The sequence below is a fragment of the Ovis aries genome, chromosome 14 (genome assembly GCF_016772045.2).
Source record: "Ovis aries strain OAR_USU_Benz2616 breed Rambouillet chromosome 14, ARS-UI_Ramb_v3.0, whole genome shotgun sequence".
Classification (NCBI taxonomy): Eukaryota; Metazoa; Chordata; class Mammalia; order Artiodactyla; family Bovidae; genus Ovis; species Ovis aries.
The window spans coordinates 49730007-49856926 of record NC_056067.1 but is presented as its reverse complement, the minus strand read 5'-3'; the positions used below and the strand labels follow the sequence as shown (position 1 = coordinate 49856926).

The 126920-nt window shown below is 45.5% G+C and overlaps 2 protein-coding genes and 2 pseudogenes across 6 annotated transcripts in view; all 4 read left to right on the top strand.

Moving 5' to 3' along the window:
• Window positions 1-5433: 5433 nt before the first annotated feature.
• Window positions 5434-22476, top strand: LOC105614373 (cytochrome P450 2B11-like). Of its 3 annotated transcripts, XR_009596213.1 has the most exons (10): window positions 5434-5626; window positions 11218-11380; window positions 11528-11677; window positions 13019-13179; window positions 14598-14774; window positions 15245-15386; window positions 16924-17111; window positions 17285-17426; window positions 20437-20562; window positions 21423-21526. XR_009596213.1 is itself a non-coding variant. In XM_027978337.2 (9 exons), exons 1-9 carry the CDS (start codon window positions 5456-5458, stop codon window positions 21611-21613), a joined length of 1485 nt encoding a protein of 494 aa, XP_027834138.2. In that variant the 5' UTR covers window positions 5434-5455; the 3' UTR covers window positions 21614-22476. The 3 variants fall into 3 exon arrangements, 2 of the variants coding, with proteins under 2 accessions (XP_027834138.2, XP_027834140.2); XM_027978337.2 differs by lacking the exon at window positions 20437-20562 and having other exon boundaries at window positions 21423-22476; XM_027978339.3 differs by having other exon boundaries at window positions 20437-22476.
• A 702-nt stretch (window positions 22477-23178) lies between these two features.
• LOC106991558 (cytochrome P450 2B4-like) lies at window positions 23179-47311 on the top strand (annotated as a pseudogene).
• A 25609-nt stretch (window positions 47312-72920) lies between these two features.
• Window positions 72921-73291, top strand: LOC114117896 (small ribosomal subunit protein eS26-like; annotated as a pseudogene).
• Window positions 73292-111899: 38608 nt separating this feature from the next.
• The window catches only part of LOC114117814 (cytochrome P450 2B4-like), a 17125-nt gene continuing 2104 nt past the window's right edge, over window positions 111900-126920 (top strand). For 2 of the 3 annotated variants that reach the window (XR_006056185.1, XM_042232086.1), the window contains exons 1-8: window positions 111900-112092; window positions 117785-117947; window positions 118095-118244; window positions 119548-119708; window positions 121127-121303; window positions 121769-121910; window positions 123446-123633; window positions 123807-123948. Coding sequence is in view for 2 of the 3 variants with exons in the window: in XM_042232086.1 (XP_042088020.1) it covers window positions 111922-112092; window positions 117785-117947; window positions 118095-118244; window positions 119548-119708; window positions 121127-121303; window positions 121769-121910; window positions 123446-123633; window positions 123807-123948 (1294 nt within the window). In the remaining variant the exon portion in view is untranslated. Of the gene's footprint in view, window positions 112093-117784; window positions 117948-118094; window positions 118245-119547; window positions 119709-121126; window positions 121304-121768; window positions 121911-123445; window positions 123634-123806; window positions 123949-124164; window positions 124454-126920 lie in introns of those variants that run through there. The other variant, XM_042232087.2, reaches the window with a different exon arrangement.

Sequence of the window (126920 nt, the reverse complement as noted above, 5' to 3'; positions counted from 1 at the left end):
GACCATCAGGGAAGTCCCCAGAAACCACAGATATTTTCACAGCACATTTCAATTGCAGCTCTGGAAATATCATTTAGATTTATCACCAGTCTAAGATGATGCCACTAGATCTTGTTTTTGAACACATTTCTGAGAAGAATGCACTATATCACACATTTGGTTTATTTTTGACTTTTAATAAAATTGATTTCTGTGGGGATCTTATGAATTAAATTTTTATCTTGGTAAAGCAAACATGAGGTTTACTATTTTTAAAAGTACAATTGAGTGCATTGAGTACACACACGATGTTGTAAAACCATACCACTGTCTAGTTCCAGAACCTTCTCATCACCTCAAAGGAAAACCCTGTATATATTAGGCAGGCACATCCCATTCTCCCCTCCCCTCGTCTCTGCCAACCATTGAACTGCTTTCTGTGTCCCCAGATTTGCCAGTTCTGGGTATTTCATGTAAATGGAATCATGTGCAATGTGTGACTCTGTGTGGCTGACTTCTTCTTTTTCAGGTTTGACATTTATTTATGCTAAAAAAAAACTTTATAAAGGTATACAAAGAATATTAGATATCTTAAAAATTGCCTTTTTCTTTTGAACTTTATTTTGCATTGGGGTATAGCCAACTAACCAGGAGGGCACGGCAACCCATTCCAGTATTCTTCCCTGGAGAATCCCCATGGACAGAGGAGCCTGGCGGGCTACTGTCCACGGGGTCGCAAAGAGTCGGACACGACTGAGCAACTAAGCGGAGCACACTGCCGATGAGCAACGATGCTGAGATAATTTCAGGTGAACAGCAGAGGGACTCAGCCACACCGTGTGCTTGGCTTAAGGGATTTACCTTTATGCAGCTAAAAGCGCTATTCTGAAACCATCGTGCACCTTCACGAGCGAATGGGCAAAAGAGGATTTGGAGCAAACCTCCCAATGTTTCAACTGACTTTACAGGAAAACAGGTGTGTAATGGGTATTACATGCTAAAATCTATCCAAGTTGCTTTTTCTTTTTTTTAAAATTATTTCGAATTTTTATTTGGCTGTTCTGGGTCTTAGTGGTGGCATGCAGAATCTTTAGTTTGCAGCATGGGGGATCATTGCGATATGTGGGATCTCGTTCCCTGACCAGGGACGGAACCTGGGCCCCCAGCATTGGCAGTGCAGAGTCTTAGCCACTGGACCACCAGGGTATAACACGTACAGTTGTTTAACACCCGATTGAACTCTCACAACATCCCTGGGGATGAGGTTGGACATTATCCCCGTTTCACAGGTGAGGGAAGAGAGATACAGAGAGGTTCGAGAACCAGCCAGCATATAGACAGTGCTGGTGGGGCTGAGGTTTGAACTCGGGTCCTCTGGCTCCTGACATGAAGACCCAACTCATTAGAAAAGACCCCGATTCTGGGAAAGACTGAAGCCAGGAGGAGAAGGGCATGACAGAGGATGAGATGGTTGGATGGTACCACAGACTCAATGGACATGAGTTTGAGCAAACTCTGGGAGATGGTGAAGGACAGGGAAGCCTGGCATGCTACAGTCCCGGGGGTCGTAGAGAGCTGGACAGGACTGAGCGACTAAACAACAGCAACCTCTGACTCTAGGGCCTGAGCGCTTAATGACTGGGCTGAGCTGCATCTTGCAGGGGACCTGCTGAGTGTGAAGTGAGCCCTGAGCCGGGCGCCCCCATCTCACCACTGACCCACAGGGTCCTCTGGGCGATGGCTGTGCCCAAAGTGCCCAGTGAAGGCACCCACCTCTCCAGCAGGGCCTCACACTGCCTGGTAGCCACACAGCAATGACCGTGGGCGTTGGGCCCAGGTGCCCCGTGAACATTGGCCCTGCCAGGCCCTCAGCTGTGGCGACGGGTGCGGGGTGCACGCCGCAGAAAGAGAGAGGCAGTGAAACTTCCCTCAGCAAAGCCGAGGGGTCCCCAGGAGAGGTGAGCCTGCTGTCCGCCACCGCAGCCCCTCCGCGAGCGAGAGACAATCTGACGCGACACGCATTCCGTCTAAGCAGTTCCACTTTATTGCCACAAACTCTTGGTTTATGTAGGCAAGCAGGGGGTTTTCTGAGGGACTTTCTATAGTTGCACCAATCACGTTAAAGGTCAAATCGTCATGTGCCATAGTTGCACCAATCACGTTAAAGGTCAAGTCATCATGTGCCTTCATTATAACAGGAGTCTATGGTGATCATGCGCTGTCCACGTGCACGGAAATCAAGCAAGCCAATCAAAAACTGTAACATAGGCCACACCCCTATATCTTTCACCAGGTGCCATCTTAGTTTCCCACCACAAAACTAACCCATCTTTTTTAAGCTTTCCCATTTAGGGCCCCACAGACAGGGGGTGGCCCAAGAGACCAACACCCACCTGTCTGTCCGTCGTGGTCTCTGGACAGGCGGTTGTCACTGCGGCTGCCATGGGTCTCATCGCACGGTGTTGCCCTCTCTTCTGAGTCTCTCCGTGTCTCTGCGTTTCTATGTCTCCGATTCTGAGTGTCACCTTGCTTTACCCTGAGCCTCTCAATCTGCCTCAGGTGGCCCCTGACTTTCCCTTCAGAACCTCACCAGTTCCACCAGCTCCTCACTAGCTCTCCGAGCCCCTCGTGGGTTCCCTCAGCCCAGAGCCCCTCCTTCAGCCCCTCGCGAGTCCCTCAGCTCCTCACCAGTTCTCTCAGGACACACGTCTGTCCTTCGCTGTCTCCTAGTGTGCCTTCATTTAGAGCTTCCCTGGGGGCTGAGTGGTAAAGAACCCGCCTGCCAATGCGGGAGACACGGGCTTGATCCCTTTGCCGGGAAGATCCCCTGGAGAGGGGAATGGAACCCACTCCAGTGTTCTTACCTGGGGAATCCCATGGACAGAGGAGTCTGGAGGGCTAGAGTCTATGGGGTCGCAAAGAGTTGGACATGACTTAGCAACTAAACAGCTACAACCAGTGCCTTCATTTCTCCAATGTTCATGTCTGTCTTTCTGTCCTCCCGTCCCTGGGCTTCTGTGTTTCCCTCGTCATGTCTCATTATCTCTCTGCCTACCTCTTCACCATGCCTGTCCTCACACAATCTCAGGTATCACCATTTCCACCTTTGTGCCTCTTTCCCTGACAATAAAACTTATCACACTCCCGGGGTGATTATCAAACTTACCATGTACCCAGTGTAGGTGGATGTTGATCAAACAAAATGCGCACAGGTGATAAGACAACCAGGAAGGACAGCCAAGGGCTTGATGCCTGTATACTGCCTGTCACTATGTGAATTTACTGAATGTATCGCCATTTTATTGTTATCTGACCCTCCCTCTAGAATGTTAGCTCTGTGAGAGCGAAGATACTCACGTTTTGTTCACTGCTGTGTCCCCAGTGCCTAAAACAGGGCCTGGCACACAGTAGGTACCCAATAATTGCTTGTTGAGTGAATGAGTAATTGTGTGCTGTGTCCTTTGAGGTCTCACCATAGCCTTGTCTTGGGTGCCCCTCAGTCATGTCTCAAGCCTCTCTTTCTGGGTCTGTCTCTCTGCCTTCCTCAGTCTTGGTCTCTGAGTCTCTCTCTGTGGCCACCATGCATCCATAGAACACTTGCTATGGGCCAGGCCCCTTGCACAGTGGGTCTCATTTTCATCCTCATCAATATCCTACAGGGTAGGTACCCACATTTTCCTGATGCGCAAACCTGAAGCTCAAAGAGCAGCAGACACTTGCCTGAGAGATTGTAATGCGTCCTCTAGACAGACTGGGAGCTCATGTCAAGTCCCCTCCCCTCTCGATGAGCTAGGGACAGCTCGTGTTAGCAATCTAAAGGCTCTGAGAAGCCCTGTAGGAAAGAAAGCAGCTTGTTTAACCAAGGTTTTCCCTCGCTTACTTACCCAGAGAAGTCTTTCCCTTAGAACGTTCTGCCCTCTTCTGCCTCTCACCCTTTCTGTTTCTTTTCCCTTCTGCTTCTCTCTGTCTGTTATCTCACTCTGCATCTCTGCCTCTCTCTCAGCAAGGCAGCCCAGTCAAATGGTTGGAAGCACAGACTCTGGAGCTAGACTGTCTGGGTTTGACTCCTGAGGCTGCCACAGGATGGCTGTGTGACCTTGGGCAAGATCTTAACCTCTCTGTGATTCACTCATTAACTGAGTGAAGATCAGGTGATTTCCTCTGTGTAAAGCACTTCATGCCTCCCCATCAGTGATTCCTGGGCCTGGAATAAGGACCCAAGTTCAGTGCCAGTTCACGCAGCACAGTGGAACCCAGGACCTGGGTTGAGGAAAGTTCATGGTGGCCTCTCTCCAAGGTCAGGAAAGTACAGGTCCCACCTCTTCAAGAGATCAAGGGACACTGGATTGGAGGAGTCTGACTCAGCTGCTGGGATCAGAGTTTTGGGTTCTCAAGACGTTTGCCTAACATTGCAAGAAAGAGACTGCCACCCTCCTTCTAAAGAGGAGAGACAGAGGGAGGTGGAAAGCCAGACCCAGGCCACGACAAGTGGACAGAGACACAATCATGAGCATATTTGGTAAATACAAATTGAGCCTGCCAAAGGCTCAGGGGAATGCTGGAGACAAGCAAGCTCAGTGGGCATTGATCAAACTGCACGCAGTCTCTGTGCTCCTGGAGCTCAGAGTTTAAGGAGTGAAACAGAGACACGGAGACAGAGAGAGAGAGCAGGAGAGAGAGAGGGACACGCACACAGCGTGTCCTGCAGCTGTGAAGACAGAGCAGGAGGCAGGGAGGAAACTCAGGGCAATCAGAGATCTGAAGACCCCAGAACTGTCTCTCTCCCTATTGCTTTGTTCCTCCCGCCTCTCCCATCTGTGGCTCTCACAGAAGGGAGGGTGAAGGAAGGCGGGCTGGAGAGAAAGGCTGAATGTCTGCAAGCCCTGTAGTGACAGGGACTGTCTGATGCAGACACACACACACAGACTCACACACACAGACCCACCCCACCACCACCTCCGCAAAAACACAGACACACCTTCAGGTGTGAGACCCCACATAAATACATAGAAGTCCACACACGTGTGGAGATACATGCATAAGCACACTCACACTCATGTACAGAAACACACACGGGCATGTTCACATAAATACAAACCCTCTTTCATGTGTAAGAATCACGCAAGCACACACACGCAAGCAGGTATGCACCGAAGTATGTAAACACAAACCCACTAACATAGGTAAAGCAGAAAGACAGCGGGTGCTCTCCATACCCACAAAAGTACAGACTCATGTGGACCTTGTCATTGCTACCGCGGTGTCTCTGCCAGCATCTAGGGAGGGGCTGTAGAGGTATCAGGGGAGCAGGTCGGCTGACTGTCGGAGCAGGAGGTGTGTGCCCCTTCTCTTTGAGTTCACACTCTTGGAGGATGCCAGGGAATGGATGATGTTACATAAGTGGGTGTGGGGACAAGCTTAGTATAAAAGGCTCAGCCAGAAGCCCAGCAGTTTGGAAGACCGTCAGTCTTCGGCCATGGAGCTCAGCGTGCTCCTTCTCTTTGCTCTGCTCACCGGACTCTTGATCCTCCTGTCCAGAGGCCGCCCAAAGGCCCGTGGCCACCTCCCGCCTGGCCCCCGTCCTCTGCCCTTCCTGGGGAACCTTCTGCAGATGGACAGAAAAGGCCTGCTCAAATCCTTCCTGAGGGTGAGCCTCAGGTGGGCGGGATCTGAGGGTGGCTGCTTGCCTCCGTCCTTGGGGATCATTTTGAGGCATCCTTCCAGGCTCAGGGGTGGGCTGTGGGAAGTTCGGTGAGGAAGGGATGTGGAGCTGAAGTGTGGTGGATGGCGATCAGGCAGTCAGAGGCGTCCCTTGCTCAGTTGGAAGTGTTGGGCACTGTCCCTGGAGAGGGCAGGCGGGCGTGAAGAGGTGTCTGGGTGTGAGCCAGGGGTGTAGAAATCCCTGCTCCTCTGTCCCCTTCTCCCTAGTCCCTGCCTGCCACAGGGAGAGAGGGAGAAAAGGGGTGGTAGTACCTGCCAACAAAAGCTGTCAAAAGATTGGTCCCAGCCATCGCCAGACAAAGAGGAGGAGGGAGGGAGAACAGAATGGGAGGCTGGGTCCAAAGTTCTTACTAATCATAAACGTTAATGTGTAATGAGTAGCTGACACTGGAGTGTTTACCAGGTTCTGCATCACTGCTCTCCAGGCACGATTTCATGACTGATGATCTATTTATGTATTAATGATGTAATCCATGGGCTTCCCAGGTGGTGCAGTGGTAAAGAATCTGCCTGTCAGTGGGTTTGAATCCTCTGTTGGGAATATCCCTTGGAGTAGGAAATGGCAACCCACTCCAGTAGTCTTGCCTGGAAAATTCCATAGACAGAGGAGCCTGGGGGGCTACAGTCCACGGGGCTGCAAGGAGTCAGACATCACCGAGCAACCGAGCACACCCACCATGTAATCTATACCTGTGAGTCCACTCCCCGAGAGGTTAGGCTTAGGGGACACTTGACAGTAACTTCCAGCAGCCCCAGGTGCCTAGGTCCTCTCCGCACAACCCCTGCAGCGACCACACTCCTGAGTCCTGGGCTTGTCACGTGTTTGATTTTTTCTGAGCTCCGCTGGCTCTTTGCTGTGGTGTGCAGACTTCCTCTAGCTGTGGTGTGCCAGCTTCACTTGGAGCGCACGGGCTCTAGAGTGCGCAGGCTCGGAGCTCGAGAGCTCTCTAGCTGCGGCCCTCTGGTTTAGTTCCTCTGTGGTATGTGGGATCCCCGACCAGGGACCGAACCCGTGTCCTCTGCATTGGATAGTGGATTTTTAACCACTGGACCACCCTTTGATTTTAAGGGAGAGTGTTTTATCACAGATGTGGAGGCCCCAAATGGGTATTATTTCGTTTTCATCGCAAGGGTAAACACCATGGACTTTCATGGAAATACCTGGACTTAGTTTCTTCACTCAGAACTGTGTGGCTGGATTTATTTGTATCGTGGAGGGAATTCATTAGGTCTTGGTTACAACACCTTGTGGGCTAGAAGAGGTGTCGCCTTCACCTTAGAGAAATAGATAGTGAGGGCAGCCTGGGGAAAGCACTGGTCCGTAGTTACACCCTGGGACTTCACAGAGGGGACGTGCGAGTCCAGCACAGAGCGCTTTTCTTCTCCTTCATAGATGGAAGCTGCCTAACAATTTGTTATTTTATTTATTGTTATCACATGCAAACTCAGTCGTGTCTGACTTTGTGACCCCCTGGACTGTAGCCTGGCAGGCTGCTCTGTCCATGGGATTCTCCAGGCAAGAATACTGGTGTGGGTTGCCATGTTCTACTCCAGGGGATCTTCCCAACCCAGGGATTGAAACCCCTTCTCCTGTGTCTCCTGACAACTTGGGGATCACTAAATCCTTTGGGCGTTTAAGGCACGGTGGATCCCCTCCCCCACAAATATTCACATACATTTTGCATAATTTTTTGCTTGTTTCAGACCCCCTAAATCTCTTCTATAGTCCTTGCAAGGGTTCTCTGTGTGTCTGTGATCCTCTTTTTTCCTGTCGTGTCATGCAGCATGTGGGATCTTAATTCCCCAACCAGGGATTGAACTCGTGCCCCCTACAGTGGGAACTTGGAATTCCAACCACTGGACCACCAGGGAATTCCCCATGATCCTCCATTCTCATTGTGTCTTTGGAGAGAGAGAGAGAGGTTGAGAGAGAAAGAGGGAGGGAGGGAAGGAAAGAGAGGTCATAGGTTAGTAGGTGTCATGATTTATTTCCAAATCCTTCTGGAGTCAGACAGATGAGGGTTTGTGTTCCAGATTCAACTCTTACTCGTTGAATCTTAGCTTCTCTTCAGCAAGATGAGGTTGTGATGATAAGAATGCCTGCCTCATAAGAGAGTTGTGAGGACTAGACAGTGCGTAGAGCATGGTATACAGTAAGTGCTCATTAATACTCGATCTATTCATTCATTCAATGGTAACTTACTGGGCACCTTCTGTGTGCCTGGAAACATTCTAGGCATTGATGGTATGGCATTAGACAGGGCACACACACAGAGAAGGAAATATTGGGTTGGTAAGAACTATGATTAAAATAAAGCGAGGTGATATTTTCAAGAGTGGCAGGAGCTACAAACCAGGGCTCTGTGACAACCTGGAGCAGTGGGATGGGGCAGGAGGGGAGAGGGAGGTTCAAGAGGGAAGGGACATAGGTGGATCTACGACTGATTTATGTTGACATCCGGCAGAAACCAACGTAATGGTGTAAAATCATTGTCCTCTAATTAAAAATAAATATATATATATTTTTAAAAGTGATAGGAGTTACTTGCAGCTACTTTAGAATAAGTGGTGGAGAAAAGGCTCCATCTTGCCTTGTTGCTGATCAGACACCCTGAAAGATGCCTGTGGAAGACATCAGTGAGTGACAGGTATCAGTGCCAGAACTCAGAAGCAGGAGCAAGCTCAGCATGTTTGGGGAGCCGCAGGGAGCCTGGATCTGTGCGATCAAAGGACCTGTGTGAGTGGGTGGAGGTGTCAGAGGGGGAAACTTCAGGCCTTACTCAGGGGAGTAGGAGTGCTGGGTGTTTTGAAACAGGTTAGGGATATTAATTAATTTACATTTTAATCAGATCGCTCTGGTTTCAAGATAGGGTGGGGTGTGCAGTGAAAGGATTGTGGGTAGCACAGGAAAGGAAGTAAGGAGACCAGCAAGAGAGGTTTGCAGAGATCACTGTGAGAGTTTTCAATAAACTTATCCACTTTATAATTTTAAGTCAACTTTTAAAATCAGTTTTTGAAATTGCAGTGTCGTTGATTTACCAAGTTTTGCTGATTTCTGCTGTACAGCAAAGTGATTCAGTTTACATATACATGCATTCCTCTTTAAAAATCTTTTCCATTATGGTTTATCTTGGGATATTGAGTATAGTTCCCTGTGCTGTACAATAGGCCTTCATTGTCTATCCCTTCCATATGTGAAAGCTTGCATCTGCTCTGCCCAGCCTCCCTCTCCAATCATGTGTCCTCCCCCTTGACAATAGCCAGTCTGTTCTCTGTGTCTGCGATTCTGTTTCTGGTTCTTAGGTATGTTAACTTGTGTCGTATTTTTCTCATTTGTGTCGCTTTTATTCCTTTACACTGTGTTACTTAATTTAATTGTTGTTTCTTTGGCCGCGTTGTGCAGCACGCAGAATCTTAGTTCCCTGACTGCGTCATACTTCAGCTTCCACATATAAGTGGTATCATATGCTGTTGGTCTTTCTTCTTCTGTAGGTCAATTTGTAATTGAAGTTTAACCTTTAGGGTAAAGCACACAAATCCTAAGTGCTCAGTTCAGTGAAGTTTCTCAAATGAACATACTGATGGAGTTGACATACAGATACGTAACAACTTGGCTCATGCCCAGAAACCTCCTTAAGTCCCCCTTCCAGTCACTGCTGCTGCTGCTAAGTCACTTTAGTCGTGTCTGACTCTGTGCAACCCCATAAGATGGCAGCCTACCAGGCTCCCCCATCCCTGGGATTCTCCAGGCAAGAACACTGGAGTGGGTTGCCATTTCCTTCTCCAATGCATGAAAGTGAAAAGTGAAAGTGAAGTCACTCAGTCGTGTCCGACTCTTCGCGACCCCATGGACTGCACCCTTCCAGGCTCCTCCACCCATGGGATTTTCCAGGCAAGAGGACTGGAGTGGGGCGCCGTTGGCTTCTCCACTTCCAGTCACTACCTTCCTATTATTCTGACACTTTAAGTTCCTGTTATCTGTTTCTGAATTTCATAGAAATGCAGTTATGACATATGAACTCTTCTGGGTCTAGTTGCTTTCACTCAGCATTACATCTGTGAGTTTCATTCTTGTTGTTGGTTGTAGAAGTGGTTTGTTCTTTTTCATGGTTGCATAGTAGTCCACAATATGAATTCATCACTAGTTGTTTATTCCCTGTGTTGCGAGCATTTATTATACGGCATCTATGAACCTCCTTGTTTTTTATTTTGCTGAGCACATGTATGCATTTTAGTTGAGTGTGTTTCTGGGAATGAAGTGGCTGAGTTACTCAGTATACCTGCCTCCAGCTTCAATAAATACTGTTGCGCTGTTGCTCCAGTGGCAAGACTTGATGTTATGACTTTTCAAATTTCATGATAACCCCCAGAAGGCCATCACTTTACCTTCATGCCTCCCAAGTGGGTGGGTGGTTCTCTGGGGAAATTGCCAGGAGGCAGATGGGGGTTGAAGATGGGTCACAAGAAGGATGATTTTTTTAAAAATATTTTATTTATTTATTTTGCTTGTGCTAGGTCTTAGCTGCTCTTCACTGCAGCATGCAAATACTTAATGGGATCCAGTTCCCTGAGCAGGGATTGAACATGGGCCCCTGCATTGGGAGCGCAGAGTCTTAGCCAGTGGACCACCAGGGAAGTTCCAAGAAGGATGATTCTTTAGTTGAGATGCCAGGGAGATCTCACCAGACTCAACTAATATCACCTGGGCTTGGGTGAAATTATTAATAGGAATATTTAACCATCTGTGATTCTTGGGGGGCTTTCCAGGTGGTGCTAGTGGTAAAGAACCCACCTGTCAATGCAGGAGATGTAAGAGACGTTGGTTCGATCCCTGGATCAGAAAGATCCCCTGGAGGAGAGCATGGCAACCCACTCCAGTATTCTTGCCTGGAGAATCCTATGGATAGAGGAGTCTGGTGGACTACGGTCCATAGGATCGTAAAGAGTTGGACACGACTGAAGTGACTTAGCACACACACGCTGCTTTAGACACCAACCAAGCCAACCAGTGTGGACTGGGCTGGGTCATGGGTTAATCTTTTAACTGCTGGGTTCTGGGAAGCAAAAAGGCAGACTGGGGTGTAAGGTCTTGGGGCAGTGGCTAGTCATCAATCTATATGCAAGTGTCTAATCACCAATCTATATGCAAATGTCTAATCACCAATCTATATGCAAGTGTCAATCACCATCTATATGCAAGTGTCTTAGGGCTTCCCTGGTGGCTCAGATGGTAAAGAGTTTGTTTGCAATACAGGAGACCCAGGGTCGATCCCTGGTTTGGGAAGATCCCCCAGAGAAGGACATGGCAACCCACTCCAGTATTCTTGCCTGAAGAATTCCATGGATAGAGAAGTCTGACGGGCTACAGTCTATGGGGTCACAAAGAGTCAGAAACAACTGAGTGACTCACACACACACACACACACACACACACACGTGCTTTACTGGTTTAAAAGTGGAGATGGCGACAGGTGCATACCGACTAATAGCAACCCTGGCTGTGGGTGTGCTTGGCAGTTCCAACAGAAATATGGGGATGTCTTCACGGTGTACCTGGGGCCAAGGCCAGTGGTCATAATATGCGGGACAGAGGCCATTCGGGAGGCCCTGGTGGACAAGGCCGAGGTCTTCTCTGGCCGAGCGAAGATCGCTGTTCTTGACCCAGTTTTCCAGGAACACGGTAAGGGCCTCAGGGCCACTGGGAAGGGACAGGGATGGAGGATGGGGATTGGGGAGGGTGAGGCTGGGAAGGGAAGGGAAGGGGTGGAGCGGGACCCAGAGTCTCCTTGAAAATTCCTCTGCAACCCAAGCCTCTCCTAAACCCTAGGTGTTGTCTTTGCCAATGGGGAACGTTGGAAGGCCCTTCGGCGATTCTCTCTGGCCACCATGAGGGACTTCGGGATGGGAAAGCGGAGCGTGGAGGAGCGGATTCAGGAGGAGGCTCAGTGTCTGGTGGAGGAGCTGCAGAAATCCCAGGGTGAGCCCTGGGGAGGGGGTGGGCAGTAGAGAAACAGAGGAAGCTGTGTGAGGACTGTAGCCCAAAGACAGAGGGTATAGGTGGGCAGAGAGAGAGATGTAGAAACAGAGAGGAGACAGAGCTTGGGAGACCGTCAGAGGAGCAGGGACAGAGAGAGGGGCAGAGAGACGGGGCAGAAGTGGGTAGGTGAGAAATGCAGGGGCAGGAGAGATACAGAAGTGTAGTGTCAAGAGGAACTCGAAGACGACCCAGACAGTAAATAGCACGTTAATTGCCTGTGTTCAAGGGAACCAGTTCATGGTTTGATTGTATCTGTCAAGGGCCAAAATGTGACTTCAATAAAAAGAAAGTAAAATAATTCTAAAGGAAAAAAAAAAAAAAGAAAGTAAAGAGAGAAAAAGAGAAAACTACAGACTTTTTTTTTTTAAAGGACAAATTGTGTTTTCCTTTCTTTAGGTGAACAACTGGCAGTGAGCAAGGGGGCGCAGTCAGGGTTTTCTGCTCTTAGGAATTCAAGTGGGCACTTCCAGTGGTTTTAGGATTCCTCAGAAACGTGTGTCTGAGACATAGAGGTGACAAGATGCTTTCTTAAGAGATTTTGAGACATAAATGGAGAGTCTGGGAGGAAGAGGCAGAGCCACAGGGAGCTATAGAGGTATAAGGATGGAGGGACTCAGAAGAAAGACAAGAAGAGACAGAGGGATTCAGATGGAGACACAGAGAGGAAGAAAGAGACAGGGATGGAGGGACAGAGGCAAAAAGAGAAGAGACTCAGAGAGGCAGGAAGGAACAACGGCAGAGAGAAACTGAGGCACGAAGATTAGAGAGAGACAGACAGGCTCAGGAAAGGGTGTGCAAGGGAATAAGAGGCGATGGACAGGCGAGCCCCAGGGAGAGAGACTGCACTGAGCTGACACTCCTGGGCGCACAGCCCGCCCTCCCTCTGACTGGGGCGAGCTTGGCACATCTAGACATCAACAATCAAGTGCAGAACCGTTCCCCAAAGATCAGAGAACTCTAGAGATGGACAAAAAAGATGGGGAGGGGGAGGGCGGACAGTTAAGGGGCCAGGAGAACAGAGCTATGTAAATGGCACATGCAACTGATTGAACACCTGCTCTGCACCTTCTTCACAGGACTGAGATGAGAATTTAATAAAATAATATGTGAAGTGCTTAGAATAGGGCCTGGCACAACTTCCAAGCTAGTGAGTGTTGGCTGTTATGATGCCAGTTGTTTTTTTAATTTATTTATTGTGACTGAATGATAGAGGAGAGTCACACAGAGACAGGTCCCCAGGCATTTGAGTCTGTGCCCTGCGACCCACCCCTTTCCCTCTAGGCGCCCTCCAGGATCCCGTCTTCTACTTCCACTCCATCACCGCCAACATCATCTGCTCCATTGTCTTCGGAAAACGCTTTGACTACAGAGATCCTCAGTTCCTGAGGCTGCTGGAGTTGTTATTCCAATCTTTCGTGCTCATGAGCTCCTTGTCCAGCCAGGTCTGAGAGGGCAGAGCTCAGGTGGACATCCAGGCAGGGGAGAGGGGTGATTTGCTTTTGTGAACCGGAAATGCAGCTTCCAGCCAGAAGAGGGGCAAAGACAACAGACAGAGACAGAGACACAGGGACACAGAGACCTGGGGGAAGGGAGAGATGGTGAGACAGGACTGAGAGAGTAAGAGGAAGAAAGGGGAGTGACGGAGGAGGGAGAAACAGAGAGAGGAATCAAAGACACACACATGAGCATGCTCCTCATTTAAAACAAAATGATAAAGTTTGTCTTTCCCAGTCAACCTAGAAATACCCCCATTGTGAAAAGTGAAAGTGCTAGTCCTCAGTCGTGTCTGACTCTTTGTGACCCCACGGACTGTAGCCTGCCAGGCTCCTCTGTCCATGCAGTTCTCCAGGCAAGACTGCTGGAAGGGGTTGCCATTTTCTCCTCCAGGGGATCTTCCCAACCCAGGGATCTAACCCAGACCCCGGCATTGTAGGCAGATTCTTTACCTTCTGAGGCACCAGGGAAGCCCCACCCCTATTGTATGTTAGGTTAAAAAGTGAAACTTCAGAAAAGTCTGCCTGGCTGTTGTTCTCAGCCGAGAGTGCAGGTCAGAGTCACAGGAACGAATATCGAAAATACAAATTCCCATGACGTCCTAGTGGAGAGTCAGGCCTGGAAAATCTGGAAGGAAGTTCAGATGAGTACGTGCAGAAGTCCAACATGGGGTTTCAATCTTCTCCTCTCACAGAGAACTACAGACAGGGGAAAAGTCTGGAAGGAGATCTGCCAAACAGTTAACCATGTTATCTCTAGAAGGACAGGTGAAGGAGAAATTCCACAGCATAATTTATACTATCCTGCATTTTTTTGCAACTGTTGGCAACAAGTTAGATGTTACATTTCTCATTAGGCAAAGCAATAGACATATGCTCCCAAATAGGCAGCAGCTTCATTCTGTGTAAGCATCATGTTATCAACGCCTGACACACAAGGATGATGCAAGAGGTGGAAAGAGAAAGAGAGAGGTTTGAGCAGAACAGATAAACCGGCTGGGGTAGGCAGGGACAGGGCAGAGGGTGGATGAGCAGGAGACCCACGGAGATGAGGAGAGGTGGAAAGGAGAGAGAGAGGTGGGCCGGAGACTAACAAGACACAAGGAGAGGGGCAAGATGCAGAAAGAGAAAAGTGAGGTCTCTTACACAGCGGGGACACACAAGCGGTGAGTGAGGGGCTCAGACACAGAGTAAGGGCCGGAGGGAGACAGAGGCAGGGACAGGGAGACCAAGACACCCCAGAGAGGCAGAGAGAGGCAGGAAAACAGAGATCCCTTGTGAAGGTACTGGGGGCCAGGAGGGCTGTCCCTCCCCGTGACCGGCCAGCTCAACCCCAGAAGGGCCTCACAGCCCCTTCTCTCCTGCAGCTGTTCGAGCTCTACTCCAGCTTCTTGAAGTACTTTCCTGGCTCACACAGGCAAATCTACAAAAACCTGCAGGAAGTCAACGGCTTCATTGACCGCAGTGTGGAGAAGCACCGTGAGACCCTCGACCCCAGTGCCCCCCGGGATTTCATTGACTGCTACCTGCTCCGCATGGAAAAAGTGGGATTTGGGAGAGGCAATGGGGGTGGAAGGGAGGAGAACAAAAGATGCAGAGTGAGAAGGGATGGGAAAGGAGTGGAGCAGTGGAGGGAGGGAGAGGGGAGGGGAGAATCGTAAGGGAGCAGAGGGAGAGAGAAAAGAGTGGGGAGATGGCAGGGAGGAGACAGAGGTATGGAAATACAGGACAAGGGGGAAAACTGCAGCAGCTGGTGAAAAGAGTCACAGAGGCAGAAAGAGACAGAGAGGAAGGGAGACAAAACGCCAAAGAGATGCGAGATGATTGAAACAGAGCAAGACAGCGAAGAGAGATTGAGACGGAGATAGAGAGACGGTGGACACACAGAGCATAGAGGAAAGGGGGAAGGGCCGGACGGTGTGAGACCCAGAACCAGGTGGAGGGGCCCGGAGAGAAGAGGTGAGGGCAGCAGGCCCCGCCTCCCCTGATGGGCACCCCACCCACCCGGCTGCAGGACAAGTCCGACCCCCGCAGCCAGTTCGATCATCGGAACCTCATCATGTCTGCTCTGTCGCTGTTCTTTGCCGGCACGGAGACGACCAGCACCACGCTTCGCTATGGGTTCCTGCTCATGCTCAAATACCCCCACATTGCAGGTGGGCAAGCTGGGGACAGACGCTGCGGAGGGGTTCTGAGCCCTTTGCAGGTACAGAAATGGGGCTAGAGGTCTTTGGTGAGTGAGAGAGGCAGCATTCCCCTCTCATGCCAGGAGCCCTGAAGGTTGTTTCTGTTTTTCTTCTTCACTTGACCCCTGACCAGGGATGGAATTTGCAGCCCATGCTGTGGCAGAGTGCAGTCTTAACCACTGGACCAGGGAAGTTCCCCGAGCAGTGCAGGTCTTGAATGATCTACCCAACTAAGCCAGCCCTGTTGGTGGATGGATGAACGAAGAATCTGTCAATCTGGGGAGTTCCCTGGAGGTCCAGTGGTTAGGACTCAGTGCTTTCACTACCATGGCCCTGGGTTCAATCCCTGGTCAGGAAACTAAGATTTGGCAAGTAGCGCAGTGTAGCAGAAACAAACAAAAAAAAAATCCACTCATCTGTTTTCCCACTATTTCTCCTATCACTTAAAGATCGACCCATCATTTATCCATCTGTCCTTTCAACTCATCAAGCAACCCGTGCGCTCAGATTCTTTCTTCTATGACTCATCTAGGATGTATATATCCATGCTTTATTTGGACAGACTGGCTCATCTATTGATCATTCGAAACAGCAATTCGTTGAACGAACTGTTTGTCACTGAGTCGTCTGCTCCTTCATTCATGCGTCCATCTGTTTTTCTAAAATTGGTTACAGACCTTAATCCTTCCATCGCTTGTTTTTCACTCCAGCCTCATCCACCTGTCTTTTCATATGTTTGTTTAATAATTCACTCATTTATTCACCTTGATTCATACATCTGTCGTTCAGTCCCTCCTACCACCCACTCATTCCTCTGCTCACCTGTCCCTTTAAATGTACTCGTTCACATGTTCTTCCATGAATTTAGCCACCCAGCCATTCACAAGAGTCATTGGTTCATCAAGTTCATTTATCTGTCTGTGGATCATTTAGTGATAAATTAACCTTTGATGAGTTAATAATGCATCCACTCATTAGCCTTCTCCCATTTACCAGTCTTTCCACTCATGAATTGATCTACCGATCGATCTACGATTGATGTATTCATGTATTTGCCCAGCTGTTTATGGGTTAATCCACTGGTGTAACTTCACAGCTATATTCCTGAGGACCTAGCACAGTGCCTCTCTATAATATACACACAATAAATATTAGCTCACTTTCTACTCATCTTAGAGGAGGAACTTTGATAGGTTCATAGCCTTGAGTTCTTAGTCTGAAATTCTGAGCAAAACTGGGGTGCACATGTGTGTGTGTGTTTGCTTGTGTATGTTGGGAGAGGATCCATAACATTCATTAGATACCAGCGGATGAGAAATCACAGTTTTCCCACTTCGCCTCCTGCCACAAGCTGGTTACTCAGAGGGGTGTCAATGATCTAACCATTTCCTATAGGTTTTCTGGGCTCATTGGCCTGGAAATGAACAGGCCAAGGTTCATAGAACATTGAACTGTGTTCCAGCATAGAAATATAAATGAGGTTCTCTGGTCCCATTCTTCTGTGCAGAGAGAATCCACAAGGAGATTGACCAGGTGATTGGCTCAGATCGCCCTCCAGCCCTGGATGACAGAGCCCAAATGCCATACACGGACGCAGTCATCCATGAGATTCAGAGATTTGCGGACCTTATCCCCATTGGTGTGCCCCACATGGTCATTAAAGACACTCATTTCCGAGGGTACATCCTTCCCAAGGTACAGCACCTCACTGGGCTCCCATCTCTCCCTTGTGTGGGTCTCCTGGGTTCTCTCTCATCTGCCAACCTTGACCTCTTTTTGGTTTTATCACTCACCCTTGGTTCATTATATGTAGGGGTGGGTTGGGGGAGGAAATGGCAATATTTTTCAACCTTGTGACCCTCCCTCAGGGCACAGAAGTCTATCCCATCCTGAGCTCTGCTCTCCACGACTCGTGTTACTTTGAGAAACCAGATGACTTCAACCCTGACCACTTTCTGGATGCCAGTGGGGCAGTGAAGAAAAATGATGCTTTTATGCCCTTCTCCATAGGTAAGCTGGGCCTGCATTCCAGAGTGCAGGTGCCGTGACCTCTTGAAGACAATCAAAGAGAGGTCTTTGTTCATTGAGCAGTTTATTTGTGCCAGTTGCTTTACCTGTATTAACTCATCTCATCTTCACGCCAATGCTAGAGGGGGCTTGAGAACCAAGATCATATCCCAAAGGCACAGCTCTGTAAGGGGCACAATTATACCTCTCTACACACAGGTATCAAATCTGTTGAGCACCACCATGAGCCAAACATTTTATCAGAGGTTGCAGATAACCCATCAGACAAGTCAGGAAGAGACACAGTTCCTACCCCAGGAAGTTTACAGCCCAACAAGGGAGATAGGCATGGGTCATATGGTTACAGAAAAGTCTATAATTAAATGAATAAATGTTTCCGTGGGCTTAGAACTCCTTGACTAAAGTAAGTGCTCAGAGGCCCACTCTTATTCATGTAACGAATCACAATTATGACAACTGCTCTAATGGGGGCTTTGGGAACATCAAATAGGAAATACTGACTACTCCTGGTGGGTCGGTGAGGAAAAGCTGACCCTAAACAGTGTCTTCTAAGCTATAACGTCATGGGGGAGTATCAACCAGCCACTGGAAGGCATGTTCTCTCCGAAGGAGAAGCAAGGGCAGAGCCTGAAGGTGGAGATGGCATGGCTCATCTGAGAAAGAACTCAGGAAGACTGGGATGTGGGTTACAGAAGAGAAGGGCAAAGAAGATAAGTGAAGAGGAACTAAAGAACCACTTGATGAGGGTGAAAGAACATTCAGAACATGAAGATCATGGCATCCAGTTCCATCACTTCATGGCCAAAAGATGGGCAGAAAGTGGAAACTGGTAGATTTCGTTTTCTTGGGCTCCAAAATCACTGCAGATGATGATTGCAGCCATGAAATTAAAAGATGCTTGCTCCTTGGAAGGAAAGCCATGACAAACCTAGACGGTGTATTAAAAAGCAGAGACATCACTCTGCCGACAAAGATTCATATAGTCAAAGCTATGGCTTTTCATTAGTCATGTATGGATTTGAGAGATGGACCATAAAGAAGGCTGAACACTGAAGAATTGATGCTTTTGAATTCTGGTGCTAGAGAAGACTCTTGAGAGTCCCTTGGACTGCAAGGAGATCAAACCAGTCAATCCTAAAGGAAATCAACCCTGAATATTCATTGGAAGGGCTGATGCTGAAGCTGAAGCTCCAATACTTTGGCCAGCTGATGAGAAGAACTGACTCATCTGAAAAGACCCTGATGTTGGGAAAGACTGAGGGCAGGAGAAGAGGGTGACAGAGGATGAGATGGTTGGATAGTATCACTGACTCAATGGACATGAGTTTGAGCAAACTCTCAGTGATGGTAAAGGATAGGGAAGCCTGGCATGCTGCAGTCCATGGGGTCGCAAAGAGCTGGACACAACTTAGCAACTGAACAACAAGGGTGAAGAGCTCAGCTGGGTGGGGCCTTGAAAACTGAGAGAAGTCTGAATTTGTTCTGCTGGAACTAGGGAGCCAGGGAGGGTCTTGACCTGCTTTGATTTCACTCTCTCCCTCTTCTCTGCTCTTTGATCCCAGCCAGAGGAAACCCCAAGGCCCAGGTTCTCCTCCTTGGGGAGGAAGATGCACTCCAGCATCAAGTCCCTAGTTTTGAATTGCGCCGGTGACTCCAGTGACGCGGGTCCTCTAGCTCTGCCCAGTGCCATGGTGTCCTCTCTCGTTTCTTTCTAAGTCTTTGGCTGCACTGGGTGTGGTGTTGCAGGGGCTCTAGAGCCTGTGGGCTCAGTAGTCGCTGCGAAGCCTCAGTTGCAGTATGTGGGAATTATTAATAGTTCCCTGGCCAGGGATCAAACTAGTTACCCTGCATTGGGAGCTTGCAGTCTTATCCACTGGACCAGCAGGGGTGTCCCCTCCCTCCTTAGTTCTTCTTCAGTGAGACCCAGGGCACCTGTGGGGTCTGGGCGGTGGGTGAGGGTTTCTCCATTAAACAGTCTTGTCCTAAGTTTTAAGAGAGGCAGAGATGTGGCAAACAAAAACAGAGACAGACAGACAGATGAGGATAGAGTGAGTGAGAAACAGAGAGAGACGGGGAAAGACAGGAGAGAGAGCGGTAGAGAGAGGCTTAGAGTGAATATGAGGTAAAAGAGGGAGGTGGAGAAAGAAGAGGCTGAGAAAGAGTAAGAGGGAGAGGAAAAGGGAGAGCGACTTAAGCAGCGAGGAAGACAGGCTGGAGGAGAGGAAAGGAGAGACTGTGCAGGGAGAGTGGAAAACGCAAGAGCACAGCAGGGAGGATCAGACTTGAACACACAGAGAAAGGGAGTTACGTAAGATTCAAGAAGGCGGAGCAGGGAAGAGACAGAGAGAAGTACAGTGCCTGGCAGAAGGTATAGACCGAGAAAAAGGCTGAGGCAGATAGCTGTGGGCAGAAAGAAAGAGCCAGAGTGTCCAGCTGAAGAGCCCGGGGGACGGGAAGGACCTGGTTGGAGGGAGCAGGAGTCAGACTGTTCTTGGAAGAGCCCGGTTGCAGAAGCAGTTACAGGAGAAGAATCAGCTGGGCGCGCCACTCTGAGTATGGCTATGCTCCTGTGTCCTAACTTCTAAATGAGCCTAGAAGGTGTAGACCCTTCTCCAGTTACCTCCAGTGGGCGTAAAGTCTAACCACTTGGAAGACTTGAGGGGGAATTCCTTGGCCATCCAGGGGTTGACTCTGGGCTTCCCCAGCAGGAACTAAAGGTTTGAGCATTGGTCAGGGAACTGAGGTTCCCATAGGCCGCTCGGTGCAGCCAAAAAAATTTAAATTAAATTAAATTTTTTTAAAAAAAGAGAGAGGCTGTCAGGTCTCAGCCTTTATTCTGGCTCCTTCCATTCTCACTTCCCTCCAAGTTCATGGTTTAGAACTGTGGTGGGGGGATCCATATGCCTCAGAATCTCATGGAAGCTGTCCACTCACATCCCGTGACCATCAGTCCTGCACACAATGTTACGTACGTTTTTGTTTTGTTTTTCAGAACTCCTGGAGCCCATGGCTCCCAGGCTGAGATAAGAAGAAAACACAGAGACATGTAAATACACACAGGACCAGACACACCCCTGGCACACAAACCCCCACTACACACACCCAGAAACCAACACAGGTAGGCACTACATTTGCCTTTAGTAACAGGCCATCCTAAAGGAGACCAGTCCTGAATATTCATTGGAAGGACGGATGCTGAAGCTGAAGCTCTAATACTTTGGCCACCTGATGAGAAGAACTGACTCATATGAAAAGACCCTGAAGCTGGGAAAGATTGAAGGTGGGAGGAGAAGGGGACGACAGAGGATGAGATGGTTGGATTGCATCACCGACTCAACAGACATGAGTTTGAGTAAACTCTGGGAGTTGGTGATGGACAGGGAGGCCTGGCGTGCTGCAGTCCATGGGGTTGCAAAGAGTTGGACACGACTGAGTGACTGAACTGAACTGAATCGGTCAGGTCAAAAAATTTTAGAAACCACTAACTTCTTTATCTTCAAAAGAGCCCTACTAGATAGGTACCATTCTTCCCATATTAGGTATGACAGACATGAAAATATTAAGTCAGAGATATGCACCAGTCTGTATGTGCAGGCAGATGAACACACACACACACACACACACACACACACACACACACACACACACACACACACACAGTCAAGCATCCTTCCATTCTCTGGGGCCACAGAACTCTCTGGAAATTGATCAGAAGCTTACAAACTCTGTCCCAGAAAAAATGAGCTAGGTACATTCAGCCCACAATTGGCACTGGCTTTCAGAGAGTTTTGAAATCCTCTAAGAGTCTACCGTGACTACAGGTTAAAGGGTAATCCCACACAACTTGGTTGCAATGAACACAGGTGTCTGGGCTGTGGGGTGTGACAAGGCAAAGTGTGTGCATTACCCCGATGCACACCGTGACCGGAGATTCTGTGCCTCGTGTCCACATTGTGAACCTCTGTTCTGTCCTCACAGGGAAGCGCATCTGTCTTGGTGAAGGCATCGCACGCACCGAATTATTCCTCTTCTTCACCACCATCCTCCAGAACTTCTCTGTGGCTAGCCCCATGGCCCCTGAGGACATCGACCTTACTCCCCAGGAGACTGGGGTGGGCAACGTGCCCCCAAACTACCAGATCCAGTTCCTGCCCCGTCAAAGGGGCTGAGGGAAGGCGATCAAGGATGCCAGGGTCGTATGTGTCCCCACCTCTGCAGAGAATGGCTCCTGAACTCTCTCTCTGTCTTCCTGCCTCTGGACAGGCTGTGCTGTGAGCTAGCATTCCTCCCCTCCATCGATGCCACCTCCATGGGAAAGTCCCATCTGCGTCTCACCTCCTTCCATCCCTTTGCAGCTCTTCTAAACTCAAGGTGTTTTCCCGTCAACCTATTAATAGAATTCCACAAGTGATGTATACATATATATATATTTGGCTAAATAAATGAGGCAAAGAATGAAAACTTGCCTCAGTATCTCTCGGCATTTCTGCCTCTGCACCAGAGCTTACCCAAGTGACTATTCCCCTCTTGAGAATAACCACAGCCTCCCTTTCTCCACATCTTGGGCTCCATGATCTGTGCATCCATGAGCTCACTTGAGTCCTTCCAGTAGCCCTATGCAGTGAGTACAATGATCATGTCCATTGTACAGATGAGTAAACAGAGGCCATGCAATGGCCAGCATGGTCTGAGGTGACCTGGCTAGTGAGTGGAGAAGCAAGATTCACACTCTGGGTCCCTGGCTCTTGAACCTAAACTCTTCACACAGCTCCTTTCTGTCCCTGAGACAGAGTTTCAAATGAAGATGAAGTTCATGTCTTGTAACTAACCAATCTCAAGTGTATAACGAGGTGGCACTTGGTTCATTCACCATCATCTAGTTTCAAACATTTTCATCACCCAGAGGAAAACCTGGTACCCCTTAGTAGTCATTCCCCATTTTCCCTTGTGCTCAACCCCTGGCAAAACCAAATGCTTCCTGTCTCCATGAACTTGCTATTCTGCACATTTCATATAAACGGATCATACAATGTGTGTTCCTTCGTGTCTGGATTCTTTCACTTAGTGTGGTGTTTTTGAGGTACATCCATGTTGTAGACCATGGGTTACACAGAGCGGTCCTCTTTCTTATTTATCTTCCTGCTTCTCCCGCCTCCCTCCTCCCATGAAGGACCTCAGCCCATGGCCCCTGAGCTGTGTGGCTCTATACAAGGGTCTTGGATTCCCTGACATCCCCCCTCCAATGCCCCGAGCTGCAAATAAACATCAGAAGCCTGACATCCCTGGGTCCGGTGGTGATCCCTGCCAGCTTACAGACGACTCATTGATTGTCAGATCACTGGAGATCGTTCCAGAAGGTGAGAACTGCTTCATCTCAATGCTTGTTCCTTGAGGGAAAACCTATTGTCTTGTTTAACACTCTACCGCGGAGAAGGCAATGGCACCCCACTCCAGTACTCTTCCCTGGAAAATCCTGTGGGCGGAGGAGCCTGGTAGGCTGCATTCCATGGGGTCGCTAAGAGTCGGACACGACTGAGCAACTTCACTTTCACTTTTCACTTTCATGCATCGGAGAAGGAAATGGCAACCCACTCCAGTGTTCTTGCCTGGAGAATCCCAGGGACGGGGGAGCCTGATGGGCTGCCGTCTATGGGGTCGCACAGAGTTGGACACAACTGAAGCGACTTAGCAGCAGCAGCAGCAGCAGCAGCAACACTCTACCGTCAGCACCTGAGGCAGTGTGTGGTAGGTGACAGGTATCTACAACATTTGCTGATGGATGAATGAAAAAAGCAATGAACCCCTAAACCCAGACCACACGGAGTTAGGTCTTCCATCAGACCCCGCCTCCTCCTCTACACCTCACGCTTCACAGATGCACAGACACACCCCTATCTCCAGTGGGCACAGGACGCCCGCTTCTGCTGGCCAGCTAAGCTTAATCTCTTATGTTGCAATGCCACTCACCGATAAAATGTCTGAGAGCCACCCTTGTAGGGCCCCCACCCTAAGTGCAGCCTCCACAAGTTCCTTCAGCTGGCACCACCCCTCTTCCATGGGGGACGTACTCTCTGTTCAATGGCATCGCCCACCAAGACAACTCCAGCCCATCAGAGGCCCTTGGGGAGCTGGCTTGGGATCTGCTGAGATGATAAAACCTCGTGGCCTCTGCAACCTCTGCAAACTTTGGGCTCTCTGTTGTCTCTGGAGAGTTAGCAGGAGTTTTGCCAAGGCAGGATCCTGGTACAACCTCTACACCCATCGGGCAAAATAACAAAGAACAGAGACACCTAAATTTTTAGAGGAACGTCGGACGGAAGGCAGGCATGGACCATGGCTCTCTCTGCCATCCTGCGCCTAATTCTCTCCATTGGCCTCCTGCTCCTCTGGGGTGCCCTGCCTCCCAGGCCCGCCTTCTGGCTGGACCCTGGCCTCTGCCCTTCCCGGGAAACGTTTTGCAAATGAACCCCAAGGATTTACTCAAGTTATTGCAGGCGGTGAGATGGAAGGGGCACCAGGAGGTGGAAAGCAAGAGGTGGGGTGAATGGGAAACAGCTCCCAGTTAGCAAGGGAGCTGGGAAAGGCAGGTCAACTTTGGGTGGGATTCCCCAGACTCCCTTGGGAGCTGTCTTCTTCCAGCCATGATCTGGCCCTAGATATGGGATAGAGAAGCTAACAGAATTCCTATGAAAAGGAGCGGAGGATGGGTTGAGTGAAGAGAAGAGTACTTTTTTTAAAAAAATTAAAATAGTTTATTGGAGCACAGTTGATTTACACTCTTGTGTTAGTCTCAGATGTACAGAGAAGTGATTCAGCTAAACATATATATTCACTCTTTTCAAATTCTTTGCCCATATAGGTTGTTACAGAATATTGAGTAGAGTTCCCTGCTGTATAGAGGTCCTTGTTGATTATCTGTTTTATATTAATATATAGATGGGTGTGTATGTTAACCTCAAACTCCTAATTTATCCTGTCCCACCTCCCTGCCTTATATTTTCTCCTCAGTAACCATAAACTGCAGGTGGCGCTCCGCAGAAAGAGAGAGGCAGTGGAACTTCCCTCAGCAAAGCCGAGGGGTCCCAAGGAGAGGTGAGCCTGCTGCCCGCCAACCCAGCCCCTCGGCGAGCAAGAGACAATCAGACACGACAGGTGTTCCGTCTGAGCAGTTCTGCTTTATTGCCAGAAACTCTTGGTTTATATAGGCAAGCAGGGGGGTTTTGCGAGGAACTTTCCATAGTTGCACCAATCATGTTAAAGGTCAAATCGTTATGCGCCTTCATTATAACAGGAGTCTATGGTGATCACATGCTGTCCACGTGCACGGAAATCAAGAGAGCCAATCAAAAACTTTAACATAGACCACGCCCCTCTCTCTTCTGCCAGGTGCCATCTTAGTTTCCCAGCAAAGCTAACCCATCTTTTTTAAGGTTTCCCATTTAGGGCCCCACAATAAACTTGTTTTCTACATCTGTGACTCTGTTTCTGTTTTGGAAATAAGTTCATTTGTATCATTTTAAAAAACTGTATTCCATATATCGACAACATCGTAAGATACTTGTTCTCTTTCTTACTTCACTTCGTAAGTGAATAATCTAGATAATGGATAATCTAGGTCCATCCATGTTGCTGCGAATGGCATTATTTTGTTCTTTTTTTATGACTAAGTAATATTTCACTGTATACATACACGATCTTCTTACCCAAGCCTCTGTCAATGGACAAGTACGTTGCTTCTCCTTCTTCCTTATTGCGAATAGTGCTGCAATCAATATTAGGGTGCAAGAGTCTTTTCTTTTTTAAAAAATACTTTTAACACAGTTCCCAGTACAGTTTAATAACAAGTGCCAAATGGGTTTTCAAAACGTAGTCATAGTAAGGATAGATAATGATCATTAGTACTTTGGAAGGTTCAGTGAAAGAGTTGCTCCTTAAGGCCTTCTTTTTTTAAATAAATTTTTTTATTTTTGGTCGAGCTGAGTTGTGAGGCTGCTTGTGGGCTCTCTTTAGTTGCAGAGAGCAGGGGCTCCTCTCTAGCTGAGGTGTGTGGGCTCCGCATTGTGGGGGCTTCTCTTGTTGAGGGAATGGGCTCTGGGCACGTGGACTTCAGTGGTTGTGGTGCATGGACTTGGCTGCTCTGTAGCTTGTGGGATCCTCTCGGTCCATGGGTGAAACCCGTGTCCCCTGCAGTGGCAGGAGGATTTTTATCCACTGTACCACAGGGAAGTCCTGTCTTATTTCTCTAATCACTTTATATTGGAGTCTAGTTGATTTGGAATGCTTTGTTAGTTTCTGCTGACTAGCAAAGTGAATCAATTATACATGTAGATGTATCCCCTCTTTTTATGGGCTTCCCTGATGGCTCAGACAGTGAAGAATCTGTCTGCAATGTGGGAGACCCAGGTTCAATCCCTGGGTTGAGAGATCCCCTGGAGAAGGGAATGGCAATCCACTCCAATATTCTTGCCTGGAAAATCCCAGAGACAGAGGAGCCTGGTGGGCTACAGTCCATGGGATCACAAATAGCTGGACATGACTCAGTGACTAACACACACACACTCTAAGATTCTTTTCTCATATAAGTCACTGTAGAGTATTGAGTAGAGTTCCCTGTGGTGTTCAGTAAATTTTTATTAGTTATCTATTTTATGTATATTAATGTACATGTGTTAATCCCAGTCTCCCAAGTAATCCCTCCCTTCTTTTATCCTTGGTTACTGTTTTTTGTTTTGTTTTGTTTTGTTTTTTTGTGTTTGTGACCATTTCTGTTTCACAATTTTAATTACTTTTTTATTGGAGTATAGTTGATTTCTGATGGCGTGCTGGTTTCTGGTGCAGCAAAGTGAGTCAGCCACACACGCACATATATACCCACTCTCTTTTAGGCTCCATCCCCACATAGGTCATTACAGAGAACTGAGCAGACTTCTCTGTGTTATGCAGTAAGTTCTCATCAGTTACCTATTTTGTATATTAGCCTGAGTATATGTCAAACGAGTCTCCCAAGTTACCCTTCCCCACTTTCCCTCTAGGTAAATATGTTTGTTTTCTACATCTGTGACTCAATTACTGTTTCTAGATAGGCTTTCTGGTACCATTTTTTTAGATTCCACGTATGTGACACCACATATTTGCCTTTTCCATCTGCCTTCCTTCATTCGGTTTGCCAGGCCCACGTCCATCTGTGTCAGTGCAAACGGCGTCACTTCATTCTCTTTCATGCTGGGTGATTGTCCATTGGATATATGGGCCACACCTTTTCATCCACTCCTCTATCGATGGACATTTAGGTTGCTTCCACGTCCTGGCTTTTGTAAATAGTGCTGCGATGAACACTGGGGTGCATGTATGTTTTTGAATTATGGTTTTCTCCAGACATATGCCTAGGAGTGGGATGGCTGGGTCACACAGAAACTATTTTTAGTATTTTTGAGGAACATCCATTCTATTCTCTATGGTGGCTGCATCATGGTGGCTACACCAACAGTGTAGGAGGCTTTCCTTTGGAGAGAGAGATTCTGATAGACTTGAGACTTTGAGTTGTGGTTGGTCCTGTGTGGGTTGAGAAGGAGAGATTCCATAGCTTGGATGTGGGGAGTCTCTGTAATTCTTAAAATCAAAGCTGGGAGGGCTCTTGGAAAAGCCAAGAGAGGAGGATGCTGGGGGTCAGGTGATATATGTGAGGCTTGGAGAAGACCACAGAGTTCCAGCCTCTGCTCTTCCCTGATGAGGCTGCAGCCTGCAGGGTAAGCTAGCTGGGAGGTGTGATGCAGGAGTGAGTTGAGAGCCTTCTCTTGAGTCAGAGAGTGAGACCGGGACTCTGCCCCCACAGCTGCGAGAGAAATACGGGGATGTCTTTACCGTCTACCTGGGGTCTCGGCCCGCTGTCATCCTGTGGGGGTACAAGGCGATGAGGGAGGCCCTGGTGGATCAGGCTGTGGCGTTCTCTGGCCGAGGGCACGTCGCCATCACTGACCCTGTCTTCCAGGGAACAGATGAGTGGGGGACAAGGGTGAGGATTAGGGAGAGGGGGAGGGACTATCCCATGTGCCTTCAAAACCTTCCCTCCATGCCCCACCATCGGGTGTGGGTTTGCCAGTGGAATATCTTGGAAGGTTCTACAGCAATTCTCTGTGACCACCTTGAAGGACTTGGGATGGGGAAGCGGAGTATTGAGGAAGGAATCAAGGAGGGGCTCAGTGTCTGGTGGAGGAGCTGGGTGAGTGCAGGCTGGGTGGAGGTGGGGATGAGATGGGGTGAGAGAGAGCGGGAGAGAGAGATGCAGAGACAGGTTCAGGAATAGAGAGAAGGGATAGACAGGAATAAACAGAAAAACAGAAGATGGTAGAGAGAGAGACAAAGTGAGACCAGCAGAGGCAGAGAGAGAAACAGGCAGAGAAAGCAGCCAGAAGCACAAGAGACCAGAGGCAGAGAGAAAACAAGAGACAGAGAGATGCTGAGGCCACTGAATGAATGAGTGAGTCCGGGAGCAGAAGCTGCAAGAAAAAGCCATACAAAGATAAAGGTAGAGAGATACAGAGTCAGAGGAACATGAATGCCAGTGAGGTCAAGGAGAGAGGCTCTGAGGGTAGATGGGGAGTTGGAGAGAGAACAGAGGAGAAGGGGTGAGCCTGGAATAAAGAGTCAAAGATAAGACCAGAGAAAGTCAGCCCAAGACAGAGAGCAAGAAAAACTACAAGAGACACAGATGTGGACATTCCTAGAAAGAAAAGGGGAGACAGAGAGGGACAATGAAAGCAAAGAAGAAAAGAGGAAAACCATCAAACAAGCTAGGCTGGCACCAGTCAGGTCAGTCTCCTAGAAGGACACTGCAGGGGACCCCCATGACAGACCTCTCCTCCTCAGGGGCCTACCTGGATCCCCAGTTCCTCTTTAACTCCATCACTGCGAACATCATCTCCTCCATTGTCTTCGATGAGCACTTTAAGTACCAGGACCCTCAATTATTACAGCTCCTACATTTAATGAATGAGGGCTCTGTCATTGTCAGCTCCTTCTATAGCCAGGTGAGGCTAAAGATTCCATGGTGGGCCAGGAATCAGGGTGGGTAGACCTGGGAAGAGGTCAGATGATTTCTGTCCTGATCACCAAAGGCAGAAGGCATCGAGAGATCAGTTTCATGTGCACACTCCAAGCCCTGACCCCTCCCAGGTGAAGCCATCCGTCAGTCTGGGTGTCAGAATCAGGCCTTGGACAAGGATGGTCTTTGAGAGAAGAAACCTCAGCAGATGAGACAGTGACTGGGGCTGGATGCAGAGGTCCATGCAACACTGTGTGTGTGTGTGTGTGTGTGTGTGTGTGTGTGTGTGTGTGTGTGTGTGTGTGAGTGTCAGTGTATGTGTGTGAGTATGTGTGTGTGAGTGTGCTCCGGTGGGAGCCACACCCTCCAAGTCTGCAGAGTAAATAATAGCCTTTGGATGTTGCTATATGTACAGCTCAGAACATCAACACTCACAGAACCAGTCCAGCGAGTATAATGGGTCTGGGGCCTTGTCTGCCACCCTGTAGGAGTTTGAAATCTCCCCGGGCATCTTGAAAACACTTTCCTGGCGCACACACACGTGCTTGTACAGCATGATCCAAGAGGTGAAAGATTTATCACTGAGAACATGGAGAGGCGCCAGAAGACGCTGGATCCCAGTAGCCCCAAGGACCTCAAGGATTCCTTACTACTTCACATGGACAAGGCAAGACCTGGCCCAGATGGGCGTTGAGGATGGGAAATGGAGTGATGGAAACCATACTGACATTGAACTAATATCTTTGGGTGTGATTACATGTTTTTTAAATGTTGAAATATTTCCCTAAGGATTAGAAGAAAGCCACGGTCCACAGTCCCCCACCATTTTTTCCTATGCCTCCCCAAGCCTTCCTCCCAGCAGCCTTTAAAGAGCTGGTAATTAAGCAGTTAACATGTGTCCAGTAAGCTTTCTCTGAGACACAGCTCCCTTCTTCCCCAGTTCTGACAGTCAAGTCTGTTCTGATTGGTCAGGCTCCTCCTATATTCAGATGATAGAGACCAATGTCTGTTCTGATTGGTCGGGCATGTGCCATGTGCTGTGCTGTGTTTAGTGGCTCATCATGTCCAACCCTTTGTGACGCCATGGACTGCAGCCCACCAGGCTCTCTGTCCATGGGGCTTCTCCAAGCAAGAACACTGGAGTGGGTTGCCATGCCCTCCTCCAGCGGGAATCTTCCCAACCCAGGCCTCCAGCATCGCAGGCAGATTCTCTACCAGCTGAGCCACCAGGGAAGCCCAGGAATACTGGAGTGGGGAGCCTATCCCTTCTTCAGGGGATCTTCCCTACCCAGGAACTCAAGTGGGTTGTCCTGCATTGCAGGCAGATTCTTTACCAGCTGAGCTACCAGGGAAGCTTGGCAAGTGCCATACCAGTTGTTAAATGTCTTCATTCGCATCCCTGGAATGTCAGCTGCAAGGGCCAAACAGGAGTGAAACGACACCCAAAGACAGGAAAACAACAACACAAAAACAACAATGTCAACAATTTAAACTCTACATTCATTGGGCTGGAAAGTAAAAGTGTTAGTCGTTCAGTTGTGTCCAACTCTCTGTGATCCTATGGACTGTAGCCTGCCAGGCTCCTCAGATTGGAATTCTCCATGCAAGAATATTGGAGTGTGTTGCCATTTCCTTCTCCAGAGGATCTTCCTGACCCAGGGGTCAAACCCAGGTCTCCTGCATTGCAGGCAGATTTTTTACCATCTGAGTTACTAGGGAAGCCCATTGAGCTTATTATACATTATATCATGACAACCCACGTGATGAACTAAGCACATAGAATTTTTATTTCTTGCACAAAGATACACAGTTAATACATGGTAGGACCTGAGTTTGAAATCCAGAGCTTTGGCTCCAGAGCTCACCCTTTTAGTATCTTATAGGCCTTGGCTAGAGAAAAACAGATCAGGAAAAAGAATGACGGGCACAGAGGAACATGGTGCTGGTACAGAGGGAGGAAGACCCTAAAAAGTGAAATCTTTGCAAGGCGAGACCTTAGGAAGTGCCCATCGCTGTCTCTCAGAGCGCTCAGATCCTGAGAGTGAGTTTTACCAGAAAAATCTCCTTAACACGGTGCTCTCGCTGCTCATTGCTGGCACAGAGACCTCCAGCGCCACTCTCAGCTATGGGTTTCTACTCCTTCTTAAAAATCCCGAGGTCTTCAGGTGAGCTGGGCTTATGGGAGGTGGCGACGATGGAGGGGTGAGTGTCCCTGAGGCCGTATGGGAAGGTGGTTGTCTGATGGGCTAAGACAGATAACTTTTGTCCTGAGTAGTCTGAAAAATAAAAAATCACTTCTATTGGGACTTATAATAAAAGCACAAAGCATTTGAAGTGGATTTTGCCAGTCTATGAAAGTACATGGTTTTTGAGTTTGACAAAAAACTTGACTTTTTGAAGTATATTGCCCATTTCAGTTCATTTCAGTCGCCCAGTCGTGTCCGACTCTTTGCGACCCCATGAATTGCAGTACCCCAGGCCTCTCTGTTCATCACCAACTCCCGGAGTTCACTCAGAGTCGCGTCCATCGAGTCAGTGATGCCATCCAGCCATCTCATTCTCTGTTGTCCCCTTCTCCTCCTGCCCCCAATCTCTCTCAGCATCAGAGTCTTTTCCAATGAGTCAACTCTTCACATGAGGTGTCCAAAGTACTGGAGGTTCAGCTTCAGCATCATTCCTTCCAAAGAAATCCCAGGGCTGATCACCTTCAGAATGGATTGGTTGGATCTCCTTGCAGTCCAAGGGACTCTTAAGAGTCTTCTCCAACACCACAGTTCAAAAGCATCAATTCTTCAAAGCTCAGCTTTCTTCACAGTCCAACTCTCACATCCATACATGACCATTGGAAAAACCATAGCCTTGACTAGATGGACCTTTGTAGGCAAAGTAATGTCTCTGCTTTTCAATATGCTGTCTAGGTTGGTCATAACTCTTCTTCTAAGGAGTAGCATCTTTTAATTTCATGGCTGTAGTCACCATCTGCAGTGATTCTGGAGCCCCAAAAAATAAAGTCTGACACTGTTTCCACTGTTTCCCATCTATTTTCCATGAAGTGATGGGACCAGATGCCATATCTTCATTTTCTGAATGTGGAGCTTTAAGCCAACTTTTTCACTCTCCACTTTCACTTTCATCAAAAGGCTTTTTATATTTTTTTTAATTTATTTTATTTATTTATTTATTTTTTTTATTGTACTCAAATTTTTTTTTTTAATTTTAAAATCTTCAATTCTTACATGCATTCCCAAACATGACCCCCCCTCCCACCGCCCTCCCCACAACAACTCTCTGGGTCATCCCCATGCACCAGCCCCAAGTATGCTGCACCCTATGTCGGACTTGGACTGGCGATTGAATTCTTACGTGATAGTTTACATGTTAGAATTCCCATCTCCCAAATCATCCCACCCTCTCCCTCTCCCTCTGAGTCCAAAAAGTCCGTTATACACATCTGTGTCTTTTTTACTGTCTTGCATACAGGGTCGTCATTGCCATCTTCCTACATTCCATATATATGTGTTAGTATACTGTATTGGTGTTTTTCTTTCTGGCTTACTTCACTCTGTATAATTGCTCCAGTTTCATCCATCTCATCAGAACTGATTCAAATGAATTCTTTTTAACAGCTGAGTAATACTCCATTGTGTATATGTACCACAGCTTTCTTATCCATTCATCTGCTGATGGACATCTAGGTTGTTTCCATGTCCTGGCTATTATAAACAGTGCTGCGATGAACATTGGGGTACATGTGTCTCTTTCAATTCTGGTTTCCTTGGTGTGTATGCCCAGCGGTGGGATTGCTGGGTCATAAGGTAGTTCTATTTGCAATTTTTTAAGGAATCTCCACACTGTTCTCCATAGTGACTGTACTAGTTTGCATTCCCACCAACAGTGTAGGAGGGTTCCCTTTTCTCCACACCCTCTCCAGCATTTATTGCTTGCAGATTTTTGGATCGCAGCCATTCTGACTGGTGTGAAGTGGTACCTCATTGTGGTTTTGATTTGCATTTCTCTAATAATGAGTGATGTTGAGCATCTTTTCATGTGTTTGTTAGCCATCCATACGTCTTCTTTGGAGAAATGTCTATTTAGTTCTTTGGCCCATTTTTTGATTGGGTCGTTTATTTTTCTGGAATTGAGCTGCATACGTTGCTTGTATATTTTTGAGATTAGTTGTTTGTCAGTTGCTTCATTTGGTATTATTTTCTCCCATTCAGAAGGCTGTCTTTTCACCTTGCTTATATTTTCCTTTGTTGTGCAGAAGCTTTGAATTTTAATTAGATCCCATTTGTTTATTTTCGCTTTTATTTCCAGAATTCTGGGAGGTGGATCATAGAGGATCCTGCTGTGATTTATTTCTGAGAGTATTTTGCCTATATTCTCCTCTAGGAGTTTTATAGTTTCTGATCTTACATTTAGATCTTTAATCCATTTTGAGTTTATTTTTGTGTACGGTGTTAGAAAGTGATCTAGTTTCATTCTTTTACAAGTGGTTGACCAGCTTTCCCAGCACCACTTGTTAAAGAGATTGTCTTTACTCCATTGTATATTCTTGCCTCCTTTGTCAAAGATAAGGTGTCCATATGTGTGTGGATTTATCTCTGGGCTTTCTATTTTGTTCCATTGATCTATATGTCTGTCTTTGTGGCAGTACCATACTGTCTTGATGACTGTGACTGTAGTAGAGCCTGAAGTCAGGCAAGTTGATTCCTCCAGTTCCATTCTTCTTTCTCAAGATTGCTTTGGCTATTTGAGGTTTTTTGTATTTCCATACACATCTTGAAATTATTTGTTCTAGTTCTGTGAAAAATATGGCTGGTAGCTTGACAGGGATTGCATTGAATTTGTAAATTGCTTTGGGTAGTATATTCATTTTCACTATATTGATTCTTCCGATCCATGAACATGGTATATTTCTCCATCTATTAGTGTCCTCTTTGATTTCTTTCATCAGTGTTTTATAGTTTTCTATATATAGGTCTTTAGTTTCTTTAGGTAGATATATTCCTAAGTATTTTATTCTTTTCGTTGCAATGGTGAATGGAATTGTTTCCTTTATTTCTTTTTCTACTTTCTCATTATTCGTGTATAGGAATGCAAGGGATTTCTGTGTGTTGATTTTATATCCTGCAACTTTACTATATTCATTGATGAGCTCTAGTAATTTTCTGGTGGAGTCTTTAGGGTTTTCCATGTAGAGGATCATGTCATCTGCAAACAGTGAGAGTTTTACTTCTTCTTTTCCAATTTGGATTCCTTTTATTTCTTTTTCTGTTCTGATTGCTGTTGCCAAAACTTCCAGAACTATGTTGAATAGTAGCGGTGAAAGTGGACACCCTTGTCTTGTTCCTGACTTTAGGGAAATGCTTTCAATTTTTCAACACTGAGGATAATGTTTGCTGTGGGTTTGTCATATATAGCTTTTATTATGTTGAGGTATGTTCCTTCTATTCCTGCTTTCTGGAGAGTTTTTATCATAAATGGATGTTGAATTTTGTCAAAGGCCTTCTCTGCATCTATTGAGATAATCATATGGTTTTTACTTTTCAATTTGTTAATGTGGTGAATTACATTGATTGATTTGTGGATATTGAAGAATCCTTGCATCCCTGGGATAAAGCCCACTTGGTCATGGTGTATGATCTTTTTAATGTGTTGTTGGATTCTGCTTGCTAGAATTTTGTTGAGGATTTTTGCATCTATGTTCATCAGTGATATTGGCCTGTAGTTTTCTTTTTTGGTGACATCTTTGTCAGGTTTTGGTATTAGGGTGATGGTGGCCTCATAGAATGAGTTTGGAAATTTACCTTCCTCTGCAATTTTCTGGAAGAGTTTGAGGAGGATAGGTGTTAGCTCTTCTCGAAATTTTTGGTAGAATTCAGCTGTGAAGCCGTCTGGACCTGGGCTTTTGTTTGCTGGAAGATTTCTGATTACCGTTTCAATTTCCATGCTTGTGATGAGTCTGTTAAGATTTTCTATTTCTTCCTGGTTCAGTTTTGGAAAATTGTACTTTTCTAAGAATTTGTCCATTTCTTCCACGTTGTCCATTTTATTGGCATATAACTGCTGATAGTAGTCTCTTATGATCCTTTGTATTTCTGTGTTGTCTGTTGTGATCTCTCCATTTTCATCTCTAATTTTATTGATTTGATTTTTCTCTCTTTGCTTCTTGATGAGTCTGGCTAATGGTTTGTCAATTTTATTTATCCTTTCAAAGAACCAGCTTTTGGCTTTGTTGATTTTTGCTATGGTCTCTTTTGTTTCTTTTGCATTTATTTCTGCCCTAATTTTTAAGATTTCTTTCCTTCTACTAACTCTGGGGTTCTCCAACTCTTCCTTTTCTAGTTGCTTTAGGTGTAGAGTTAGGTTATTTATTTGACTTTTTTCTTGTTTCTTGAGGGATGCCTGTATTGCTATGAACTTTCCTCTTAGCACTGCTTTTATAGTGTCCCACAGGTTTTGGGTTGTTGTGTTTTCATTTTCATTCGTTTCTATGCATATTTTGATGTCTTTTTTGATTTCTTCTGTGATTTGTTGGTTATTCAGAAGTGTGTTGTTCAACCTCCATATGTTGGAATTTTTAATAGTTTTTCTCCTGTAATTGAGATCTAATCTTAATGCATTATGGTCAGAAAAGATGCTTGGAATGATTTCAATTTCTTTGAATTTATCAAGTTTAGATTTATGGCCCAGGATGTGATCTATCCTGGAGAAGGTTCCATGAGCACTTGAAAAAAAGGTGAAATTCATTGTTTTGGGGTGAAATGTCCTGTAGATATCAATTAGGTCTAACTGATCTAATGTATTGTTTAAAGTTTGCGTTTCTTTGTTAATTTTCTGTTTAGTTGATTTGTCCATAGGTGTGAGTGGGGTATTAAAGTCTCCCACTATTATTGTGTTATTGTTGATTTCCCCTTTCATACTTGTTAGCATTTGTCTTACGTATTGCAGTGCTCCTATATTGGGTGCATATATATTTATAATTGTTATATCTTCTTCTTGGATTGTTCCTTTGATCATTATGTAGTGGCCTTCTTTGTCTCTTTTACAGCCTTTGTTTTAAAGTCTATTTTATCGGATATGAGTATTGCCACTCCTGCTTTCTTTTGGTCTCTATTTGCGTGGTATATCTTTTTCCAGCCCTTCACTTTCAGTCTGTATGTGTCCCTTGTTTTGAGGTGGGTCTCTTGTAAGCAGCATATAGAGGGGTCTTGTTTTTGTATCCATTCGGTCAGTCTTTGTCTTTTGGTTGGGGCGTTCAACCCATTTACGTTTAAGGTAATTATTGATAAGTATGATCCCATTACCATTTACTTTATTGTTTTGGGTTCGGGTTTATACACCCTTTTCGTGTTTCCTGTCTAGAGAATATCCTTTAGAATTTGTTGGAGAGCTGGTTTGGTGGTGCTGAATTCTCTCAGCTTTTGCTTGTCTGTAAAGCTTTTGATTTCTCCTTCATATTTGAATGAGATCCTTGCTGGGTACAGTAATCTGGGCTGTAGGTTATTGTCTTTCATCACTTTAAGTATGTCTTGCCATTCCCTCCTGGCCTGAAGAGTTTCTATTGAAAGATCAGCTGTTATCCTTATGGGAATCCCCTTGTGTGTTATTTGTTGTGTTTCCCTTGCTGCTTTTAATATTTGTTCTCTGTGTTTGATCTTTGTAAATTTGATTAATATGTGTCTTGGGGTGTTTCGCCTTGGGTTTATCCTATTTGGAACTCTCTGTGTTTCTTGGACTTGGGTGATTATTTCCTTCCCCATTTTAGGGAAGTTTTCAACTATTATCTCCTCAAGGATTTTCTCATGATCTTTCTTTCTGTCTTCTTCTTCTGGGACCCCTATAATTCGAATGTTGGAGCGTTTTATATTGTCCTGGAGGTCTCTGAGATTGTCCTCATTTCTTTTAATTCGTTTTTCTCGTTTCCTCTCTGATTCATTTATTTCTACCATTCTATCTTCTATTTCACTAATCCTATCTTCTGCCTCCATTATTCTACTAATTGTTGCCTCCAGAGTGTTTCTGATCTCATTTATTGTGTTATTCATTATACTTTGACTCTTTTTTATTTCTTCTAGGTCCTTGTTAAACCTTTCTTGCATCTTCTCAATCTTTGTCTCTAGCCTATTTATCTGTGATTCCATTTTGATTTCAAGATTTTGGATCATTTTCACTATCAATATTCGGAATTCCTTCTCCGGTAGATTCCCTACTTCTTCCTCTTTTGTTTGGTTTGGTGGGCAACTCTCCTGTTCCTTTACCTGCTGAGTATTCCTCTGTCTCTTCATCTTGGTTATATTGCTGCGTTTGGGGTGGCCTTTTTATATTCTGGTAATTTGTGGAGTTCTCTTTATTATGGAGCTTCCTCACGTTGGGTGGGGTTCTATCAGTGGCTTATCAAGGTTTCCTGGTTAGGGAGGCTTGTGTTGTAGTTTTGGTGGGTGGAGCTTGGTTTCTTCTCTCTGCAGTGCAGTGGAGTAACCCGTAATGGGTTACAAGACATCAAAGGTTTTGGGATAATTTTGAGCTGCCTGTATATTGAAGCTCAGGGGAGTGTTCCTGTGTTGCTGGAGAATTTGCGTGGTATGTCTTGTTTTGGAACTTGTTGGCCCTTGGGTGGAGCTTGGTTTCAGTGTAGGTATGAAGGCATTAGATGGGCTCCTATTGCTTAATGTTCCCTGAATTCAAGAGTTCTCTAATGTTTTCAGGCTTTGGATTTAAGCCTCCAGGTTCTCGTTTTCAGTTTTATTTTTATAGTAGCCTCTAGACTTCTCTATCTATACAGCACTGATGATAAAACATCTAGGTTAAAGATGAAAAGTTTCTCCACATTGAGGGACACTCAGAGAGGTTCACTGGGTTATAAGGAGAAGAGAAGATGGAGGAGGTAGTTAGAGGTAACTGGAATGAGATGCTGTGAGATCAAAAGAGAAGACAGCAAGCTAGCCAGTAGTCACTTCCTTATGTGCACTCTATAGTCTGGACCGCTCAGAGGTATTTACAGAGTTATACGGGGAAGAGGAGAGGGAGGAAGTAGACAGAGGTGACCAGGAGGATCAGAGAGAGGAATGAGTAGGAGAGAGACAAATCCTGCCAGTAACCTGTTCCTTAGGTATTCCCCACCGTCTGGAACACACAGAGATTCACAGAGTTGGATAGAGGAGAGATGGGGGGCGGGGGGGAAAGAGACAGAGGCCTCCTGGTGGAGAAAAAGGAGAGTCCAGAGGAGGAGAGAGTGGTTAAGCCAGTAATCTCGCTCTCAGGTAAACTGGGGTAGTGAAGTTTGGGTTTTTAAATGTACAAAATTGGCAATAAACACCTAAGAGCAAAGATTAAAAATCTAGAGTAGAGGTTGGATTTTCAAAGATACAATATTAAAGAGAAGCAGAAGGAAAAAGGAAGAAAGGAAAAAAAAAGAAAGAAAAAGAATTATTAAAAAACAGACAAACAATCAAAAAAAAACAAAAAAACCAAAAAAACAAAAAACAAAAAACCATCAACAACCATCCAAAGACTATATATGGTGTTTGCCTTAAAAAGAAAAAAAGTCTTAAAAAAATAGTAATAATAGGTTATAGAAATAAAAATTAGAGGAGAAATAGAAGACTTAACAATTAAAAAAAAGTTAGAACAAAAAAGCAAAAAAAAAAAAAGGAATGATTTTAAAAATATTAAAAATATATATCTGGCCCTTCCTGGTGTTATGGGCCGTGTGGGATCACTTCCAAGGTGGTTCCCTCTGTTTAACTTCTTCTGTTTGCTCGTTTTTTAGGCTCACTAGTTCAGTCGCGCTGTGGGGAGGGGGGATGCTGCAAACCAATAGCACTGTCGTGTGCACACAGTATCTCTGCCCCGCTTGACCTGTCCTTTCTCGCGGCGCACAAACCGCTCCGGTTCTAGGATGCTCAGCCGGGAACCGTCTGGGGCCGGCCCTAGGCTGCGTGCACTTCCCCGGTCCAAGCCGCTCAGGTTCGGCGCTCAGGCAGCCCTCAGAGGCACAGATTCGGCTGGAACTGCGCTTTGTGCCCTTCCCAGGTCCGAGTAGCTCAGGAGTTTGGCGAGCGCGATCGCCGCGGCTTGTCACCTTTTCTGCCGCTGCTGCTCAGCTTTCTGGGTGGACTGCTGGCGCACCCCGTGAGGCAGATGGTGACTGTCCAGCACCCCCAGAAGTCTTAGCAAAGGAGCCTGCTTGCAGTTAGGTAAGTAAAGTCTCTCTGGGTCTGCAATTGCCCCTTTCCCGTCCTTACGGCTCTGGCTGCCTGTCCCCGGCGGGGGATGGTCTGCAGCCGGCTTTTTCCGCTCCGTCCTTTGTTTTGTGCTCGGTCCAGGCGGTGTCTTATGTTCAAGCTTTTCGCGTGGTAGCTATCCCACAGTCTGGTTTGCTAGCCCAAGTTAGATCGTTCTGGTTGCACGTGGGGCGTTCCTGCCCGATTCTTACAAAGCTCTGCAGCCCGCGCCTCCCGCGCGTCCCTGCCCTGCCCCCACTTCCCAATGGCGGATGCAGGCGTCTGTGCTGCTTTTCCGCTGGGGGAGTTACTGTTGGGCTTGTAATCTGTTGGTTTTAATTATTTATCTATTTTTCCTTCCTGTTATGTTGCCCTCTGTGTTTCCAAGGCTCGCCACAGACTCGGCAGGGAGAGTGTTTCCTGGTGTTTGGAAACCTCTCTTCTTAAAATTCCCTTCCCGGGACAGAGCTTCCTCCCCACCTCCTTTGTCTCCTTTTTTGTCTTTTATATTTTATCCTACCTGTTTTTGAAGACAATGGTCTGCTTTTCTGGTTGCCTGATGTCCTCTGCCAGCCTACAGAAGTTGTTTTGTGAAGTTTGCTCAGCGTTGAAATGTTCTTTTGAGGAATTTGTGAGGGAGAAAGTGGTCTTCCCGTCCTATTCCTCCGCCATCTTTCCCTCTCAATGTCATCAAAAGGCTTTTTAGTTCCTTTTCACTTTCTGCCATAAAGGTGGTGTCAGCTGCATATCTGAGGTTATTGATATTTCTCCTGGCAATCTTGATTTCAGCTTGTGTTTCTTCCAGTCCAGCGTTTCTCATGATGTACTCTGCATAGAAGTTAAATAAGCAGGGTGACAATATACAGCCTTGATGTACTCCTTTTCCCATCTGGAGCCAGTCTGTTTCAGTCTGTAAATTGCCCTTTTCCTAGTCTGTAAATTGCCCATTTACAACTAATTAAAGAGCCCCTCCGTTCAAGTTAATGGTCTGCAGATCAGACTTGGAGATGCTCTCACCTGGTCAGACAGGTTATTTCACAAGAATGAATTTAAGGCCAGAGTGGGGAGTGACATATATAAAATTACATAGCATGTGAGTGGGACAAAAAGAGATGACACCCGTTTTACCTGCAACTCATTTTTAGCTGAAAAGAAAAAAAACACACCCTGAAGTGTTGAATGAATTTCCACCCATCCATCTTTATCCAAGTTATCCTCATGTTGTAACTATGTAACCACACAAGACTTCCCTCAAAGAAGCTTCTAACTTCCTTTTTGATGCTTTCATTAAGAAGGAATGGTAGCCTAACATCTTTAGTAAAGAATTTACAAGATCCTCCCATCAGGCTGCAGGTCATTTTTAGGTCACTTGGTTGAGTCCAGGTATGGATATTTATCGACATACCCTCCTCCCACCCTAACCATTCTCAGAGGAAGTCCAGGCAGAAATCGACAGAGTAATGGTGCACCCCGTCTCCCAGCACTGGAAGAGCGGGTAAATATGCCGTATACAGATGCCGTCATCCGTGAGATTTGGAGATCCAGTGACTCTGTCCCACTTGGCCTACCCGACTCTGCCATCAGGGACACTCACTTCCGGGGATATTATCTCCCAAAGGTGAGACCAGAAGGGCCAGAGAATATTGGTTGGAAGGTGCTGGCCACCCCCAGTCTTATGGTTCATGTCTGGTTCGTGACTATAAGAAGAATTCTTATTTCCAGATTTTTGTGGGAGGGAGGGAGATTTTAGAAAGAGAAAAGTCCTCTCCCTTTTGTTCTTTTTTTTTTTCCTTAACCTTTAAAAAATGTTACATTTGCTGAAAAAAGTACCATGTACTTATTGAAACTTGTTATACAGCTGACTGGTTTTATAATCTGTGTTCTAATCTCTCCTTTATATGAACCCATATGTTTATATATACCTATATACACAATGATTGGGCCCTACTGCATCTGTTACTGTGCAATTTATGTGCCCAGCGTTCATGTCACCTTCCCCTCTGGTCTTTATGTCCATACCAATACAATTTGCAATTTGTGTGTGTGGCTTTCATTTTGAAATATAACCATACTCTGTAGATATGTTTTTCAGGTCAATGCCTATGTTCTAACTCTTATCTTCGTCCTTGATTATGCTGCTGAGTATTGGTGTTTCTAGGTGTATCACCTAGATATCTAGGTGATCAGGTGCATCTAGATACACCTGATATTTGTGTATCAAGTTGATAGAATGTATCAATTTGCCCGATGGGCAGTATCAAATTGCCCAATGAACAGCACCCACCCGATTATATTCAGGCCCCAGTCCTGGAGTCAGCTTCCTACAGGGCTCTGTTGAGTCAGATGTGAACCTTTCCGTCAACGAATCATAAAGAAGACCCGGGGTCTTGGGGAGGAGGAATCAGGGTGGTTGGTGAGGATGCCTGGAGGGATGGGACACTATTGACCAAATAGGGCAGAATGGTTTCAACATTCCTGCCACCAACTGTAGAGCCACACAGCAGGTGAAGCTCCTTATCTGCTGAGGATTCAGCTGCTCTTTGTTGATGGCCATTTGGGCCCATTTGTCTTTGACATCCTCTTAGGGCATTCCTGTGTACTCCATCCTGAGTTCTGCCCTCCATGACCCACGCCACTTTGAGAAGCCAGATGCCCTCTACCCTGGCCGCTTCCTGGATGCGCAGGGCAAGTTCAAGAAGCCGCAAGTCTTCATTCCATTCTCCATAAGTCAGTCATGCTCTCTCTCCCCCGTGGGCATGTCTGCTCACTCCCACTCTGTATGTGACTCCCTCTCTTGATCCAGCTCCAAGCCCTGTGTGAACAGTTTGGGAAAAGATGAGGAGTCTAAAGGGAAGAGAAAGCAAGACATCTTCAGAGATAAGAATAGTGTGAGGGGGAAGGATAGGGATGAGGTATGATGGGGAAGGAAGACGGAGACTCAGTCAGTGATGGAGATAAAGTGAGAGGCAGAGAGACATGCTTGCACACAGAGAACAGGCAAACCAAGGATCCAGTGCTGAGCACCTGCCAGGCGGCAAGAATGGGGAAAGGCGTTTACAACTTTCCTTTCAAGATTAAATAAGGACATTTCTCTCATTTTCATACGGAAAATGAAGTATGAAGTAAAGGTGAAAATCGTCCGTAATTCACCACTAAACCTGACCTATTAGTACTACAGAGGATGGCCTTTACTGGTTCTATTAATATTTGCTCACACACAAAGGTTGGTGGTGGGTAGGTAAATAGATAATAGGTAGGTAACTTAATTAAAAGTAACAGGAAAGGAAGGGATCAGAAAGGAAGAAAAAGAAAGAAAACTCCTTAATTTGTTTCTTGTTAGCTGATTTCATATTTAAAAATACAAGCAAGACTAGAGTGAGATATATGAGACACTTAAGGCACAGAATTGTGAGGAATATTCAGTCCTAGGTTAACCCTGATTCAATATGCATTCCTAGGGTTATTCTGTATTCATCACTTATGAAATAATTCAGTTTTAGCCACTGAGTTGAAATTCATCGTATTTGAAGTGGTTATCCTCCTCAGGTCTATTTCTGTTTTGGGGTTCTTTTTTTTTGGTAATAATCCATATTCACACTGATTTTCCAATCTGCCTTTTTCAGCTATATAATATTCTTTGAATTATTAATATCATACCTGTACATATATTTTAGTGTTTTCTAGTGGACATTACTCTTCCTTTTTTTTTGTAACACATTTTATTTTTCTTGAGTGTATTTTAGAATTATTTTGTCAAAGTCCCAAAATATCCCACTGGGATTCTACTAGGATTAATCTAAAATTGTATTTTGATTCTGATGCTTTGCCAACTCTCCATTTTTGATAGTAATGGTTTAGTCGCTAAGTCATATCTGACTCTTGTGACCTTATGGACTGCAGCCTGCAAGGCTCCTCTGTCCATGGGATTCTCCAGGCAAGAAGACCATAGTGGATTGCCGTGTCATTCTCCAGATCTTCCCGACCCAGAACCCAGGGATCTAACAGGTGTCTCTTATGTTTCCTGCATTGACAGACAGATTCTTTACCATGAGCACCACCTGAAGCCCATTTTTGATATGTCCTAAGCAGCAGCAGCAGCATAAAAGGCAGTGTGTTCATTTAGTCCGTGTACCACTGGTGGCATCTTGAACTTTTCTAAAACTAGGTTTTGCATATTTTTTGCTAAATTTATTCCTAAGAAATACGGGAGAAGATTTTGGCTACTGTTTGTAGGACCTCTTTGTCAGCTCAGCTGTGGGCTGCTGTAACAAAATGCCATAGATGGGGTGGCTTAAACAAAAGAAATTTATTTTCTCACAGTTCTGGAAGCCACAAGTCTGTGATCAGGGAGCCAGCATGGTCAGGTTCTGGTGCGGTCTCTTCCTGGTTTGCACATGGCTGCTACCTTGCTGTGGACTTGCATGTAGCCTGGGGACCATGGACTCACTTCTTCTAAGAGCACTCTCCTCTCAGGGAGACCCCATCCTAATGAACTAATTTAAACCTAATTACCTCCCAGATCCCTTCTCAAAATATCGCAGTGGGCATCAGGACTGTAACATATAAATTTTGGGAGCACAGGCTTCAGTCCAGAGCACTCTTCTAAAGGCATTTCAAATTGTTTTACTAAGCATATCAGAAATCCATTCATCTTTTCGGGTGTGTATTTCTGTCATAATTGAACAAATTCCCTATATTACTTTTATACCTAACAATGTTTCATTTTATTCTCTTGGATTTTCCTAATAACTGATGTTAGCAGCTGTAAATGATGATATTTTGACTTAATTGTTTCTTATGTTAAGGTCACATGTCATGTTTTCCCTAATATCAAGGACTAGCACTTCTGGAATCATGTGAAGGAACAGCACTGATAGTGAGCAATCTTGTCCAAGTCCTAACTTTAAGGAGAGTATTTTTATTTTCTCTATGAAGCTGAATGCTGGCTATTGCCTATTCCAGCTATTTTATGGCTACTCTACCATATATTTTTCTCAAGTGTAAGTCAAACTAAGGAAATGTTTTTTCCTCCCTATTTTATAGTAAATTCTTTTAAAATTTTTAACCAAGATATTACACTGAGTATTCTCAATAATCTTTTCAGCTGTTGTCAAGAGGATCAAATTGTCTTCCTCCTTTGATTGCTTAAAAAATAGTCTCTGTCTCAGTGTTGAATGATTCTCTGTTGTCAAAGTGGAACAGGAGAGGGTGGCTGGGTGGGCAGGTTACTTGCTCAAGGCCAGGTAGGAAGTCATGTTCTGTGGAGGTCAGGGTGGCACTAGGTTGTAATAAAAAATCTGAACTACTCAAGAACTTAACATTAAAAGGTTATTATTTTCCTGACCATAACAGTCATGTAGAAATGGGGGCTAATGGGGACTCTTTCCTGACATATGAAGAAACAGGGGAAAATGCATGACATGCACAAGTTTAGACCTCATTTCACCAGATAAAGGAAATCCCATCCAAGTTCAATGTGGCAGAGAAGTTTATGCACCAAGGTATATACTGGGAATACTTAATGGATGAACAATAATGAACTTTGCCACACACACAAGGCAGCTCTCTGGGCTCCTTTCCTTCCCACGAGACTGTGGGTCAACAAGATGCAGATGAAACTCTTGCTCAACCCAGGAACATGCTGGTCCTTCTCTTGGTTACTCCAGTGGACACAACCTGTGTTGAAGTCTGTCAAGGATATTCAGGGCTTCACCTAGATGGTGGACCCATTGGTGATAGTTGACCCCGTGTGGCAGGACGATGTGAGGAGTGGTCATGAGAGTCAGAAAAACGGGTGGTGCAAAGGCGGGCAGGGTGTTATTTAAAGTCTCTGTCAATCATGATGTGAGCATGACTAGACAGTACCTCCATGGGCTGGGGTGTAGGGATTGCGTCTGGGAGGCTGACTCTGTTGACTGCTGATGGTGGGCAGGACCAGGGGGCTGGGAGGAGGGTCAAAATGACCAGAAGAGTGCAGACACTCAGAAGCTTAGAGCAAGGACTGTGTATCCACTGAGCAGAGAAGGTCAGCATTTGATCAGCCAAGTCCCCACCTACACCAGTGTAGGCCAGAGGTTTCAGCTCCCTTCTACCCTTCTCTGGGAAGGTCCTCTGGAGGAGGAAATGGCAACCCACTCCAGTACTCTTCCCTGGAAAATCCCATGGACCGAGGACGGTGGGGTTGTGAAGAGTTGGACACAACTTAGCAACTAACCATCACCAACATAGAATCAGAAGTACTTACATGTAAATCTATGTAAATGAACATGCAAATATCCTTAGATTTTCGTGGTGGGGCAACCAAGTGCTCTGCAGGGCTCCCCTCCTTGACACTCTCTCCCTTACACCCACAGGAAAATGCCTCTGTCTGGGTGAGAGTTTGGCCCGCTCCCAGCCCTTCCTCATCTTTACCTCCTTGCTGCAGAACTTCTCCTTGGGGTCTCACAAGGCCCCTGAGGACATTGACCTTACACCAAGGGTGAATGGGCTGGGGTGCTGGGGTCTAGCCCCCGCAGGATCCAGGGGAACCCTCAGGAGAAACACCATTGGCAAATGATTTAGAGAGAGACATTGAGAAAATGATGATCATTGCATCCAGTCCCATCACTTCATGGGAAATAGATGGGGAAACAGTGGAAACAGTGTCAGACTTTATTTTGGGGGGCTCCAAAACCACTGCAGATGGTGACTGCAGCCATGAAACTAAAAGACGCTTACTCCGTGGAAGAACCAACCTAGATAGCATATTGAAAAGCAGAGACATTACTTTGCCAACTAAGGTCCGTCTAGTCAAGGCTATGGTTTTTCCTGTGGTCATGTATGGATGTGAGATTTGGGCTGTGAAGAAGGCTGAGCGCTGAAGAATTGATGCTTTTGAATTGTGGTGTTGGAGAAGACTCTTGAGAGTCCCTTGGACTGCAAGGAGATCCAACCAGTCCATTCTGAAGGAGATCAGCCCTGGGATTTCTTTGGAAGGAATGATGCTGAAGCTGAAACTCCAGTACTTTGGCCACCTCATGCAAAGTGTTGACTCATTGGAAAAGACTCTGATGCTGGGAGGGATTGGGTGCAGGAGAAGAAGGGGACGACAGAGGATGAGGTGGCTGGATGGCATCACTGACTCAATGGACGTGAATCTGAGTGAACTCCAGGAGTTGGTGATGAACAGAGAGGCCTGGCGTGCTGCGATTCATGGGGTCACAAGGAGTTGGACACGACTGAGCGACTGAACTGAACTGAACTGAAAGGAAGAATGTTGAAGATAAGAAAATAGAGGAGAGAAAGAGGCTGATATTCCTTTGTTTACACAGAAAGCCAGTAAAGCCCTGAGACAAGGAGCTTGCTCTGTTCATGGAGGCAGCAGGTGCCCTCCTGGTCTCCTGAGGGAGTGAAGACGCAGAACACCTTCCCGTTCAGGTCTTAGAAACCCAGGCAGATAAGTGAACACAGAGAGCCTCTATGCTCCAAGAGATCAGCCTGAAAAAGAGAGTGAGAGAAAGAAAGAAAAAAAAAGAAAGACACGGGGTGACCAAGCTTTGGTGAGCAAGGCCCATTACTTTATTTTCAAAAGGGACTTTTATACCTTCACTTGTACATAGAGGGAAATGAAAGGTGCATGGTCATGCAGAGTCAGCCCAAATACTCCAGCTGTTTTGCCCTTATTGAAGCCAGTATTTTTTCTGTATAACTTTCCCACAAATGATGTTGTGTGGATTATCTTCTGGCCTTGGACGCCTGTGGACATTTTATGACCCTCTTTTGATAAAGGCTGCTCAACCAGAAAACTGATTTTCCCTCAAAGTGTTTTTTCTTTATATTTCTAATCTATGTCAGCCTCAGAAAATGCTAAACAGAGTTACATTTCTCACGGAGCAAAGGTGAAGTGAGTTACAAGAAAGAACCAATTAGCTCAAAGGTCTGATGTGGTTCATTTCAAGGCTACACTTGTTTTTCTTACATTCCAACTATGTTAACTAATGCACTCCCAGGTGCACAGTGGATAAGAGATATGGGAACTTAGCAACAAGCATTGGCCCAATAATGAAATCTTACCCCAGCACTACTCTAATAACTTTTAACTCTTTGAGAGGCTCTATGTTTTAGGCTTCCCATGCCTCTCACAGCTGGGAGGCTGTGAACAATCATATGTGTAGCTGCAAGAGTCTGGATAAACCTGCCAAGCAAGCTAGAATGCTAACAGAGGGGATTTGATTTGAAATATTCCTCTCATGTCCAGGAGACTTTTTAGCTAGAGCCCTAAGTTGATTTTCTCCAGAGAAAGGTGGTCGGGGATAGCCCCCTGTTAATGTCAGGAGAGTTGGTGAAAGGCACAAAATAGTAAGACAGACAGATTCTGGTTTTGGGATAGATGCTCAAGCTGGTCTAGGGAGCCCCTCGAGTCCTGAAGCCTTGCTTATCAGGTCTCTTCTGCATGACTTTGTCATGGCTGGGATGGCCCGTGCTGGCTCCTGGCACTGGGGAGACTGCCCCTTGTGTTCCAGGTCAGCTTCTTGCCCTGTAGGAAAGGGGGAAGGCAAGAAGAGGCTCAGATCCCCTCTGAGTCCTTGCATGCAGCCCCTCTCTCTGTCCAGAATTAATGTGTGCAGGCTCCTGACTGCTCCCTGTTCCCTCTCTCCTGTGGAAAGTCCCTTCTGTGGTCTCCCCATCATCCAGCCTGCTGTAGTCACCACTCATCCCCAGATGGCTTGTATTGTTGACTGAAGATATTTCAGGATCAAGAAATACCTGCAATATATTAGTGTTACCACCCTGCTAGCACAGTCTGGATAACTGAAGCCACAGAGGAGGACAAGATTTAGACCCAAGCTTACCCAGAGCAGCAGCAGCAGCAGCATGAGGTTCACTGCCTCCCCTCCTTGTCTCATTTACTCTGCTCACCCCTCCCCTCCTCCTATCTCCTTGAACTGAAATGGCTGGTTCAGCTCTCAGTGCTGTTTTCCTGTGTGACTTCAAAATATCTCCCTCCCCTCTCTGATTTTATCCTTTAAAACCGGTGAGACCAAAATAAAGTTCTGTTCTCTTTGGCCAATAGCTGTCTGTGCTTCCTTTGCTCTCTCTCTCTCTTTTGGGTAAATTCACCTATCTTGACATTAACCATAACAATTTTAGGTGTACACTTCAATGGTATTTAGTACAATCATGTTGTGTAACCATCAATTCTATCTATTCTGAAACGTTTTCATAAAAAACTCCATGCCATTAAGATGTCAATTCCCATTCTCTCCTCCAATTGACCCCTGACAACCACGACTATGTTTTTGGCTTTTATTTTTCAGATGAATTGATCAATTCTGGAAATTTCATATAAATGGTATCATACATGAAGTGATTGTTTTGGCTTTTTCATTTAGCTTAATGTTTTCAAGGTTCATTCACATTTTAGCAGGTATCAGTACTTCATTTCCTTCATGGCTGAATAGTATTGTGTTATATGGAAATACCACTTTTATGTATTCCTTCATCAGTGGATTGATGTTTGTTTCCACATCTTGGCTATTGTGAATAGAGTTGCTAGAAACATTCATGTACACGCTGCCCCATTTTTGTTTCACTCTTTATTGGGGTAATAGAAGCGAGGTGTTCCTCTATTTTTTTTTTCCAGCAAGGCTTTACTGGGACTCCTCCTGCATATGGGGGACTGGGAACAAGTAACAGGTTCCCTTGCTGAACTGCTGACTAAGGGGGGCAAGCTTGTTCCTTATATGGGGTAAGGGTAGGGGTGTGTCCAGGGGTTAGGTTGTAGGGTTGGTTTAGGTGGTTTTCCAACCCCTCTGGTGAGAGTCGGATCATAAAGAAGGCTGAGGGCTGAAGAATTGATTCTTTTGAATTCTGGCACTAGAGAAGACTCTTGAGAGTCCCTTGGACAGCAGGGAAATCAAACCAGTCAATCCTAAGAGAGTGAAGTGAAAGTCACTCAGTTGTGTCCAACTTTTTGCCACCCCATGGGTCGCATTCCATGGGTATACATTCCATGGAATTCTCCAGCCCAGAAGACTGGAGTGGGTAGCCTTTCCCTTCTCCAGGGAATCTTCCCAACGCAGGGATCGAACCCAGGTCTCCTGCATTGCAGGGGATTCGTTACTGGCTGAGCCACAAGGGAAACCCAAGAATACTGGAATGGGTAGCCTATCCCTTTTCTAGTGGATCTCCCTGACCCAGGAATCAAACTGGGGTCTCCTGCATTGCAGGTGGATTATTTACCAACTGAGCTATCATGGAAGCCCAATCCTAAGGGAAATCAACCCTGAATATTCATTGGAAGGACTGATGTTGAAGTTCCAATACTTTGGCCACTTGATGCGAAGAGCCAACTCATTGGAAAAGACCCCGACGCTGGGAAAGACTGAGGGCAAGAGGAGAAGGGGGTGTAAGAGGATGAGATGGTTAGATAGTATCATCAACTCAATGGACATGAGTTTGAGCAAACTCCCAGATAGTGAAAGACAGGGAAACCTGGTGTGGTGCAGTTCATGGGGTTGCAAAGAGTCAGACATGAGGAAAGGACCCAGATTATATCAAAGTTTTGCAACAAAGAGCAGGTAGTCTGAACATTAAAAGATTATCATTAATTAAAGAAAACCAGATATCCTAAGTAGTGATTTAGCACTTTTCTATGTATGGGAAGGTGCCAGAGTCCAGGCTCACTGAAATTGTTCCTTTCATATGCACCTCAGCTATCATAGGGCCAGTGTCCCGTGTTTCACATCTTGAGCTCTCCTGGGGCTCACCGTAGAGGGTGGCTGCAGTCTGATGGCTGCTCAGTTCAGTTGCTCAGTCGTTTCTGACTCTTTGCAGCCCCATGGATTGCAGCACGCCAGGCTTCCCTGTTCATCACCAACTCCTGCAGCTTGCTCAAACTCTTGTCCATCAAGTTGCTGATGCCATCCAACCATCTCATCCTCTGTCGCCCCCTTCTCCTCCTCTGTCGCCCCCTTCTCCTCCTGCCTTGAATCTTTCCCAGCATCAGGGTCTTTTCCAATGAGTCAGTTCTTTGCCTCAGGTGGCCAAAGTATTGGAGTTTCAGCTTCAGCATCAGTCCTTCCAATGAATATTCAGGACTGATTTCCTTTAGGATGGACCGGTTGGATCTCCTTGCAGTCCGAGGGTTTCTCAAGAGTCTTTTCCAACACCACAGTTCAAAAGCACTAATCCTTTGGCACTCAGCTTTCTTTATGGTCCAACTCTCACATCCATACCTGACCACTGGAAAAACTAGCAGTTTTTGGCTGCTAGATGGCAGGTATTCTTCTCCTTCCTGCATGCCCTTAGGGCTTGCTGGTTCCTATTGGAGGGCTGAAATCGCTGATGACTGTGACATCCTTGTTTGCTGATACAGTACTGATATGGCAGGAGATACTCTATTTCTCACTATAAAAGAATAAAAAAGAAAAAATCTGATAGATTAAAGAAAAAAAGAATGAGGATAATGACAGTGCTTTAAAAAAAAAATGAAGTGAGTCTCAGGGATTTAAAATCAAAGTGTCCACTAAGTTGCTTCTGTCTGGCAGCTCTAGGGGGAATCTGTCCCCTGCCTCTTCCAGAACCTAGAGGCTGCCCACCGTCCTTGGCTCATGGCTGCATCTGATGATATCTGATGGCTGCTTCTGCTGTTGCAATCTCCATCTCTGACTCTGACCCTTCTGTCACCCCTTATAAGGACCACTGTGATTACAATGGGCCACCTGAAGAATCCAGAATAATCTACCCTTGTCAAGATCCTTAATTTAATCACACCTGCAAAGTCTGTTTTAGCAGGTAAGGGGAGCACAGTTTGAGTATGAGGGCAGGGGCATCTTTTGGGGAAAGTGAAAGTTGCTCAGTCATGTCCAACTCTTTGCGACCCCATGGACTGTAGCCCACCAGGCTTCTCTGTCTGTGGAATTCTCCAGGCAAGAATACTGCAGTGGGTTGCCATTTCCTCCTCCAGGGGATTTTCCCAAGCCAGGGATCTAACCCAGGTCTCTTGCATTGCAGGCAAATTCTTTACCTTTTGAGCTACCCTAGGAAGCCCTTCTTTTGGGGAGGGGGCTGTTATTCAGCCTCCTGCTCGGAGACAGAGCAGGACAACTCAGAGACCTCAGTCTCTTAGAGAATTCCTTCAGGAATCAAATCATGGGGAGCTAGAACTTCCCTCTGCACTCACTCTCTTTCTCCCTTCAGTTCCTCTGTTGAGTTTATCACCGTTTCTTCTTAAATCAACATCGGGTGTTTACATTTTTATGACTGTGTAATAGAGTTCACAGCTGGGCCATGTAATGACTTATAGCTACATGTTCTTTCTCCTGCAGGTGTTTTTCTTAATATTAATAACAGCTTTGTCTTTTGTTTGTTTACTTTTCTAAGCACTGGCCAGTATCTGATCCCCAGATTTTGACATAACCAGGAAACTTTCACTGTGATCAAGCATATCAGTGAATAGTCATGAGACTAAAAACCTCACGGGCCACTTTGGAAGGATACTGAAGAATAAATTCACTTTTGGGGAAAGTTGATATATGTAAAGAGAAGACGGAGAAGGCAATGGCACCCCACTCTAGTACTCTTGCCTGGAAAATCCCATGGATGGAGGAGCCTGGTAGGCTGCAGTCCATGGGGTCGCTAACAGTTGGACACGACTGAACGACTTCACTTTCACTTTTTGCTTTCATGCATTGGAGAAGGAAATGGCAACCCACTCCAGTGTTCTTGTCTGGAGAATCCCTGAGACAGGGGAGCCTAGTGGGCTGGCATCTGTGGGGTCACACAGAGTTGGACACGACTGAAATGACTTAGTAGTAGTATAAAGAGAAGAATCAAGCGTTTCTTTTGCTTTTTAAAAATAAAACTGTACTTTGGGGGTTCTCCTTCTTTTAAGCTGAAGATCTTAATCCTTATTTATTTGCTTTGTCTTCAGTGTATCATCTATATCTACTTAAGCATCAGAATCATATGGCTGTATCATATTTCATACATGCTTGTACTATGATTCATTTTAAGTTAATTTTGGGTGTGGTGTGAAAGAAAACTAAGATCATGGCATCCAGTCCCGTCACTTCATGGCAAATAGATGGGGAAACAATGGAAACAGTGACAGACTTTATTTTCTTGGACTCCAAAATCACGGCGACTACAGCCATGAAATTAAAAGATGCCTGCACCATGGAAGAAAAGTTTTGACAAACATAGACAGCATATTGAAAAGCAGAGACATTACATTGCCGACAAAGGTCTGTCTAGTCAAGGCTATGGTTTTTCCGGGGGTCATGTATGGATGTTAGAGTTGGACTGTGAAGAAAGCAGAGCACGGAAGAATTGATGCTTTTGAACTGTGGTGTTGGAGAAAACTCTTGAGAGTCCCTTGGACTGCAAGGAGATCCAACCGGTCCATCCTGAAGGAAATCAGTCCTGAATATTCATTGGAAGGACTGATGCTGAAGCTGAATCTCCAATACTTTGGTCACCTGATGCAAAGTACTGACTCATTGGAAAAGACCCTGATGCTGGGAAAGATTAAATGCAGGAGGAGAAGCGGATGACAGAGGACGAGATAGTGACTCAGTGGCATCAGCAAGTCAATGGGTATGAGTTTGAGCAAATTCCAGGAAACAGTGAAGGACAGGGAAGCCTGGTGTGCTGCAGTCCATGGGGTCGCAGAGTTGGACACAACTCAGCGACTGAACAACAACAACAAATGGCATCCAGTCCCGTCATTTCATGGCAAATTGAAGGGGAAAAAGTGGAAGCAGTTATATATTTTCTTTTCTTGTGACCCTATGGACTGTAGCCCCACCATGCTCCTCCGTCCATGGGATTCTCCAGGCAAGAATACTGGAGTGAGTTGCCATTCCCTTCTCCAGGGGATCTTCCTGACCAAGGAAATGAACTTGCATCTCCTGCATTGCAGGCAGATTCTTTACCACTGAGCCACCAGGGAAGGGCTTGAATGGATAGTCTGTGGGAAAACAAATTGTCAAAAAGACGTTTTCATCTCAGCTTGACAAAAGTATTAACTATTCGACAAAAAATAAAGCTTGATGGGATGTTGATTGTGTTCAGAATTCTTTATTCTGCAGCTCATTGGAGCACTGATGCTTCAGCAATCTTGACTCCTCTGATTCTTGAACATGACATATCTCTCATTTATTCAGTCTTACTCAGTTACCCTAGTAATATCAGGTGGTTTTCGGTGTACAGGTCTTACACATACTTTATCAGATTTATGCCTTAGTCGCTCATGGTTTAGATGTGATGGAAAATTATGTATATTTTGTTTCAATACATATGAAAAAGTAGCCACAACAAATGAGTATCTGCCCAATGAATTGTTAAAAAGTGAAAACCCAGGTTAAGAGACAGAATGTAGCCTGCATCCCTGACGCCCCTCTACTGCCCCTCCCCATGACTCCTGCCTCTCTCTTCTCAAAGAAAAGCATTTTCCTGACTTTCATAGAGTTTTAGTGTGTTTGGCCTTTTACCTCCTAAGCAGGGTTTACTTGCCCGCCTGTTTTTGTGGGACTTCGCATAAATAAAACATTTAGTACATACAGTTTTGTGTCTATTTTCTTTGCTTAAAGTTTTTTTTCTTTTAACTTTAAAAAAATATGATAACAAATTTACAGTTTAGTTCAGTTCAGTTCAGTCGTTCAGTTGTGTCTGACCATTTGCAACCCCATGAATCGCAGCACGCCAGGACTCCCTGTCCATCACCAACTCCCAGAGTTCCCTCAGACTCACGTCCATCGAGTCAGTGATGCCATCCAGCCATCTCATCCTCGGTCGTCCCCTTCTCCTCCTGCCCCCAATCCCTCCCAGCATCAGAATCTTTTCCAATGAGTCAACTCTTCGCATGAGGTGGCCAAAGTACTGGAGTTTCAACTTCAGCATCATTCCTTCCAAAGAACATCCAGGACTAATCTCCTTTAGAATGGACTGGTTGGATCTCCTTGCAGTCCAAGGGACTCTCAAGAGTCTTCTCCAACACCACCGTTCAAAAGCATCCATTCTTCTGTGCTCTGCTTTCTTCACAGTCCAACTCTCACATCCATGCATGACCACAGGAAAAACCATAGCCTTGACTAGACAGACCATTGCTGGCAAAGTAACGCCTCTGCTTTTCAATATGCTGTCTAGGTTGGTCATAACTCTCCTTCCAAGGAGTAAGCGTCTTTTAACTTCATGGCTACAGTCACCATCTGCAGTGATTTTGGAGCCCCCAAAATAAAGTCTGACACTGTTTCCCCATCTATTTCCCATGAAGTGATGGGACCAGATGCCATGATGTTTGTTTTCTGAATGTTGAGCTTTAAGCCAACTTTTTCACACTCCTCTTTCACTTTCATCAAGAGGCTTTTTAGTTCCTCTTCACTTTCTGCCATAAGGGTGATGTCATCTGCATATCTGAGGTTATTGATATTTCTCCCGGCAATCTTGATTCCAGCTTGTGCTTCTTCCAGCCCAGTGTTTCTCATGATATACTCTGCACAGAAGTTAAATAAGCAAGTGACAATATACAGCCTTGATGTACTCCTTTTCCTATTTGGAGCCAGTCTGTTGTTCCATGTCCAGTTCTAACTGTTGCTTCCTGACCTGCATATAGGTTTCTCAAGAGGCAGGTCAGATGGTCTGGTATTCCCATCTCTCTCAGAATTTTCCACAGTTTATTGTGATCCACACAGTCAAAGGCTTTGGCATAGTCAATAAAGCAGAAATAGATGTTTTTCTGGAACTCTCTTGCTTTTTCCATGATCCAGTGGATGTTGGCAATTTGATCTCTGGTTCCTCTGCCTTTTCTAAAACCAGCTTGAACATCTGGAAGTTCATGGTTCACGTACTGCTGAAGCCTGGCTTGGAGAATTTTGAGCATTACTTTACTAGCGTGTGAGATGAGTGCAATTGTGCGGTAGTTTGAGCATTCTTTGGCATTGCCTTTCTTTGGGATTGGAATGAAAACTGACCTTTTCCAGTCCTGTGGCCACTGCTGAGTTTTCCAAATTTGCTGGCAGATTGAGTGCAGCACTTTCACAGCATCATCTTTCAGGATTTGAAATATCTCCACTGGAATGCCATCACCTCCACTAGCTTTGTTCGTAGTGATGCTTTCTAAGGCCCACTTGATTTCACATTCCAGGATGTCTGGCTCTAGGTGAGTGATCATACCATCGTGATTATCTTGGTCGTGAAGATCTTTTTTGTACAGTTCTTCTGTGTATTCTTGCCACCTCTTCTTAATAGCTTCTGCACAAATTTACAGGAGACTTGGAAAATAGAGAACAAGGCTGCATATAGTTCCACTATCAAAGTTATGTTTTTGAGATTCTTTTCTGTTGCTGTTGTTAAAGAGAACACATTTTTAACTTAATTTAATTTTTTAAACTTTTTGGCCATGTGTGGAGCTTGTGGGATCTTAGTTCCCCAACCAAGGATTGAACCCAGGCCCCGGGGCAGTGAGAGTGAGGAGTCCTAACCACTGGACCATCAGGGAATTCTCTCATGCTTTTTATTGTGTAAAACTGCAGTTCATTCATTTTTCTTGCTTTACAGTAATTGATTTTATGACTGTGGCAATGTTCCTGTTTTGGTCTTTTGCTTTTATTATTATTATTGCCTTCATTTTTATGTGGGTATAATTTACATACAGTAAAGTGCAAACAAAGCTTTTAAGCAGACAGCTTAATGAGACATGTTCATAACAGATAAAGAATTTTTTTGGTACCCTGGACCTCTCCATCCTGCCCTTCCTCAGTGATAGCCACAGAGTGGAACCACTGTTCTTACTTCATCTAGAGTACTTTTGCCTGTTTCAAAACTTCACCTAAAAATACCTGTTCAAATTGTTTGCCCACTTTTAAGTTGGGTTGTACGTTCTCTCATTACTGAGTTTTGAGAGTTCTTAGTAAATTCTGGATGAAAGTCCTTTTATTAGATTTAAACAACCCTTCACCTAAATGGAATCATATGCGATATGTAGTATGCATTCTTTTTCTAAATTTTAAAAGTTTGGGGGCAATACAGTTTTAAATGTACAGAAAAGTTTCAAAAATGAATACAGTTCAAATAACATCCGTTTGGTGGCTCTTTATCCAGATTAGCATCGGGTTAACATTTTATTTCGTTTCCAATATCATTTGACTCTCCTCTCTCTGGTCTCATATCTATCTAATATGTTCCTGAATCATTCAGGATACATGACTGCGCACAGCATGGCCTTTTACTCCTGAAGATTTCAGCATGTATCTCCTAAGAACAGAGATGTTTTCTCATACAGCTGCAGTCTGGTTATCAAGTTTAGTGATGTTAGGTTAACACTGATACAATACTTTCATCTCTACTCTTTATATTCCAACTTTGTCAATGTGAGAATCAATTGACAACTTTGGCAAAAGAGGTTGGGGAATTCCTGGTCCTCCAGCTGTGCTTTCACTGCCGAGGGCCTGAGTTCGGTCTCTGATCGGGGAACCAAGATCCCACAAGTCACAAGGCCAAAAAGAAAAATAAAAGTGGCTGAGGTTGAGTTGTGCTGCTGTCTGAGTGATCCACACTCCAGAGGCATCACAACAGCCAGTGGCAAAAGCCCTGAAACAAGACCACTGGGAATGATCTGGCCTCTGAACCCTATCAGCAAAGTGACCTTGGTCAGATTCCTCAACAGCAAGATGGGGACACTTTTAGGAATACATAATTGGAAGTATTTACCAGTGAGAATGGATACAACGTCTGGACTTTGCTTCCAAGTAATTCTGATTTGGTGGGGTGTAGGAGGAGGGGATTGTTGAGAGTATGGATGAAACAAGATTGGCCGTGAGTTGATCATTGTTGAACCAGGATGATGGATACATCATCACCAGTTCTTTTTAAAAAAATATATCATTTTATTTATTTATTCTCGGCTGGGCTGGGTCCCCTTTGCTTCTCGGGCTTTTCCTTAGTTGTGGTGGGTGGGTGGCTACCCTCTGGTGGCAGCTCACAGGCTTCTCATTGCGGTGACTTCTCTGTTGCAGAGCACGGGCCCTAGGGTGCACGGGCTTCTGCAGCTGCGGCCCGTGGGCTCAGTGGTTGTGGCTCCCGGGCTCTAGAGCACAGACTCACTAGTTGCGGTGCATGGGCTCAGTTGCTCAGTGGCACGTGGAGTCTTCCCAGATCAGAGATTGAACTGTGTGTCCTGCATTAGCAGGCAGATTCCTTACCACTGAACCACCAAGGAAGCCCCCTCATCCAGTTTTGGGTATGCCTGAATGTTCCATAGTAAGTTTTTTTTTCCCAAAGAAAGAAGAGTAAAATAAAAGTGGAGAAGGGTGGAAATTATTATTAATTAACTGCCTTAAAGGTCTGTTAGGAGGAGTTATTAAACAAGTTAATTTAATCAGTGCCTAGCCCATTTTAAATGCTATATATTAACTATATATGGCAGAAAGTGAAGAGGAACTAAAAAGCCTCTTGATGAAAGTGGAAGAGGAGAGTGAAAAAGTTGGCTTAAAGCTCAACATTCAGAAAACAAAGATCATGGCATCTGGTCCCATCACTTCATGGGAAATATCTGGGGAAACAGTGGAAACAGTGTCAGGCTTTATTTTGGGGGGCTCCAAAATCACTGAAGATGGTGACTGCAGCCATGAAATTAAAAGACACTTGCTCCTTGGAAGTAAAGTTATGACCATCTTAGACAACATATTGAAAAGCGGAGACATTACTTTGCCAAAAAAGGTCCCTCTAGTCAAGGCTATGGTTTTTCTAGTGGTCATGTATGGATGTGAGAATTGGACTGTGAAGAAAGCTGAGCGCAGAAGAGTTGATGCTTTTGAACTGTGGTGTTGGAGAAGACTCTTGAGAGTCCCTTGGACTGCAAGGAGATCCAACCAGTCCATTCTAAAGGAGATCAGTCCTGGGTGTTCATTGGGAGGAATGATGCTAAAGCTGAAACTCCAATATTTTGGCCACTTCTTGTGAAGAGTTGACTCATTGAAAAAGACCCTGATGCTGGGAGGGATTGGGGGCAGGAGGAGAAGGGGACGACAGAGGATGAGATGGCTGGATGGCATCACCGACTCGATGGACGTGAGTCTGAGGGAACTCTGGGAGTTGGTGATGGACAGGGAGTCCTGGCGTGCTGCGATTCATGGGGTTGCAGAGAGTCAGACAAGACTGAGCGACTGAACTGAACTGAACTGAACTATCGTTCAGTTTTTCAGCCGTGTTCCACTCTTTGCGATTTCATGGACTTCAGCACACCAGGCTCCCCTGTGCTTCACCATCTCCCGGACCTTGCTCAAACTCGTGTTCACTGAGTCAGTGATGCCATCCAACCAGATCTTACCCTCCCTCGCCCCCCCCCGTAATATCCCCTTTTTATCTTGTTCTCTCTTCCTCCAGAAGCCGTTCCAACAGAACACCACCAGGTGGCGCTGTCTCACAGCTCCATAGGGATTCAGGCGCAAGAGACGCTCAGCTCTGAGAATGACTTCCACTCTGTTGCTTCCTGGCTAAGACCTTGGACATTTACTATCTCTGCATTTTGTTTTATTTATTTCTAAAGTGGAGACGGTAATATGCTGGTTCAGTGACAGTGATGTAACGTGTCTGATGCATTGTCTGGTGCATACCTTTCCAGGCACCTCTTTTCTGGGGCTGGATCTGGCCCTGGGCAGTGTTTCTCATCTCTCCTTAGGGGATTGTCCATCTGCCCAAGTGATTGGGAGAATTTGGAGAGGTTACAAACAAGGTGAGAGATTTCTCCCCTAGCCTTACCATATGCATTCCTTTTATTGTTGTTGCTTAGCTTCACAGCATGTGGGATCTTAGTCCCCTGACTAGGGATCAAACCCAAGACCCCTGCATTGGAAGTGTGGAGTCTTAACCGCTGAGCTGTCAGGGAAGTCCCTGGCATACATTCCTATTACAGATCAGCCCTCCAGCCACAAACAACACAGTCTTCCTGTAAGACAGGAAGTTTTAGAAATCTACTCCCCCCTCCTTTTTTTTAATTTTTAAAAAATTTTATTCATTTTATTGGGTGGCAAATATCACCCCCTCCCAACTTTTTTGAGAGGCGATTTACATTTGAGTCTGTAAGAATCTGACCTGAGTTAGAATTACCATTTGATTACCTGTAACCTATGTTATCTCACCAGTCTGCCCCTCAATTTTCTCCTTTATAAAATGAATATCTATATGTAAAACATACCTCTCACAATAGTATCATGAAGATTCAATATGATGCTACATGAAATAAATAGCAGCTTTTGGGAATTCCCTGGTGATCCAATGTTTAGGACTTGGCACTTTCACAGCTGGGGCCTGGGTTCAATCCCTGGTCAGGAAACTAAAGATCCTATGAGCTTCACAGGATGGCCAAAATAAAATAAAATAAGAAGCAGCTTTTATTAAGATATTGAGATGATTAAGCTAACATTTTGAGAGCTTATTATGTGTAGGGCACGTAATAACACTGTGATTCCCATAGTGACATCATGGGACAGATATTAATATTAGCAATGATCCCTGTATTATAGGAGAAGGTACTGAGGCTCAGAGAAGTAAAGTTACTTGTTGAAGTTCACACAGCTGGTGCCACAGCAACTTTGGGATTTAAATGCAGGCAGCCTGTCTCCAGAATCTAAACCACTAACCATTATGCTGGTCTGGCCACCCTCATCCTCTTAAACCACCTTGCATGCCCAGAAGTCAAGTTTCTTCTGGACTGAGGTCTTTGAACAGCCAGAGCACCTCCATCCTGGCCACCTCCTGGATAGGAAGGGGTGATTCAAGAAGTCCAAAGCCCTCCCTTTGACCATGAAGATCAGGATAACACCCTAAGGTGGTGGTCCTCCACCTTAATTGTCCATCAGGGTCAGTGGGAATCCTTGTTGAAACACAGGTCGCTGGCCCAGTCCCAGAGTTTCTGATCCAGTAGGTCCAGGGTCAGGCCTGAGAATCTGCATTTTTAACAAGTTTCAGGTGATGCTGATGCTAGTGATCTCAGTAACAAGACTGAAGGAAGGAGGCGGTCCTAAGATGGCGGAGGAATAGGACGGGAAGACCACTTTCTCCCTCACAAATTCCTCAAAAGAACATTTCAACGCTGAGCAAACTCCACAAAGCAACTTCTGTAGGCTGGCAGAGGACATCAGGCAACCAGAAAAGCAGACCACTGTCTTCAAAAACAGGAAACCTCTCTGAGTGTCTCTCAATGTGGAGAAACTTGTCATCTTTAACCTAGATGTATCATCATCGGTGCTGTATAGATGGAGAAGTCTAGAGGCTACTGTAAAAATAAAACTGAAAACCAGAAGCAGGAGGCTTAAGTCCAAAGCCTGAAAACATCAGGGAACTCCTGAATTCAGAGAACATTAAGCAATAGGAGCTCATCAAATGCCTCCATACCTACACTGAAACCAAGCTGCACCCAAGGACCAACAAGTTTCAGAACAAGACATACCACACAAATTCTCCAGCAACACAGGAACACACCCCTGAGCTTCAATATACAGGCAGCTCAAAGTGACTCCAAAACCTTTGACGTCTCATAACCCATTACTGGTCACTCCACTACACTCCAGAGAGAAGAAACCCAGCTCCACCCACCAGAACTCCAACACAAGCCTCCCTAACCAGGAAACCTAGACAAGCCACTGATACAACCCCACCCACAGTGAGGAAGCTCCATAATAAAGAGAACTCCACAAATTCCCAGAATATAAAAAGGCCACCCCAAACGCAGCAATATAACCAAGATGAAGAGACAGAGGAATACTCAGCAGGTAAAGGAACAGGAGAGTTGCCCACCAAACCAAACAAAAGAGGAAGAGGTAGGGAATCTACCTGAGAAAGAATTCTGAATATTGATAGTGAAAATGATCCAAAATCTTGAAATTAAAATGGAATCACAGATAAATAGCCTAGAGACAAGGATTGAGAAGATGCAAGAAAGGTTTAACAAGGACCTAGAAGAAATAAAAAAGAGTCAATATATAATGAATAATGCAATAAATGAGATCAGAAACACTCTGGAGGCAACAAATAGCAGAATAACAGAGGCAGCAGATAGGATTAGTGAAATAGAAGATAGAATGGTAGAAATAAATGAATCAGAGAAACAAGAAAAACGAATTAAAAGAAATGAGGACAATCTCAGAGACCCCCAGGACAATATGAAACGCTCCAACAGTCGAATTATGGGAGTCCCAGAAGAAGAAGACAGAAAGAAAGACCATGAGAAAATCCTTGAGGAGATAGTAGTTGAAAACTTCCCTAAAATGGGGAAGGAAATAATCACCCAAGTCCAAGAAACACAGAGAGTTCCAAATAGGATAAACCCAAGGCAAAATACCCCAAGACACATATTAATCAAATTTACAAAGATCAAACACAAAAAACAAATATTAAAAGCAGCAAGGGAAAAACAACAAATAACACACAAGGGGATTCCCATAAGGATAACAGCTGATCTTTCAATAGAAACTCTTCAGGCCAGGAGGGAATGGCAAGACATACTCAAAGTGATGAAAGAAAATAACCTACAGCGCAGATTACTGTACCCAGCAACGATCTCATTCAAATACGAAGGAGAAATCAAAAGCTTTACAGACAAGCAAAAGCTGAGAGAATTCAGAACCACCAAACCAGCTCTCCAACAAATTCTAAAGGATATTCTCTAGACAGGAAACACAAAAGGGTGTATAAACCCGAACCCAAAACAATAAAGTAAATGGTAACAGGATCATACTTATCAATAATTACCTTAAACGTAAATGGGTTGAATGCCCCAACCAAAAGACAAAGACTGGCCGAATGGATACAAAAACAAGACCCCTCTATATGCTGCTTACAAGAGACCCACTGCAAAACAAGGGACACATACAGACTGAAAGTGAAGGGCTGGAAAAAGATATACCATGCAAATAGAGACCAAAAGAAAGCAGGAGTGGCAATACTCATATCCGATAAAATAGACTTTAAAACAAAGGCTGTGAAAAGAGACAAAGAAGGCCACTACATAATGATCAAAGGATCAATCCAAGAAGAAGATATAACAATTATAAATATATATGCACCCAATATAGGAGCACCACAATACGTAAGACAAATGCTAACAAGTATGAAAGGGGAGATCAACAATAACACAATAATAGCAGGAGACTTTAATACCCCACTCACACCTATGGACAGATCAACTAAACAGAAAATCAACAAAGAAATGCAAACTTTAAATGATACATTAGACCAGTTAGACCTAATTGATATCTATAGGACATTTCACCCCAAAACAATGAATTTCACCTTTTTCTCAAGTGCTCATGGAACATTCTCCAGGATAGATCACATCCTGGGCCTTAAATCTAAACTTGATAAATTCAAAAAATCGAAATCATTCCAAGCATCTTTTCTGACCATAATGCATTAAGATTAGATTTCAACTACAGGAGAAAAACTATTAAAAATTCCAACATATGGAGGTTGAACAACACACTTCTGAATAACCAACAAATCACAGAAGAAATCAAAAAAGACATCAAAATATGCATAGAAACGAATGAAAATGAAAACACAACAACCCAAAACCTGTGGGACACTATAAAAGCAGTGCTAAGAGGAAAGTTCATAGCAATACAGGCATATCTCAAGAAACAAGAAAAAAGTCAAATAAATAACCTAACTCTACACCTAAAGCAACTAGAAAAGGAAGAATTGGAGAACCCCAGAGTCAGTAGAAGGAAAGAAATCTTAAAAATTAGGGCAGAAATAAATGCAAAAGAAACAAAAGAGACCATAGCAAAAATCAACAAAGCCAAAAGCTGGTTCTTTGAAAGGATAAATAAAATTGACAAACCATTAGCCAGACTCATCAAGAAGCAAAGAGAGAAAAATCAAATCAATAAAATTAGAAATGCAAATGGAGAGATCACAACAGACAACACAGAAATACAAAGGATCTTAAGAGACTACTATCAGCAGTTATATGCCAATAAAATGGACAATGTGGAAGAAATGGACAAATTCTTAGAAAAGTACAACTTTCCTAAACTGAACCAGGAAGAAATAGAAAATCTTAACAGACCCATCACAAGCATGGAAATTGAAACTATAATGAGAAATCTTCCAGCAAACAAAAGCCCAGGTCCAGACGGCTTCACAGCTGAATTCTACCAAAAATTTCGAGAAGAGCTAACACCTATCCTCCTCAAACTCTTCCAGAAAATTGCAGAGGAAGGTAAACTTCCAAACTCATTCTATGAGGCCACCATCACCCTAATACCAAAACCTGACAAAGACGTCACAAAAAAAGAAAACTACAGGCCAATATCACTGATGAACATAGATGCAAAAATCCTCAACAAAATTCTAGCAAGCAGAATCCAACAACACATTAAAAAGATCATACACCATGACCAAGTGGGCTTTATCCCAGGGATGCAAGGATTCTTCAATATCCACAAATCAATCAATGTAATTCACCACATTAACAAATTGAAAAGTAAAAACTATATGATTATCTCAATAGATGCAGAGAAGGCCTTTGACAAAATTCAACATCCATGTATGATAAAAACTCTCCAGAAAGCAGGAATAGAAGGAACATACCTCAACATAATAAAAGCTATATATGACAAACCCACAGCAAACATTATCCTCAATGGTGAAAAATTGAAAGTATTTTCCCTAAAGTCAGGAACAAGACAAGGGGGCCCTCTTTCACCGCTACTATTCAACATAGTTCTGGAAGTTTTGGTCACAGCAATCAGAGCAGAAAAAGAAATAAAAGGAATCCAAATTGGAAAAGAAGAAGTCAAACTTTCACTGTTTGCAGATGACATGATCATCTACATAGAAAACCCTAAAGACTCCACCAGAAAATTACTAGAGCTAGTCAATGAATATAGTAAAGTTGCAGGATATGAAATCAACATTCAGAAATCCCTTGCATTCCTATACACTAATAATGAGAAAGTAGAAAAAGAAGTTAAGGAAACAATTCCATTCACCATTGCAACGAAAAGAATAAAATACTTAGGAATATATCTACCTAAAGAAACTAAAGACCTATATATAGAAAACTATAAAACACTGATGAAAGAAATCAAAGAGGACACTAATAGATGGAGAAATATACCATGTTCATGGACCAGAAGAATCAATATACTGAAAATGAGTATACTACCCAAAGCAATTTACAAATTCAATGCAATCCCTATCAAGCTACCAGCCATATTTTTCACAGAACTAGAAAAATAATTTCAAGATTTGTATGGAAATACAAAAAACGTCGAATAGCCAAAGCAATCTTGAGAAAGAAGAATGGAACTGGAGGAATCAACTTGCCTGACTTCAGGCTCTACTACAAAGCCACAGTCATCAAGACAGTATGGTACTGGCAGAAAGACAGACATATAGATCAATGGAACAAAACAGAAAGCCCAGAGATAAATCCACACACATATGGACATCTTATCTTTGACGAAGGAGGCAAGAATATACAATGGAGTAAAGACAATCTGTTTAACAAGTGGTGCTGGGAAAGCTGGTCAACCACTTGTAAAAGAATGAAACTAGATCACTTTCTAACACCACACACGAAAATAAACTCAAAATGGATTAAAGATCTAAATGTAAGACCAGAAACTATAAAACTCCTAGAGGAGAATATAGGCAAAACACTCTCCGACATAAATCACAGCAGGATCCTCTATGATCCACCTCCCAGAATACTGGAAATAAAAGCAAAAATAAACAAATGGGATCTAATTAAAATTAAAAGCTTCTGCACAACAAAGGAAAATATAAGCAAGGTGAAACGACAGCCTTCTGAATGGGAGAAAATAATAGCAAATGAAGCAACTGACAAACAACTAATCTCAAAAACATACAAGCAACTTATGCAGCTCAATTCCAGAAAAATAAACGACCCAATCAAAAAATGGGCCAAAGAACTAAATAGACATTTCTCCAAAGAAGACATACGGATGGCTAACAAACACATGAAAAGATGCTCAACATCACTCATTATTAGAGAAATGCAAATCAAAACCACAATGAGGTACCACTTCACACCAGTCAGAATGGCTGCGATCCAAAATCTGCAAGCAATAAATGCTGGAGAGGGTGTGGAGAAAGGGAACCCTCCTACACTGTTGGTGGGAGTGCAAACTAGTACAGCCACTATGGAGAACAGTGTGGAGATTCCTTAAAAAATTGCAAATAGAACTACATTATGACCCAGCAATCCCACCTCTGTGCATACACACCGAGGAAACCAGAATTGAAAGAGACACATGTACCCCAATGTTCATCGCAGCACTGTTTATAATAGCCAGGACATGGAAACAACCTAGATGTCCATCAGCAGATGAATGGATAAGAAAGCAGTGGTACATATACACAATGGAGTATTACTCAGCCGTTAAAAAGAATACATTTGAATCAGTTCTGATGAGATGGATGAAACTAGAGCCGATTATACAGAGTGAAGTAAGCCAGAAAGAAAAACACCAATACAGTATACTAACACATATATATGGAATTTAGAAAGATGGCAATGATGACGCTGTATGCAAGACAGCAAAAAAGACACAGATGTGTATAACGGACTTTTGGACTCAGAGGGAGAGGGAGAGGGTGGGATGATTTGGGAGAATGGCATTGTAACATGTATACTATCATGTAATAATCGAATCGCCAGTCTATGTCCGACGCAGTATACAGCATGCTTGGGGCTGGTGCACGGGGATGACCCAGAGAGATGTTATGGGAGGGAGGTGGGAGGGGGTTCATGTTTGGGAACGCATGTACACCCGTGGTGGATTCATGTCAATGTATGGCAAAACCAATACAGTATTGTAAAGTAAAATAAAGTATTAAAAAAAAAAAAAGACTGAAGGAAGTTGTGTCCCTGACTGACCACGGGGAGGGGAGCCACCTGCCATCTTAGACAACATGCCTACTTCAGGAGGGTCACGAAAGAGAATGAGAACCTTCTATTTTACTTAAACCATTGTATTTTGGGATCTTACAGTTATAGCAACTTGGCCTTTACATTAATATAGACCTTCTCTGGGCCTTATCTTATTTATTCATTTATTTTTGGTGGTGTTGGCCCTTCGGTGCTGCACACAGGCTTTCTCTAGTTCCAGCGAGTAGGGGCTACTCTTCGTTGCAGAGCACAGGCTCTAGGGCACAGGCTCAGGAACTGTGCTGCACAGGCTTAGCTGCTCTGCAGCATGTGGAATCTTCCCGGACCAGGGGTTGAACCTGTGTCCCTTGCATCGGCAGGCAGATTCTTATCCACTGTACCATCAGGGGAGTCCTGGGCTTTCTTCTTGGAAATGTTCTGATGAATACCTTAGGTCCCATCTACAGTCAGTAACATGGCTGATGTTTGTCTATAGTTGACCAGCTCCATTGACTCCCGTTAGGGGTCTAGCGCTCTGATGACTGTTGCTGAGAGGCACACCCTCCAAGGTGGGATCCAAACAGTGAATGGCTGTGTGGCTGGCAGGCTGTTCACTGCACATGGAGTGAGCAGCAAATGCAGCCTGCTTACACTTCACCTGCCAAGTCACGCACCGTGGAGCAGAGCTGCATCCAACCACAGGAGGGCAGTTTTGTTTGTTTTTTCCCTGAGAAAGCATTGCTCACCAAACTTTGCTCTTTGAGGTATGGCTCTGCCCAGATGAGATACTTGCTTCCATCTAGAGGGAGAGCATTTTTCTGGTTTAATACAAAGGCACCCCACTGGCCCTGAGTTTAGATTCAAGAACCAAGAGTTGTCAAGATTTCTGGTATTACAGACAAGCTCCGTGGAGTTCTGTAACTGAGTGAGGGCTCATATGCCCACAGCAGAGAAAGTCAACCTCTGATAGCGGGTGTTTGCAGCAAAGTAAAGCTTTATATTTTTGGCTTTCCTGGTGGCTCAGATGGTAAAAAAAAAAAAAATCTCCCTGCAATGTGGGAGACTCAGGTTCCATCCCTGGGTAGGGAAAATCCTCTGGAGAAGGGAATGGCAACCCATTCCAGTATTCTTGTCTGGGAAATCCCATGGACAGAGGAGCCTAGGTGGCTACAGTCCTAAGGGTTGCGAAGAGTTGGGCATGACTGACAGACTTAACACCCATGCATTTGGAGGACAGCAAGCAAGGAACTGGGAGACAAACCTCAGGTCCACTTGAACTTGGTCTTCAAGTTAAAGATATTTTAAAGAGGAAGATGACAGAAAAGATTGAGCATCATCTTCTGATCTTTCTTAATCATAGTTCCAGGAATCAGGATGTCTTCAGTTTACAATTCTTTGGCCAAGTGGCCCATGGCTTAGAGATCCCTGAGTTCATTTTGCCCTGGGGAAACATCCTGAGCTTGTAGTTCATGATATCTTTAATACCAGTTTTAGCGCACTGATGATATGACAACAGCAATCTGAGTCATCTGATTGTGGTGAAGCAGTGTTCAGTCAGGCAGACTCTAGGAGATGGTGAGGGACAGAGAGCCCTGGTGTGCTCCAGTTCATGGGGTTGCAAAGAGTCAGACACGACTTGGCAGTGGAACAGCAACAACAGCACAGGATTGACTTAGAGGGGATGAGGATGGGACTGGGGTCAGAGGAGACACTCAAGGGAAGAAAGTTCTGGAAAGAGGAATTCAGTCATAAATGTGGTAAGGGAACTGAGTTTTAGGGGGACTTGGTTTCCTTCCCATGAATTGAAGCACCTCCCCTCCCCCCGCCCACCGATCAAAGCTGGGTTGCATGCATTGCAGCTAGATTCTTTACCAACTGAGCCAGCAGGGAAGCCCCAGTCTGTGGTCGATCGAGGCAAATTTAAGATCCATGAACAAGAAGAAATAAAGCAGCACAACCCCAGGAGGGAAATACCTTCTAAACTCCCTTCAGGCTAGACAAGGAAGACAAAGTGGAGAATTAACCCTCAGAGAAGAGGATTAGAGACAGCCATGTTGGTTACTGCGGATGGTGAATGCAGCCGTAATTAAAAGACGCTTGCTCCTTGGAAGGAAAGCTATGACAGACCTAGACAGCGTATTAAAAACCAGAGACATCACTCTGCTGCCACAGATCTGAACAGAGAGCTATGGTTTTCCCAGTAGTCATGTATGGATGTGAAAGCTGGACGATTAAGAAATTTGGGCACTGAAGAACTGATGCTTTCAAACTGTGGGGCTGGAGAAGACTCCTGAGAGTCTCTTGGACTGCAAGGAGATAAACTAGTCAATCCTCTTAGTTGAGGTGTGAGGACCCAGTTCCCTGACCTGGGATGGAACTGGGCTCCCTGAACGGGGAGCATGGAGTCTTAGCCACTGGACCACCAGGGAAGTCCCAGAGGTAAACATTTTTAAGCAACTTGACTACCAGACTTAGTATTAATATACCCACATCCTCATGGAGGCTCCAAAACGACCCTGTGCAATGAGTACTCTTCTCATTTCATTTTACAGATAAGGAAACAGAGGCAGAGAGGCCAAGACATTTGTCCAAGGTCACACAGCTTTGGATTCAGACCAGTGATTTCAAATCGACTCCCCCATGCATGGACCCCCATATGATCTCTCTTTACAGCTGGAGAAACTGAGGCGCAACAAGGGGAAAGGGCTTGGTGAGAACCTTGGCCAGGCAGGGCTAGGTTCCTCTCTAGAAGTCAGCGAGAAGTACCTGGGCCATTCTGGGCTTGACCTGGAGGACACACATGACTTGGCAGGCAGAGTACACAGAGTGGGAGAGGCAGCAGAATAGTTCCAAAAGAATTCCTCGGGAGGTTAAGGGCCCATGCCTGCTTTGTTTACAGCTTTGTGTTGATAGCCTTGTCAAGAAGGGCATGAAAGAATTATGCACAGGAATGTCTGCAAACACAGGTCTCTTATTCAGACTTCCCACCTCCTCTTCCTCACCGCAGCCCTTTCTTTGGCTGCATTTGGCTGGGGAAACTTGCATGAGACCCTTCCTTCTCTGACCTTCTCTTCTTTAAAAAAAAGTATTGATTGATTGATTTGTCTGTGCTGGGTCTTAGTTGCAGCATGCAGTTTCTTTGTTGTGGTATGGTGGTGCTTGTGGTAAAGAACCCGCCTGCCAATGCAGGAGACTTAAGAGATGCAGGTTCCATCCCTGGGTTGGGAAGATCCCCTGGAGGACAGCATGGCAGCTCATTCCAGTGTTCTCGCCTGGAGAATCCATAGAGTGAAACCTCATGGGCTACAGTCCCTGGGGCCGCATGGTGTCGGACACGACTGAAGCGACTTAGCACACATACATGCACGTGGGGTCTTTAGTTTTGGCATGTGAACCGTTAGTCGCAGCATGTGGGATCTAGTTCCTTGACCAGGGGTCGAATCCTGGCCCTTGCACTGGAAGTGTGAAGTCTTAACCACTGGACCACCAGGGAAGTCCCAGTTTCTTCATTTTCAAAAATTAGTATAAGCGAGGAGCTCTAGGATAGACTTTGGAGGCAAAAACAGCTTGGGTTCAAGCCACATCTCTGCTGGATGGCAACCTTGGACATATACTTTAGCCTCTTTGAGCCTCGATTTTCCTCTGTGAATTGGGGGTGAAATGACATAAGGCCTGGCCTGTCAAACTGTCAGGCAGTGCTGACTCACAGCAGGCTCTCTAATAAGAGCATTCTTGTCATGAATGTTTCGGTCAGGAATGTTAACATTGGCATCATTGCAAGGAAGGCTTATTGTTTGAGGGGTTTTTTGCCTTTTTTTTTTTTTTTGCCACGTGGCATGTTGAATCTTAGTTTCCTGACTGAGAACTGAACCTGTGCTCCCTGACATAGAAACATGGAATTTTAACCACTGGACCGCCAGGGAAGTCCTGTTTGAGGGTTTTGGAGCTGGGTGGACCTGGGGTCAAATCCATCTCTGCTGCATTCTAACCCTGACTAGAGACCACCCCCACCCCGTCTGAGCTGTTTTCTCATCTAGAGGTCAGGGATAGCTGACTCAGAAGACGAGAGGGTTCAATCATGTAATTTCATGAATGTAAATTGCTCGGTGTAAAGCTAGTTTGGACTAAGAAAAACTCTGTCGACATTAACTATTATCCTGAGATTCTAAGATCCCTCAGCACTGCACCCACCCTTCCAGGTACATCTATTACTGAGTCCAGGCTCACTCTTGTTTGGAAAACCAGCTGAGAAGCTGGCTGACTGATGTCTCAAAATAACCATCTTACAGGATCTGGATGCCAGGTTCTTTTATAGAACAGAAGTGAAGGGAGGTGAGGAAACAAGGCAAAAAGCCCATTAACCTTGCCTGTATCTCGTAGAATGGCAAACTTGGGCAGGGGAAAGTGTCAATCTCCTCTTTCCTGAAGCCATTCACAGGTAGGCAGGGTCAGATGATCTCTCTGGGAGCTGAACAAAGGCATTCTAGCCCTACAGGTCAAGCAGAGGGGGCAGAGTTCCCTAAAGCAGGCCATTATGCCTGGTTATAATAACAAAAACAACATAAAGCAAGTTAAAGGAACAATTCCAACATGGAGTTAGAATTGGCTCTTCCCTGCACACATGATTCCTCTGGATGGCTTTCCTCCCAAATGAGGGTGCTTCAGCCCCCAACCTGCTTGTCTGGAATAGCAGCAAGACCAGAGCAACCCCAGCCCTTTGTGTGTCTGGGAATTTCCCATCCACCCATTGTCCCAGCCACCATCCCAGCTCCAGCCTCATCTTCCCCATCTCTTCCCTTGTTTGCAGCTTACCACCAAATCCTGTCCATTTTACCACCAAAGTATCTCCACTTAGAAGATACTCAATCTGGGGGCCATCTCATTTAACCACTTATACTTGCTTTCCTGTTTGAAGAATATGGGGCAGAAACAGAATCTATCAATATATCAGAGGATTGTCAAACGCATTAAATAGCTAAAGACTGGAAAGCTGAGTGTCTGAGACATAGTAAGAAGTCAATAAAGGAACTCACCAAAAAAAAAAAAAAATAGAGTTGAAACAACTCCAAGGTGACTCGCATAAGAGGGGTTAAGTTGACAAACAACACACTGGCCCATCACACAGTTTGCAATAGTATTCTTTTCCTGACAAACTGACCCTAAAACAGGAAACAAAGCCTCCAAATCATTAAAAACAAAGGGCACCAGAGAGTCAGCCTTCATAGCTATTAATAACACTCCAGCCAGGTGCATGTACAAACGTGGAGCTTATACTTGAAAGTACTTGCTTAGATAGGAAAGCTATGTTATAGGGGATCTCACTGTGAAACGGCCACGGTGGGGCTCTTTGGACATGCTAAGATGGTCTGTTCTGTGTAAGCTCTAGAGAAAGCCTACTTGACAAAGCTATTCCCCCACCTCCTCCGCCTCCCTCAAAATTCTGCCTCTAAGGGAACAGAAGTCCTGTAAGAGGGAAGAGTCAATGCTGACTTTCCACATGCTAGATCTGTCTCTTTGACTTTACCCTGACCCTGGTATTCTTTACCAGGGCTTCCCTGGTACTTAGCTGGTAAAGAATCCCCCTGCAATGCAGGAGACCCCAGTTCAATTCCTGGGTTGGGAAGGTCCCCTGGAGAAGGGAACAGCTATCCACTCCAGTGTTCTTGCCTGGAGAATTCCATGGACAGAGGAGTCGGGCAGGCTGCAGCCCACAGGGTCACAGGGAGTCAGATACAACTGAATGACTAACACTAGGAGATATTTGCAAGACTAACGGCCTTTTCCACTTTGTTTCCTCACCTCCCCACCCCAGCTTCTAATTCATAAACAAACCTGGCATCCAGACAGGATGGTTATTTTGAGATTTTAGTCTACTGTCTTCTTGGTCAGCCAGCTTTCTGAATCAAGTCCCATTCCTTGCTTCAACACTGTGTCTCAGATTCGCTGGCCTATTGTGGCAAGCAGAGTGAGCTTGGACTCCGTAAGAATCCTAAGGGGAGCTTGCATTCCTCTTCAGGTGCCTTTGGGGTGTAAATGTTCTACCTGCTCTTTTCAAGGAACTTTTCCATAAGTGATAATTCCAGGACTTCCCTGGTGGTCCCGTGGTTAAGACTCTGTGCTTCCAATGCAGGGAGTCCAGGCTCCATCCTTAGTCAGAGAACTAGATCCCACATGCTCCAACTAAACTGAAGATCCTGCCTGCTGCAGCAAAGGTCCTGTGTACGGCACAGTCAAATAAATAAAGACTTTTTAAAATAAGAGAGAGAATTCTTAAAATTGAAAAAAGAAGCCTTTTAAAACTCAAAAGTTTAAGCGTCTTCTCCACAAAACAGTACAAGACTTTAGCCTTCAGAGTGAGCAGACCTAACACATCTCAACTGCTATTTATAAACGAGTTAATTTTATATTGTATCTGATCCATGACTAAAGTTTCATTTTTATTTCTATTTTTAAAATTCATGACTAAAGTTTTAAAATGAAAGGTGAGATCTGTGGTTATGTCTGTCTATATGTCTGTTTGTGTACATTATAGATATAATATTTTTTTCTATCTCTGAATGGTATTACCAAAACTAATTTGTAAAAGACCTCTATTTAATTGGCATAAAAGTAAGTGCCAAAATTTTAGTAAAATTCCAGAGGATCAGCACAGTCTTTTGGTAAAGTATAAAATTTTGGCTGTAAAGTATTTGGTTAGTTAAAATAAGAAGACTGGACAGGAAGATGATCCTGCTGACTGAAAAAGATGCACAATGTGAGACTTGTGAGTGAAGTTTTATCTGGGGCAAAATGAGGACAGCAACCCGGGAGGAGTGCATCCCAAATAGCTCTGAGAAACTATAGTAGTTCCAAAGAGGTAGTGGGAGAAGGTCAATATATATGATTTTTGTGAAAGAGGAGTTCAGTGCAATCAAGCACTTATTTTACAAAAGGTTTTCTGCTAGTCACAAGACGCTGATGTCACCGTGAAGAGATCTAGTGCTTTTGTAGATATGAGGAGATGCAAAGATTGGGATAATCAAATGAGCTCCTGAAAACATCAAACTATGTAAAGATTTGTTCCACTAGTTTCCCTGGAGCATAGAGTGCCTCATTCTCCACACTGAACTCATTTCAAAGCGTGTCACAGGTCGACAGCCGCAGCAGCACAGGATTCAGTCTTTGCAGAGGCAGATGGCTAATGTCCTTGGCAAGTGCCAGTTTGTAGTTGATAATCCCCTGAGTGATGAATTAAACAAAGAACAAGAAGATATTACAAATAGTACGTCAAGAACTTCCTTCTCCCATTAGAGACCTTGTTCTCACTCTCTCGCCTCCGCGCCTCCAAGATGACCAAGAAAAGGAGGAACAACGGTCGTGCCAAAAAGGGCCGTGGCCACATGCAGCCTATTCCCTGCACCAACTGTGCCCACGCGCGCCCAAGGATAAGGCCATTAAGAAGTTCGTCATTCGGCACGTCGTAGAGGCTGCAGCTGTCAGGGACATTTCTGAAGCGAGTGTTTTCAACGCCTATGTGCTTCCCAAGCTGTATGTGAAACTACATTGCTGCGTGAGTTGTGCCATTCACAGCAAGGTTGTCAGGAATCGCTCTCCGGAAGCCGGGAAGGACCGAACACCTCCACCCCGATTTAGACCTGCGGGTGCTGCCCCACGTCCTCGACTAAAGCCCATGTAAGGATCCAAGTCCTTAAAGATGGAAGAAATATTGGTTTCCCTGAAAAGACAATAAAATGGAAATTATACTTTATGTAGCATGTTGAATATATGTTGCCGGATGGAGTGGGGGTTGTGTACATCTTATTTCTGTCTTTGGTCTCCCCAGTTTGCATAGCTTAGGGGTGGGGGCGAGGAATTAGCGCATCTGTGTTTGATTAATTCAGTCTGGCAAAAGTGGGGAGGAAGCTAGCAGAGTGAGGAGTGCATCAGGAAGTCACTAGGGTGTGCATTCCTCTTGTGGCAACATGAAGACTTTAATGAAAGTCCACAACTTGAACAGCATGAGGGGATCTGTATTCAGGTCCTTAACCTCAGGTCAAGTTTACCTGCCTACCTTGGTCTGCTGCTAAGCTAATCACCCAGCCTTCATCTTTCTGTGGTACATTGCTCTATGGGATGACAATGCCCTGAATGCTAAGCATTCGTAGAAATTTGTGGAAGTCCCAGAAGAGGGGAGTTTGTGCAAAAAGTCTGGGAAAAGTCTGTGTGACAATGGCTCATTTGTTCCAGAATTCAGAAATTAGAGGATTCCCAGCTAGCAATACACAGCTGACCGTTTAACCACATGGGTTTAACTGCGGTGGGTGGGGGGGTTGCCTTGTTTTCAGTAAATACATACTACACGATCCACAGTTGGTTGAATCCGCAAGTGTGAAAGTACAGACAGATACAAAAGGCTAACTCTAAAATCAATTATATAAGGTTTTTGAAGAGATGATGCCCCTAACCAATGCTTTGTTCAAGGGTCAAATGTACACGTATATTTGAAAAATTAATATGTAAATGGTTTGCTAAGGACTTTACTGGTTAGGTTATGTGATTTTTTCCCTTAAGCTGAACTAGTAGCTTGGAAGTTTTGATTAAAGTACACATTGTTCTGGGGGGTGGGGGGAAGACCTTATTCTCAAATCTAGGATATCATTAGTAACGTAATACTTATGTGTGCGTGTGCGTGCTCACGCGCATGCATGTGCACGTGTGTGACCGTGTGCGCCCGTGTGCTTAGTTGCTCAGTCATGTCTGACTATGACCCCATGGACTGTAGCCTGTCAGACTCCTCTGTCTATGAAGTCTTCCAGGTTGGCATTTCCTACTCCAGGGGATCTTCCTGGTTCAGGGATAGAGCCGGAGTCTCCTATATCTCCTACATCGGCATGTGGATTCTTCACCACTTGAGCCACCTGGGAAGAGTGGCTCAACATAAGAGTAATAATCTTAAGAGTAATAATCTTAATTTATTTTTGTCACATGGTAAACATTTTCCCCCAAAGTTAAAGATGAGTGGTTACAAAATAATATTCACTTCATAATCTCCAACCCCTCCAACAGCCTCTCCCACAAATACCATTCAGTTAAAACAACATGTTCAAAGTAAACCTTATAAAAATGTGAATTTTTATAACTTGGGTTCTTCATGGAAGACTTCTTTTTCACATAATAATTTTAAAAACTGTACATTTCAGATTCATACCACTGGGCCACCAGGAAGTCCCCCAAAATGAAAATTCTTACTGAAAAATAGATGTTTTTGTTTTCTAAAGATTACTAGTAGTCAAAAGTAACTGAAATAGCTTCTTGGAGCAATCATTTCAACCAAGTGACTTTCATTAATTAATTACATTTTGGTTGCTCTCTTGGTCTTCATCGCTGCAAGTGGGCTTTCTCTAGTTGCGATGAGCAGAGGCTACTCTTCCTTGAGGTGCATGGGCTTCTCATTGCAGTGACTTCTCTCATTTAGGAGCACAGGCTCCAAAGCATGGGCTCCGTAGTTGTGACCCAGGGGCTTAGTTGCTCAGTGGCATATGGAATCTTCCCCAATTATGAAGTGAATATTATTTTGTAACCACTCATCTTCCATGGGCGTATGGAACCCTTGGCAGGTGGATTCTTAGCCACTGTACCACCAGGGACGCCCCCAACCTGTTTTATTTTTTTTCTTCAGTCTTTAAGGATGTTATCATTTGTGTTTCAGCAGATACCAAGGTAATTCATGTTTGTGTCAAACTACATTGGAGTTAATGAAACAAGTGAAATCATTCTGACTTCCTTATTTCCATATGGGATGAATCTCTAATCACCTTACCCTGGGGGGTGGTGGTGCTGTGAGGGGGCCGGTCGGGGGGGGGCGGCATCTGCTTTCTGCTTCATTAGTACCTAGATTTACTCCAAGTTCATCTTATCTCTGTTACAAAATTCATCAATAACAAAAATAACTTCTTGTGATATTTTCCTAAGTAATTAAATAAATGTAAATTAGATAAGAGTTTTTAGAGGAAATCTTTAAAAATAATAATTATGTTTTATGGTATGTGGTGATTTGAAACTTTAGGATCTTGCTAAATTAAGTCAAATGAAAATTTACTGAATATCTAGATTATTCCCAAATAAAATAAGATACTAAAACACTGATTACTGAACACAGGATTCTTTTTACAGAGATAATGAAGATATTTAGGACTACTGGTAAATATACTTGGTGCCACACTAAGAAAGTTTCTATAAGAAAGCACATGTTAATTTTATTTAAATTGACAAACCATTAGCCAGACTCATCAAGAAGCAAAGAGAGAAAAATCAAATCAATAAAATTAGAAATGAAAATGGAGAGATCACAACAGACAACACAGAAATACAAAGGATCATAAGAGACTACTATCAGCAGTTGTATGCCAATAAAATGGACAACGTGGAAGAAATGGACAAATTCTTAGAAAAGTACAACTTTCCTAAACTGAACCAGGAAGAAATAGAAAATCTTAACAGACCCATCACAAGCACGGAAATTGATACTGTAATCAGAAATCTTCCAGCAAACAAAAGCCCAGGTCCAGATGGCTTCACAGCTGAATTCTACCAAAAATTTCGAGAAGAGCTAACACCTATCCTACTCAAACTCTTCCAGAAATTGCAGAGGAAGGTAAACTTCCAAACTCATTCTATGAGGCCACCATCACCCTAATACCAAAACCTGACAAAGATGTCACAAAAAAAAGAAAACTACAGGCCAATATCTCTGATGAACATAGATGCAAAAATCCTCAACAAAATTCTAGCAATCAGAATCCAACAACACATTAAAAAGATCATACACCATGACCAAGTGGGCTTTATCCCAGGGATGCAAGGATTCTTCAATATCCGCAAATCAATCAATGTAATTCACCACATTAACAAATTGAAAAATAAAAACCATATGATTATCTCAATAGATGCAGAGAAGGCCTTTGACAAAATTCAACATCCATTTATGATAAAAACTCTCCAGAAAGCAGGAATAGAAGGAACATACCTCAACATCATAAAAGCTATCTATGACAAACCCACAGCAAACATTATCCTCAATGGTGAAAAATTGAAAGCATTTCCCTAAAGTCAGGAACAAGACAAGGGTGTCCACTTTCACCGCTACTATTCAACATAGTTCTGGAAGTTTTGGCCACAGCAATCAGAGCAGAAAAAGAAATAAAAGGAATCCAAATTGGAAAAGAAGAAGTAAAACTCTCACTGTTTGCAGATGACATGATCCTCTACATGGAAAACCCTAAAGACTCCACCAGAAAATTACTAGAGCTCATCAATGAATATAGTAAAGTTGCAGGATATAAAATCAACACACAGAAATCCCTTGCATTCCTATACACGAATAATGAGAAAGTAGAAAAGAAATAAAGGAAACAATTCCATTCACCATTGCAACGAAAAGAATAAAATACTTAGGAATATATCTACCTAAAGAAACTAAAGACCTATATATAGAAAACTATAAAACACTGATGAAAGAAATCAAAGAGGACACTAATAGATGGAGAAATATACCATGTTCATGGATTGGAAGAATCAATATAGTGAAAATGAGTATACTACCCAAAGCAATTTACAAATTCAATGCAATCCCTATCAAGCTACCAGCCACATTTTTCACAGAACTAGAACAAATAATTTCAAGATTTGTATGGAAATACAAAAACCTCGAATAGCCAAAGCAATCTTGAGAAAGAAGAATGGAACTGGAGGAATCAACTTGCCTGACTTCAGGCTCTACTACAAAGCCACAGTCATCAAGACAGTATGGTACTGGCACAAAGACAGACATACAGATCAATGGAACAAAATAGAAAGCCCAGAGATAAATCCACACACATATGGACACCTTATCTTTGACAAAGGAGGCAAGAATATACAATGGAGTAAAGACAATCTCTTTAACAAGTGGTGCTGGGAAAACTGGTCAACCACTTGTAAAAGAATGAAACTAGATCACTTTCTAACACCGCACACAAAAATAAACTCAAAATGGATTAAAGATCTAAATGTAAGATCAGAAACTATAAAACTCCTAGAGGAGAACATAGGCAAAACACTCTCAGACATAAATCACAGCAGGATCCTCTATGATCCACCTCCCAGAATGCTGGAAATAAAAGCAAAAATAAACAAATGGGATCTAATTAAAATTAAAAGCTTCTGCACAACAAAGGAAAATATAAGCAAGGTGAAAAGACAGCCTTCTGAATGGGAGAAAATAATAGCAAATGAAGCAACTGACAAACAACTAATCTCAAAAATATACAAGCAACTTCTGCAGCTCAACTCCAGAAAAATAAACGACCCTATCAAAAAATGGGCCAAAGAACTAAATAGACATTTCTCCAAAGAAGACATACGGATGGCTAACAAACACATGAAAAGATGCTCAACATCACTCATTATTAGAGAAATGCAAATCAAAACCACAATGAGGTACCACTTCACACCAGTCAGAATGGCTGCGATCCAAAAATCTGCAAGCAATAAATGCTGGAGAGGGTGTGGAGAAAAGGGAACCCTCCTACACTGTTGGTGGGAATGCAAACTAGTACAGCCACTATGGAGAACAGTGTGGAGATTCCTTAAAAAATTGCAAATAGAACTACCTTATGACCCAGCAATCCCACTTCTGGGCATACACACCGAGGAAACCAGAATTGAAAGAGACACATGTACCCCAATGTTCATCGCAGCACTGTTTATAATAGCCAGGACATGGAAACAACCTAGATGTCCATCAGCAGATGAATGGATAAGAAAGCAGTGGTACATATACACAATGGAGTATTACTCAGCTGTTAAAAAGAATTCATTTGAATCAGTTCTGATGAGATGGATGAATCTGGAGCCGATTATACAGAGTGAAGTAAGCCAGAAAGAAAAACACAAATACAGTATACTAACACATATATATGGAATTTAGGAAGATGGCAATGACGACCCTGTATGCAAGACAGGGAAAGAGACACAGATGTGTATAACGGACTTTTGGACTCAGAGGGAGAGGGAGAGGGTGGGATGATTTGGGAGAATGACATTCTAACATGTATACTATCATGTGAATTGAATTGCCAGTCTATGTCTGACGCAGGATGCAGCATGCTTGGGGCTGGTGCATGGGGATGACCCAGAAGGATGTTATGGGGAAGGAGGTGGGAGGGGGGTTCATGTTTGGGAATGCATGTAAAAATTAAAGTTTTTAAAATTAAAAAAAAATAATAATAAAATAAACAGGAAGTACAAAAAAAAATAAAATAAAATTTTTACATTTAAAAAAAAAAAAAGAAAGCACATGTTTTAGGAAGCTATAAATGGTATTTATGAGTTCACCAGTTTACAGAATGCTAATGTAAAATTTGCTTACTTCTCAATGTAAAGTTGCTTACTTCTTAATTTGCACTAGAATTTAAGTATCTTAAAGGTCAAGGATTCTAATTAACATATGCAGTTAAAATTACTACAAAGTTAATAAAGAAAACATCTTTATGTGTAAGACCAAACAAAGGTACAAAGAATGGAAATGGTTTTGTTAGGGAAAGAAAGTAATTTTCTCCTAAAGCTGATTATTTCTAAATGAGAAAGAAAATAAAGGATAAACTAAAATGGACATAGAAAGATGTAAAAGGTTTGTTTTTGTGAGAAAAAAGGAATCTTTAGAAAGAAATTTTAAGTGTAGCCAGGACTGGCTAAGGTGAAAACGAATTTAAGTTAATGAGTAAGCTACGTGCTGCGATTCACAGGGTCGCAAAGAGTTGGACACGACTGAGCGACTGAACTGAACTGAATGCAAAATTAAACTTAGTCTTTTCGCTCTGTTAAGAGGACAAAGTTGTCTTGAATATTGATCTGCTTTTGAGAACAGATTGTGAAGTTGTTGTTTTTTTAACCTTTTAAGTAATCTGTTGTAACTTCCTGTATTTGCTTTTGAAATATTTTATTGTCATGTTTGCCAAAGAATTGATGCTTTTGAGCTGTGGTGTTGGAGAAGTCTTTTGAGAGTCCCTTGGACTGCAAGGAGATCAAACTAGTCAATCCTAAAGGAGATTAGTCTTGAATATTCATTGGAGGGACTGATACTAAAACTGAAGCTAGCTCCAATACTTTGACCACCTGATGTGAAGAGCCGACTCATTGGAAAAGACCCTGATGCTGGGAAAGATTGAAGGCAGGGGGAGAAGGGGGCAGCAGAGGATGAGATGGTTGGATTGCATCACTGACTCAACGGTGAGTTCAGGCAAACTCTGGGAGATCCCGAAGGACAGAGAAACCTGGTGTGCTGCAGCCCATGGGGTTGCACAGAGTCAGACGTGACTGAGCGACTGAACTGAACTGAACTGATTGTCGCGTTGGTTAAGCAAATAAGCATTGTTTCACAGTGACCTATGATTCAACTTGACCAAGTGTTTTAAAACTTTTTGATATATCCATCAAACTTTCTCAAATAAAATTCTAAGTGAAATCCCTTTATTATCTAAGTAACCTTGAGATTTTCAGAGGCCCCTGAAACATCTCAGAGAGATATTAAATTAATTGACTTATTTGGTACATGAAATTACATGGGAACCATTGTGAAATAAGTGATAACCTTCTTAGGTCATATTGCATGGGTAAATGTTAATAATGTGTGTTCTAAAATTATATGGAATTCGTAAAATCTGTTATATGTTAGTGTTAATGTCATCATTCATAATTCTAGTTATTACGTTAAAATGTGTATCACAGAAATAACCACATTTTCTTTGTCAATTACCTTATAGTCAGATCTTTACCATGCCATTTTTACTCTTTTGTCATTTACAAACAGTTAACATTATACTCTCATGCTTTTGCAAAAATGCTACATCTTCAAGAAGGTTCATAGAAAGGACTTTTTGACAAGAACAAACTGCTGATAAACTTTTAGACCATACCTTTGAGCTGGGTAAGAATTTATAGAACTCTAATGAAGAAACCGATGGCTTCATAAAACTACTAACCAAAGCTCAAGAAGTAGTTACATAAGACTGAATGGACTGAGGAATGATTATAATTTTTGTGGCTTTTTGTCTGAAATATTACTAATTTTTTAAATCTTTGTTTTCCAGACATAAGGAGTCTTTCCTCTCGAGGTAACTAGAACTTGCAGCAATTCGATATCTTGGTAAATAAAGATGAAACATTTATTTAGTTATTTATTTATTTTTCCTGCATGGCTTTCAGGGTCTTAGTTTCCTGAAAGTGAAAGTCGCTCAGGCATGTCTTATTCTTTGCAACCCTATGGACTATACAGTCCATGAGATTCTCCAGGCAAGAATACTGGAGTGGGTAGCCTTTCCCTTTTCCAGGGGATCTTCCCAACCCAGGGAACGAACCCAGGTCTCCCGCATTGCAGGCAGATTCTTTACCAAGTGAACCACAAGGGAAGCCCAAGAACACTGGAGTGGGTGCGCTTTCCCTTCTCCAGGTGATCTTCCCAATGCAGGAATCAAACCAGGGTCTCCTGCATTGCAAGAGGATTCTTGACCAACTGAGCTATCAGGGAAGCCCTAACCAGAGATCAAACCTGGGTCCAGGCAGTGAAAGTGCCAAGTCCTAACCACTGGACCAGCAGAGAATTCCCAAACCATTTATCTTTTTCTCTCTACCTGATCCCTTCTGGTGGGATCCTTCCAAAATCCCTCCAGAATTTCTTGTGCCACTACCCTCCACCCTGCCCTGGCACACTCGTATTCTGGTGGCATGGCACAAGAAAAGAAAAAGACTCCTGGGAGTCAAAAAAGGAGATTTGATCCCAACGAAGAGCTTTGGATAGGACCAAACAGGAAGCCTATCCTTCTGTCTGGAGCTCAATATTATTTTATAATAGATTCATGAGCTAGCTCATTGGAACCCAGACAAGATGGTATTATGGGGTAAACAATAATTTTGGAAGGCATCCTTTACAACAGCTCAGAAGGTTTATTCTTCAAAGATGTACCATTTGGCCAAAATGTTACTCATGGAAGCCATGGTATGGTTCTCAAGGACATTTTCCTTTACCTGCAGGTCCCTTTGAAATTTGGCGGCTTGATTTTATACAAATGTCTGACTCTCAAGGTAATCAATACATTCTTGTTATGATTTGTATATTTCACATTGGATTGGAGCATTCTCATGCAGACAGCCCACAGCACAATCAGGAGGGAAACTCCTTTTCAAAAGGGTAACCCTCTTTCGGGGAGTCCCCTCAGAAGTGTGTTAGTCACTCAGTCGTGTCCGACTCTTTGTGACCTCATGGAGCCCGCCAGGCTCCTCTGTCCATGGAATTCTCCAGGCAAGAGTACTGGAGTGGGTTGCCATTTCCTCCTCCAGGGCATCTTCCCAACCCAGGGATCGAACCCGGGTCTCCTGCACTGTGGGCAGATTCTTTACCATCTGAGCCACCAGGGAAGCACCCTCTTCCCTCAGAAATACATAACCATTAAAAAAAACAACAACATAGTAATAGAGGAACTCATTTTGCTGGACAAATTGTTTAAGAATACTTTAAGATTTGGCCGACTATGGAGCGTTTCCATGGTGATTTTCCTCGGTCTTTCCGGTTAATGGAACCAGCTGGAACAATTAAAACCCAATTGGCTAAAACTGTAGACGCCAAGTCTATTCCACTAACCCTCCTCAACCTTAGATCTACACCCGTTGATAGAAACATCACTGGTTTCCTTTAGAGATCATCACAGGGAAACTAATGAGACTGGATGAAGGATTATATGAACCCACATTATTGAAAGGAAACATATCACATTATTACAAAAGTTTAATTGAAAGTGGAGCACATGATCTCTCACCTTAGGCTATCGTTCCAGAAAAAATTCTTCTGGCGATTGAGTGCTTATTGCCTGTGGTATGTATTTGCTTTTAGTGAGTGCTTGTTCAGCTGCTAAGTTGTGTAAGTTGTGTCCGACTCTTAGTGACCCCATGGACTGGAGCTGGCCAGGATCCTCTGTCCTTGGAATTTCTCAGGCAAGAATAATGGAGTGGGCTGCCGTATCCCCCTGCAGGGGATCTTTCTGACCCAGGGATCGAACTCATGTCTCACGCATTGGCAAGCAGATTCTTTACCACTGAGCAAGCCATAAAGTGCTTAGAGGCAGGTTCAAATGAGGCCAGAGCTCAGAAATGTCAACTAAGAAGACACCCCACCCCAACCCCCTCCCCAAACTGCCCCATCTTTGCCCTCTTTCTCCATATCCTTGCTGGATTAACTGGATGTGAATTCTCTGAGCTGAAGACCCCACCTCCTCCCAGGAACGTCTCATTATAGTTCTAACAAGGCTCTTACACTTACACAAGAAGAACAGATACCTGACATAGGGCAGGAGCAAGGTAGCGAGGCTCATTGCTGAGTCCAGCGTTAACTCTTTAGGTGCTATTTTCTGGGGAGATCGGGGGATTCTGGGGTGACCAGGGCCATGTGGGAGCAGTAGGGGAGACCCTCAGGGCAGTGGCTATTTACCACGAAGTCCAGGAAGTATTTAGATATTTTATCAATATTAAGCCTTGTCAGTCCTGGCCCCAAAATCTTAAAATGCTGCTGCTGCTAAGTCGCTTCAGTCGTGTCCGACTCTGTGCGACCCCGTAGACGGCAGCCCATCAGGCTCCGCCATCCCTGGGATTCTCCAGGCAAGAACACTGGAGTGGGTTGCCATTTCCTTCTCCAGTGCATAAAAGTGAAAAGTGAAAGTGAAGTCGCTCAGTCGTGTCCGACTCCCAGCGACCCCATGGACTGCAGCCTACCAGGCTCCTCCGTCCATGGGATTTTCCAGGCAAGAGTACTGGAGCGGGTCTTAAAATGCTAAAGCTCTCTAATTTAAGAACTCCAGCTCCACGTGTCAGTGTGGTAACAGCAGGGAAGAGCATGGACTTAAACTTCAGCTAGACCTGTCTTTATGGGGCTTCCCTGGTAGCTCAGCTGGTAAAGAATCTGCCTGCAATGTAGGAGACCCTGGCTTGATTTCTGGGTTGGGAAGATTCCCCTGGAGAAGGGATAGACTACCAACTCCAGTATTCTTGGGCTTCCCTGGTAGCACATATGAAGCTGCCTGCAATGTAGGAGACCCTGGTTCAATTCCTGGGTCGGGAAGATTTCCTAGAGGAGGAAATGGCAACCCACTCCAGTATTCTTGCCTGGAGAATCCCCATGGACAGAGGAGCCTGGAGGGCTAGAGTCCATGGGGTTGCAAAGAGTCACAAGACTGAATGACTAAGCATAACAGAGACCTGTCTTTAATTCTGCCCCTGCCAGTTCCTGCATCTCTTGGAGCCCCTGTTTTGCAATGTGTAAAATGAGACGATGCCTGTAAGGTATGAGCCCAGGATTAGCCCAGGTAAACATCACTTCCTGGAGATTGTTCCTGGGTATAGGGCAAACCTTGACGGTTGTTTTGTTTTGTTTGCTTTTTTCTTTATTTGTAATGCAATTGCTTGACTGAAGCTTTGATTGTCAGAGGCATCTGCTTCCAAGGTGCCTTTCTCAAATAAACACATTACCGGCCACAGGATTAGGTGAAGAGCCAGCCCACCTTCTCCCTCTGAGGCCCTTTGTTTTAGAGCTCTTGGTTGACATGGATAACTTGAGATCATTTGGGTTGCTTGCTTTTTTCTCTTCATTTATTTACACTTCATTTATTTTTCCACATTTTATTTTCATTTGATTTTTAAATTAATTAATTTGGCAGCATCAGATCTTAGTTGCAGCACTTGAAATCTTTAGTTATGGCCTGTAGGATCTAGTTCCCTGACCAGAGATGGAACCCAGGCTCCCTGCATTGGGAGCGCAGAGTCTTAGCCACTGGACCACCTGGGAAGTCCCCTGTCTTCCCACACTTTAAATTCATGCTCTTCTGTTTTGAATTCACCAGTGAGGAGTGGGCCAGTGAAACCCTAGGTGCCCATTCTTGACACCAATAAAAGCAGAACCCCAGGTTTGCCCCCCACCCCTCTGCACTCCCCCCTACCCCCCATCTATACCAGAGACCTCACTGAGTGGCTCCAGCTGCACTATGTAATTTCTAGGTCTCATAAATAATAAATCTTTATTTTTTTTCTCCACAAAGTTTCCTGATGGTTATTGCTGAAGGGCATCTTGCATTCATAATAAAAACTCCAAGGGCCAGTCCAACCACAAACACTGCTTATTGATAGCCCAAGGCCAGCAAAAACACTGGGGATTTAGAAAAGACAGAGGAACCAGAGATCAAATTGCCAACATCCATTGGATCACAGAAAAAGTGAGAGAATTCCAAACAAACATCTACTTCTGTTTCACTGACTATGCTAAAGCCTTTGACTGCATAGATCACAACAAACTATGGGAAATTCTTAAAGAGGTGGGAATACCAGACCACCTTACCTGCCTCCTGAGAAAGCTGTATGTGGGTTAGAAGCAAGTTATAACCAGACATGCAACAATGGACTGGTTCACAATTGGGAAAGGAATGCATCAGGGCTGTATATGGTCACCCTGCTTATTTAACTTCTATGCAGAGTACATCATGTGAAGTGCCAGGCTGAATGAAGCTCAAGCTGGAGTCAAGATTGCCGGGAGAAATATCAACCATCTCAGAAATGCAGATGATATAACCCTCATGGCAGAAAGCGAAGAATTAAAGAGCCTCTTGATGAGGGTGAAAGAGGAGAGTGAAAAACCTGGCTTAAAACTCAACATTCCAAAAATGAGGATCATGGCGTCCAGTCTCATCACTTCATGGCAAATATAGATAGGGAAGAAATGGAAACAGTGGCAGATTTTTATTTTCTTGGGCTCCAAAGTCACTGCAGATGGTGACTGCAGCCATGAAATTACAAGATGCTTGCTCCTTGGAAGAAAAGCCGCAACAAACCTGACCGAATATTAAAAATCAGACACATCGCTTTGCCGACAAAGGTCTGTTTAGTCAAAGCTATGGTTTTTCCAGTGGTCATGTATGATTGTGGGAGCTGGACCATAAGGAAGGCTGAGTACTGAAGAAACGATACTTTTGAATTATGGTGCTAGAGAAGACTCTTGAGAGTCCCTTGGACAGCAAGGAGATCAAACCAGTCAATCCTAAAGGAAATCAACCCTGAATGTTCATTGGAAGGACTGATGCTGAAGCTGAAGCTCCAATACTTTGGCCACCTGATGTGAAGAGCCGACTCATTGGAAAAGACCCCGACGTTGGGAAAGACTGAGGGCAGAAGGAGAAGGGGGCAACAGAGGATGAGATGGTTGGATAGCATCACTGACTCAATGGACTCTGGAAGATAGCGTAGGACAGGGAGGCCTGGTGTGCTGCAGTCCACGCGATTGCAAAGAGTCAGACACGATTTAGCAACTGAATAGCAGCAACACATCTGTGAGGCAAAACAATGCCCTGGTTAAGAGCTCAAGCTCCGAAGTCAAGCAGATCCTGCTTAAGTGGCAGGCCAGCCACCTCCTAGCTGTGACCTTGAGAAAGGCCTTTTGCCACTTTGCAAAGTCTCACTTCCCTCAGCTCCCTCTCTCTCTCTTCCTCAGTTCAGTTCATTGGCTCAGTTGTGTCCGACTCTTTGTGACCCCATGAACCGCAGCACACCAGGCCTCCCGGTCCATCATCAACTCCCGGAGTTTACCCAAACCCATGTCCATCGAGTCGATGATGCCATCCAACCATCTCATCCTCTGTCGTCCCCTTCTCCTCCTGCCCCCAGTCCCTCCCAGCATCAGGGTCTTTTCAAATGAGTCAGCTCTTTGCATCAGGTGGCCAAAGTATTGGCATTTCAGCTTCAGCATTAGTCCTTCCAATGAACACCCAGGACTGATTTCCCTTAGGATGGACTGGTTGGATCTTGCAGTCCATGGGACTCTCAAGAGTCTTCTCCAACAGCACAGTTCAAAAGCATCAATTCTTCAGCGCTCAGCTTTCTTTATAGTCCAACTCTCACATCCATACATGACCACTGGAAAAACCATAGCCTTGACTAGATGGACCTTTGTTGGCAAAGTAATGTCTCTGCTTTTTAATATGCTGTCTAGGTTGGTCATAACTTCCCTTCCAAGGAGTAAGCGTCTTTTAATTTCATGGCTGCAGTCACCATCTGCAGTGATTTTGGGGCCCCGAAAAATAAAGTCAGCCACTGTTTCCACTGTTTCCTCATCTATTTGCCATGAAGCGATGGGACCGGATGCCATGATCTTCGTTTTCTGAATGTTGAGCTTTAAGCCTACTTTTTCACTCTCCTCTTTCACTTTTATCAAGAGGCTCTTTAGTTCTTCTTCACTTTCTGCCAAAGAGGTGGTGTTATCTGCATATCTGAGGTTATTGATACTTCACTTTGCTCCAAACTCACTGGCTCCCTCTCTGTTTCTGAACACAGTGGGCCCATCAACCTCACGGCCTTTGCACTAGCTGGTTCTTCTGGGAATGCTCTCCCCGAGTATATCCAGATGGCTCCCACTCTCATCCCATCTAGGTCTTTGCTCAAAGACTCTCCTTCTCAGGGCAGCCTCTCCTCACTTATTTAAAACTACCACCCCCTCTGCCTAGCATTTCCTTTGTCCTCTCTCTGCTCTATTTTAGACCGCAGCACTCATCACCATCTGATACACCATATATTTTCCATTTGTAGTTTTACATTTTAAGTATAGTTGATCTGCAGTGTTGTATTGGTTTCTACTGTACGGCAAGGGGATTCAGTTATATATATATATGTATGTCTATGTATAAATACCTGGCTTCCCAGGTGGCCCAGATGGTAGAGAATCCACCTACAATGCAGAAGATCTGGGTTATCCCTGAGTCAAGAAGATCCCCTGGAGAAGGAAATGGAAACCCACTCCAGCATTCTGGCCTGGAGAATTCCATGGACAGAGGGGTCTGGAGCACTACAGTCCACGGGATTGCAAAGATTGTGAGTGACTAACCAGCTGGCACTAGTGGTAAAGAACCCACATGCCAATGAAGGAGACATAAGAGACACAGTTTTGACCTCTGGGCGGGGAACTTCCCCTGGAGGAGGGTATGGCAACCCAGTCCAGTATTCTGCCTGGAGAATCCCATGGACAGAGGAGTCTTGTGGGCTTCAGTCCAAAGGGTTGCAAAGAGTCAGACACGACTGAAGCAACTTAGCATGCACACACACACACACGTATATATTTTTTCATGTTCTTTCCCATTATGGTTTATCACAGAATATTGAATATAGTTTCTTGTGCTACACAGTAGGATCTTGTTTATTTTATATATAGTAGTTTGATATGGCATATCTTTTGCTTTTTACTTAGTGTTTGTTTCCAAACATACAGGAATGTAGACGCTTTGAGGGCAGTGTAAACTCTTTGCCAGTTTTATCCACAGCTACTGTGTTAGGTGTATAATTTGTTAAGTACATGAGTAAATGAATAAATAAAACTGACACAGAGGAATAACTGGACAAGCAAAATGTGGTATATCCATACAGCGAATGTTGTTCAGCCTTATAAAGGAAGGAAATTATACTCATACTGTACCATACAGGAACCTTGACATTATGGTAAGTGAAGTAAGAGGTGAAAGTGAAAGTCACTCAGCTGTGTCCTACTCTCTGCGACCCCACGGACTACACGGGTCATGGAATTCTCCAGGCCAGAATAGCAGAGTGGGTTTCCATGCCCTCGTCCAGGGGATCCTACCAACCCAGGGATCGAATCCCAGGCCTCCCGCATCGCAGACGGACTCTTTTCCAGCTGAGCCACCAGGGAAGCCCTAAATGAGGTAAGCCAGCCACAAGAGGACAAATGCTGAGCGGTTCCCCGTATATCAGGCGCCCAGAGCAGCCAGATTCACGGCGACAGGAAGTGGAGAGGCGGTTGCCGGGCCTGGGGGGAATGGAGGATGGGGAGTTGTGTTTTAACAGATACAGTTTTGCAAGATGAACACCTTTGCAGATGCAGGTGGTGACGGGTGCACCAACATGAATGTGTTTAAAGCCACTGAACTGCACTCTTAAAAACGGTTAATTTTATGTTACACCACTTCCAAGTGGTAAATTTTATGGTATGCATATTTTACCACAGTTAAAAATAAATGAATCAATAATTTAAAAAAATCTGATAGGGGGCTCATGATATCTACTTCACAGGCTTGTTGTAAAGCTTCAGTAAGACAGTCCCTGTGAGCAGCAGATAAATACAGGTTGTGGTTCTCATGGCTGGAGAATTCTAAACTGTAGTGGCTCTGTGATGAGAGAAACAGCATAGCACGGTGATGTGGGTCTTGGCAAGTCCTGGCTTCCCCACCTACCAGCTGGCGACCACTGGGGCTCAGTTTCCTCCACCGTAACATGGAGATAACAGTACCTACACTTGAGGTCATGGGAGGACGGAATGACTTAATAACTGTAAAATGTTTACAACATTGTGTGGCACAGAGGGAGTGGTTAACAAAGGCCAGCTATTCTGGTTGTTTGAAGAGCTCATGATTCCAACATCTATTTATGATAAATATGATAAAAATAAATATTATTTCTTTGTTTCTAAAGCCCCTAAATTCACCCTCCACCCCCAGATAACTGGGCTGTAAAATCATTTAAACTAGACCTTATAATTTATTGCTACACCCAAATTGCTTTGAGAGTGCAAGAGGTGCTATTAGTAACTGAGCCAGGGACTTCCCTGGTGGCCCAGTGGCTGGGACTCCAGGCTCCCAGTGCAGGGGGCAGGGGCTCCATCCCTGACTGGGGAACCGAGATCCCACATGGCATGGCCAAAAAAGTGAATGAATTAATTCAAAGAATAATTAAGCCAGGACAAGAGGCAGTTAACCGGACTATCCCCAGGCCATCCCGGGCAAGAGTCATCCTTGTATAACTCATCCCTCCACAGAAGGCAGCAGAGAGCAAGTCTCTTGGCTGATGTTACCAAACAGGGCTCACTGGTTCACCCACCCGCCAAGCTTTCTTTGCATCATCAGTTTACTCAAGGACTGAGAGTTAAGCCAAAGACAGATGGAAGCACATGAGCCCTCTCCCCGGTACAGGCTGTGGCTCAGAGGCAAGAGCACAGGTGGGAACCCAGCCCTGGGGCCCAGCCCCTGCTGGGTCTGGGTGTTGGCTGGGAGTTGGAGAAAAGGATTACCAGGGCCCTGCCTCTGTCTGCACGTGCCTCAGAGGAGATGGCACTTTAAGGACATACAGGTGTGCAGCGAGTGGGATTCTTTAAAAATATGTCAGACCACATTCTCTCTGCTCAAAAACCTTCCACGGGTTCCATCTCTTTCAAGAAAAAAGCCAAAGTCCTCTGCCATCAATCCTATCACCTCTCCCATAACTGGCAAGCTCACTCATCCTGTCAGCCACACTGGCCGCCTGGTTGCTTCTCTGAACTCCAGGCACAGTCCTGCCCCAGGGCCTTTGCACTGGCTCTTCCCAGGGCCTGAAACTCTTCATTGGGATATCTGCATCAGCGCTTTCTCATTTCCTTCAAATTTCTCTTCCAAAGTCCCCTTCTTAGCAGGATCTTCCGAATCACCAAGTTGAAAACCACAGATGGACCCATCCACTACTCCTGCCCCTCTAATTTATTCTCCCACAGCTTTTTACATCACCTTCAAACATTCCATGTTGCTGTCGTTCAGTCACTAAGTCATGGCCGACTCTTTGTGACTGCATGGACTGCAGCACGCCAGGGTTCTCTGTCTTCCACTGTCTCCTGGAGTTTGCTCAAATTCACGTCCATTGACTCAGTGATGCTATCTAACCATCTCATCCTCTGTCATCCCTTTCTTTTGCCTTCAATCTTTTCCAGAATCAGGGTCTTTTCTAATGAGTCAGATCTTCGCATCAGGTGGTCAAAGTATTGGAGCTTCAGCTTCAGCATCAGTTCTTCCAATGAATATTCAGGGTTGATTGCCTTTAGGATTGACTGGTTTGATCTCCTTGCAGTCCAAGGGACTCTCAAGAGTCTTCTCTAGCACCACAATTCGAAAGCATTCCATACCATTTAGTTATTTCTTGTCTCTTAATTATTATCTATCCCCTCTCCCTCCCTCAACACACACAAATGTCAACTCCGCAAATGTAAGTACTTTTCCTGTTTGTTTGCTGTGGTATTCTCAGCACCTAGCACAGAGCCTAGAATGTAGTAGATGTTTGATAAGTAATCTGTTGAATGGTCTGTGAGGCAGGCATTTTTATTACCCCACTTTACAGGTGAGGAAACTGAGGCTGTGAAGTGGAAAATCACTTGACCAAGGTCACACAGTAGAGAAAGTGTCAGAGCTGGGATTTATTTAAGAAACATATTCATTCAGGATAAAGATGTGGTACATACATACAATGGAATATTACTCAGCCATAGCAAGAAGGAAATAACGCCATTTACAGAAACAGGGATGAACCTAGAGATTTTTATTCGAAGTGGAGTAAGTCAGACAGAGAAAGACAAAACCATATGACATCACTTACAGAAAGAAAGTGAAAGTGAAGTCTCTCAGTTGTGTCCGACTCTTTGCGACCCCATGGACTGTAGCCTACCACGCTCCGCCGTCCATGGGATTTTCCAGGCAAGAGTACTGGAGTGGGTTGCCATTGCCTTCTCCAGAGGATCTTCCCAACCCGAGGATCAAACCCGGGTTTCCCGCATTGTAGGTAGATGCTTTACCATCCGAGCCACCAGGGAAGATCTAAAATATGACCACAAATGAACTTCAACAGAAACAGATCCACAGACACAGAGAAGAGACTTGCAGTTGCCAAAGAAAGGAAGGTGGGGGAGGAAAGGAGTGGGAGTTTGGGGTGAACAGATGCAAACAATTATACATGGAATGGATAAACAACAAGGCCCTCCCGAATAGTACAGGGAATTACATTCAATATTCTTTGATAAGCCATATTGAAAAGAATGTATGTATATGTATAACTGAATCACTCTGAAGTACAGAAGAAATTAACACGACATTGTAAATCAATTACACTTGAATAAAATAGATTTTAAAAATGCAAAAACAAAACAAACCCCCCCCCCGCATTAATGCAGCAAATGTTTATTGAGCACCTACTGTATGCCAGCTGCCATTCTGGGAGCTGGGATAGAACTCCCAGTGATTGAAGGAAGCCCCAACCCAGGGTGTCAGACTCCCAAGCCTATTTGTGGACATTAATGTGCATTTAGGGAAACTGAGGCCAGACAATGGAAGGGAGGCACAGGGTCCCAGCCAGGGGACAGGGGCTCAGTGTCGGAAGTGGGCTTGGCTCTGCAGGAGCTGTCCTGGCTGTAGGATGAGCTGGAAAGCTGTCCTGGGTCCGCAGGTCCAGAGCCACGGGAGGCAGTGGAGAGGTGGCTGAGAAGTGCTGTACCAGCCACGTCAGGTGGAGAAAGAGCTCAGTCTCCACCAGAGACTCTCTGGGGCATACCCAGCACCCAAGGTGAGCAGGGAGCCTGAGATTAGAGTTGAGGAGGGAGAGACAGAAAGAAGGGGATGGGAAGCACAGATTAGAGGTAATAGACCTGGAGAAAGAGATAGGTCAGAGATGACCTCTGGGCCATTGTCCGAGTCACTGATGATTTAAGACTGGGATTTCAGTTCAGAAATCTTTCCTGATTTCCTCCTTGAACATTGAAACTTCATTCTCCCATAAGCCAGGATGTCACACACTCTCGTCTACCCATGAAGGCAGGTATGTCCCAGGTGATCACCTCAATGAGTGCGAACAGCTCCATCTGAGAAGCAAAGTCGCCCCTGGGTTTGGGGAGAAGATAGACTGAGGCATTTCAGTATCTTCCCAGAGATACTCGGAAAGTGAAGTTGTGAGACTTTCAAAGACCCCAGGAATCAACCATGTTTCAAATACGCTGAAAAGTCAGGTGGGGAAATGATGGATTAACCCTACTTAAGATCATCCTTGGGTCTGCATCCTTTTGTCTTTCAGTAGCAGCCCACAGAATCAGGCAATCACTTCTTTTTTAAAGACAAGAATTTTATCTGTTTATTTTTGGCTGTGCTGGGTCTTTGTTCCTGGGCAGGTCTTTGTTACTGTTTCTCTAGTTGCAGCGAGAGGAGGCTCCTCTCCAGTAGAGGTGCTCGGGCTTCTCATTGCGGTGGCTTCTCTTGCTGCAGAGCACGGACTCTAGGGAGCATGGGCTTCAGTAGCTGCAGCCCGGGGGCTCCGTGGTTGTGACTTCTGGACTCTAGAGCACAGGCTCAATAGTTGTGGCACATGGGCTTAGCTGCTCCTTGGCATGTGGGATCTTCCCGGACTAGGGCTTGAAGCTGTGTCTCCTGCATCAGCAGGCAGAATCTTTACCACTGAGCCACCAGGGAAGCCCAGGTGATAGCTTCTTTTATTGAACTGAAGTTGATTTATGGTTTGTGTTAGTTTCAGCTGTACAGAAAAGTGAAAGCAGTAGCTTCTTCAGTGAATGCATGTGACCCAAGAGTTTGCTCCTAGGGACTGCTCCTTCAGTGACACTCTGGGGAGGCTGGAGACCCAGGTAGAACAGTATACACTGCCACAAACAGAAAAACTCAAAAATCATGTTGATGTTTGGCAGAAATCAAACCAATGTTGTAAAGCAATTATCCTTCAGTTAAAAATAAATACATTTAAAAAAGAGCAAACTAAAAAAAAAACTCGAAACAATCCACATCAATATGGGAATGAGTGAATACATTATGGTGTCTCAACAATAGAAGCCACACAAACATTAAGAAAGACTTAGAACTTTGCATGCTGCAAAGGCACAATAACCGAGACGGATGGCGGAAGAAAGGTCACGATGGGAGGCCAAGAGTGCTTAGTTTTGTAAACCATCTACGTACATTCATATTTATGTGTGCATTTCAACAAACAAAATTTGAAGGATGTATAAGAAATCCTTAGCCATGCTTGTCACTAAGTTTATAGCTTGTGATCTAGGAATAGGATGGGGAGGAGGACTTTATTTTCATTTTATTGTTAATTCATAATTAATTAATTAGACCATGTCTCATGGCTTGCAGAATCTTAGTTTCCAGACCAGGGACTCCAGAACCTGGGCCCTGGCAGTGAAGGTGCCAAGTCCTTACCACAGGGCTTCCAGGGGGACTGCCATACTTTCACTTTATATTCTCTCATTCTGCAGGATTAATTTTTTGTTAAGTGTTTGCTTTCTCCTCATAGCTCAGTTGGTAAAGAATCCGCCTGCAATGCAGGAGACCCCGGTTCAATCTGCTGGATTGAAGATCTGCTGGAGAAGGGATAGACTACCCACTCAAGTATTTTGGGTTTCCCTTGTGGCTTAGCTGGTAAAGAATCTGCCTGCAATGCGGGAGACTTGGGTTCGATCCCTGGGTTAGGATCCCTGGGATCCTTGGAGAAGGGAAAGGCTACCCACTCCAGTATTCTTGCCTGGAGAATTCCATGGACGGTATAGGCCATGGGGTCGCAAAGAGTCGGACACGACTGAACGACTTTCACTTTACATGTATAATTAAAAAGTAGTTTAAATAAAATGATTAGCCAGTGTTTACAAAGCTGTCCAATTTTTAGGTAACTAAGAAAACTGATCATTTTAAAAGCATTTTGTATTTTGAATTAAATGTGCTGTTTATTTTACCTAGAAGTTGGAGGATTATGTTTAGTTAGGTATTTTTAATCATTATCTAGCAAATGTAAAAAACAAAACAAAACAAAACCAAACCCAAAAAACCTTTCGGGTGTTTTCCATAGGCTTGGCACAATCTATAGTTCCTGAGTGAAAACTGACCTCAGGATTAACTGTGGCTAGGGTATGTCTGTGCTTTCCATCTACTCTTCTCGCCTGAGCCTGGTCTCCAGCATGTGTTTTCCAAACCAATGAGAAATGGAGTACTTTCTTGTCAAATTGGCAAACAAGGATGTCACAGTCATCAGTGATTCCAGCCCTCCATGTGAACTTCTGAGCCCTGAGAAGACCCAGGAAGGAGAACAATATCAGGGATCCCACAGCCATTAGGCTGCAGCCACTCCCTATGGTGAACTCTGAGAAACTCAGGATGTGAATAAACACCAGATACTGGCCCCCTCTCCCCCAGGGGAAATGCGTATGAAAGGAATGATTTCAATGAGCCCAGACTCTTGCATTTTCCCATACATAGAAAAGCACTAAATTCCTTAACTTCGGATATCTGGTTTCCTTTAATTAATGATAATCTCTTAATGTTCAGACTACCTTCCCTTTGTTGTAAAACTCGTGTATAATCCGGCTCTTCCCCTTACTTCCTAGGAGCAATTCTCTGGGCTTAAGTACTAAAAATTTTTGCCAAATAAAACATAAATCTCAACTTTTAGGTTGTGTGTACACAACTTTATAGGTTGTGTCACAACTTTTAGGTTGTGCTTAAGTTGACACCAGCAATCACAAAATCACTAGTGTTAAAGAGGGAGGTGCAGAGAGAGAAGGGATTCTCTGTGGAGTCACACAGCAGCCCCTGGCCTGGACAAACTCATGGACACTGACCTGCAGAGAAGGGCAGAAAGGCGGGGCTCTTCTGAAAAGCTCCTTTGGCATCCAGAATCCTCTCGGGCTGGAAGGAGGAGGGATCCTGGAACTGGTCAGGATTGTGGAGAATGGAGTGGAGCAATGGGAACACCGTGGTGCCCTGTGAAGGGAGTCTGTCCTGATGTTCATGGCTGCCATACCCAGGAAAACAACCAGAGGTGGGGCTTCTCACATGTTGACCCCAAACTCCCGATCTACTCAGCCCTGGGGAACAGCAGGGTGGGGAGACTGCAGACTTTGGGGTCTGTGTGAAGAGCCTAAGCTATTCCATCTTGTAAAAGAATTCCATTTTGTAAATGTTCCGGGCAAACAGACTTAGACTTTGTATATTGCCTAAACTTGCCCCACTGTGCGCGAGCCAATCAGCCCTTAGGTTAAACCTCCTGACTTTAAGTTCAAGACTTCGTTATTTACCTTGGAAGTAATCGTTTACCTTGGAAGTAATGAGTAACATTTGTGATTTACCTTGGAAGTAATGAGTTACATTTGTGATTTACCTTAGAAGTAATGAGTTACATTTGTGATTTACCTTGGAAGTAATGATTTACCGTGGAAATAAGAAAACCAATCAGAACCCAACACCTAACCCTTCCACAGAAGGTAACCAATTAGACGTCTTCCAACCCGGAAACTCCCGTTTTTTGAATTTTTCGCTCGAGAATACCCTATATAAGCAATGTAACACAGAGTTCGGGGCTCCTCCCTATAGCCGCTGTGTCGGTATCGGTGGGAGCCCCAGCTCGAGCTTGGTAATAAAAACTCTCTTGCTTTTGCATCGGATACTGGCTCCCTGGTGGTCACTGGGAGATTTCGCGACTTGGGCATAACACTGTGGAGCCCAAAACCAAGGTCACAGGTGCGAGACCTTGCACCAAGACTGTAGATGTGGAGTCCTGCCCCAAGCTCACCTCTGATGAGCTTGGGAACTGACTGAACCCCATCGCAATGGTTGCCAAAAGCCCTCCTGATCCTTACCAGCCAGCTTCCTGACTAATGCCCACCCCTGTTCTCATCCTATAGCGCCCTAACCAATCACCTAATGCCACCCTTCCAGCAGGAGTTTTCTTTATCTTGAGGCTATAAAAGCTGGCTAATAGCCCATGAAAGGCATCAACTCTTCCCTTGAGCTGACCCAGTGTTCTAAGAGTTGGCTCTCCCTGTCAGAAGAATGGTCTGCTCTGCTTGCAGTGTTCGCATTATCTCTGTTCTTTGTCCTTAATAAACTCACTCCTTTCTGAAATGCTCCGTGTCTGGACAGTCTTTTCCAACCTGCCATCAGATTGCTATAACAAAGTCAGCAGACCTGGGCTCAAATCCTAGCTCTGTCACTTCCCAGCTGGAAGACCCAGCAAGCGACTTCTCCTGAACTTGAGTATCTCCATCTGCAAAATGGGCATAAGAATAGCACCTGTTCACAAGAGTCCATAAAATAGTGAGAAATCAGTTGGCACATGCTAAACCTTCAATAAATGACTGTTATTACTCAGGGCTATCATATGGACCAGGCATCCTGGTAGCTCAGTGGAAAAGAATCTGCCCGCCAAAGCAGGAGACATGGGTTTGATCCCTGGGTTGGGAAGATCTCCTGGGGAACGAAATGGCAACTCACTCCTGCACCTGTATTCTTGTCTGGGAAATGCCACAGACAGAGGAGCCCGGTGGGCCACAGTCAATGGGGTTGCAAAAGAACCGGATGCAACTTAGCAGCAACTAAACAACAACAACAGTCACATGGGCTGTCACCGCAGCAGGACTGAAATCCCAGAAGGGCCCTTTTTCTTCTTACCATGCAATCCACAGGTCACTTGCTCAGAGAAGATTTTTTTTTTTTTAATTATCACAAAGATGCACTATAAAAGCTGGTGGCTCCTCTGGTGTTACTTACATGGCTTCTGACCACAAAAACAGATTTCAGCCCTTGGTGAGAACACTTGCCTGTTTCAGATCATGTTTAGCTGTTCTGATGGCTTTTGAGCAATGTCATAGATTTATTAACCTCTCCACCCAAGAGTACATGTGTCATTAATTCCAGCAAACAAGTTAACATCCCAGTCAACACTAAGGACATTTGGGAACTTTCAGGCCATTGAGGACCAAGGTTCAGGCACTCCCCTGGTGGCCTCTCTCCTCCTTAGCACTACTCACCACTTGCTATTGAAGGGGGAAGAAAGTCCCCACTCCACACATAAAAAGCGGTGTATTTAGGTAGATCTATCCTCAGATTTAGGGAGATTTGTTTTCAGGAATAGTTTTATTTATTTAAAGATTGTTTAAAAGTCTATTAAAAATTTTTTCATTAAAGTCTATATTTGAATTTTGAGAGTCTATTGAATTTGGTACATTATTGGTTCTATTTTTTACATTTTTTATTTATTATTTTTGGCTGTGCTGGGTTTTTGTTGCTGCCTGTGGGCATCCTCTAGTTGGGGAGAGTGAGGGCTATTCTGTAGGGTAAGGGAGTTAGAGAAGGCGAGGTTCGAGGTTTGGAAAAAGAATGAGACTGAGACCGGCACTTTACAGGAACAGATCACCTTTAATGAGGAGAGAAGGGGCAGCAGTCAGATTAGTGAGCTGCTGCACTAACCCAAGACAGAGTAAGTATATACAGGCATATATGTGGAAATTGTCTGTCTTAAGGGGGCGTGTTCCTCTCCAAGGTTGTTCGGAGCAGCTATCTCTTAAATGGCTGGGGCAAGGAATTCTGGAGATCAGCCAGAGGCTGGACCGGCTGGGAGCTGGGTGTAATCAACCTGAACGTCCGTTTTTCCCCCTTTGGGTGAGAGAGTTCTTTGTTTTGCATAGAATGGTGGGCGGACCGGGAGGGGAGTTTTAATCCCAGGCTACTTTGAGCCACGTAACTTTCCTTCATAGTCTCTAGCTGCAGTGCAAGGGCTTCTCATTGCAGCGGCTTCTCCTTTGCAGAGCACAGGCTCTGTCTAGGGAATGCGGGCTTCAGTAGTCGTGGCTCCTGGGCTCTAGAGCACAGGCTTAATAGTTGTGCTGCACAGGCTTAGTTGCTCCAAGGCATTGGGATCTCCCTGGACCAGGGACGGAAGCCGTGTCTCCTGCGTTAGCAGGTAGATTCTTCACCACTGAGCCACCAGGGAAGCCACTATTGCTTCTATTTTATTTTACTGCTTTTGCCACAAGGCATGTGAGATCTTAACTCCCTGACCAGGGATTCAACCTGCACCCCGTGCACTGAAAGGCGAAGCCTTAACCAATGGACTGTCAGGGAAACCCCTGCTTATTTATTTTAACCCTTACTAGTGATAGCTTGTGGCCCTAAAAGAAAAAAGGTGGAGGAGGCGCTGGTTTCTGATCTGATGTCCACCTCCCTCAGACGTGTCTGACTCTTTGTGACCCCATGGACTGCAGCCCAGCAGGCTACTCTGTCCATGAAATTTCCCAGGCAAGAATAATGGCGTGGGTTGCCATTTCTTCCTCCAGGGGATCTTCCCAGCTAAGGGATCGAACCCAAGTCTCCTGCAATGGCAGGCAGATTCTGTACCACTGAGTCACTTGGGAACTCTATGATTTCTGACCACCCTTGTTTTTAAAACTCTATTTTCTAATGCAAGGAGGAAGTAAAGAGAAACATTTATTGATATTACCACCTATAAAAAAGTGCTTAGCATTTCCTTATTGTTACCATGTTTTAGACTCTATTTTAAATATTTTACTTATACCCTACTTAATCTCATAAAAACTCCAAGAAGCATATACTATTGTCCTCATTTTTATACACAAAAAATAATTCAGGGTCAACTATAGTATGTAACTGTTCCAATGTTATGAAGATTCTGAGTCATGGCCAGGGTTCAGATGCAGGCACGTGGCCCTGAACTATTGTAATACATGACAGAAACCGCAAGCTGAGTAGGTTATACATGAAGTTATTTAGTTCCTAGAACAATATTTTGAAGTAATTTATTATCCTTGTGTGATGAATGAAGCAACTGAGACTTAAAGCAATTTAATAACATGGTAAGTTGAACACAGATAATTGATTTTAGAACAAGACCCAGTCTACCTTGAACATAATGGTCTATATCACCCTGTGCCCAATTTTCCTAAAGTAAATTTCTCCTTCTAAAAAATACAGTAATCTCGATGCCTAAAGATAATAAAATTGAAATGATCATTGAAGCCATTAAGTCCTAATTTTATCAATTCTTTTACTATTGACCTCGTAAAATTTTTGCTAGAATGTTACTGAAGTTGGCCTTTGTGCCTTAGTTCTTTTAGTTCTTTTTCATTTTCTTTTTTTAACCATCAGACAGATGGGATAATTATTAGGGACATCAGACACAACTGATGCCCATGTGTAGAGTCTTCTCTTGTGTTGTTGAAAGAGGGTGTTTACTATGACCAGTGCATTTTCTTGGCAAAACTCTGTGAGCATTTGCCCTGCTTCATTCTGTACTCCAAAGACAAATTTGCCTGTTACTCCAGGTGTTTCTTGATTTCCTGCTTTTGCATTACAGTTCTCCATAATAAAAAGGACATCTTTTTTGGGTGTTAGTTCTAGAAGGTCTTGTAGGTCTTCATAAAACCTTTCAACTTCAGTTTCTTCAGCATTGCTGGTTGGGGCATAGGCTTGGATTACTGTGACACTGAATGGTTTGCATTGGAAGCAAACAGAGATCATTCTGTCGTTTCTGAGACTGCATCCAAGTACTGCATTTCAGACCATTTTGTTGACCATGATGGTTGCTCCATTTCTTCTAAGGGATTCTTGCCCACAGTAGTAGATATAATGGTCATCTGAATCAAATTCATCCATTCCAGTCCATTTTAGTTTGCTGATTCCTAAAATGTCGACATTCACTCTTGCCATCTCCTGTTTGATCACTTCCAATTTGCCTTGATTCATGGACCTAATATTCCAGGTTCCTAGTGGAGGTGATGGAATTCCAGTTGAGGTATTACAAATCCTTAAACATGATGCTGTGAAAGTGCTGCACTCAATATGCCAGCAAGTCTGGAAAACTCAGCAGTGGCCACAGGACTGGAAAAGGTCAGTTTTCATTCCAATCCCAAAGAAAGGCAATGCCAAAGAATGCTCAAACTACCACACAATTGGACTCATCTCACACGCTAGTAAAGTAATGCTTAAAATTCTCCAAGCCAGGCTTCAGCCATACGTGAACCGTGAACTTCCAGATGTTCAAGCTGGTTTTAGAAAAGGCAGAGGAACCAGAGATCAAATTGCCAACATCCGCTGGATCATGGAAAAAGTAAGAGAGTTCCAGAAAAACACCTATTTCTGCTTTATTGACTATGCCAAAGCCTTTGACTGTGTGGATCACAATAAACTGTGGAAAATTCTGAACGAGATGGGAATACCAGACCACGTGACCTGCCTCTTGAGAAACCTATATGCAGGTCAGGAAGCTACAGTTAGAACTGGATTGGAACAACAGACTGGTTCCAAATAGGAAAAAGAGTACGTCAAGGCTATATATTGTCACCCTGCTTATTTAACTTATGTGCAGAGTACATCATGAGAAACACTGGACTGGAAGAAACACAAGCTGGAATCAAGATTGCCGGGAGAAATATCACTAACCTCAGATATGCAGATGACATCACCCTTATGGCAGAAAGTGAAGAGGAACTAAAAACACTCTTGATGAAAGTGAAAGAGGAGAGTGAAATAGTTGGCTTAAAGCTCAACATTCAGAAAACTAAGATCTTGGCATCTGGTCCTATCACTTCATGGGAAATAGATGGGAAAGAGTGGAAACAGTGTCAGACTTTATTTTGGGGGGCTTCAAAATCACTGCATATGGTGACTGCAGCCATGAAACTAAAAGACGCTTACTCCTTGGAAGGAAAGTTATGACCAACCTAGACAGCATATTGAAAAGCAGAGACATTACTTTGCCAACAATGGTCTGTCTAGCCAAGGCTATGGTTTTTCCAGTGGTCATGTATGGATGTGAGAGTTGGACTGTGAAGAAGGCTGAGCGCCGAAGAATGGATGCTTTTGAACTGTGGTGTTGAAGAAGACTCTTGAGAGTCCCTTGGACTGCAAGGAGATCCAACCAGTCCATTCTAAAGGAGATCAGTCCCGGGTGTTCTTTGGAAGGACTGATGCTAAAGCTGAAACTCCAGTACTTTGGCCACCTCATGCGAAGAATTGACTCATTGGAAAAGACTCTGATGCTGGGAGGGACTGGGGGCAGGAGGAGAAGGGGACGACAGAGGATGAGATGGCTAGATAACATCACTAACTCGATGGACATGAGTTTGAGTGAACTCTGGGAGTTGGTGATGGACAGGGAGTCCTGGCGTGCTGAGATTCATGGGGTCGCAAAGAGTCGGACACGACTGTGCGACTGAACTGAACTGATGCATAGCAAGGAAGACCCAGGGCAGCCAAAAGTAAATTTAAAAAAATGGGTACTCCACCCCACCCCACTCCCCAAGCCTCCAAGCAAGGTGTTATTAGAACTTGATCCTTATACCTAGCTTGACAACATCAGAAGAGAAAGGGCCTAACTTGTAACCTGTGGGTACATCAGGAGGACCAGGAGCCCATATCTGAGGGTGGTGCTGGTTGTCTCCACCCTGGCAAAAAATATGTCGAGAGCACAACTGCGCAAATTCTCTTCCTAAATTCTGAGTGTGGGGGTCCCTTTCCTCCTGTATGCAAAAACACAGGATGCAGGAATTAGAGAGGAGCCAAAAGAGCCTTTTCAGATAGCCAAAAGATCTATTCAGATCCTTGATTACACGTCTCCTTCCTGACTCTCTGACCACAGCAGGCATCACCAATCAATCATAGACCTCTTTGATACTAAACCTCAGAATCCTTCTCAGATGAACAAAGTTGACACCCAAAATGAAGCCTGTTTATAGTTCCAGAGCTAGAATAAAAGCTGCCTCATCAGAACTTCTATTTTACTGATGGAAAACCAGAGGCTCAGAGATGTGGCGGGGAATTGTACCCTCTCACACAGTAAACTGAAAGAATGGGGAATCTGGGACCCAAGTCTCTTGAGTCTCATCCAGAGATGAGACCCTCAGACCCCAAGACAGCTCGTACTTGATCCCAGAATACACTGCCTCTTGCTCCAAGTCTCACCTGCTGCATGCGAGTGAGGAAGGCATCCATGAAATCCCGGGGACTGAGCCAGGTCCAAGGAAACCTCATGCTTCCTCAACACTCCAGCCACAAGCTCCTTCTGTTTCTCAAAGACCTCAAAGAGACAGCTGCGTGGACCAGGAAAGTGGCTCAGAAAAGCAGGGAAAAGGCTATATATCTTGGGGGGGAAAGAGGCCCTGGAGAGAATGTGTCTTGGCACATGCTATTCCCTCTGCCTGAAATCCTGTTCCCCATCTTTCCTCTCACTTTTGCTGGTTTAGTCCTGTTCATCACTGAGGTTTCACGTTGGATTTGACCTCCTCCAGGAAGCCTTCCCTGACCTCCAGACAATGACAAGCAGTTTCTCTGTGCTGTCACGGCTGCGTGAGCATCAGCTCCCCCCGCCCCAACCCCCCGCCCCTGACATGTCACTCTCTGCTGACTGTTCCATCTCCCCTCTGGGATGAGAGTTCTGTGAGGACAGGTCCCAGAGAGATTGGCTGGGACCTTGGACCCTTTACTGGAGTGCTAGCTCTTGGACAAACATCTCCGGGGGCAACAGAAAACAAAGTAGAAGCTGCTGAAAATAACTGCACACATGCGCAGTTGGGGCAATTAGGAAGAAAAAGATACAAAGAGGCCACAAACCAACGACCACTTCTGAGGTGCCCAGAGGAAAAGCAGGATACTGCGCATGATCCGCCCCGCCCACAGCACCGCCGAGGGAGTGGCAGACCACCTAAGCTACGCCTCCTGCCCAATCCACCTATCCGCCCCCCTATCCTCACCCGGTTTAAGAAACCAGCTTGCACCCCCTTGGAGAGAGCAAAGGAACTTATTTCCTATTTTCACTTTTTTGGTATTGCAGCCTAAGCCCCCCAAAAAGCCTTGCCTGAAATTCTCCTCTGGTCTCTAGTCAATTTCTATTGATTAAAGAGTTCAAGGTTGCCAGGTCAGGGCCACTACGGCTGTCTGGGCCACCCTTGTGTCTTCCACAGGTTGGCGCGTGCAGGCTGGCACGGGATAGCAGGTTCAGTGAGCATGGACTGAATGATTGTTCAATCTGTCATGGTCCTGGTCTCTCTGGGCGATCAGGTTTGGTGACATGTCTGTCTACCCCACTGGACTGTGGCCCTTGATGACACAGCTAGGTATATCTTGGCTCCTCGTGTGTCTCCAGTATCCAACCAAGAGCTGAACACACATATAGGCTTATTTATGTTGGCAGACATTTGACCTGAAAGAAGGGACTTTGGAGGAAGGGCTGTGCGATTGGGGTTGGGATGGCTTCAGCAGATACCTCACCCAAAAATCGTCCACCTGCTGCAGGTGTTCAGCCAGCAGCCCTAGGAAGCCTTCATCCTGGGAGTCCAAACAGTGGTCAAAGATCATGGAACAGATGATGCTGGAGACCAAGCAGCAGATCAGGAAGGTGGGGTGGAAGGATGTATCTGTGCCAAGGTCAAGAGAGGCAAGCTGTTCTCCCAGCCACTCTCCGCTTAGTAGCCAGAGGGCGATCCCTTCCAAGCACACATCTGACCATCTCACTCTCCTGCTCAAAGCCATTCCATGGCTCCCAGGTCCTTCCTCAGGAATTTGTTGTTGTTGTTCAGTTGCTAAGTCGTGTCTGACTTACCAGACTTCGTGACCGCATGGACTGCAGCATGCCAGGCTCCCCTGTCCTTCACTGTCTCCTGGAGTTTGCTCACAGTCATGTCCATTGAGTTGGTGATGAGAACCAACAGGGGTCTTATGCACGAATGTCCATCTCAGGGTCACTTCCCATGGACCCAGCCTGCAAAGTCCTGTGTAGTATCTCCCCATCTCGTGCCGAGGATCTCTGTGTCCTAATCTTTACAACCTGAGAATATGTTAAAATATCTTTCATTGCATAGGGGGCTTTGCAGATGGGACAAAGTTACGGATCTTGAGGTGGGGAGATTAACCTGGATTATCTGGATGGACCCAATGTAACAGTAAGAGTTTTTGTAAGAGGGAGGCAGAGTGAATTCCCTGGTGGTCCAGTGGTTGGGACTCCATGCTTCCACTGCAGGAGGCACAGGTTCTATCCCTGGTTGGGAAACGAAGATCCTGCAAGCCATGTGGTGTGTCCTCCTGGGAAAAAAAGGAAAGAGGCAGAAAGATCAGACACAGAGAAGATTTAAGGACAGTGGCAGAGGTCAGAGAAGAAAGAAGATGCTACGCTCCCGGCTTTGAAGACTGAGGAAGGGGCCATGAACCAAGAGACGCAGCATCTAGAAACTGAACATGTGTAAGATAATAAGAATAAATAAAAAAGCTGTAAGATGATACAGCTAAATAAATAAATAAGCTGTAAGATAATACATTTGTGTTATTTGAAGGCACTGAGTTTGTGATTGTTTTTTATATCAGCCATAGGAAACTGATATATCATGTGACTTTCCATCTGGGGTCTTCCCAGTCTATATTAGTTTGCTAAGTCCACTATAACAAGGACCATGGAGTCATCAGAGTTGATTCCTTCCAAGAGCCATGGGAGAGAATCTATTCTAGGCCTCTCCCCCTGTGTCTGGTGGTTTGCTGGCCATCTTTGATGTTCCCTGACTTCTAGAAGCATCATCCTGATCTCTGCCTTCCATCTTCCCATGGCATTCTCCCTGGGATGTGTCTGTGTCCTGAACTACCCCTTTCATAAAGACATCAGTCAAACCAGATTGGGGCCCACACTAAGGACCTCTTTTTAAGTTGTTTACATTTGCAATGAATGAATGCATCTTCAAATAAGGTCACATTCTGAGGTACTGGGGGTTAAGGCTTCAATTCAGTTCAGTTTAATCGTTCAGTCATGTCCGACTCTTTGCGACTCCATGGACTGCAGCACACCAGGTCTCCCTGTCTATCACCAGCTCCCATTTACTCAAACTCATGTCCATTGAGTCGGACTTCAATGTATCAATTTTGGGGGTGACACAATTAAACCCCAGAAAATTGTTATTCATGTCACAATATTCTTCTGGGTCCCTGCCATGACCCAAACACCCAACTGGGCACTGGAAACACCAGACACATTCAATCTGTGCCCTACAAGGACGGGGGAGTTACACATTGCAAACTCTTCAGCTTCCTGACCTTTGTTTCCTGTTGGTCTTATGGTGCATTTCAACACAGGGGTGAAACATGCACTTTCCTGACCTTGGAGAGGTGCCACCGTGGACTTTCCTGACCCCAGGTCACAGTTCCTACTGTGCTGTGTGACCTGTGTGATTCATTGAAGAGCCACATTCTTCATGTAGTGCATACAAACAATTTTAAAACGCCCCATTTTAGGAGTATTACTCACTCATAAAATGGAATGCTTGTGAGTCAGTTCTAATGAGATGGATGAACTTAGAGCCTATTACACAGAGTGAAGTAAGTCAGGAACAGAAAGACCAACGTCGCATACTGACGCATATATACGGAATCTAGAAGGAGGGCACTGATGAATCTGTCTGTAGGGCAGCAGTGGTGATGCAGACATAGAAATGGACCTGGGGACGTGGGGGTGGGAAGGGGAAGGTGAGGGTGGGGTGAATGGAGAGAGCAGCAAGGAAGAATACACACTACCACATGCAAAATAGACAGCCATTGGGAATTTGCTGTATGGCTCAGGGAACCCAAACCTGGGCTCTGCAACAACCTAGAGGGGTGAGATGGGGGTGGGAGGTGGGAGGAAGGTTCAAGCGGGAAGGGACATAGGTATACCTATGGCTGATTCGTGTTGATGTATGGCGGAAATCAACACAATACTGTAAAGAAATTATCCTTCCATTAAAAATAAATTTTAAAAACGATGAGAAAAAAAAAAAAACACTCCCCATTTTATAGATGACAAAATGGAGGCCTAAGGAGGACAGTCACTTCTCAAAGCTAATATGTGCCAGAGACAGTGTTGAAATCCAGGCTAACAGGACTCCAGGGCCTAGATTTGAAGCCTGTAGACCTGAAAATCTTTAAGTGTGGTCCGGGCAGCCCTAGATTTCCGGGCCTCCAGGAACTTGGATGGAAAGCAAAGTTGCATGTTTTTCACTAAACTCATTCTGAAATTTAGCCTTTCTCCCGATTATGAAGGCAGACTGCAGTCATGTCAGCAGTAACAGTGGCTTTGTCACTAATGGAAACCAGACATTTTCTTCTCTTTTTGGCCATGCCCTGCAGCATTTGGGATCTTATTTCCCCCACCAGGAATGGAACCCATTCAATCCTGCTGCATTCCTGCTGCAGTCCTAACCACTGGACCATCAGGGAAGTCCCCAGAAACCACAGATATTTTCACAGCACATTTCAATTGCAGCTCTGGAAATATCATTTAGACTCATCACCAATCTAAGATGATGCCTAGATCTTGTTTTTGAGCACGTTTCTGACAAGAATGCACTATATCACACATTTGGTTTGTTTTTGACTTTTAATAAAATTGATTTTTGTGGGGATCTTATGAATTAAATATTTTTATCTTGGTAAAGCAAACATGAGGTTTACTATTTTTAAAAGTACAATTGAGTGCATTAAGTACACACACGATGTTGTAAAACCATACCACTGTCTACTTCCAGAAGCTTCTCATCACCCCAAAGGAAAACCCTGTATATATCAGGCAGGCACATCCCATTCTCCCCTCCCCTAGTCTCTGCCAACCACTGAACTGCTTTCTGTGTCCCCAGATTTGCCAGTTCTGGGTATTTCATGTAAATGGAATCATGTGCAATGTGTGACTCTGTGTGGCTGACTTCTTCTTTTTCAGGTTTGACATTTATTTATGCTAAAAAAACTTTAGAAAGGTATACAAAGAAGATTAAATATCTTAAAAACTGCCTTTTTCTTTTAAACTTTATTTTGTATTGGGGTATAGCCAACTAACCAGGAGGGCATGGCAACCCATTCCAGTATCCTTCCCTGGAGAATCCCCATGGACAGAGGAGCCTGGCGGGCTACTGTCCACGGGGTCGCAAAGAGTCGGACACGACTGAGCAACTAAGCAGAGCACACTGCCGATAAGCAACGATGCTGAGATAATTTCAGGTGAACAGCAGAGGGACTCAGCCACACCGTGTGCTTGGCTTCTTTAAGGGATTTACCCTTATGCAGCTAAAAGCGCTGTTCTGAAACCATCGTGCACCTTCACGTGCGAATGGGCAAAAGAGGATTTGGAGCAAACCTCCCAATGTTTCAACTGAGTTTAGCAGGAAAACAGGTGTGTAATGGGTATTACATGCTAGAATCCATCCAAGTTGCTTTTTCTTTTTTTAAAAAATTATTTCGAATTTTTATTTATTTGGCTGTGCTGGGTCTTAGTGGTGGCATGCAGAATCTTTAGTTTGCAGCATGGGGGATCATTAGTTGCAATATGTGGGATCTCGTTCCCTGACCAGGGATGGATCCTGGGCCCCCTGCATTGGCAGTGCAGAGTCTTAGCCACTGGACCACCAGGGTATAACACGTATAGGTGTAACACCTGATTGAACTCTCACAACATCCCTGGGGATGGGGTTGGACATTATCCCCATTTTACAGGTGAGGGAAGAGGGGTACAGAGAGGTTCGAGAACCAGCCAGCATATAGACAGTGCTGGTGGGGCTGGGGTTTGAACTCGGGTCCTCTGGCTCCTGACATGAAGACCCAACTCATTAGAAAAGACCCTGATTCTGGGAAAGACTGAAGCCAGGAGGAGAAGGGGATGACAGAGGATGAGATGGTTGGATGGCACCACTGACTCAATGGACATGAGTTTGAGCAAACTCCGGGAGATGGTGAAGGACAGGGGAGCCTGGCGTGCTGCAGTCCCGGGGGTCGTAGAGAGCTGGACAGGACTGAGCGACTAAACAACAGCAACCTCTGACTCTAGGGCCTGAGCGCTTAACGACTGGGCTGAGCTGCATCTTGCAGGGGACCTGCTGGGTGTGAAGTGAGCCCTGAGCCGGGCGCCCCCATCTCACCACTGACCCACAGGGTCCTCTGGGCGATGGCTGTGCCCAAAGTGCCCAGTGAAGGCACCCACCTCTCCAGCAGGGCCTCACACTGCCTGGTAGCCACACAGCGATGACCGTGGGCGTTGGGCCCAGGCGCCCCGTGAACATTGGCCCTGCCAGGCCCTCAGCTGTGGCGACAGGTGTGGGGTGCGCTCCGCAGAAAGAGAGAGGCAGTGGAACTTCCCTCAGCAAAGCCGAGGGGTCCCGAGGAGAGGTGAGCCTGCTGTCCACCAACCCAGCCCCTCGGCGAGCGAGAGACAATCTGACGTGACAGGGGGTCTAAGCAGTTCCCCTTTATTGCCACAAACTCTTGGTTTATATAGGCAAGCAGGAGGTTTTGCGAGGGACTTTCTAAAGTTGCACCAGTGACATTAAAGGTCAAATCGTAATATGCCATAGTTGCACCAACCTCGTTAAAGGTCAAATCGTCACGTGCCTTCATTATAACAGGAGTCTATGGTGATCACGCAATGTCCACGTGCTCAGAAATCAAGAGAGCCAATCAAAAACTGTAACATAGACCACGCCCCTATCTCTTCCGCCAGGTGCCATCTTAGTTTCCAACCCCAAAACTAACCCATCTTTTTTAAGGTTTCCCATTTAGGGCCCCAGAGACAGGGGGTGGCCCGAGAGACCAGCACCCAGCTGTCTGTCCGTCGTGGTCTCTGGACAGGCAGTTGTCACTGCGGCTGCCCTGGGTCTCATCGCACGGTGTTGCCCTCTCTTCTGGGTCTCTCCGTGTCTCTGTGTTTCTATGTCTCTGATTCTGAGTGTCACCTTGCTTTACCTGAGCCTCTCAATCTGCCTCAGGTGGCCCCTGACTTTCCCTTCAGAATCTCACCAGTTCCACCAGCTCCTCACTAGCTCTCCGAGCCGCTCGTGGGTTCCCTCAGCCCAGAGCCCCTCCTTCAGCCCCTCGCAAGTCCCTCAGCTCCTCACCAGTTCTCTCAGGACACACGTCTGTCCTTCACTGTCCCCTAGTGTGCCTTCATTTAGAGCTTCCCTGGGGGCTGAGTGGTAAAGAACCCGCCTGCCAATGCGGGAGACACGGGCTTGATCCCTTTGCCGGGAAGATCCCCTCGAGAGGGGAATGGAACCCACTCCAGTGTTCTTACCTGGGGAATCCCATGGACAGAGGAGTCTGGAGGGCTAGAGTCTATGGGGTCGCAAAGAGTTGGACATGACTTAGCAACTAAACAGCTACAACCAGTGCCTTCATTTCTCCAATGTTCATGTCTGTCTTTCCGTCCTCCCGTCCCTGGGCTTCTGTGTTTCCCTCGTCATGTCTCATTATCTCTCTGCCTGCCTCTTCGCCATGCCTGTCCTCGCACAATCTCAGGTTATCACCATTTCCACCTTTGTGCCTCTTTCCCTGACAATAAAACTTATCACACTCCCGGGGTGATTATCAAACTTACCATGTACCCAGTGTAGGTGGATGTTGATCAAACAAAATGCGCACAGGTGATAAGACAACCAGGAAAGACAGCCCAGGGCTTGATGCCTGTATACTACCTGTCCCTATGTGAATTTACTGAATGTATCACCATTTTGTTGTTATTTGACCCTCCCTCTAGAATGTTAGCTCTGTGAGAGCGAAGATACTCACGTTTTGTTCACTGCTGTGTCCCCAGTGCCTAAAACAGGGCCTGGCACACAGTAGGTACCCAATAATTGCTTGTTGAGTGAATGAGTAATTGTGTGCTGTGTCCTTTGAGGTCTCACCATAGCCTTGTCTTGGGTGCCCCTCAGTCATGTCTCAAGCCTCTCTTTCTGGGTCTGTCTCTCTGCCTTCCTCAGTCTTGGTCTCTGAGTCTCTCTCTGTGGCCACCATGCATCCATAGAACACTTGCTATGGGCCAGGCCCCTTGCACAGTGGGTCTCATTTTCGTCCTCATCAATATCCTACAGGGTAGGTACCCACATTTTCCTGATGCACAAACCTGACGCTCAAAGAGCAGCAGACACTTGCCCGAGAGATTGTGATGCATCCTCTAAACAGACTGGGGGCTCCTGTCAAGTCCCCTCCCCTCTCGATGAGCTATGGACAGCTCGTGTTAGCAATCTAAGGGCTCTGAGAAGCCCTGTAGGAAAGAAAGCAGCTTGTTTAACCAAGGTTTTCCCTTGCTTACTTACCCAGAGACGTCTTTCCCTTAGAACGTTCTGCCCTCTTCTGCCTCTCACCCTTTCTGTTTCTTTTCCTTTCTGCTTCTCTCTGTCTGTTATCTCACTCTGCATCTCTGCCTCTCTCTCAGCAAGGCAGCCCAGTCAAATGGTTGGAAGCACAGACTCTGGAGCTAGACTGTCTGGGTTTGACTCCTGAGGCTGCCACAGGATGGCTGTGTGACCTTGGGCAAGATCTTAATCTCTCTGTGATTCACCCCATTAACTGAGTGAAGATCAGGTGATTTCCTCTGTGTAAAGCACTTCATGCCTCCCCATCAGTGATTCCTGGGCCTGGAATAAGGACCCAAGTTCAGTGCCAGTTCACATAGCATAGCGGAACCCAGGACCTGGGTTGAGGAAAGTTCATGGTGGCCTCTCTCCAAGGTCAGGAAAGTACAGGTCCCACCTCTTCAAGAGATGAAGGGACACTGGGTTGGAGGAGTCTGACTCAGCTGCTGGGATCAGAGTTTTGGGTTCTCAAGACGTTTGCCTAACATTGCAAGAAAGAGACTGCCACCCTCCTTCTAAAGAGGAGAGACAGAGGGAGGTGGAAAGCCAGACCCAGGCCACGACAAGTGGACACAGACACAGTCATTAGTATATTTGGTAAATACAAATTGAGCCTGCCAAAGGCTCAGGGGAATGCTGGAGACAAGCAAGCTCAGTGGCATTGATCAAACTGCACGCAGTCTCTGTGCTCCTGGAGCTCAGAGTTTAAGGAGTGAAACAGAGACACGGAGACAGAGAGAGAGAGCAGGAGAGAGAGGGACACGCACACATATCCTGGAGGGATGGAAAAAAGTGCTGCAACTGTGAAGACAGAGCAGGAGGCAGGGAGGAAACTCAGGGCAATCAGAGATCTGAAGACCCCAGAACTGTCTCTCGCCCTATTGCTTTGTTCCTCCCGCCTCTCCCATCTGTGGCTCTCACAGAAGTGAGCGTGAAGGAAGGCGGGCCGGAGAGAGAAAGGCTGAGTGTCTGCAAGCCCTGTAGTGACAGGGACTGCTGGGATGCAGACACACACACACAGACTCACACACACAGACCCACCCCACCACCATCTCCGCAAAAACACAGACACACCTTCAGGTGTGAGACCCCACAGAAATACATAGAAGTCCACACACGTGTGGAGATGCATGCATAAGCACACTCACACTCATGTACAGAAACACACACGGGCATGTTCATATAAGTACAAACCCTCTTTCATGTGTAAGAATCACGCAAGCACACACACGCAAGCAGGTATGCACCGAAGTGTGTAAACACAAACCCACTAACATAGCTAAAGCAGGGAGACAGCGGGTGCTCTCCATACCCACAAAAGTAAACAGACTCATGTGGACCTTGTTTTTGCTACCGCGGTGTCTCTGCCAGCATCTAGGGAGGGGCTGTAGAGGTATCAGGGGAGCAGGTCAGCTGACTGTAGGAGCAGGAAGTGTGTGCTCCTTCTCTTTGAGTTCACACTCTTGGAGGATGCCAGGGAATGGATGATGTTACATAAGTGGGTGTGGGGACAAGCTTAGTATAAAAGGCTCAGCCAGAAGCCCAGCAGGTTGGAAGACTGTCAACCTTCGGCCATGGAGCTCAGCGTGCTCCTTCTCTTTGCTCTGCTTACCGGACTCTTGATCCTCCTGGCCAGAGGCCGCCCAAAGGCCCGTGGCCACCTCCCGCCTGGCCCCCGTCCTCTGCCCTTCCTGGGGAACCTTCTGCAGATGGACAGAAAAGGCCTGCTCAAATCCTTCCTGAGGGTGAGACTCAGGTGGGCGGATCTGAGGGTGGCTGCTTGCCTCCGTCCCTGGGGATCATTCACCAGTAGATGTGAGGCATCCTTCCAGGCTCAGGGGTGGGCTGTGGGAAGTTCGGTGAGGAAGGGATGTGGAGCTGAAGTGTGGTGGATGGCGATCAGGCCGTCAGAGGCGTCCCTTGCTCAGTTGGAAGTGTGTGGGCACTGTCCCTGGAGAGGGCAGGCAGGCGTGAAGAGGTGTCTGGGTGTGAGGCAGGGGTGTAGAAATCCCTGCTCCTCTGTCCCCTTCTCCCGAGTCCCTGCCTGCCACAGGGAGAGAGGGAGAAAAGGGGTGGTAGTACCCGCCAACAAAAGCTGTCAAAAGATTGGTCCCAGCCAGTGCCAGACAAAGAGGAGGAGGGAGGGAGAACAGAATGGGAGGCCAGGTCCAGAGTTCTTACTAATCATAAACGTTAATGTGCAATGAGTAGCTGACGCTGGAGTGTTTACCAGGTCCTGCATCACTGCTCTCCAGGCACGATTTCATGACTGATGATCTATATATGTATTAATGATGTAATCCATGGGCTTCCCAGGTGGTGCAGTGGTAAAGAATCTGCCTGTCAGTAGGTTTGAATCCTCTGCTGGGAATATCCCTTGGAGTAGGAAATGGCAACCCAGTCCAGTAGTCTTGCCTGGAAAATTCCATAGACAGAGGAGCCTGGGGGGCTACAGTCCATGGGGCTGCAAGGAGTCAGAGATCACTGAGCAACCGAGCACACCCACCATGTAATCTACACCCGTGAGCCCACTCCCCGACAGGTTAGGCTTAGGGGACACTTGACAGTAACTTCCAGCAGCCCCAGGTGCCTAGGTCCTCTCCGCACAACCCCTGCAGCGACCACACTCCTGAGTCTTGGGCTTGTCACGTGTTTGATTTTTTTTGAGCTCCGCTGGCTCTTTGCTGTGGTGTGCAGACTTCCTCTAGCTGTGGTGTGCCAGCTTCACTTGGAGCGCACGGGCTCTAGAGTGCGCAGGCTCGGAGCTCGAGAGCTCTTTAGCTGCGGCCCTCTGGTTTAGTTCCTCTGTGGTATGTGGGATCCCCGACCAGGGACCGAACCCGTGTCCTCTGTATTGGAAAGTGGATTTTTAATCACTGGACCACCCTTTGATTTTAAGGGAGAGTGTTTTATCACAGATGTGGAGGCCCCAAGTGCGTATTATTTCGTTTTCATCGCAAGGGTAAACACCATGGACTTTCATGGAAATACCTGGACTTAGTTTCTTCACTCAGAACTGTGTGGCTGGATTTATTTGTATCATGGAGGGAATTCATCAGGTCTTGGTTAGAACGCCTTGTGGGCTAGAAGAGGTGTCGCCTTCACCTTAGAGAAATAGATAGTGAGGGCAGCCTGGGGAAGGCACTGGTCCGTAGTTACACCCTGGGACTTCACAGAGGGGACGTGTGAGTCCAGCACAGAGCCCTTTTCTTCTCCTTCATGGATGGAAGCTGCCTAACAATTTGTTATTTTATTTATTGTTATCACATGCAAACTCAGTCGTGTCTGACTCTTCGTGACCCCATGGACTGTAGCCTGGCAGGCTGCTCTGTCCATGGGATTCTCCAGGCAAGAATACTGGTGTGGGTTGCCATGTTCTACTCCAGGGGATCTTCCCAACCCAGGGATCGAAACCCCTTCTTCTGTGTCTCCTGAAAACTTGGGGATCACTAAATCCTTTGGGCGTTTAAGGCACGGTGGATCCCCTCCCCCACAAATATTCACATACATTTTGCATAAATTTTTTCTAGTTTCAGACCCGCTAAATCTCTTCTATAGTCCTTGCAAGGGTTCTCTGTGTGTCCGTGATCCTCTTTTTTTCCTGTCGTGTCATGCAGCATGTGGGATCTTAATTCCCCAACCAGGGATTGAACTCGTGCCCCCTACAGTGGGAACTTGGAATTCCAACCACTGGACCACCAGGGAATTCCCCATGATCCTCCATTCTCATTGTGTCTTTGGAGAGAGAGAGAGAGGTTGAGAGAGAAAGAGGGAGGGAGGGAAGGAAAGAGAGGTCATAGGTTAGTAGGTGTCATGATTTATTTCCAAATCCTTCTGGAGTCAGACAGATGAGGGTTTGTGTTCCAGATTCAACTCTTACTCATTGAATCTTAGCTTCTCTTCAGCAGGATGAGGTCGTGATGATAAGAATGCCTGCCTCATAAGAGAGTTGTGAGGACTAGACAGTGCGTAGAGCTTGGTATACAGTAAGTGCTCATTAATACTCGATCTATTCATTCATTCAACGGTAACTTACTGGGCACCTTCTGTGTGCCTGGAAACATTCTAGGCTTTGATGGTATGGCATTAGACAGGGCACACACACAGAGAAGGAAATATTGGGTTGGTAAGAACTATGATTAAAATAAAGCGAGGTGATATTTTCAAGAGTGGCGGGAGCTACAAACCAGGGCTCTGTGACCACCTGGAGCAGTGGGATGGGGCAGGAGGGGAGAGGGAGGTTCAAGAGGGAAGGGACATAGGTGGATCTACGACTGATTCATGTTGACATCCGGCAGAAACCAATGTAATGTTGTAAAATCATTGTCCTCTAATTAAAAATAAATATATATTTTTAAAAAGTGACAGGAGTTACTTGAAGCTACTTTAGAATGAGTGGTGAAGAAAAGGCTCCATCTTGCCTTGTTGCTGATCAGACACCCTGAAAGATGCCTGTGGAAGACATCAATGAGCGACAGGTATCACTGCCAGAACTCAGAAGCAGGAGCAAGCTCAGCATGTTTGGGGAGCCCCAGGGACCCTGGATCTGTGCGATCAAAGGACCTGTGTGAGTGGGTGGAGGTGTCAGAGGGGTGATGGGCAACATCACGTAGGCTCTGTCCACCGTGGGGAAACTTCAGGTCTTAGTCAGGGGAGTAGGAGTGCTGGGTGGTTTGAAACAGGTTAGGGATATTAATTAATTTACATTTTAATCAGATCACTCTGGTTTCAAGATAGGGTGGGGTGTGCAGTGAAAGGATTGTGGGTAGCGCAGAAAACGAAGTAAGGAGACCAGCAAGAGTGGTTTGCAGAGATCACTGTGAGAGTTTTCAATAGACTTAACCACTTTATAATTTTAAGTCAACTTTTAAAATCGGTTTTTGAAATTGCAGTATCGTTGATTTACCAAGTTTTGCTGATTTCTGCTGTACCAAGTTTTGCTGATTTCTGCTGTACAGCAAAGTGATTCAGTTTACATATACATGCATTCCTTTTTAAAAATCTTCTTTTCCATTATGGTTTATCTTGGGATATTGAATATAGTTCCCTGTGCTGTACAATAGGCCTTCATTGTCTATCCCTTCCATATGTGAAAGCTTGCATCTGCTCTGCCCAGCCTCCCTCTCCGATCACGCGTCCTCCCCCTTGACAACAGCCAGTCTGTTCTCTGTGTCTGCGATTCTGTTTCTGGTTCTTAGGTATGTTAACTTGTGTCCTATTTGTTTCATTTGTGTCGCTTTTATTCCTTTACACCATGTTACTTTATTTAATTATTATTTCTTTGGCCGCGTTGTGCAGCACGCAGAATCTTAGTTCCCTGACTGCGTCATACTTCAGCTTCCACATGTAAGTGACATCATGTGCTGTTGGTCTTTCTTCTTCTGTAGGTCAATTTGTAATTGAAGTTTAACCTTTAGGGTAAAGCACACAAATCCTAAGTGCTCAGTTCAGTGAATTTTCTCAAATGAACATACTGATGGAGTGGACATACAGATACGTAACAACTTGGCTCACGCCCAGAAACCTCCTTAAGTCCCCCTTCCAGTCACTGCTGCTGCTAAGTCACTTTAGTCGTGTCTGACTCTGTGCGACCCCATAAGATGGCAGCCTACCAGGCTCCCCCATCCCTGGGATTCTCCAGGCAAGAACACTGGAGTGGGTTGCCATTTCCTTCTCCAATGCATGAAAGTGAAAAGTGAAAGTGAAGTCACTCAGTCGTGTCCGACTCTTCGCGACCCCATGGACTGCACCCTTCCAGGCTCCTCCACCCATGGGATTTTCCAGGCAAGAGGACTGGAGTGGGGCGCCATTGCCTTCTCCACTTCCAGTCACTACCCTCCTATTATTCTGACACTATAAGTTCTTGTTATCTGTTTCTGAATTTCATAGAAATACAATTATGACATATGAACTCTTCTGGGTCTAGTTGCTTTCACTCAGCATTACATCTGTGAGTTTCATTCTTGTTGTTGGTTGTAGAAGTGGTTTGTTCTTTTTCATGGTTGCATAGTAGTCCACAATATGAATTCATCACTAGTTGTTTATTCCCTGTGTTGCGAGCATTTATTATAAGGCATCTATGAATCTCCTTGTTTTTTATTTTGCTGAGCACATGTATGCATTTTAGTTGAGTGTGTTTCTGGGAATGAAGTGGCTGAGTTACTCAGTATACCTGCCTCCAGCTTCAATAAATACTGTTGAGCTGTTGCCCCAGTGGCAAGACTTGATGTTATGACTTTTCAAATTTCATGATAACCCCCAGAAGGCCATCACTTTACCTTCATGCCTCCCAAGTAGGTGGGTGGTTCTCTGGGGAAATTGCCAGGAGGCAGATGGGGGTTGAAGATGGGTCACAAGAAGGATGATTTTTTTTTAATATTTTATTTATTTATTTTGCTTGTGCTAGGTCTTAGCTGCTCTTCACTGCAGCATGCAAATACTTAATGGGATCCAGTTCCCTGAGCAGGGATTGAACATGGGCCCCTGCATTGGGAGCGCAGAGTCTTAGCCAGTGGACCACCAGGGAAGTTCCAAGAAGGATGATTCTTTAGTTGAGATGCCAGGGAGATCTCACCAGACTCAACTAATATCACCTGGGCTTGGGTGAAATTATTAATAGGAATATTTAACCATCTGTGATTCTTGGGGGGCTTTCCAGGTGGTGCTAGTGGTAAAGAACCCACCTGTCAATGCAGGAGATGTAAGAGACGTTGGTTCGATCCCTGGGTCAGAAAGATCCCCTGGAGGAGAGCATGGCAACCCACTCCAGTATTCTTGCCTGGAGAATCCTACAGATAGAGGAGTCTGGCGGACTATGGTCCACAGGATCGTAAAGAGTTGAACATGACTGAAGTGACTTAGCACACACACGCTGCTTAAGACACCAACCAAGCCAACCAGTGTGGACTGGGCTGGGTCATGGGTTAATCTTTTAACTGCTGGGTTCTGGGAAGGAAAAAGGCAGACTGGGGTGTAAGGTCTTGGGGCAGTGGCTAGTCATCAATCTATATGCAAGTGTCTAATCACAAATCTATATGCAAATGTCTAATCACCAATCTATACGCAAGTGTCAATCACCAATCTATATGCACATGTCTAATCACCAATCTATATGCAAGTGTCTTAGGGCTTCCCTGGTGGCTCAGATGGTAAAGAGTTTTTTTGCAATACAGGAGACCCAGGGTCGATCCCTGGTTTGGGAAGATCCCCCAGAGAAGGACATGGCAACCCACTCCAGTATTCTTGCCTGGAGAATTCCATGGATAGAGAAGTCTGACGGGCTATAGTCTATGGGGTCGCAAAGAGTCAGAAACAACTGAGTGACTCACACACACACACACACACACACACACACTTGCTTTACTGGTTTAAAAGTGGAGATGGCGACAGAGGTGCATACCGACTAATAGCAACCCTGGCTGTGGGTATGCTTGGCAGTTCCAACAGAAATATGGGGATGTCTTCACGGTGTACCTGGGGCCAAGGCCAGTGGTCATAATATGCGGGACAGAGGCCATTCGGGAGGCCCTGGTGGACCAGGCCGAGGTCTTCTCTGGCCGAGGGAAGATCGCTGTTGTTGACCCAGTTTTCCAGGAACACGGTAAGGGCCTCAGGGCCACTGGGAAGGGACAGGGATGGAGGATGGGGATTGGGGAGGGTGAGGCTGGGAAGGGAAGGGAAGGGGTGGAGCGGGACCCAGAGTCTCCTTGAAAATTCCTCTGCAACCCAAGCCTCTCCTCAACCCTAGGTGTTATCTTTGCCAATGGGGAACGTTGGAAGGCCCTTCGGCGATTCTCTCTGGCCACCATGAGGGACTTCGGGATGGGAAAGCGGAGCGTGGAGGAGCGGATTCAGGAGGAGGCTCAGTGTCTGGTGGAGGAGCTGCGGAAATCCCAGGGTGAGCCCTGGGGCGGGGGTGGGCAGGAGAGAAACACGGGAAGCTGTGTGAGGACTGTAGCCCAAAGACAGAGGGTATAGGTGGGCAGAGAGAGACGTAGAAACAGAGAGGAGGAAGAGCTTGGGAGACCGTCAGAGGAGCAGGGACAGAGAGAGGGGCAGAGAGACGGGGCAGAGGTGGGTAGGTGAGAAATGCAGGGGCAGGAGAGATACGGAAGTGTAGTGTCAAGAGGAACTCGAAGACGACTCAGACAGTAAATAGCATGTTAATGGCCTGTGTTCTGGGGGACCAGTTCACGGTTTGATTGCATCTGTCAATGGCCAAAATGTGACTTCAATAAAAAGAAAGTAAAGAGAGAAAAAGAGAAAACTACAGACATTTTTTTTTAAAGGACAAATTGTGTTTTCCTTTCTTTAGGTGAACAACTAGCAGTGAGCAAGGGGGCGCAGTCAGGGTTTTCTGCTCTTAGGAATTCAAGTGGGCACTTCCAGTGGTTTTAGGATTCCTCAGAAATGTGTGTCTGAGACATAGAGGTGACAAGATGCTTTCTTAAGAGATTTTGAGACATAAACGGAGAGTCTGGGAGGAAGAGGCAGAGCCACAGGGAGCTATAGAGGTATAAGGACGGAGGGACTCAGAAGAAAGACAAGAAGAGACAGAGGGATTCAGATGGAGACACAGAGAGGAAGAAAGAGACAGGGATGGAGGGACAGAGGCAAAAAGAGAAGAGACTCAGAGAGGCAGGAAGGAACAACGGCAGAGAGAAACTGAGGCACAAAGATTAGAGAGAGACAGACAGGCTCAGGAAAGGGTGTGCAAGGGAACAAGAGGCAATGGACAGGCGAGCCCCAGGGAGAGAGACTGCACTGAGCTGACACTCCTGGGCGCACAGCCCGCCCTCCCTCTGACTGGGGCGAGCTTGGCACATCTAGACATCAACAATCAAGTGCAGAACAGTTCCCCAAAGACCAGAGAACTCTAGAGGTGGACAAAACAGATGGGGGGCGGGCAGGGCGGACAGTTAAGGGACCAGGAGAACAGAGCTATGTAAATGGCACATGCAACTGATTGAACACCTGCTCTGCACCTTCTTCACAGGACTGAGATGAGAATTTAATAAAATAATATGTGAAGTGCTTAGAATAGGGCCTGGCACAACTTCCAGGCTAGCAAGTGTTGGCTCTTATGATGCCAGTTGTTTTTAAAATTTATTTATTGTGACTGAGTGATAGAGGAGAGTCACACAGAGACAGGTCCCCAGGCATTTGAGTCTGTGCCCTGCGACCCACCCCTTTCCCTCTAGGCGCCCTTCAGGATCCCGTCTTCTACTTCCATTCCATCACCGCCAACATCATCTGCTCCATTGTCTTCGGAAAACGCTTTGACTACAGAGATCCTCAGTTCCTGAGGCTGCTGGAGTTGTTATTCAAATCTTTCGTGCTCATCAGCTCCTTGTCCAGCCAGGTCTGAGAGGGCAGAGCTCAGGTGGACATCCAGGCAGGGGAGAGGGGTGATTTGCTTTTGTGAACTGGAAATGCAGCTTCCAGCCAGAAGAAGGGCAAAGACAACAGACAGAGACAGAGACACAGGGACACAGAGACCTGGGGGAAGGGAGAGATGATGAGACAGGACTGAGAGAGTAAGAGGAAGAAAGGGGAGTGATGGAGGAGGGAGAAACAGAGAGAGGAATCAAAGACACACACATGAGCATGCTCCTCATTTAAAACAAAATGATAAAGTTTGTCTTTCCCAGTCAACCTAGAAATACCCCCATTGTGAAAAGTGAAAGCGCTAGTCCTTAGTCGAGTCTGACTCTTTGTGACCCCATGGACTGTAGCCTGCCAGGCTCCTCTGTCCATGCAGTTCTCCAGGCACAACTGCTGGAAGGGGTTGCCATTTTCTCCTCCAGGGGATCTTCCCAACCCAGGGATCTAACCCAGACCCCGGCATTGTAGGCAGATTCTTTACCTTCTGAGCCACCAGGGAAGCCCCACCCCTATTGTATGTTAGGTTAAAAAGTGAAACCTCAGAAAAGTCTGCCTGGCTGTTGTTCTCAGCCGAGAGTGCAGGTCAGAGTCACAGGAACGAATATCGAAAATACAAATTCCCATGACGTCCTAGTGGAGAGTCAGGCCTGGAAAATCTGGAAGGAAGTTCAGATGAGTACGTGCAGAAGTCCAACATGGGGTTTCAATTTTCTCCTCTCACAGAGAACCACAGACAGGGGAAAAGTCTGGAAGGAGATCTGCCAAACAGTTAACCATGTTATCTCTAGAAGGACAGGTGAAGGAGAAATTCCATATCAAAATTTATACTATCCTGCATTTTTTTGCAACTGTTGGCAACAAGTTAGATGTTACATTTCTCATTAGGCAAAGCAACAGACATATGCTACCAAATAGGCAGCAGCTTCATTCTGTGTAAGCATCATGTTATCAACGCCTGACACACAAGGATGATGCAAGAGGTGGAAAGAGACAGAGAGAGGTTTGAGCAGAACAGATAAACCGGCTGGGGTAGGCAGGGACAGGGCAGAGGGTGGATGAGCAGGAGACCCACGGAGATGAGGAGAGGTGGAAAGGAGAGAGAGAGGTGGGCCAGAGACTAACAAGACACGAGGAGAGGGGCAAGATGCAGAAAGAGAAAAGTGAGGTCTCTTACACAGCGGGGACACACAAGCGGTGAGTGAGGGGCTCAGACACAGAGTAAGGGCCGGAGGGAGACAGAGGCAGGGACAGGGAGACCAAGACACCCCAGAGAGGCAGAGAGAGGCAGGAAAACAGAGATCCCTTGTGAAGGTACTGGGGGCCAGGAGGGCTGTCCCTCCCCGTGACCGGCCAGCTCAACCCCAGAAGGGCCTCACAGCCCCTTCTCTCCTGCAGCTGTTTGAGCTCTACTCCAGCTTCTTGAAGCACTTTCCTGGCTCACACAGGCAAATCTACAAAAACCTGCAGGAAGTCAACGGCTTCATTGACCGCAGTGTGGAGAAGCACCGTGAGACCCTCGACCCCAGTGCCCCCCGGGATTTCATTGACTGCTACCTGCTCCGCATGGAAAAAGTGGGATTTGGGAGAGGCAATGGGGGTGGAAGGGAGGAGAACAAAAGATGCAGAGTGAGAAGGGATGGGAAAGGAGTGGAGCAGTGGCGGGAGGGAGAGGGGAGGGGAGAATCGTAAGGGAGCAGAGGGAGAGAGGAAAGAGTGGGGAGATGGCAGGGAGGAGACAGAGGTATGGAAATACAGGACAAGGGGGAAAACTGCAGCAGCTGGTGAAAAGAGTCACAGAGGCAGAAAGAGACAGAGAGGAAGGGAGACAAAACGCCAAAGAGATGCGAGATGATTGAAACAGAGCAAGACAGCGAAGAGAGATTGAGACGGAGATAGAGAGACGGTGGACACACAGAGCATAGAGGGGGGAAGGGCCGGACGGTGTGAGACCCAGAACCAGGTGGAGGGCCCGGAGAGAAGAGCTGAGGGCAGCAGGCCCCGCCTCCCCTGATGGGCACCCCACCCACCCGGCTGCAGGACAAGTCCGACCCCCGCAGCCAGTTCGACCATCGGAACCTCATCATGTCTGCTCTGTCGCTGTTCTTTGCCGGCACGGAGACGACCAGCACCACGCTTCGCTATGGGTTCCTGCTCATGCTCAAATACCCCCACATTGCAGGTGGGCAAGCTGGGGACAGACGCTGCGGAGGGGTTCTGAGCCCTTTGCAGGTACAGAAACGGGGCTAGAGGTCTTTGGTGAATGAGAGAGGCAGCATTCCCCTCTTATACCAGGAGCCCTGAAGGTTGTTTCTGTTTTTCTTCTCACTTGACCCCTGACCAGGGATGGAATTTGCACCCCATGCTGTGGCAGAGTGCAGTCTTAACCACTGGACCAGGGAAGTTCCCCGAGCAGTGCAGGTCTTGAATGATCTACCCAACTAAGCCAGCACTGTTGGTGGATGGATGAACGAAGAATCTGTCAATCTGGGGAGTTCCCTGGAGGTCCAGTGGTTAGGACTCAGTGCTTTCACTACCATGGCCCTGGGTTCAATCCCTGGTCAGGAAACTAAGATTTGGCAAGTAGCGCAGTGTAGCAGAAACAAACAAAAAAAATCCATTCATCTGTTTTCCCACTATTTCTCCTATCACTTAAAGATCGACCCATCATTTATCCATCTGTCCTTTCAACTCATCAAGCAACCCGTGCGCTCAGATTCTTTCTTCTATGACTCATCTAGGATGTATATATCCATGCTTTATTTGGACAGACTGGCTCATCTATTGATCATTCGAAACAGCGATTCGTTGAACGAACCGTTTGTCACTGAGTCGTCTGTTCCTTCATTCATGCGTCCATCTGTTTTTCTAAAATTGGTTACAGACCTTAATCCTTCCATCGCTTGTTTTTCACTCCAGCCTCATCCACCTGTCTTTTCATATGTTTGTTTAATAATTCACTCATTTATTCACCTTGATTCATACATCTGTCGTTCAGTCCCTCCTACCACCCACTCATTCCTCTGCTCACCTGTCCCTTTAAATGTACTCGTTCACATGTTCTTCCATGAATTTAGCCACCCAGCCATTCACACGAGTCATTGGTTCATCAAGTTCATTTATCTGTCTGTGGATCATTTAGTGATAAATTAACCTTTGATGAGTTAATAATGCATCCACTCATTAGCCTTCTCCCATTTACCAGTCTTTCCACTCATGAATTGATCTACCGATCGATCTACTGATTGATGTACTCATGTATTTGCCCAGCTGTTTATGGGTTAATCCACTGGTGTAACTTCACAGCTATATTCCTGAGGACCTAGCACAGTGCCTCTCTATAATATACATGCAATAAATATTAGCTCACTTTCTACTCATCTTAGAGGAGGAACTTTGATAGGTTCATAGCCTTGAGTTCTTAGTCTGAAATTCTGAGCAAAACTGGGGTGCACATGTGTGTGTGTGTTTGCTTGTGTATGTTGGGAGAGGATCCATAGCATTCAGTAGATACCAACGGATGAGAAATCACAGTTTTCCCACTTCGCCTCCTGCCACAAGCTGGTTACTCAGAGGGGTGTCAATGATCTAACCATTTCCTATAGGTTTTCTGGGCTCATTGGCCTGGAAATGAACAGGCCAAGGTTCATAGAACATTGAACTGTGTTCCAGCATAGAAATATAAATGAGGTTCCCTGGTCCCATTCTTCTGTGCAGAGAGCGTCCACAAGGAGATTGACCAGGTGATTGGCTCAGATCGCCCTCCAGCCCTGGATGACAGAGCCCAAATGCCATACACAGACGCAGTCATCCATGAGATTCAGAGATTTGCGGACCTTATCCCCATTGGTGTGCCCCACACGGTCATTAAAGACACTCATTTCCGAGGGTACATCCTTCCCAAGGTACAGCACCTCACTGGGCTCCCATCTCTCCCTTGTGTGGGTCTCCTGGGTTCTCTCTCATCTGCCAACCTTGACCTCTTTTTGGTTTTATCACTCACCCTTGGTTCATTATATGTAGGGGTGGGTTGGGGGAGGAAATGGCAATATCTTTCAACCTTGTGACCCTCCCTCAGGGCACAGAAGTCTATCCCATCCTGAGCTCTGCTCTCCACGACTCGCGTTACTTTGAGAAACCAGATGACTTCAACCCTGCCCACTTTCTGGATGCCAGTGGGGCAGTGAAGAAAAATGATGCTTTTATGCCCTTCTCCATAGGTAAGCTGGGCCTGCATTCCAGAGTGCAGGTGCCATGACCTCTTGAAGACAATCAAAGAGAGGTCTTTGTTCATTGAGCAGTTTATTTGTGCCAGTTGCTTTACCTGTATTAACTCACCTCATCTTCATGCCAATGCTAGAGGGGGCTTGAGAACCAAGATCATATCCCAAAGGCACAGCTCTGTAAGGGGCACAATTATACCTCTCTACACACAGGTATCAAATCTGTTGAGCACCACCATGAGCGAAACATTTTATCAGAGGTTGAAGATAACCCATCGGACAAGTCAGGAAGAGACACAGTTCCTGCCCCAGGAAGTTTACAGCCCAACAAGGGAGATAAGCACAGGTCATATGGTTACAGAAAAGTCTATAATTAAATGAATAAATGTTTCCGTGGGCTTAGAACTCCTTGACTAAAGTAAGTGCTCAGAGGCCCACTCTTATTCATGTAACGAATCACAATTATGACAACTGCTCTAATGGGGGCTTTGGGAACATCAAATAGGAAATACTGACTACTCCTGGTGGGTCGGTGAGGAAAAGCTGACCCTAAACAGTGTCTTCTAAGCTATAACGTCATGGGGGAGTATCAACCAGCCACTGGAAGGCATGTTCTCTCCGAAGGAGAAGCAAGGGCAGAGCCTGAAGGTGGAGATGGCATGGCTCATCTGAGAAAGAACTCAGGAAGACTGGGATGTGGGTTACAGAAGAGAAGGGCAAAGAAGATAAGTGAAGAGGAACTAAAGAACCACTTGATGAGGGTGAAAGAACATTCAGAACATGAAGATCATGGCATCCAGTTCCATCACTTCATGGCCAAAAGATGGGCAGAAAGTGGAAACTGGTAGATTTCATTTTCTTGGGCTCCAAAATCACTGCAGATGATGATTGCAGCCATGAAATTAAAAGATGCTTGCTCCTTGGAAGGAAAGCCATGACAAACCTAGACGGTGTATTAAAAAGCAGAGACATCACTCTGCCGACAAAGATTCATATAGTCAAAGCTATGGCTTTTCATTAGTCATGTATGGATTTGAGAGATGGACCATAAAGAAGGCTGAACACTGAGGAATTGATGCTTTTGAATTCTGGTGCTAGAGAAGACTCTTGAGAGTCCCTTGGACTGCAAGGAGATCAAACCAGTCAATCCTAAAGGAAATCAACCCTGAATATTCATTGGAAGGGCTGATGCTGAAGCTGAAGCTCCAATACTTTGGCCAGCTGATGAGAAGAACTGACTCATCTGAAAAGACCCTGATGTTGGGAAAGACTGAGGGCAGGAGAAGAGGGTGACAGAGGATAAGATGGTTGGATAGTATCACTGACTCAATGGACATGAGTTTGAGCAAACTCTCAGTGATGGTAAAGGATAGGGAAGCCTGGCGTGCTGCAGTCCATAGGGTCACAAAGAGCTGGACACGACTTAGCAACTGAACAACAAGGGTGAAGAGCTCAGCTGGGTGGGGCCTTGAAAACTGGGAGAAGTCTGAATTTGTTCTGCTGGAACTAGGGAGCCAGGGAGGGTCTTGACCTGCTTTGATTTCACTCTCTCCCTCTTCTCTGCTCTTTGATCCCAGCCAGAGGAAACCCCAAGGCCCAGGTTCTCCTCCTTGGGGAGGAAGATGCACCCCAGCATCAAGTCCCTAGTTTTGAATTGTGCCGGTAACTCCAGTGACACGGGGCCTCTAGCTCTGATCAGTGCCATGGTGTCCTCTCTTGTTTCTTTCTAAGTCTTTGGCTGCGCTGGGTGTGGTGTTGCAGGGGCTCTAGAGCCTGTGGGCTCAGTAGTCACTGCGCAGCCTCGGTTGCGGTATGTGGGAATCATTAATAGTTCCCCGGCCAGGGATCAAACTAGTTACCCTGCATTGGGAGCTTGCAGTCTTATCCACTGGACCAGCAAGGGTGTCCCCTCCCTCCTTAGTTCTTCTTCAGTGAGACCCAGGGCAGCTGTGGGGTCTGGGCGGTGGGTGAAGGTTTCTCCATTAAACAGTCTTGTCCTAAGTTTGAAGAGAGGCAGAGACGTGGCTAACAAAAACAGAGACAGACAGACAGATGAGGACAGAGTGAGTGAGAAACAGAGAGAGATGGGGAAAGACAGGAGAGAGAGCGGTAGAGAGAGGCTTAGAGTGAATATGAGATAATAGGGGGAGGTGGAGAAAGAAGAGGCTGAGAAAGAGTAAGAGGGAGAGGAAAAGGGAGAGCGACTTAAGCAGCGAGGAAGACAGGCTGGAGGAGAGGAAAGGAGAGACTGTGCAGGGAGAGTGGAAAACGCAAGAGCACAGCAGGGAGGATCAGACTCGAACACACAGAGAAAGGGAGTTACGTAAGATTCAAGAAGGCGGAGCAGAGAAGGGACAGAGAGAAGTACAGTGCCTGGCAGAAGGTATAGACCGAGAAAAAGGCTGAGGCAGACGGCCGTGGGCAGACAGAAAGAGCCAGAGAGTGTCCAGTTGAAGAGCCCGGGGGACGGGAAGTTCCGGGTTGGAGGGAGCAGGAGTCAGACTGTTCTTGGAAGAGCCCGGTTGCAGAAGCAGTTACAGGAGAAGAATCAGCTGGGCACGCCACTCTGAGTATGGCTATGCTCCTGTGTCCTAACTTCTAAATGAGCCTAGAAGGTGTAGACCCTTCTCCAGTTACCTCCAATGGGCATAAAGTCTAACCACTTGGAAGACTTGAGGGGGAATTCCTTGGCCATCCAGGGGTTGACTCTGGGCTTCCCCAGCAGGGACTAAAGGTTTGAGCATTGGTCAGGGAACTGAGGTTCCCAAAGGCCGCTCGGTGCAGCCAAAAAAAATTAAATGAAATGAAATTTTTTTTAAAAAAGAGAGAGGCTGTCAGGTCTCAGCCTTTCTTCTGGCTCCTTCCATTCTCACTTCCCTCCAAGTTCATGGTTTGGAACTGTGGTGGGGGGATCCATATGCCTCCAAGAATCTCATGGAAGCTGTCCACTCACATCCCATGACCATCAG

Excerpts from the sequence above, each read along its gene's own strand:
- LOC105614373 (XM_027978337.2), top strand. The coding sequence starts at position 5,456 with ATGGAGCTCAGCGTGCTCCTTCTCTTTGCTCTGCTCACCGGACTCTTG. Across the intron at positions 5,627-11,217 it reads TGCTCAAATCCTTCCTGAGG|TTCCAACAGAAATATGGGGA; the intron begins GTGAGCCTCAGG and ends TGTGCTTGGCAG. Across the intron at positions 17,427-21,422 it reads TTTTATGCCCTTCTCCATAG|GGAAGCGCATCTGTCTTGGT; the intron begins GTAAGCTGGGCC and ends CTGTCCTCACAG.